General features: G+C 45.7%; 1 protein-coding gene across 3 annotated transcripts; it reads left to right on the forward strand.

The window, feature by feature from the left end:
* Positions 1-11,476: 11,476 nt before the first annotated feature.
* On the forward strand, positions 11,477-100,211 carry TAF1 (TATA-box binding protein associated factor 1). 3 transcript variants are annotated; one of them, XM_040442266.1, is made up of 40 exons: positions 11,477-11,605; positions 18,449-18,566; positions 19,598-19,714; positions 19,796-19,915; positions 34,376-34,617; positions 36,123-36,338; positions 41,241-41,474; positions 41,561-41,756; positions 41,842-41,958; positions 42,602-42,769; positions 42,884-43,011; positions 43,566-43,673; positions 44,103-44,276; positions 45,831-46,004; positions 46,092-46,196; positions 46,278-46,478; positions 46,570-46,711; positions 46,874-47,004; positions 48,969-49,049; positions 49,129-49,278; positions 49,417-49,539; positions 56,384-56,559; positions 58,447-58,688; positions 65,694-65,901; positions 66,053-66,218; positions 66,998-67,209; positions 67,377-67,485; positions 68,380-68,478; positions 75,803-75,980; positions 76,079-76,146; positions 77,371-77,493; positions 81,395-81,487; positions 81,962-82,046; positions 83,097-83,164; positions 83,258-83,374; positions 85,962-86,084; positions 86,609-86,722; positions 92,360-92,507; positions 92,673-92,847; positions 99,363-100,211. In XM_040442266.1, exons 1-40 carry the CDS (start codon positions 11,498-11,500, stop codon positions 99,577-99,579), a joined length of 5,874 nt encoding a protein of 1,957 aa, XP_040298200.1. In that variant the 5' UTR covers positions 11,477-11,497; the 3' UTR covers positions 99,580-100,211. The 3 variants fall into 3 exon arrangements, with proteins under 3 accessions (XP_040298200.1, XP_040298198.1, XP_040298199.1); XM_040442264.1 differs by having other exon boundaries at positions 65,688-65,901; positions 99,363-99,579; XM_040442265.1 differs by having other exon boundaries at positions 19,796-19,879; positions 65,688-65,901; positions 99,363-99,579.
* The last annotated feature ends 43,968 nt before the right edge of the window (positions 100,212-144,179 follow it).

The raw sequence follows: 144,179 nt of genomic DNA on the forward strand, positions 1-144,179 counted from the left end.
GCTCCTGAAGCTCACAGTCCTCTCTCCCCTGCAGGCACAGATCGCACTGCATCACGGTGTGGGCGGAGCTTATGCAGATTACCGGGCTACAGGCTCCGCCCACATATGCAGGCTGAATGGTGGAGCGGGGAGAAGTCTTCCTGCTCCACTATTCACAGCACTGCCAGCTTGAAGGAGGGGAGGAGCGCGGGGAGCTGAGCGGTGAGTGACAGGACCCAGTTCCCTGCGCTCCAGCAATGAGCGCTTCCATCTGTATTGATGGAAGCACTCATTGCTTCTGTGTTCGGGCACCTCCTGAGAGCGGCACCCGTGGTGGACCGCCCCAACCTCCTAGCACGCCACTGGAGAGCGCTGCTGGGACAAGCGCAAAGTAGAGGAATAGCTGGCCCCCGCTGGCCGGACCGCTCCCCTGCGAGCCGCAAATAAAGATGCAAGCAGCCGCATGCAGCTCGCGAGCCGCGGGTTGGCCACCCTTGCAGTATACTGTCCTCTTCCATGTCAATTACTTTACACAGTTTAGTGTCATCTGAAAATATTGATATTTTACTGTGCAAGCCTTCTACAAGATCATTAATAAATACATTGAATAGAGTAGGACCCAATACTGACCCCTGAGGTACCCCACTAGTGACAGTGACCCAATCTGAGTGTGTACCACTAATAACCACCCTCTGTTTTCTATCATTGAGCCAGTTACTTACCCACATACAGACGTTTTCTCCCAGTCCAAGCATTCTCATTTTATATACTAACCTTTTATGTGGTACAGTGTCAAATGCTTTGGAGAAGTCCAGATATACGACACCCATTGATTCGCCGCTGTCAAGTCTAGAACTTACCTCCTCATAGAAACTGATTAAATTAGTTTGACATGACCGATCCCTCATGAAGCCATGCTGATATGGCGTTATTTGCTTATTTTCATTGAGGTACTCCAAGATAGCATCTCTTAGAAAACCTTCAAACAGTTTACCCACAACAGATGTTAAACTTACCGGCCTATAGTTTCCAGGCTCTGTTTTTGGACCCTTATTGAATATTGGCACCACATTTGCTATGCGCCAATCCTGTGGAACACTCCCTGTCAGTATAGAGTCCGCAAATATCAGAAATAAGGGTCTGGCTATGACATTACTTAATTCTCTTAAGATACAGGGGTGTATGCCATCTGGTCCTGGTGATTTGTTTATTTTAATCTTTTTAAGACGCCGCTGTACTTCTTCCTGGGTCAGAAAGGGCACTTTTAATGGAGAATTAACTTTTACATAGTCACCCTTTTATTTGCTGAGAAACTGTGTGCAGTTACCCACTGCTAGCGCAGTGCTCCACTACTAAAAGGGTTAAAATGTGTGAAATGATGTAATGTGTAGTTTCCTGTCTACAGGCTGAAAAAGGGTTAACTGGCCATATAGATTCCATTGCTAGATGCGGCTACTATACCTTCCCCATAGGGAGTGGCTTTGATTGGCTTATGCCGTCAGCTGGAGATGAGATGGTGAGGAGAAGGGAAACAGAGAAGCAGATCCAGGGAAAATTATTCTGCCAACCTCTGAGGAAGTACAGGAGAATTTATTCTGAAGGTAACCTAGCTGTTAGGAGGTGTTGGGAGCAGTGGTTATGTGAGGGCACACACACACATAGTGAACAGGCTCTGGCAGGCCCTGACTTACCACCTATAGAGAGGCTCATTTGATCTGCTGACAAGCATAAGCAACTCCCACAGTTTCGTTGTCCACCATCCAGACACAGGTGGTACCTTCACTACACACCCCTGTCTCTGCTCAGGCCATATCAAGACACTTAGCAAAAAGAAATTTGATGTCATGGCTTGCATTACTTGTCCTGCCATTGACAGCCATCCACCGTCACCTTTGTTTGAAGTGGTGTCGTGAATAAGAAACCTGCACTGCTACAGAGTGGAACCGATCAATCCAAGCTCTGTTTGGGATCCCTTGATAGTATTGATAGTTCAAGTATGGAGGCCTTGTGGTGTACGCTATCCTGCATTTGCTGTGGAGCAACACACTGCCCCAACTGCTGGTAAGATTATTTTGAAACCCCAACGTTTACAAGTCGGTCATCCATAGTAGTGATAAGATGGACACGAACAGCTCAGCGATATGTGGAGGACATTCTTCGGCACATGTATTGTATCTCATGGCAGGGCTTCCAACTGGCATATTTCAGCTCATCCCCACACAGCAAGGGCTTCCCAGGAATGTCTCTGCAGATTGCAAACTTTCTTAGCCTGCCCATCACTCGATTGCCCAATTAAACTTTTATGGGACCAGCTGTGAAGACAGCTTAGGCAGCCTAAAGTGTGCAGGGTCTACAGGCCCAGCTACAACATCTGTGGGCAAATGTGCCTCAGGATACCATACAAAACCTGTATGCCTCCAAGCCCAAGTTTCATTTAATTCCAAAAACTGATTCTTTATTTTCTTCTTTTTTTTTTTGTCAATGAGTGTAGCTGTGTCTTCAAACATTCACTCTTAAATCACGTTCTTTTTATAGGCTGTTGAAACAATGCTTTTTGAATATTGTTTTGGCTGGAAACTATTTTGTAGAAAGGGGTTTTCCGGGTATTCTGTATTGATGACCTTTCCTCGGGATTAGTCATCAATATCTAATCAGTGGGGGTCTGACTCCTGGAACTCCCACTGTTCAGCTACGTGAAGAGGCTACGGTGCACTGGTGAGCACAGCAGCCTCCTTACAGCACACCAAGCACAGTGCCTTCCATTGTACAGCAGCTGTGCTTGGTATTGCAGCTCAATCCCCTTCACTTGAATTGGACTGAGCTGCTCCTAGGCCATGAGACCAATGAACATGACATCACTGGCCTAGGAAGAGACCGCAGTGCACACCGATGCAGAGTGGCTTCTTAAAACAGCTGACTCCCGGCACCCTGCCGATCACATAGTGATAACCTATCCTGAGGGTAGATCAATGGAAAACCCATTTAAAATTTATTGCTGCTCACTTCCTTTTGGGTACTTGGTTTGAACATCTTATCACTAGGGGGTACTTGGTGTGAAAAGGTTGAGAAACACTGATATAGACTGTCAAAGTGTGATAATCTATAAATGAACATACAAAATATACTAGTGATATCATCATAACATAACCTAGGAATAAAGACAAAAACTATTATAACATCACCATGACAGACAACTGACAATGCATAAAGACAAACACTGTTGTATCATTATCACAAGTAAAATACCCAAGGAGTAATGACTAACTCTATTGTGACATCATCACAACAGAACTCTGCCCAGGAAAAAAGACACAATTGTTATATCCTAATAGAACACACACACATTAGAGTAGTGTCACATGCAACTTTGTGTGACAGTTTTAGATGCAGGTTTTTGACCTTATGTCAGAAATGGATTCAGCAGAAAGGAGAACTATACGTCTTTCCTTTATATTTCCCATTCCCTTAAACCCATTTCTGGTCATGGCTCAAAAAACGGCATCAAAAACTGCCAGAAAAAGCTGTTTGTGACACCACCCTTATTGGGACATCATGACAACAGATCACAATCTATACAGAGTATTGTGATATCATCACAGAACACAAACAAGGAATAAAGACAAACATGTATGACATCATCAAAAAAAACACAGCCAAGTAGTAATGACAAACACTACTGTGATGTCATCGCATTGCCTAGTAGATAACAAAACCACTGTCGTGACATTATCACAACAGAATTCTGCCTAGGAAAAAAGATAAACACTAGTGTGACATCACAACAGAACACAGACCAGGAATATAGACAAACATTACTGTGACAGTCCATAGTAAGATTGTCCAGCTCACCTTTTATTACTATCCTTGTTTTATACCCCCACCTGCACGGAAACCATAGGTTTGCGTTTTCCTGCAGGATCAGATCTTGGATTACATTAAAACGCTAACGAGATCCATGGACCACATTGCCATCCATTGTTTTTACTAATGAGCACATTAAATGTCATATTTTAATTGCTTTTGCATTTTGTACGAAATCAGGAAAGCAACACAAGCAACGCCCAAATCAACTTGATCCCTAGTTTTGGCTCACAATAACTAATCAAAATAACTGACCAAATAACTGAAGTGTGAACTCAGCCTAACATGAGGTTTTTCCTCCTGGATTTTCGAGTGGAAAAACCGCAGCGTAATACAATACCTTACAGTACATGTTGCTTTGCCAAATGTACCATCTAGCTTGCAGTTACATATCTCCACAACCAATCTAAGGATCATCTGGGAGGGTAACATTGTGGGACACACCGAAGTGGTATTCCCATCTCAAACATTTAAGAGATATCAACAGGATTGGCTGAGATATGCTCCTATCTCTAGAACACAGCTCTGTCCCACCTGGATGTGGTGGTCAGAAGTATGGAGACAGCAGAGTGGGCTATACTATTTTGTTTCCGTATGGGTGAGTTCACACCACCAATGTCCTTCCGTTATAGAAACAGAACAACGAAAATAACAAAAGTTCCATTGTCACGAGGCGCCGGCTTCACGTTCCCCCTCCTCAGTGCCGCCGACGCCTTGCGGTTAGTACGGGGCGAGGACGTGTACTGCGTCCTCGTCTCCACAGCAACGGGGGCGGGGAGGATCCGACCGCACTCACCTCCTTAAAACGGTCGGCATCCTCCACTCCCATGGCAACTGTAAGGAGTCCGAGCACCGAGCTGAGCACTCGGCGCTCGGCTGGTTGCAGGGGAATGAGTCATGTGGCCACATCACATGACTCCTCTTGCTGGGAATGAGTCATGTGGCGCTGGCCACGTCACATGACTCCTCTTCCCCACTATATATACAGGCAACTTGCTAGCCACAGGTTGCCTGTGAATAAAGTCCTATCCAGTGTTCCTTTGTGTGATTCGGTAGCTTTTGACTCCCGTCTCATTGATCGTCTCCGTCCTTGCTTGCTCCTTGTGTCTGCTTCGCTTCTCCTGGTTTTTGACTTTGGCTTGTTTTTTGACCCGTCTTTGCTAATCCTCTTGTACTGTAGTTAACTCCAGGTTCTGACTCGTCTTTCTGACCATTCTTGTCTGTCCCTCCGCACTTACCAAGGCTAGGGAACGCCGCCCAGTTGTGCTCCGTTACCTAGGACTGATAGTGCAAGTAGGCAGGGACAGGGGTGTGGGTGGAGTCAGTGGTGCACCATCCCCTCCCCCTCTTTGTGACAGATTCACAAGCCCACTTTACCACTATGAATCCCCTGCAAAATCTGACGGATCATGTCCTCAACCTGGCCCAGGTTGTTCAGGAGCAAGGAGAGAGGTTACAAGTTCAAGAAGCTGGCCATAACCTCAATGTCTCCCCTCCATCTGCCTTACAGGTGGAACCCCACGTTAAACTTCCTGAGCGGTTCTCGGGGGACCGCAAAAGTTTTCAAACCTTTAAGGAGAGTTGCCAACTATATTTCAAACTGCGACCCCATTCTTCTGGCCTTGGGCCATAGCGAGTGGGAATTATAATATCCCTGTTACAGGGTGACCCCCAGGAATGGGCGTTTTCATTACCCCCCGACTCGCCGTGTTTTGAGTCAGTTGATGCATTTTTTTTAGGCCCTGGGGGTGCTATACGATGAACCGGACAAAGCAAGCGTAGCAGAGAGTCAGCTGAAAGCTTTGGTGCAGGGTGGAATACGGTAGAGGAATACTGTACTCAGTTTAGAAAATGGTGCGTTCCATCTGGTTGGAATGAACCTGCTCTCAAAAGTCAGTTCAGATCTGGTTTGTCTGAGACTCTTAAATATATACTTGTAGGTTATCCTTCCCCTGAGACCTTGGAAGAGACCAATGGACAAACCGAACGGCTTAATCAGGCTGTTGAACAATTTCTAAGATCTTACATCTCTGATAACCAGCAGTTATGGGTAAAATACCTCCCTTTGGAGGAGTTTGCCATTAATAACCGTGTGAACTCTTTCACTGGGGTGTCTCCATTTTTCAGCAATTTTGGTTTCAACCCTCGATTTAATTCTGGTTCATCTGTTCCTTCACCTAACCCTGAAGCTGATAGGGTAACGTCAGAACTGTGCACAGCCTGGGCTCGGGTTCAACTGAACCTGGAAAAAGCTCAGGAGGATCAGAGAATTAAGGCTAATAGGAAGCGTTCCAGAGGAATGGACTTTCAGGTCGGAGAAAAGGTTTGGCTGTCCACCAAAAATTTGTTGCTAAAGGTGTCGTCCAGGAAGTTTGCACCATGTTTTATTGGTTCATATGAGATCCTCGATGTTATTAATCCAGTATCTTTTAGGTTGAAGCTGCCAGATTCGTTCCGTATTCACAATGTATTTCACAAATCATTGCATAAGAAATATGTTTTGCCCGTAATTCCATCGCAGGCAGCCCCTCCCCCGGTACAGGTGAATGATCAAAATGAATTTGTCATTTCTAAAATCATTGATGTCAGGAGAGTTCGAAACTCATTTCCATACCTGGTTCATTGGAAGGGTTATGGACCTGAGGAAAGGTACCAGTGAATCGGATTCATGCCACTAGGTTGATTAAAAAGTTTCATCATGATCATCCTAACTAACCATCTCTGGTGACTTTGGGTCCAGTGGCCCCTCGTAAAAGGGGGGGTTCTGTCACGAGGCGCCGGCTTCACGTTCCCCCTCCTCAGTGCTGCCGGCGCCTTGCGCTGAGTCCTCGTCTTCACAGCAACTGGGGGCGGGGAGGATCCGACCACACTCACCTCCTTAGCGCGGTCGGCGTCCTCCACTCCCATGGCAACTGTAAGGAGTCCGAGCGCTGAGTTGCTTGCTCCTTGTGTCTGCTTCGCTTCTTCTGGTTTTTGACTTTGGCTTGTTTTTTGACCCGTCTTTGCTATATCCTCTTGTACTGTAGTTACCTCCAGGTTCTGACTCGGCTTGCTGACCATGCTGTTTGTTTGTCCCTCTGCACTTACAAAGGCTAGGGAACGCCGCCCAGTTGTGCTCTGTTACCTAGGACGCATAGTGCAAATAGGCAGGGACAGGGGTATGGGTGGGGTCAGCGGTGCACCATCCCCTCCCACTCTTTGTGACATCCATATGTAACATCCCGGAGTATGTCACTAAACTCTTTCTCCCCGCTACAACATGTTAGGTGTACATTTATTGTCATCTTGCGTAATCTAACATTGCATCTTTCTGTATATGTATTTTCTAGGCCTGTTTTATCTGTTTTGCTGTAATTCCCATGTGCACCAGCAGGTGGCAGCAATGTGTTTAGCAGGACCTTATCCAGTTTAGTATTGCTAGACTGGAATAGTTCATTTCAGTCTAGTCTCCCCCCTCTTTGAGCAGAAGTGGGCTGGCCCATGTCCTGTCTCATGGGGAGGAAGGAAAGTTCTAGTTAGTGTACCAGCCCCCCTGCTTGGGGCAGGCTGTGTTGGTAGGAGCTCCCAGAAATAGGGATCCCAGACCAGGATCTGTCTCGGCTGAGACCAAAGATCACCCTTCCCAGACTGAGCCCTCAGACTCAGCTGGTTAACAAGCAAGCAGCACCTCCAGTACTACAGATCTCCAGGGCGAACCATTCCCTGCGAACAGAACTGTGAGTACTTATCCAGAGACCAGGAGAAGCCAAATTGCTCCTCAGCTAGTCAGGCCCAAACCAAGCAGACAGACAGAGCAGAAGATAGATACCTGCCAGATTCACTAGGCATATGATAAGAAGCAGAATATATATTGATTCCTGCCACATATTGCCAAATACCTGCTGGGACCCAAGACCATTGCTGTAACTTGTGTGGATTTATGCTGCCATTAAGTAAAGACAAGTTGAACTTTATCCCAAGTCTGGATTTCCTTCATTCCTCAGTTACTCCTACTGACAACACTCATTTTATTGCATGTGAGCCAGGATCCAGGAGTCCAGCTGTACCAAGGTAGGAGACACCGTTGACACTATACCTACCATTACACAGAGACACTATCCCCACACACTTGGTACGTGAGTTATATCATCTTAAAGGGCCCTGCGACTATAACCTGCGCACATTGCAATTGGCGTCACAAACAAAAACTATTAATATTGCGCCAGTGTGCATCAGTCCCAATCCGGCTTACTGCACATACTTAGCACATTACTGAAAACTAATGAAGAGGAACAGACTCTATTGACTATAACGGGGTCTAATCCGGAACTTGTCACTGTTTTTAGATAGCATAACCGGCGCCTAGACATCAGAGGTTGCCAGTATCCACAGAGCTTCATGCAGGGTCATGTGAGGGTTTAGTCACCGAGAAGTGAAGTAGACACATCAGGGACAATAAAAGGATTTGTCCTGTTTTAGGATGCAATTGGTTAGTACGATCCCATTTCTCAAGCTGAACCAACTACCCGTACGACTGAATCGTGAGTAATGATGGGCAGGACGCTATTTCTCAATTTAATTACTGTGGAAGTGACCTAGGACTCAAATATTTTTTATTGGGATTGATGTATAGAGATAAGATCTTATGCAGGAATTACATTATTTTAATGAACCAAATAAAGGTTACGTATTAATCGGGGTGGGAGGGGAGTTCTGTGATAAAGATCCATTCAGGAACCTTTTTTTTTTACGGGACAAAAGTAATTCATGTGTCTGCACGACTGAGGCAGAGACCCCAAACAAAGCTTCCAATACAAATATGAACAAGCCATTCCTCCAATTGACTTTCAGGACTGCTCTTATGGTTCCAACCACCTCTGGCCTCCACATCCAGGCAAGAAGGGCTTTGGTTGGGCCTGTTCTAGAGGTAGGTGTGGGTCCCAGAGATGGACCCTGTATCTAACCTGTGGACATGCCATAAATGTTACAGAAGGGAATACTCCTTTATGGCCATCACTACAGAAACTGTGATGCTATTGTCTGTAAAGCGCTGCGGAATATGTCAGCGCTATATAAGTGAGTAAATAAAAGTATGATAAATAATGAAGAGATGAAGGACCACCACTAATTACACTGATCATTAGGGAAACACTGCAATCACCCCAAAGGCAGGATCCATTCAGGGACTTTTCCCACAGGACCAAACTGGACAGCTCCTTAAAGGGACACTGTCACCTGGATTTCACTTACTGAGCTATTAAAGGGGTTGTCCGGGATTGGGGACATTGGTGTAATAGTACTACAGTGAAATAAATAATACATGTCCTACCTTTGCCACATATTTCTGAAGCCCTGTTTTCATATAGGAAATTCTTAGCCGGAAGTGACTGTTTTCCTATACTTGGTGACGTACCGGGTCCCTTGCAGGCGAGCGAAGCCTCTTCTTCCGGCTGCTCAAGGAGCCCGGTGACATCATCGGCACTGATGGGCGGGCTGTAGCGCTGCCCTGGCCAGTAAAATGGCTAGGGCAGCACTAAAGCACGCCCATCAGAGCCAGTGACGTCACTGAACACACTGCTGGGTGGAAGCTTCCGCCCGGCAGCATGTTATTGTAAACAAAAGAGCCTTTGTCCTGCGCGATCTAGCGCAGGGCAAAGGAGAGCATCGGGGCATGAACTGCTCTGATGCTCAAGTCAGCGGGGCTGCCTTGGTGAAAATGGAGGTATGTACCCGGACAACCCCTTTAACACCACCACATCAGTCTCCACGATTTATATTGAAATATACTAGTATTACAGCCCTTTGTCTTTTCATTTGTCTAGAAAATAGCTTTTAATCATATGTTAATTACCTCCATAAGGAGCCCAGGGGCTGTCCCTCCGGCCGTTGGAGCCCAGCACCGCCCCACTGCTAATTTATTTACTGCTCATCGCCGATGTAATGTGTTTGTTGCGCACGAAATCTCACGCATCTCCGGGTCGAGTGAAGCTGGCGCATGCGCACTTCGTTCTCTGAGGCCGATGTCAGGACACAGCACGGGCGCCGATTGTGTATCCACGGCACATGTGCGAGATTTCGGGCGCAACAAACACATTACACCGGCGATGAGCAGTGAATAAATTAGCAGTGGAGCGGTGCTGGGCTCCGAAGTAATGGGCACGGTTGGGCTCCAACGGCCGGAGGGACGTCCCCTTGGGCTCCTTATGGAGGTACTTTGCATATTAATAAAACCGATTTTATAGACCAAATAAAAGACACGGGGCAGTAATACTAGTATATTTTAATGTAAATCGTGGAGACTGATGTGAAATCCAGGTGACAGTGTGATTTTTACCATGTAGTATTAGGGATGAGCGAAGTTCTGTTTTCAAGTTCGGCGTACAAGGTTCGGCCTAAGAATTCCGCTATGGTGGGCCATAAGTTATGGTCCGTGGTAGCGGAATCCATAACGAATTCTTAGATAACCCGAACCTTGTACGCTGATCTTGGAAACGAAAGTTCACTCTGTTGTGGTAAATATAATAGTTGTAATCCGCTGGCATCAAAGTTTGTGTAAGGAAAAAGGCGAGTCCCCCTTCTCAGCCCCAGTCAGAGACAGACACCAATGTTACCATCTTGGTTGAAAATTCTGCGAGACTCCTCCCGCCCTTCTCAGTCTGCTCACCTTTATTTACTAACAAAAGGTGTAAAAAGGGGCTGGCCCAAGACAAGGATACAGGAAGTGATGACATACAGGAAGTGATGACATACAGGAAGTGATGACATAGGAAGACAAGACACCATCATTTAGAATAACCTAGCTAACAAACACATGTATACAATAACCACTGGAGCTAATTTTATCCAGCCTAGCTCAGTGATCAATGCCAGATAAAGTTACTATGATCCTCATGCATGTTTATTTACAGGACAACGTCATTATCTCCAGCGGCTGATCAGGCGCACTAGAGACAACAAACGCACGTTCCTTTCATATATTGTTCTCTTAACAAATGCATCCACGCCAAGCCAATAAATCTGCGTCTTGCGCGGGGGCCCTAGCCAGCGTCCATACATCAGCCAACAAAACACTGCTCTGCTGAACACATCAGTCTCCCCTGGCCCACAGCCCAGTGCTTAGCACATGGACCATTCGCCGACGGAGACCTCTGCGCCCAGCAGCTGTGACAGGACATACACGGGAAGATATCCACTCCAATGGTTTACCCTGACACTGAGAGACATGATGACAATACACAATATATTAAATACACATCCTAATAAAATTTTCACAACAACTCAACGCTAGTATGTAGTATTATTCCCTTCTAACATCTGGCCATGGAGTAGGAGTTCACTGTAATGGGGCAGCACAACATTACACAGACAGCGCTATTACACTTCCTGTGTCTTGCGCAGCATTCTGGGAGTTGTAGTTTCACAGCAGGTTTACTTATTATAGAACAGGGCTGGCGAGGACCACAAGTATACGCTCCATGGTGTCACTACTGCCCCTTCACTGCATCCGCTGCACGCTCATTCTCATACACCATTCTTCTTGGAGACTAACAGACAGCGTCTCCGCTTCCAAAGCACCGGAAACGGAAGTCCGTGCGTTCCAGCGCGTTTCTTTACCCCGTCCACTTCCTGAGTTTTTCAGAGAAACTTCCGGTTAAGTGGCGCTCACTTCCGGCTTACAATGTCGGACTCGGAAAGTGATGAGGAGCGGCCGTTTTCAATCACAGGCTTTCTGTTCGGGAATATCAATGAGGACGGACAGCTGGAGGATGACTCGGTGCTGGACAAGGTGAAGGACCAGAGGGATCAGATGTGGGAGCGCAGAGACCCCGGACCCTGTAATGTTGTCACAGGGGACTGAGGATTGCAGTCATCTGCATGGCTTGCTGGTTCTTGTAGTGCACATCTCTTGTCTATACTTAGAGCCAGTGGAGTAATGTATATAGCTCAGGGGTATCTGATATTCTCCGAGGGATGCTCCTCACATTGCTTTCTCTTACAGTGCAGGTGACATGGGTTGTCCATAGTAACTGGTGACATCCCTGTGTTTTGCAGCCATTGTGGTGACTGCCTTCCCTGTTGTCAGTGTCTTAGCTGTGCCTGCACCTATCTATAGCGACGTGGCTGTGCCTGCACCTATCTATAGCGACGTGGCTGTGCCTGCACCTATCTATCTATAGCGACGTGGCTGTGCCTGCACCTATCTATAGCGACGTGGCTGTGCCTGCAACCATCTATCTATAGCGACGTGGCTGTGCCTGCAACCATCTATCTATCTATAGCGACGTGGCTGTGCCTGCAACCATCTATCTATAGCGACGTGGCTGTGCCTGCAACCATCTATCTATAGCGACGTGGCTGTGCCTGCACCTATCTATAGCGACGTGGCTGTGCCTGCAACCATCTATCTATAGCGACGTGGCTGTGCCTGCAACCATCTATCTATAGCGACGTGGCTGTGCCTGCAACCATCTATCTATAGCGACGTGGCTGTGCCTGCAACCATCTATCTATAGCGACGTGGCTGTGCCTGCAACCATCTATCTATAGCGACGTGGCTGTGCCTGCAACCATCTATCTATAGCGACTTGGCTGTGCCTGCAACCATCTATCTATCTATAGCGACGTGGCTGTGCCTGCAACCATCTATCTATAGCGACGTGGCTGTGCCTGCAACCATCTATCTATCTATAGCGACGTGGCTGTGCCTGCAACCATCTATCTATAGCGACGTGGCTGTGCCTGCAACCATCTATCTATCTATAGCTACTTGGCTGTGCCTGCAACCATCTATCTATCTATAGCGACTTGGCTGTGCCTGCAACCATCTATCTATCTATAGCGACGTGGCTGTGCCTGCAACCATCTATCTATAGCGACGTGGCTGTGCCTGCAACCATCTATCTATAGCGACGTGGCTGTGCCTGCAACCATCTATCTATAGCGACGTGGCTGTGCCTGCAACCATCTATCTATAGCGACGTGGCTGTGCCTGCAACCATCTATCTATAGCGACGTGGCTGTGCCTGCAACCATCTATCTATAGCGACGTGGCTGTGCCTGCAACCATCTATCTATAGTGACGTGGCTGTGCCCGCAGTCTGAGTTGATGCGCATTATAAAACGCTCCTTACATTATCTCCTCACAGCTGTATAAAAATGGCAGAGAAGGACTTGTCTACACTGGTGTTTTTGCAGTACTCTATGGCTTTTGATTGCTTTGGACTGATGCAGCGTTTCGGCCATTTATGTGACTGATCCGTCTTGATCAACTGTTTTAACTAAAACTGCCAGAAAGTCAGTGTGAACATGGTCCAGATCTGTCACTTCACTTACAGCCCTTCATTAGAGAAGCTCATCAATTAATTTATTTGGCCACTGTCCAGCTAACACACAACACCATCATTCAGATCGATCAGCAGGGCGATGGTTACCTGTGCTGAGCACCTGAATAGAGGTTAAACTATGATACTGCATGGCTGAGAAAAATGAAGTTTTAATATATGCAAATAAGCCCCTAGGAGCAACAGGGGAGTTGCCGTTACACCTAGAGGCTCAGCTCTCTCTGCAACTGCTGCACCCTTTGCATGTTGATTGACAGGACCAGACAGTGTAAACGTGATCACTAGTGTTGAGCGAAGTGAGCTTCGGAAGCTTCATCCAAAGTCACTTTGTTCAAAACTTTGTACAGTATTAGAATGTATGGGCTCCGATGAGCTGAAGTCAGTTATTCACGAAATTGCACGTGACTTCGTTGAATAAATTCGGTAGTTGATTTTTAAAGTGGAAAACCACGTTAAAACTTGAAACCGAACTCAGCTTCGGTTCTGACTAGTACCTCGGAACCGATGCCGAGTTTGGTTTCAGGTTTTAAAGTGGTTTTCCACTTTAAATATCAACTACTAAAGTTATTCAACGAAGTCACGCGCGGCTTTGTGAATAACTAACTTCGGCTCATCAGAGCCCATACGGATCTCCGTACAGTATTAGGCCTAATGCACACGACCGTTTGGTCTGCATCCGAGCCACAGTTTTTGCGGCTCGGATGCGGACCCATTCACTTCAATGGGGCCGCAAAAGATGCGGACGGCATTCCGTGTGCTGTCTGCATCCGTTGCTCCGTTCCGTGGCTCCGCAAAAAAAATATAACCTGTCCTGTTCTTGTCCGTTTTGTGGACAAGAACAGGCAGTTATATTAATGGTTGTCTGTGCCGTTCTGCAAATTGCGGAACGCACACGGCCGCCATCTGTGTTTTGCGGATCTGCAATTTGCGGGCCGCAAAACACACAACGGTGGTGTGCATGTAGCCTTATTCTGAAGTGTTGAACGAACGACTTCGGATAAAGCATCCGACCACGCCTGACCCTTACTTCAATCAAAGTTGGGGGCAGTTTCAGAGAGCTGAGCCTCTAGGTGTAAAGGCAACGCCTCCGTTGCTCCTAGGGGCTCATTTGCATATATTAAAACTTAATTTTTCACAGCAATGAACACAAGACCAACGCATGTCTGCAGCTGCCAAGTGCACATGTAACAGGTCAGCCAGTGTCATAGGTACATGTATCTGCTGACAGATGCCCTTTACAGGAGGACCCCGCTTACACAACCTGTTGGAAAGTGGATAAGGGCATAACGGGATCACAGAGGGATGAGAGCAGCGTCCGTCTCGTGCCTCTTGATGTCAGCTAGGACTGTAAAATCCCTCTTCCTTGCAGAATAAAAGCTAACAATATGATCCCAGGGGCTCCTCCTTTATAACATTAAAGGATGCCTATCATTTTCACAATCCTCTGACATATCATAGTGTAATGGTCAGAAGTTTTGATCAGTTGGATTCGGGTGCTTAGACCCCCATGGATTACTATAATGAAGGGGCAGAGGGGCTCCGCGGCTCGCTGTGCTCTTACATTTTTGCTCAGCTTGCTAGTTTCAGCCTGCCGGATCTCTCTGCATTCCGCTATTGCATCCAGCCCCATCAACTATAATGGGGGCCGGCGGAGATCCAGCCGCAGCCCGGGAAATATGCTGGGACCTGGCCAGAAGAAGACCGCTTTGCAGGGGTTCCTAGAAAGTCCATAGACACTGCTGGCTCCACTGTCTGAGCAATGCTGCGCAGAGGTGCACAGAAATGAACTGGCGCAGCACTCCACCAACTGCACCTGGACCCCCACCAATCAAAACTTCTGACATGGCAGAAGCTTGTGAAAATGCTAGGTACCCTTTAATCCAGGTGGGGTGTAACGGACGGACGACAGGCCAGCCAATAACATTAGTAAGGTAATCAGACCAAACCTATCAGAAAACACAGTATATCCATTCCACCTATTTAAGAGACCATCCTCACCACATCAGCCAGTACCCCCTTGAAAAAGCTAACGCAAAACGTGCGCTGGGGAGTGGACCGGTGGTGGTCGTGTGTGGTATACGAGGCTGGTTGGTCAGTATTTTCTATGTGCCTATTACATTTTTGCTGCTCTATTGCCTCAGTCAGCCCTTGTGGTGGGTATCTTCACCCACATGTTTAGGTGTCTGTTGTATATACACTCACCTAAAGAATTATTAGGAACACCTGTTCTATTTCTCATTAATGCAATTATCTAGTCAACCAATCACATGGCAGTTGCTTCAATGCATTTAGGGGGGTGGTCCTGGTCAAGACAATCTCCTGAACTCCAAACTGAATGTCAGAATGGGAAAGAAAGGTGATTTAAGCAATTTTGAGCGTGGCATGGTTGTTGGTGCCAGACGGGCCGGTCTGAGTATTTCACAATCTGCTCAGTTACTGGGATTTTCACGCACAACCATTTCTAGGGTTTACAAAGAATGGTTTGAAAAGGGAAAAACATCCAGTATGCGGCAGTCCTGTGGGCAAAAATGCCTTGTGGATGCTAGAGGTCAGAGTAGAATGGGCCGACTGATTCAAGCTGATAGAAGAGCAACGTTGACTGAAATAACCACTCGTTACAACCGAGGTATGCAGCAAAGCATTTGTGAAGCCACAACACGCACAACCTTGAGGCGGATGGGCTACAACAGCAGAAGACCCCACCGGGTACCACTCATCTCCACTACAAATAGGAAAAAGAGGCTACAATTTGCACTCACCAAAATTGGACTGTTGAAGACTGGAAAAATGTTGCCTGGTCTGATGAGTCTTGATTTCTGTTGAGACATTCAAATGGTAGAGTCCGAATTTGACGTAAACAGAATGAGAACATGTATCCATCCTCTGATGGCTACTTCCAGCAGGATAATGCACCATGTCACAAAGCTCGAATCATTTCAAATTGGTTTCTTGAACATGACAATGAGTTCACTGTACTAAAATGGCCCCCACAGTCACCAGATCTCAACCCAATAGAGCATCTTTGGGATGTGGTGGAACGGGAGCTTCGTGCCCTGGATGTGCATCCCTCAAATCTCCATCAACTGCAAGATGCCATCCTATCAATATGGGCCAACATTTCTAAAGAATGCTATCAGCACCTTGTTGAATCAATGCCACGTAGAATAAAGGCAGTTCTGAAGGCAAAAGGGGGTCCAACACCGTATTAGTATGGTGTTCCTAATAATTCTTTAGGTGAGTGTATATGCATATGAGTTTTTTGTACTATGTATTTTCGAGCCATAGTGGTTTGGTTGAATAAACCTTTTCACTAGTGACCAATCATAATTTTTGCACTTGCACTTTACAAATATATACCAACAGCCCACCATCGGTCCTCTTGGTTTTTAATATTTTTATGTATTGTGACCTGTGTTAAATGTGTTTTTTGTGACTTGTGCCAATTACCGTATGTCCTTTTGTGATTCTCAATAAAATGATGTTATCTTTTGATTACCTCAGTATTATATGTGTTTTTGTACCCAATTGACCCATTTCCTTTGGTTGGTACTCATGATATAGTTAGGGGTGGGTCTTGGACTTTGATTTTGGGCTATATATACAGTTGCAAGAAAAAGTATGTGAACCCTTTGGAATGATATGGATTTCTGCACAAATTGGTCATAAAATGTGATCTGATCTTCATCTAAGTCACAACAATAGACAATCACAGTCTGCTGAATCTAATAACACACAAAGAATGAAATGTTACCATGTTTTTATTGAACACACCATGTAAACATTCACAGTGCAGGTGGAAAAAGTGTATGTGAACCCTTGGATTTAATAACTGGTTGAACCTCCTTTGGCAGCAATAACTTCAACCAAACGTTTCCTGTAGTTGCAGATCAGACGTGCACAGCGGTCAGGAGTAATTCTTGACCATTCCTCTTTACAGAACTGTTTCAGTTCAGCAATATTCTTGGGATGTCTGGTGTGAATCGCTTTCTTGAGGTCATGCCACAGCATCTCAATCGGGTTGAGGTCAGGATTCTGACTGGGCCACTCCAGAAGGCGCATTTTCTTCTGTTTAAGCCATTCTGCTGTTGATTTACTTCTATGCTTTGGGTCGTTGTCCTGTTGCAACACCCATCTTCTGTTGAGCTTCAGCTGGTGGACAGATGGCCTTCAGTTCTTCTGCAAAATGTCTTGATAAACTTGGGAATTCATTTTTCCTTCGATGATAGCAATCCATCCAGGCCCTGACGCAGCAAAGCAGCCCCAAACCATGATGCCCCCACCACCATACTTCACAGTTGGGATGAGGTTTTGATGTTGGTGTGCTGTGCCTCTTTTTCTCCACACATAGTGTTGTGTGTTTCTTCCAAACAACTCAACTTTGGTTTCATCTGTCCACAGAATATTTTGCCAGTACTGCTGTGGAACATCCAGGTGCTCTTGTGTAAACTGTAACTGTGCAGCAATGGTTTTTTTGGACAGCAGTGGCTTCCTCTGTGGTATCCTCCCATGAAATCCATTCTTGTTTAGTGTTTTACATATCGTAGATTCGCTAACAGGGATGTTAGCATATGCCAGAGACTTTTGTAAGTCTTTAGCTGACACTCTAGGATTCTTCTTCACCTCATTGAGCAGTCTGCGCTGTGCTCTTGCAGTCATCTTTACAGGACGGCCACTCCTAGGGAGAGTAGCAGCAGTGCTGAACTTTCTCCATTTATAGACAATTTGTCTTACCGTGAACTGATGAACAGCAAGGCTTTTGGAGATACTTTTATAACCCTTTCCAGCTTTATGCAAGTCAACAATTCTTAATCGTAGGTCTTCTTAGAGCTCTTTTGTGTGAGCCATCATTCACATCAGGCAATGCTTCTTGTGAAAAGCAAACCCAGAACTGGTGTGTGTTTTTTATAGGGCAGGGCAGCTGTAACCAACACCTCCAATCTCATCTCATTGATTGGACTCCAGTTGGCTGACACCTCACTCCAATTAGCTCTTGGAGATGTCATTAGTCTAGGGGGTCACATACTTTTTCCACCTGCACTGTGAATGTTTACATGGTGTGTTCCATAAAAACATGGTAACATTTAATTCTTTGTGTGTTATTAGTTTAAGCAGACTGTGATTGTCTATTGTTGTGACTTAGATGAAGATCAGATCACATTTTATGACCAATTTGTGCAGAAATCCATATAATTCCAAAGGGTTCATATACTTTTTCTTGCAACTGTAGGTTTCTTACCATTTAATATGGGTCAAAAATCTTTAACATTTCTGTTTTCTTTTTTTTATAGGAGTCAAAGAAGCACCTTGCAGGGTTGGGGGCTCTTGGCCTTGGGAATCTTATTACAGAAATCACCTCCAGTGTAGACGAGGCCGCAGAAACTGAAGGGGTGAACGTGGATGAAGATGGTAAAGACATTCTGTGTAGTATAAGGTTTATGTTTAGCACAAAATTTGTACTTAATAGAAGTGCAGATAGAAAGCTGCAATTTTTGTCAGCCATTTTGGAAGTTCTACAGACCTTGGTCATTTACCCACATACTCCGTCCATTTTCACTTGGATTCTAGAAGTGCAGATTTCTTCTATTAATGTTTTCATTGATATCCATGGAAGGAGCAGATTGCCGTAGCTACGATCATATAGTAAAATATGCAATGTTTGACCTCAGTTGGAGGGAGAGGTTAGGCTTCATTCTCAGTTTACAAACTACAGATTGGCGTGGTATTAAAAAGCAGGACGTGCTCAACCTCATATGCAGTGGCGCATCTATACGGGGGGGGGGCAGATCCTGCACTTGTGGTCCGCTGCTAATATCAACCCCCAGCAAAAATGCATACAATGGAGGATGCCTGCAGCGGACCACAAGTACCTCAATGGACATCCTACACAGGATAGCAAATGTGTGGATGTGATAAGCAGTAAAAATACTATAACAATAACAGCACTCTGCGGTCTTGCTAACCCTCGTACTGGTGTAAAATTGAGAGATTAGCCAACATATCCTGCTTGGAGGACATGTCTGAGCCCGAGCACCGCGCCAAGGTTTCTCAAGTAGCTCGGGACCTAACGCTAAATCTACCTGTGCCGTATGGGCAATACCAGGAGCCAGTGGGCGAATTACAGGAGCGCAAGGTCCGACTCACAGCAATCTCCCAGTAGCCTCCAGCATGTGACCATGCATCCAATGGTCATTCTCAGTTGCCTGTCCCAGAATAAATGGCGGCTGTTGGCCGGGCAAAAAAACCACCACATGCAATAGTCAATGGGGATTCGGCAGTACATGGTATGTGGTGAGCTCCGGTAGCCTGATCCTCTGTCTGATTTACCAAGGCAACTGGGAACAAAACCTTAGTAGTGGTCCCTCATGGCAATGCTCTACATGTATAATTTTTCTGTGTTCACTTATTAAGTTCTGTATTTCGCTGTCTCTGTCGACTAGGTTGGGTTAAGAGTACTGACGATGCCATCGACTACTCTGATATCAATGAAGTGGCAGAAGATGAGTCTCGAAAATATAGGCAAGCGATGGGAAATCTCCATCTCTCTCGAAGAGCAGGTAAATATCATCGGGGTGATGTGTAGATAAGAACATTGGCTGGTTGAGGATTTGTTGTAACCGATTTTCTGTTCTGTTCAGATGATGATGATGACGACTATGATGCAGACTGTGAAGATATTGATTCTAAGCTGATGCCGCCGCCACCTCCTCCCCCAGTCACATGTAAGAAAGAGGAGGAAAAAGGAGTAGTACCAATAAGTAAGTGATCTTGAGAGCATGGGTGAGATGTTTATATTTAAAGGGAGTCTGTCACCAGATTTTGACCTTATAGACCGCTTACATAGCGCTCTAGCATAGCAGTCTATGATTCTAATGGTACCTTTGATGTTTTCTTGTGAAGTTCCCCCATTGCAAAAACTGACTTTTATTCATATGTAAATTAGGGCTCGCAAGTGCCCAGGGGCGGCGTTCACCTCGTTGGTGCCCAGGCTGTTCTGCCTATTTTTGTCATATCCCAGCCTCTTCCTCTGCCCGCCCCGCTCTTCCTTTGCGTCTGCACTATCCATTGCTTGGCCGGGGCATGCGCACTGCGATGCCCATTGTGGGCACGGCATCGCAGTAGCTACTGCGCATGCGCCGGCCAACGGCGAGAAACAGCGGCGAGGAGGCGGACCAGAGACACCCACAATGGGTATCGCAGTGCGCATGCCCCGGCCAAGCAATGGATGGCGCAGGCGCCGGATCTAGCTGCAGAGAAGGACGCAAAGGAAGAGCGGGGCGGAGATATGACGAAAAGAGGCAGAACAGCCTGGGCACCAACGAGGTGAACGCCGCCCCTGGGCACTTGCGAGCCCTAATTTACATATGAATAAAAGTCAGTTTTTGCCTTGGGGGAACTTCACAAGAAAACATCAAAGGTACCATTAGAATCATAGACTACTATGCTAGAGCGCTATGTAAGCGGTCTATAAGGTCAAAATCTGGTGACAGACTCCCTTTAAAGCTGATCTGCCATCAGACTGTGCTGCCATATGCATATGGACAGCATAGTATGGGAAGAGGTCCTCTCTCCTATTAGCCGATATCACACACTGTGCCATTTGGCTAATAGAAGCGATCAAAGAATACACCAGACACATAATTATGAGTCCAGTGTATTCGTGAGGGGAGCGCCCCTCTCCGCTGTGATTGACATCTGACTGCTGTATATCTGCATACACAGCAGCCGTCAGGATGGGGCAGGGGGAGCTCTCTCTTCATGAATACACCAGACTTAAAGAGGACCTTTCATGGGTCCAGACATTATGAAATAAGTAGAGATTGTGTAGGGCATAGTGCAGGCATATAAGATCACTTACTAGCTTATCTGTCCGGCGCTCCGTTCCCACCTTTTACTTTTCCTGCCTGGTATGCAAATTAATAGCATCTGTACAGGGAGGAGGTGATGGCCCTGTTTCTCAATGGGCGTCTCCTTTTCCCTGGCTGTGACACTCTCCTTTGTGATTGGACAGCTGACAGGAAGGAGACGCCCATTGAGAAACGGGGCAGTCTCCTCCTCCTCCCTGTTCCAATGCTATTCATTTGCATACCAGGCGGGAAAAGTAAAAGGTGGGAACGGAGCGCCGGACAGATAAGCTAGTAAGTTATCTTACATGCCTGCACTATGCCCTACACAACCCCCTATTTGTTTCGTGTCTGGACCTATGAAAGGTCCTCTTTAACTATGTTTCTCGTGTATTCTCTGATTGCTGTCTTTATATATGGCGGCAAAGTCTGATGACAGATCTTCTTTAAAGGGTTTCTGTCACCTGAAAAATGGATATTAAAGGGGTTCTGCACTTTCATTTAACTGATGATCTATCCCCTGGATAGATCACAAGCTTCTGATCGGCGGGGGTCCCGGGTGTCGGACCCCCGCCGATCAGCTGTTTGAGAAGGCAGCGGCGCTCCAGCAGCGCCGCGGCCTTCTCACTGTTTACCGCCGGGCCGCCTGCCCACTTACGTCACGACTAGAATCAACTAGCGTGGGCGGGGCTAAGCTCCATTCAAGTGAACAGAGCTTAACCGTGCCCACGCTAGTTGATACTAGTCGTGATGTCAATGGGCCGGCGCCCCGACGGTAAACAGTGAGAAGGCCGCGGCGCTGCTGGAGCGCCGCTGCCTTCTCAAACAGCCGATCAGAAGCTTGTGATCTATCCAGAGGATAGATCATCAGTTAAATGAAAGTGCAGAACCCCTTTAGGGTCCATTCACACGTCCGTTGTTTCTTTCCTGATCTGTTCCGTTTTTTGCGGAACAGATCTGGACCAGTTCTGTACCCATTCATTTTCAATGGGTCCTGAAAAAAATCGGACAGCTCAATGTCAGAATTTTTTTCAGGACCCAGTGAACCTGCTCCTAGAGGCTCCGTTTGCCCACCTCTTTCGGCACAGGCGCAGTGAGGAAGACAGCAGCCGCCGAGCGTTTTTCCCCTCACTGCGCCTGCGCTGAGATTTACACTGCAGACATGGCCGGCGGGAGGAGAGCAGCGCTGCCTGGCCCTGTCAATCAAGAGAAGAAGGGCGTGAAAAGAGGTGGGCAAACGAAGCCTCTAGGAGCAGGTGCAACGCCCCCTTGCACCTAGAGGCTAATTAGCATATTATAAAAGTTCGTTTTTCTCAATAAAAGCTTCAGGCAGTGAGATGGCAGTAATATAGTTATGTTCAGCTGACATCAGCGATGTGCTAATGTCAGCCAGCGTAATAACCATTTTTCAGGTGACAGAAACCCTTTAAACTTCACCAAACAACTCTCATATGTCAGCTTTCCAGACCACCTTGAGTGTGACCTGTGGAGGGCCAAATTATACACAGGTTAACTGTATTTACACCTGAATTCACAGGCTCTTTCTATGTGATGTTTGCAATTATGGGCAGCACGGTGGCTCAGTGGTTAGCACTGGTGCCTTGCAGCGTTGGACTCCAAGATTTGAATCCGACCAAGGACAACATCTGCATGGAGTTTGCATGTTCTCCCTGTGTTTGCGTGAGTTTTCTCCGGTTTCCTCCCACACTTAAAAGACGTACTGATAGGGAACTTAGATTGTGAGCTCCATTGGGGACAGCATGATGCTAAAGTCTATATAAGTGAATAAATAGTCTATGAACACAACTATTTGACTTCTCTTAAAGGGGTTCTCCAGGCTTTTAACCTCTTCTGGACACATGATGTACCGGTACGGCATGTTGTCCCGTTACTTAAGGACACATGACGTACCGGTACGTCATGTGTATTTCAGATCACTGGAGGGCGGTGATCCGAACAAGGTGCCTGCCGCGATCGCCGCAAACCGCAGGTCAATTCAGATCTGCGGTTTGCGGCTTTTACTGTAGGTTGCGGCGGCAGGCCCCCTGGATCTCACAGGCCGGAAGCTGTATGAGTAATACACTGTATTACTCATACAGCCAATGCATTCCAATACAGAAGTATTGGAATACATTGTAAAAGGGATTAGACCCCCAAAAATTGAACTCCCAAAGTGGGACAAAAAATAAAGTTAAAAAAAAGTTCCCTCCCCCAAAAATTTAAAGTTTCAAGTAAAAATAAACAAAAACGTCATTTTCCCCAAATAAAGTAAAAAAAAAAAAATTGGTAAAAAATAGGGGGGATTGGGAAAAAAAAGTAGACATATTAGGTATCGCCGCGTCCGTATTGACCGGCTCTATAAAAATATCACATGACCTAACCCCTCAGATGAACACCATAAAAAATAAAAACTGTGCTAAATAAACCATTTTTTTGTCACCTTACATCACAAAAAGTGTAATAGCAAGCGATAAAAAAAGTCATATGCACCCCAAAATAGTGCCAATCAAACTGTCATCTCATCCCGCAAAAAATGAGACCCTACCTAATATAATCGCCCAAAAACTGAAAAAACGATGGCTCGCAGACTATGGAGACACTAAAACATGATTTTTTGTTTTGTTTCAAAAATGATATTATTGTGGAAAACTTACATTAAAAAAAAAAGTATACATATTAGGTATTGCTGCATCCGTAATAACTTGCTCTATAAAAATATCACATAACCTAACCCCTCAGGTGAATACCGCAAAAAAAAAAGCAATTTTTTTTTGTCACACCTTACATCACAAAAAGTGTAATAGCATGCAATCAAAAAGTCATACGCACCCCAAAATAGTGCCAAACTGTCATCTCATCCCGCAAAAATCATACCCTACCCAAGATAATCGCCCAAAAACTATGGCTCTCAGACTATGGAAACACAAAAACATGATTTTTTTTTTGTTTCAAAAATGAAATCATTGTGTAAAACTTACATAAATAAAAATAAGTATACATATTAGGTATCGTCGTGTCCGTGACAACATGGTCTATAAAAATACCACATGATCTAACCTGTCAGATGAATGTTGTAAATAACAAAAAATAATAACGTAGCCAAAATAGCTATTTCTCGCCCATATTCATTGGGGGACACAGAGACCGTGGGTATAGCTATGTCCTCTAGGAGGCGTTGACACTAGTAAAAGCTGTTAGCTCCTCCCCTGGCAGCTATACCCCCTCCAGCCTGGAGAGAGAGCTTCAGTTTTTTCTAGTGTCAATAGGAGGCAAGACCTGAAGATTTTTTGTTTTAGTTAATTTTTTTCCTTCTTTTTCAGATGGGACAACAGTGGTCGCCTCGCCTCCCTGTTCTCCCGGGGTCGAGTTGCACCAGTGTCGGGTCACCCACTCTGCTGCCTCCCCCACAGAAGACCAGGTGGACCAGGGCAGATTTGCTCCCCTGCATCCCTCCAGCCAAGGGGTCACCTAGGTCCGCCAAAGAGAAGACCCACCCGCTAGGGGTGGGCGATATGGCCTAAAATCTATATTGCAATATAATTTTAAGCATGTGCGATATATATCGCGATATATTGTTTTCTATATTTGGGGGGGATGGGGGTGTTTAAACTTTTTAGTTTTTTTTTAAACTTTTTTATTTAATAACTATTAGCCTCCTTACGGGCTAAAACCCTTGTCATATTCACCCTAATAGAGCTCTATTAGGGTGAATAGGACATTACACTCTCCCTGCTGCCCTGTGCTTTGTGCACACAACAGCAGGGAGCTGACCATGGCAGCCAGCCTCTCATGTGCCCCCCCAGCCTCTGATCCGCCCCCCCCAGCCTCTCATGTGCCCCCCAGCCTCTCTCTCTTATCAGCTCCCTCTCGTAACTCAAACCCACCCCCCTCCCTCCCCAGTATTAATCATTGGTGGCAGTGGCCACAGGGTCCCCCTCCTCCCCCCATCATTGGTGGCAGTGGGCAATTCCGATCGGAGTCCCAGCAGTGTAATGCTGGGGCTCCGATCGGTTACCATCGCAGCCAGGACGCTACTAAAGTCCTGGCTGCCATGATATGTTAGTGAGCAGCATTATACTCACGTGCGCCGTGGCCGCCGGGCGCTCCTTCTCATAGGTCTGTGCGGCGCGTTGCTAATGCTATAAGCATTAGCAATGCGCCGCACAGACAGAAGGAGTGACCGGCGGCCACGGCGCATGTGAGTATAATGCTGCTCACTAACATACCATGGCAGCCAGGACTTCAGTAGCGTGACTCCTGGCTGCCATGGTAACCGATCGGAACTGCCCACTGCCACCAATGCAGAGACTGAAGAACATTCCCGGCACCCGACATCTGACAGGACGCTGTGATCCGCGCGATTAACCCCTGAACTGAGGGGTCAATTGCGGCGGATCGCAGCGTGCAGTCATAAGGGCCGGGATATGGCCGGCACATGAACGGTACGTTGGTATTCAGGCATTCATTGGTGGCGCAGTGGCCACAGTCCCTCCACTCCTCCTCCTACTCTGTTCTTATTGGTGGCCAGCGGCAGCCACGCACAGTAGGGAGGGAGGGACTCCCTCCTTCTCCACTGTGCCGGCTCAGGAGAACATGGTGCGCGCCGAGAGCGTGATCATTCACTACCGCTCCGTGGTCATATCACGGTCCGGCGATATGCACAAAATCCATATCGTGGCACAAATTTATATCGCCTATATCGCCCAGCCCTACCTCCCGCCATACCAGACTCCTGCCACTCCGGTGCCAGTTGCTGAGGAGGTGACCCTGCTGGAAAAAGGTACCTTATGGGCCCACTTAGGGAGGGTGAAGAGAAGAGGAGGAAGATAGATGAGTACGGGACTAGGTGAGTATGTTAACCCCCTCCCTCCCCTTCCTATTAAAGGGTTCTACGGAAAGGCTCCCTCTTTGGCGAGACAAGGGCTTCATTTATCACTAGCCCAGCTCCAACAGTTTTCCTTCCCTCCCCCTCTGACGTTTATATTCGGGCACATAAGGGGGTTAATGGCGAACTCCCCACAGGCGCTATTATATGATACAGCGAGCTCCGTGCGCACCGCTTTGGTTGGGTGTGGAGTACAGACGCAGAGTGCCTGCGCAACTAACACTGACACAGGGGTCGTTTATAACTTCTGCTCCCCTGTGATATTGATCCCTGGAAGCGGGCGCCTAAGTGCGCAACGCTCCAGGAACCTAACGCCAGCTTGGCTCCGGACACCATTAATCTGGCTCCGCCTTCACTCCGACCTGCGCTCCCACATGCGGGCGCATTTATCTACAGTCTGGCGCCATTCAAAAGCGCTACCTGCGCTTACAGCGATCGCTGGTGTGTGGTACGCACCGGACCTTTTCACCTGCGCATTCCGATTCGGCCGGCCGGGGTCATACACCGTTGTCCCCACAGCCCTCGGTGCGCCGGCGGTACAGTTGGCCTGGTCCCATAACTTTAGACCCCAGCTTGCGGCCTACTAGCCCACAATTTTTCTCCGGGGAGGGGGGTGGTCTGGCGCGAATTCTTCCCGCCTTGCCTTCCTCTCCCCCTGTAGCTCGCAGAGCCCGCCCTCGGCCCTCAGGCAGTTAACCCTTCCTGGTCAGCCTTCTTCTGAAGCTGACACAGGGTTATATGTGCTTCTGGCTGACGGGCTTTACTGTTGAGGGACTTATCTCCTCTGCCTCTTGCTCAATTGAGGTGGGCATCCCAGTTTAAAAAAATATATAAAAAATTAAATGAACACAAATAAGTCCATTCGGGTCCTCCCCCTCAGTCTGTGTCAGACTGGGCCTGGGTCCTATCACGGTCAAAAGAGGACTCCAATGGAAAGAGGACTCCAATGGTAGATCTCTCTGTCTTTCTACTCACCCTCTGGGGCCGTGTGGTTGCCACGCGCTGCCTGCGCAATCCAACGGTGTACATACGGACCTTCCCACTCACCCACCGGGGTCGTTTGGTTGATAGGCACCACCTGCACAATCCGACTGTGTACATCCGGACTTCCCAATCACCCTCATGGGTCGGTGGTTAATAAAGCGGTACCTGCGCAATCCAACTGTGTACATCTGGACCTTCCCAATCACCCTCCAGGTCGTTTGGTTGATAAAACGCTACCTGCGCAAATCCAATTGTGTACATCCGGACCTTCCCAATCACCCTCCGGGGTCGTTCGATTGATGTGCACCACCTGTGCAATCCAGTACTGGATATCTGGACCTTCCCAATCACCCTCCGGGGTCAGTTTGGTTGATAAAGCGCTGCCTGCGCAATCCAATGGTGGATCTCCGGATCTTTCCAATCACCCTCCTGGGTCGTTTGTTGGGATATGCACTGCCGGCATAATCCAATGGTGAATCTCGGGACTTTCTCAATCCACCCTCCGAGGTCGTTTGATTGAAGAACTGCCGGTGCAACCCAATGGAGGACCTCTGAAAATTCCCAATTCACCCTCTGGGGTCTTTTGGTTGATGTACCTCCGCCTGCGCAATCCGGTGAGTGAGCCTCTAGACGTTGCCATTCCACCCCAAGTAATTTGGTTGATGGATTCCACCGGCGCAGTCTCCGCTGCCATGGGCGTATTCTTGTGAGGCAGGATTGCACATAGTGGGCCAGAGCGGGATATATTCCTCCTCGGTCCCCTCCACACCCCCACCCTTCCTCCCTAGGATCACGCTCAGACGCACCCTCCCTCCCTGGAGAGGTTCGGTCTGAAGGGGGGGATCAGTGGTTCGGTCTCTGCCGTGATTCCGGTGCGATCTTCCAAGATGGCGTCCGAGGTAGACAGCAGTACTTGTCGTATGCATTACCCCCTTCCTCAGGCGGAGTATTTGCACTACTACTGGATGCAGTACTCCCTTGGTTGTTACCTTCCTCTATTGGGGTCTAACCGCCCTAGCACGGTTTCAGTGCCGGCAGTAGGTGTTTCCCTTTTTATGAGGTGGGGGAACTGTTTTTCCCACTGGGGACAGTACTTATGGTAGGCATTAGCCTCTTGCATAGGTAGCACTATGGCATTGTCCCTGGTTCAGTGTTTACTGTATGTATTACCCCTTTACGTAGGTGGGTATGGATACGGGACTCTCCTTATGCCTTGCCCTTTCCCTAAGAGGCGTACTCTCTCTACTTGGATTCAGTTCCTGCTAGATGCATTACTGCATCACCACCCTCATGATGGAGTATTTGCACTACCACTAGTGTAGTGCTTGCCGTAAGCATTACCCCCTTTAAACGGTGGGATAATTGCAACATTGCCCTTTCCAACGACTGATCCACTACCGTGGGGAATGAGTACACATCTTGGATGTTGCACTTCAACTACGTCACGGTTATAGTTGTCTTGGCTTCTTTTACAAGTGGAGCGTAGCGAGTATCGATACACGCTGGTGCCCTGTACTCTTCTTCTCATGGTATTTCAGTGCCGCCAGGGATACTGTGGCTGTTTCCACGTTGTGTCTTGTCCTTGGTGCCAGTTTAGGGGATGAGTATGGCAACAATATGTAGTGCGTACTAGGGCTGCACGATATAGGAATTTTGTGCGATTGCGATTAGGGCCCTAAAAATTGCGATAACGATATGCGATGCAATATTTTAAGGGAATTGTGTTAGAGGTCTATTTGCTTGGATTTTCCCATATGAGCCGCTGACGCGGCTGGGTATGACGCTGTTATGTGGGGGGGGATCTGTGGATGACGCTGTTATGTGGGGGGGATCTGTGGATGACGCTGTTATGTGGGGGGAGATCTGTGGATGACGCTGTTATGTGGGGGGGGGATCTGTGGATGACGCTGTTATGTGGGGGGGGGGATCTGTGGATGACGCTGTTATGTGGGGGGGGATCTGTGGATGACGCTGTTATGTGGGGGGGATCTGTGGATGACGCTGTTAGGGGGGGGGGGGATCTGTGGATGACGCTGTTATGGGGGGGGGGGATCTGTGGATGACGCTGTTATGGGGGGGGGGATCTGTGGATGACGCTGCTATGGGGGGGGGGGATCTGTGGAGGACGCTGTTATGTGTGGGGATCTGTGGAGGACGCTGTTATGGGGGATCTGTGGAGGACACTGTTATGGGGTGGATCTGTGGAGTACGCTGTTATTGGGGGGGGGGGGGGATCTGTGGAGGACACTTATGGGGACCTGTGGATGGCACTGTTATGGGGTGGATCTGTGGAGGACGCTGTTATAGGGGATGTGTGCTATGACACATAGGGCCATAAGGGGGGGCCAGCATAAGACATATAGCATCTTATGCTGGTCCCCCTCATGGCCCTATGTGTCCCCTCATGTGTCCTAAACTGCGCACATAACTGCCTTTGTGTGTAAAGTATTTTACTAGTGTGTGAAACAATCTCTCTCCTATTGATAACATGGCCAGCCTCTGTACTCACTGTCACTATGAATGCACTGCAGCGAGCTGGCCGGCCGGCGCGTGACTGACGTCACTTAGTAACTCTCCTCCCACTTCAGGAAGCAGGAGCGTTACTAAGTGACGTCAGTCACGCGCCGGCCGGCCCGCTCGCTGCAGTGCATTGCATTCATCGTGAAAGTGAGTACAGGGGCTGGACCTGTTATCAATAGGAGAGAGATTGTTTCACACACTAGTAAAATACTTTACACGCAAAGCCAGTTATGTGCGCGGGGCCCCTTCATATATAATCGCTGCATTTTCGGGTCGGCCAAATCGCCATATCGCATTTGCCGATTATCGCGATTCGATTATTTTTTCGATTTATCGTGCAGCCCTAGTGCGTACACCATGGCACGTAATGTTGTGATTACGTTTCAGCAAGTCGAGTGTTACACTGACTCTATATTCCCTATCTTCCATTTTTGATATGGGAAGTAGTTGTGCTGGCACTCTGGTTTAGCATGGCAGCGTGTTCTCCTCCGCTGATGCGGATTAGTATTTTTTTTTTTTTTACGCTGATACTAGCGTTTGCGGTCGCTGCAGTGGGTCATTCCCTCAGGTAGGGGTTCTACCCTGATGCTGGCTTGGCGGTTGTTCCGGTCTAACGCCCTTCCCTGGTGAAGTATTTAAGGTTAGCTCTCCTTCCTGAGGCAGTATGGTACCATGGCCTCTACTGGATCCCTCTAGTCTGCCCCTCAGCTTGTGCTGGCGGGGGCACTGCGGCTACTACAGTATGGGGGTCCTGGAGTAGCCATTACATACTCTGGCTCCTCCGTCAGGTGACGAATTCTTCTATCGCTAGATTCGGTGGCGTACGCTGCATGGCCCCCTCCTTAGGCGGAGTGTGGCACCGCCACTATCATCCAGTGGCTACTTCAGTGTAGTGCTAGTCTCAGATGGGGAATGGACTTCGCATTGCCATTTTTTTCTTCCGATTTTCTTTTCCTTTTCTGGCTCAGGGTTCACAGCCACTCCGCAAACCTTGGTAGCTCCTACGTTACTACTTCCCCTCATCTATGTGGATGCAGGGTATTGGTTCTGTGGTTGGTTTTTTCTTCCAAGTCCTTTTCCGGAACGACTGTTGGGCTGTGACGTTTTTTCGAACTCCTACCTGTTGGTCCTGTATGTACTACCCGTATCTACAACTACCTCTCGTGACTTGACGAGTGACTGCCATGTCAGTCCGATGTAGTCATGCCTTTTCACTGCACGTTCCGTGGCTAGACTACGAGACTCGCCACGGCAGGCTGAGCAGGGGTGCTGTCACGACTGTTGATGGAGATTTGTTTCTGGAACGGAACACCCCTTCTTTTCTTCCTCTTCAAGGCAGGAGTTTTTTTCTCTCGTCTTGGTCTGTTCGAAATTTCCGGTCAAGCAGTGTTGCTACTCCGTTAATACATGGTCGTTGATGGAACTCCACCGCTGGTGATTCTCATATCGTCTCTGCTTTTACCTAGCCATTGTGTTGTTTCCTGGGCACATGTGGTTCCTCCATACCGTCCTCCTTTACCGCCTTGGGATCTGACCTTAGTCCTTTCAGCGCTCCGGAATTCTCCCCTTGAACCCTTGCGGGAGAGGTCTCTCCGACTCCGGTTCTGGAAGGTGTTTTTTTCTTGTGGCTATCACATCCATCAGATGGGTGTCCGGGTTGGGCGCTCTCTTGCAGAGAACCTCCTGGTTCTAACAGGGATAAGCGGTTCCCCGGCCCATTCATTCCTTTCTCCGACGGTGGTCTCTGAGTTCCATTTCAATGAAGAATCTGTCCTTCCATCACTGTGTCCCTCCCCTTCACCCCCTAGGGAACGGGAGTTAGATCATTTGGAAGTTGTCAGGGCTCTGACAATTTATTGCTAGCCTCCAGTTCCTTCCGGGGTACGGACTCTCCTTTTTTGTCATCACGGAGGGTCCTCGCAAGGCATTGGCGGCCTCCAGGGGGCAATTGCACATCTACATTTGCTTAAGCGTACTGCACCCGGGGCAGGGTCCCGCCCTTCGGTGTCACGGTTCACTCCACCAGGGCGGTGGCGCTCTTGAGCTCGGAGGATTCAAAGTTCGGCCGCGCAGTTGTGCAGGGCAGCTACTGTCCTCCTTGCGCACATTCACAAAGATTTGCCAGAGGCATGCTTATGCTTCGGCGGGCGCCGCCTTTGGACCACTTGGTCTTACAGGCGGCAGTTCTTAGTTATCTGCAGAGGCGCTTACTCCATGGGTCTGTGGTTTTCCCTCCCTGTGAACTGCTCTAGGACGTACCACGGTCTCTGTGTCCCCCAATGAATATGGGCGAGAAAACAAGATTTTTGTAAAACTGTAAAATCTGTAAAATCTCTTTCTCGCTCTTCATTGGGGGGACACAGCACCCACCCAGTATTGTTGTTCGACCACAGTTGTGGCTGTTGCTGGTTAGAACCTGGTTTGGTTCTTGGCATTGTTGCTGTTCCACGTTTTTTCGTTGGTTTACTTGCTTCTCCTATTGCTTCTCACAAACTGAAGCTCTCTCTCCAGGCTGGAGGGGGTATAGCTGCCAGGGGAGGAGCTAACAGCTTTTACTAGTGTCAACGCCTCCTAGAGGACATAGCTATACCCACGGTTCCTGTGTCTCCCAATGAAGAGCGAGAAAGAGATTTTACAGGTAAGTTTTACAAAAATCTCGTTTTCTTGTTATCTTGCCTCACAAAAAGTGGAATATAGAGCAACCAAAAATCATATTTACCCTAAACTAGTACCAACAAAACTGCCACCCTATCCCGTAGTTTCTAAAATGGGGACACTTTTTTGGAGTTTCTACTCTAGGGGTGCATCAGGGGGGCTTCAAATGGTGTCAAAAAACCAGTCCAACAAAATCTGCCTTCCAAAAACCGTATGGCATTACTTTCCTTCTGCGCCCTGCCGTGTGCCCGTACAGCGGTTTACAACCAAATATGGGGTGTTTCTGTAAACTACAGAATCAGAGCCATAAATATTGAGTTTTGTTTGGCTGTTAACCCTTGCTTTGTAACTGGAAAAAAATTATTAAAATGGAAAATCGGCCACAAAAGTGAAATTTTGTAATTGTATCTTTATTTTCCAATAACTCTTGTGGAACACCTAAAGGGTTAACAAAGTTTGTAAAATCAGTTTTGAATACCTTGAGGGGTGTATTTTTAGAATGGGGTCATTTTTGGGTGGTTTCTATTATGTAAGCCTCACAAAGTGACTTCAGACCTGAACTGGTCCTTAAAGAGGACCTTTCTCCGATCCCGACATTGTTAACTAAGTATCATGACATATACAGCGGCGCCCAGGGATCTCAGTGCACTTAGTATTCTCCCGTTATGTTCGGGGACTTGGTTATAGTAGGCGGAGTCTGCCCTTGTTCTGCTGGGTGTCTCCTTCTCCTAGCCTGGGAGAAAAAACCTCCCAGGCTGTGAGCTCTGCGCTGCGATTGGCCAGCGCTACAGCCTAGGAGAAGGAGACGCCCAGCAGAACAAGGGCAGACTCCGCCTACTATAACTAAGTCTCCGCCTACTATAACCAAGTCCCCGAACATACCGGAGGACATAACGGGAGAACGGAGCGGCGCCCAGGGATAATAGTAAGTGCAGGGAGATCCCTGGGCGCCGCTGTATATGTCATGATACTTAGTTCACAATGTCAGGATCGGTGAAAGGTCCACTTTAAAAAGTGGGAAGATTTGCTTCTAAACTTCTAAGCCTTGTAACATCTCCAAAAAATAAAATGTCATTCCCAAAATGATCCAAACATGAAGTAGACATATGGGGAATGTAAAGTAATAACTATTTTTGTAGGTATTACTATGTATTATAGAAGTAGAGAAATTAAAACTTGAAAATTTGCTAATTTTTAAAATATTTGGGCAAATTTGGTATTTTTTTATAAATAAAAATGTTTTTGTTTTTTTTACTCCATTTAACCAGTGTCATGAAGTATAATATGTGACAAAAAAACTATCTCAGAATGGCCTGGATAAGTCAAAGCGTTTTAAAGTTATCATCACATAAAGTGACACTGGTCAGATTTGCAAAAAATGGCCTGGTCCTTAAGGTGAAAATGAGCCCGGTCCCTAAGGGGTTAATATTGATGACCTGTCCTCAGGATAGGTGAGCTGGGGTCCAACACTCGGCACCCTTGCCGATCAGCTGTATGAAGGGAAGGCACGCTGTCTCCTTACTTGCTCGGTGATGCTATGTCTATGGCGAGCAGGAAGAGAGAAGGGGGGAGGCACGCATAGCACACTCCTTCCCTTCATACAGCTGATTGGCTGGGGTGTCGGGCCCCGCCTATCTGATATTGATGACTTATCCTGAGGATAGGTTATCAATGTTAAAAGCCTGGAGAACCCCTTTAATAATATCACTAAGCTCCTGAATACTTGTAAACGCGTTAAAGGGATTGTCCAGAATAAGAAACATGGCTGCTTTCTTACAGAAACAGAGTGTGGTCTATCCGCTCAGCTTCATGCACGTTCATGAAGCTGTACTGCAATACCGGATACAGCCCAAGGACGGGTGTGGTGCTGTTCCTGGAAGACAGCTTAGTGTAGTTTACTGCTGCCTACACATCTATCAGTTAAGATCTGATGTAATCGGATATCTTCCTACTTCCATTCCCTTTGATAGCAAGCTGCATCCATCCTTTCTGTGTAATCGTTTGTGGCCTAAATTGTTATTTGAAGATTTGTAGAGAGCAGGGAAATACAGTGGAGACTCCTGGGCAGGAAAAAATGCCGCCTCTCAGGATATTTAGCAAATTATTCACATGTACGGTACTACAGATTTATGCAAAAATGATGTTTTATTTCAAAGTTAGCAGCTATGTGCAAGAAACCAGTTATGACAAAACATAATGTGAACAGATTGGGTAACTGATTGCTGACTGCGCAAAGGCAAACATATCATTTTTAACTATGAGGTTGATTTCCTCACCAATTCGCACCATGGACTGTGCCCTGAAAAGAAAGTTGTCCTTGTTTTCTACAGACTCTGAAGAAGGGGATGGAATCATACTCCCCTCCATCATTGCTCCATCCTCCGCTTCCTTGGAAAAGGTGGACTTCAGCAGTTCTTCGGATTCTGAGTCTGAGATTGGCCCTCAAGAGCGTGGACCAAGTGAGGGGAAAGAGCGGAAGTTGACTTTACCGCTTGCTGGAATAATGCAGCGAGATGGCACCAAACCTCTTCCTAGTGTCACCGAGCTTTTCCCAGAATTTAGACCTGGCAAGGTAGTTTTTATTATCTTCTACTGGGTTTGCCTTACAAACTTGGCATGGGAATAACTAACATTTTTGAATGTTGAGGGAAAAAAATCAGAAAGAAGGATATAAAAGACAATAATTATTTTTTTTAGGTGGTAGGGGATCCTCATTTTAATGATGTTGTGTATAGCACCAGGTTGGAAGCTCTCTTTAACCCTCTTCCTATTATACAAATAATTTTTGTGTATTTTCTGATAACTTTTGTGCTCTTTTGGATACAATAGGGAGATTTATTATTACCGTCTTAAAGGGGTTGTCTCATCTGAGACTTTGGTGGAATATTGCTAGGCTGTGCCACCCATGTCAGATAGGGGAGGGTGCTAGAGGTGGGACCCACACCTATCTCCAGAACAGGACCCCGGAATTAAGTGGGGAGCGATAGAAGTGGAGTTTTGGCTACGATTACATAGTGCACTTTCCATTCATTTGCATGAGACTGAATTTTATTATTATTTTTTTTTTGGAACTCTCATAGCAATGAATGGAAAGCACACCATGAATTACTTTAGTGGCATATCCTAGCGTTATGTCATCAAAGCGCCAGTTGGCCAACCCTTTTAAATTTAGTCAGCTAGACTGGTATGCAGAAAGTGTGCCAAATTTATCACCGTGGCGCACAGCATTATTAAATCTGATCTTTTAATCCTAGCCATACTCCATTTGTAGATGTTTTTCAAAACTGTTTAGTGGGTTGTCTCAATTCAGGGCATAAATGCTGCAGACTTTCCACAGTGGAAATGCCGCAGAATTTGACAGTAGCATCAAAGTGGATGAGACTTAAATCTCATCTCTATAACGGCATAAAAATTCACTAATCCGCGTGAAAATTGAGTTGTGGTGCGGAAGTGTCTGCACCACAATCTGCGGTAGATTTTCTGCTGCAGAATACATCCTGTGTGGATGTACTTTATACTGACCTTCAGACGTGAGAAAATACAGAGCTGATCTGTATATAACCTATCAGCAGTGATGGTCAGTTCGCAGTGTTCGCCAGCGAACGCGTGCCGGCTGCCATCTTTAGTAAGGTAGACTCACCCGTCCGGCAATGCACAGGTAAGCCCTTACCTGAGCCTGTGCCGGGAGCCGGTCTGAAATCAAATGCAGTCACCGGGAGCAGGCAGTTCCAAGAACAGCCGCCGAGGGCCTTCATCGGGCTGTTCTCGGAACTGCCTGCTCCCGGTGACTGCATTTGATTTCAGACCGGATCCCGGCACAGGTAAGGGCTTACCTGTGCATCGCCGGACGGGTGAGTCTACCTTACTAAAGATGGCAGCCCGCATGTGTTCGCTGGCGAACACTGCGAACTGACCATCACTGCCTATCAGCTCTAGCCCATACAGGGCAGCCAACGATCATCAGCTTATGACGAGATTGCAGCGACACACAAGATTCATAGAAAATAGCCACATAATTGGTAAACTGTGCTTATCGTAAAAATTATTGTTTTAATCAGCAGTTTTTACTTTGCTCAGGTTTTACGCTTCCTTCGACTTTTTGGACCTGGGAAAAATGTCCTGTCAGTTTGGCGCAGTGCACGCCGAAAACGCAGGAAGAAGCACAGAGAATTAACCCAGGAAGTTCAGACAAAGGAGGGGGAAGAAGCAGAGACTGTAACTGAGAAGAAGTCTTGTTGGGAATATGAATATGCTCCACCGCCACCACCCGAACAGTGCCTCTCGGATGATGAGGTGAGGACGTCGTCTTTTACATATCCTGTTCCCGATCACCTTGAACACAGTTCATTCTGGCAGAAAAGGACATACAGTTTTTTGTTTTAACGACCTCTGTTTGGACTGTATAGCTGCAGACTGGGAGTCTGAGGACTCGTTCTTAGGTTACAATTGAACTAGACAATCTAAGCCCGAAATACAGCTGTCAGAAAGGTGTCCCAGTGAGCATTGCATAAACCTGCAGCTTTCACTCCTGACCCGATTTCTCAAGGCTGTATCTCTGGTTTTATGACCACACATCTCTTCTCTGTCCCCCTGGGGCTTCCCACGGCTAATTGGTTAGTGGGTTAGTGGATGTGGCGGGAAGATACAAGAGACATACGCTGCCCATGATTAGCGCTGACAGTCAGTATAATAGGCAGGGAGACAGCGAGGAATAGTTTAACAGTATATAGGGGCAGTTACATTATATATATATATATATATATATATATATATATATATATATATATATACTGACTGCCCGTCTTTCCTCTGTTTCCCCGGCGGCAAGGCGCCAGAGCCTGCCTCTGCATGTAGCCGTCGGCCGCCCTTGGTGTACAGCGCAGGATGAACGCTGTAGACTGGTCTTTTACATATCCTGTTCCCGATCACCTTGGACACTGTTCATTCTGGCAGAAAAGAATGCTTGTTTAGAAAGTTGCTAAGGGACGACTTCAGAGACTGTGTTTTTTTTTTTTTTTTTTAAATAAAATTTAACAAAATCACTTTATAAAGCATATTTCAAAAATAGTTTCAAGTACTTCCCCTACATGAGAATCCCCTCTTAATAATGTTGGGTGCAGTGTACAGTGCCTTGCAAAAGTATTCACCCCCCTTGACTTGTATTTTGGTGCCTTGCAAATCCTCAAACAATCCATGTTAATTCCAGGTTGTATCATTTAAAGGGTTTCTACCACCAGAAATACTGTTATGTAGCTGACTGATATAGCGATGCGCTAATGTCAGCTCTACATAACAGTATGTTTCTAACGTTAGTCCCTGCAGCCGTTTTTGTTAAAAAAGCACTTTTGTTATATGCTAATGAGCCTCTAGGTGCTATGTGGGCGTAAAATCAGCACCTAGAGGCTCCGTCCACTCACCCATTATTCCGCCCAGGTCCAGTGTTGTGCCCGCCCAGCTCCTCTTGATTGATGGCACGGTCCGCCGCATCGCTGCCGAAATCCCGCGCCTGCGCCGTTCACTTCTGTCTTCAGCGCAGGCGCAGTGATTGAAGGCCGCTCTCCTGATGCCGGCTTCCTCACTGTGACGTAGTCGGCGCAGGCGCAGTGAGGAATCCGGCACCAGGAGCGCATCATTCACTCACTGCGCCGAAGACAGAAGTGAACGGCGCAGGCGCGGGATTTCGGCAGCGATGCGGTGGACCGTGCCATCAATCAAGAGGAGCTGGGCGGGCACAACACTGGACCTGGGCGGCATAATGGGTGAGTGGACGGAGCCTCTAGGTGCTGATTTTACGCCCACATAGCACCTAGAGGCTCATTAGCATATTATAAAAGTGCTTTTTTAACAAAAATGGCTGCAGGGACTAACGTTAGAAACATACTGTTATGTAGTGCTGACATTAGCGCATCGCTATATCAGTCAGCTACATAACAGTATTTCTGGTGGTAGAAACCCTTTAATTTACAGGACATGCCCACAACTTTGAAAATTTTTATTTTTATTATTGTGAAGCAAACAACAAATAGGACAAAATAACAGGAAAAGTCAATGTGCATAACTATTCACTATTAAGGCTCCATTCACACGTCCGCAATGTGTTTTGCGGATACACGGAGACACGGATCCGCAAAACACGGAAAGCGGCAATGTGTGTTCCGCATTTTGCAGACCGCTGATTGCCGACATAATAGAATATGCCTGTTCTTGTCCGCAATTGCGGACAAGAATAGGACATGTTCTATTTTTTTGCGGAAACTGAAGCACGGATGCGGAAGTGCGGATCCGCAAATGTGGATGCGGACAGCACATTCCGTCCCCATAGAGAATGAATGGGTCCGCACCCTTTCAGCAAAATTGCGGAAAGGATGCGGACACATTTTGCGGACGTGTGAATGGAGCCTTAACTGTTGTTAAATTAGTTGTTCAATGGAGGTCCCACCCATGGCCCACCTCCTCCCGCCCAGACCACTTTTCGTAAAAGTGGCAGGGATGTCGAAAAGGAAAAAGTAGCCAATTTCTTGTGAATGGCATTGGGGACACAGCACCATGGGTATATGCCCAGCTGCCACTAGGAGGCTGACACTAGAAATAAAAAGTGTTGGCTCCACCCAGATGGGCTATACCCTCTGCACAGACACTAAACTAACCAGGTTTAGTCTAGTGTCCGTAGGAGGCAGACATTACCTGCTCTGTTTTTTTTGCAGGTCTTGCTGCTTTTTTTTTTTTAGCCTGAAGACGTCGGACGGTGAGTATCTTTCCTGTCCCTTTTCCCCTTTCATCCCTGTCCCATGGGGTTTAAAGAGGACCTTTCACTGATTATGACAATGTGAACTAAGTATACATACATGGAGGGTGGCGCCCGGGGATCTCACTGCACTTACTATTATCCCCGGGCGCCGCTCCGTTCTCCTGCTATGCCCTCCGGTATCTTCGATCAGTAAGTTATAGTAGGCGGAGATTTCAGTCACTAAGTTATGGTAGGCGGAGTCTGCCCTTGTTCTGCTGTAGCGCTGGCCAATCGCAGTGCAGAGCTCACAGCCTGAGAGGTTATTTTCTCCCAGGCTGTGAGCTCTGCAATGCGATTGGCCAGCGCTACAGCAGAACAAGGGCAGACTCCGCCTACCATAACTTTGTGACCGAAGATACCGGAGGGCATAGCGGGAGAACGGAGCGGCGCCCGGGGATAATAGTAAGTGCAGTGAGATCCGCGGGCGCCGCTCTCCATGTCTGTATACTTAGTTCACATTGTCATAATCGGTGAAAGATCCTCTTTAAGGTTAGTTCCCCTTGTTACCACCCCCCCCTCTTTATTTGCATCATCCCTGGCCACCCCTTGTCTCTTGGGCCCCCGGTGCTCCATCTCCCAGGCCCTCTTCTACTTTAGTCCTCGGCTTCTGCTGGGGACTAGGCCGCATCTTCCCTGCCCTGTCGTCGGGCCCCTGGTGCTCTGTTTGCCCCGTTTTTTCCCTCCCTGTGCGTCGTTTCTCCCCAGGAGCCCACCTCACCTGTTTCCTTAGTTCCGGAGGGCCCCCGTTTTCCCGCAGTTCCTTCCCGCCGACTGCGCTCCTTTCCCGGCCGCGCCATTAATCAAGGCCCCGACTTTTTCTTCATCTAGGCCGCATCCTCCCCCTCGCTTCCCGGGCTTTTTCCTTGGCCCTTCCCCACTTCCCTCGGCTCTTGGGAGGGGTCCCCTCCTATCCCAATTTTGCGATGGCGGGGTTTTTGCTTGCTTTTAATCTGGGCCTTCATCTTGCCAGCACTCCTGAGGGACGCTCTCCAGATCTCCCTTCTGCCTTCCTGGCACTCTCCAGCACCTCTTTGGGGCCTCAGCACCTGGGGTCCGGTAGGACAGCGTCTGGCTGGCTGCTTTTCCTTTTTTCAGGCTCCCAATAAGTTCTCATGTCCTTTTTCAGAGAAGGAAAGAGTTGAACGGCACACCTCTGTGATGAAGGTGGTGCTCAGTGGTATATAAAGTTCATGCAATTGAAGAGAAGACCACGGCACTCTAGTTGCTGTTTCGTTGAATGCTTATTTTTATTATTATTAGAAAACTTTAGATTTTTTATCCATCCAGAGAATAATATTTAGCCACTGGCCAACATTTTAGTCAACAATAGACCTTGATCATGGCCTTAGTCATGGTGCTTGTAGTTTGGCTGAATGGCGTCATCCAGCCAAACAACAAGCATCATGACTAAGGCCGTGATCAAGCTATATTAATCGAAACGTTGGCCAGTGGCTAAATATTATTCTCTGGATGGATAAAGTTTAAAAAATCTAAAGTTTTCTAATAATAATAAAAATAAGCATTTAACGACCAACAGGTTGTTTAGGACCAACAGGTTAGTTAAGTGTCTGTGCAGAGGGTATAGCCCATCTGGGTGGAGCCAACACTTTTTCTTTCTAGTGGCAGCTGGGCATATACCCTTGGTGCTGTGTCCCCCAATGCATCCAACGAGAAAAGGATTTTACGCTAAGTACAAAAATCCAGTTTTTGCAACTTTTAAGAAAACTGACGTAGAAGCTGATTAAAGAGGACCTTTCACCTGTATAAACTATGTGAACTGAGTATGCTGCCATATAGAGCGGCGCCCGGGGATCTCACTGCACTTACTATTATCCCCGGGCGCCGCTCCGTTCTCCCGTTATAGGCTCCGGTACCTTTGCTTTTTAAGTTATAGTAGGCGGTGTCTTCCCTTGTCCTGTGGGCGTCTCCTTCTCCTAGGCTGCAGCGCTGGCCAATCGCAGCGCACAGCTCACAGCCTGGGAGAAAAAAACCTCCCAGGCTGTGAGCTGTGCGCTGCGATTGGCCAGCAGTGCAGCCTAGGAGAAGGAGACGCCCACAGGACAAGGGAAGACACCGCCTACTATAACTTAAAAAGCAAAGGTACCGGAGCCTATAACGGGAGAACGGAGCGGCGCCCGGGGATAATAGTAAGTGCAGTGAGATCCCCGGGCGCCGCTCTATATGGCAGCATACTCAGTTCACATAGTTTATACAGGTGAAAGGTCCTCTTTAAATAACATAGATTTCAATAATAACAATTTGAGTACCTGCAACCACCACTAGACGGAACTTACTGCAGAGTTCTTACTTTTGTGCTATTTAAGGGTGGAATTTCGCCTTCAGATTTATTACTTTTGGTCTTTGTATACAAATTAAATACTATGCTAATTGTTTGATGCTTTATACAGATCACCATGATGGCTCCTGTGGAGTCCAAGTTCTCACAGTCCACTGGGGATACAGATAAAGTTGCAGATACAAAACCCAGAGTAGCAGAGTGGCGCTATGGACCAGCTCAGCTGTGGTATGATATGCTTGGTGTTCCTGAAGATGGCAGTGGATTTGATTATGGGTTTAAGCTGATGGAGCAGAACGATGATGACCATACTGACGACAGTGCTGACAATGACATAAAAGACAAGGTGTGTGTATGGTGGAACAGTGCACTGATACCTGGCCAAAATATTATTATTAGGATCTTACAGATTTAATTTCTCACGTGGTCTAGAAACCGGAGGAATCCACAGAGACTCAGTTTCAAGATGAACATTTCTTGATGGTAACGCAGCTCCAGTGGGAGGATGATGTGATATGGAATGGGGAGGATGTGAAGCACAAAGTTACAAAGACCCAGAGGGCCAGCTTAGCCGGTTGGCTTCCCTCCAGTATGACTAGGAATGCCACAGCCTACAATGCTCAGCAAGGTATTATCAGTTATGTCATTGGCGTGTGTGTGTAATTGCTTATTAATGAGGTATTTAATTACTTATTTACTGATTCTTTCATCAGGACTGACTCGAAGTGGATCACTATTAAATCTGCCAACGCCTCTAGTGCAAAAACCCACCATACCTGGTTCACTGATTGCTTCTAAAGGGAAGGAAAAACACCCTCCAGAACAGCAAGGTGAGGCCTGAATCATGACTATGGGACCATTTGAAAATGATAGTGATGTTACTATGAAACCTTACACTTAGGGCTCATGCACACAATCGTATTTTTCCTCAGTGTGCTATCAGTTTTTCACAGATAGTACACTGAACCCTTCATTTATATGGGGCCATGCATCCCTTCTTTTTTTTTTTTTTTACATTTTTAGCAGATCAATTTGCCCGATGTAGGTGCAGGTCCTATTCTTGTCCGTTTTTGTGGATAAAAATAGCCCTTTCTATTGATCAGAGTAAAAAAAAAATACAGAATACATATGGAAGCTATCCGTATTTTGTCTACTGTAAACGGACGCTGCTCTGTAAATTAGGTCTTACAGGAAAGCAATCACACAGATTTTGTATATGTTCCTTGTGAGTAAAGACTTTGTGCACTCTGCACCACTTGCTGCTACTACTACGTATTTTGTACATTGTGGCTCCATGACTTTTTTTCATGGCATAGATCTTTACGGACGAAGAAGTGAGTTGGTTGCGTTCTAATGGCTTCTCCCTCAGCGGGAGTCGGTTAGCAGATGTACGCAGTCGTGTGACAATTATGGTGACAGATTGCACTTGGATATTGTGAGTCTGTTCTCAGATGTGTTCGTTTTGCTTTTTAGCATCTGTTGAAGAGGATCGCCCATGGTTTTCAATTTTTCCTATTGACAATGAAGAACTGGTGTATGGACGATGGGAAGACAATATCATCTGGGATGATCAAGCCATGGACAGGATCTTGGACCCTCCCGTTTTAACATTAGACCCCAATGATGAAAACATTATACTGGGTTGGTGATATTTTTCATGCAGTGGTTGTAGACATAAACATATATCGTCAGAAATGCTCAATTACTGGTGGTGAGGGGGTCATATCTTATGTGTAGCATATATTTTATCAACAGAAATTCCAGATGAGAAAGAAGAAACTACATCAAATTCTCCCTCTAAGGAAAGCAAAAAAGAGTCCTCGCTAAAGAAAAGTCGAATTTTATTAGGGAAAACTGGGGTAATCAAAGAGGAACCTCAGCAGGTAAGTGATTCATCTCTTTAAGGGGTAATCCAAACAATATATATATACACACACTCCAAAATAAATGGGTGAATAAACCACACAGTTTCATCACTGATCCCTTGGAGTGCCGCAGATTTCGTTTTGGAGTTTGTTTCCTTGGTCAAGGTTGCATACGCCGAAACCTGCAATTTCTACTTTCCCTGTGGAGAGTGCTGCCTATGTGATTTATATATTCACCCATAATATGGCAACCTTGCGACGTTTCGGCTCACAAGAACCTTCTTCCAGCGAAGGAAGGCTCTTGTGAGCCGAAACGTCGCAAGGTTGCCATATTATGGGTGAATAAAAGCTCACTATTTTCACTTTTAATCTGGAGTGCAGTCCTATTTTCTTGAAGATATATATATATATATATATATATATATATATATATATATACACACTGTATATAGGCTCCCATATCGTATTAGGCTGACCCTCGCTGATCTAGGACAAGCCTTTTTTTCATATTAACAAGGCATCTAAAGCTATTGAAAGTAAAATGAGCTTTTCTTGAATGTGCTTTCTCACAGAACATGTCCCAGCCAGAAGTAAAGGATCCCTGGAATTTATCCAATGATGAATTTTACTATCCAAAACAGCAGGGTTTACGAGGAACTTTTGGAGGAAACATTATTCAGGTAATAAATTCCTAACAAAAGCATTGATACTAGTATGGCGCAGGGTGCTCTGAGGGGTTTACTAACCATATTCTTGTTGAATTAAAAGATTTTTCTGACCTCTTAAAATAGAAAAAAAATGCTCAAATGCCTTTAAAATAAAAATAAAGAACCAATCTTAGTCAATTGTTTGTCCCCATTCTGGAGATCTTCCGCCATTCTCTGTACTTCTTATTCCCACCAACCTGAAAATGTGACTGATCAGACGGGCCAGGAGGCCGGGCAGTACAGAGACCAGAGAGGAAGCGTTGGTACAGGATTGATTGCTGCTGAGCTGTGATATAAAAATGTGGATCCATGTAACTTTACTATTGGTGGCAATATGTGATAACCCACTATGAAAGTTACGTGAAGTGTTTGCATCATTTCATTCTCTTTTTTTTTTATCAGCACTCTATCCCGGCAGTGGAGCTCAGGCAGCCTTTCTTCCCTACACACATGGGTCCAATGAAACTCCGGCAATTCCACCGTCCTACATTGAAGAAATATTCATATGGGGCCCTGTCCCAGCCAGGAGCGCACTCTATGCAATCTCTTCTTAAGCACATCAAGAAGAAAGCAAAGGTAATTTTAGAAGTTGAAGTTGTAAAATGGAGGTTCAGTTTCACCTAAGGCTACTTTCCCATTAGCGTTTTTTGCAGGTCTGTCATGGATCTGCAAAAACGCCTCCGTTACCATAATACAATACATGCATCCGGTTGTATTATGTCTTCTATAGCTATGACGGATCCGTCATGAACATTATTGAAAGTCAAAGGGTGACGGATCTGTTTTTTACTGTGTCAGAGAAAATTGATCCGTCCCCATTGACTAACATTGTGTGCCAGGACGGATCTGTCTTGCTCCGCACCACACCGCGGACAGAAAAACGCTGCTTGCATTTTGGTGCGTTTCGTTCAGTTCGGTTTTGTCCACATTGACAATAAATAGGGACAAAACTGAAGCATTTTCTTTCGCTATTGAGATCCTATGGCGGATCTCAATAGCGGAATTGAAAACGCTAATGTAAACACTCCCATCATCTTGCATAGTAACCTAGGTTGAAAAAAAAGACAGAGGTCCATCAAGTTCAACCTTTCTCAGATCAATTAGACAACATTGTTGGATTCATTATAACCATAAGTGTCTGCCATCACTACCTCCTGGGGTAGGGCATGCAATAATTAGACTACTCGAACTAAAAAGAACCCTTTCCAGTTTGCCTTTCCTCCACATGTAAAGGATGTCCCTGGTCCTTTGTAAAGTCCTCGGAATGAATAAGTGTTGTACCTACTTTTCAGTGCTCTGTACAGCGCAATATCGCATTCAGTAAAGTAGAGTTGTTGCGATACAAAATTTTAGATTCGATTTCGATACCATAAAAAAGTTATTGCGATATTCGATACCACGCGAAAAAAATAAACCAAAAAAGCCACGTGCATTCCGCATTTTAAAGAAATTTCGCAGTTTTTATTTTTCGATTTATTATTTTTTTCTGTTCCGGCGTTTACCGCATAGATTTTTTTCTATTTTAATAATTTGGACCTGGCGATATGTGATATGTTTATTTATTGTTTATACATTTTATATGTAATTTATACTTAATATTTAGGTGTTTTTTTTTTTTGTTTTTTTTTTATAACTATTTCCCCCCTTAGGGGTCAGAACCTGGGATTTTTTCATCCCTTTTCCTATTCACCCTGATAGAGCTCAGCGGTGCCCAGGAATAATAGTAGGTGCAGGGAGATCCCTGGGCGCCGCTCTACGTGTCCTGCTAACTTAACTAAGTCCGAACCCATGAAAAAGGTCCTTCTATCATTGGTGGCGCAGTGCGCCTGCCCCTCCTTCGCCCCTCTCTCCTAATTGGTGGCAGCAGCACAGGGGGAGGCAGACGCTGCTTCCTTCTTCCCTGTGCTGCTGAGGGAACATGAGCGCTCTGACAGCAGCGCGCTCATGTTCTGTGATACTAGACTGCGCAGTATAGAAAAAATTTAAATCCCGGTATCGTATCGATACCGGGACAAAAGTATCGATTGGGTATCGAAATTTCAATACCCGCAACAACCCTACAGTAAAGAGTTATATCTCAAAGACTTTTTGTGGCTAATGTGTCTGTTCATTTCCTTTCCTGTGCATCAGATGAGAGAGCAAGAACGGCAGGCGTCTGGTGGCGGAGAGATGTTTTTTATGCGTACTTCACAAGATCTCACAGGCAAAGATGGAGACCTCATCTTGGCTGAGTACAGTGAAGAAAACCCACCATTAACGATGCAAGTCGGCATGGCAACTAAAATCAAGAACTATTACAAGCGGGTAAGAATTCCCAGACTATACAAGTATTCATTAGGCTGTATAGGAGCCCTACAAATACGGTTTTCTCATGATTTCATTTTTTCATAGAAACCCGGGAAGGACCCTGGTGCACCAGACTGCAAGTATGGAGAAACGGTATATTGTCACACCTCCCCATTTCTCGGCTCTCTGCACCCAGGGCAGCTCTTACAGGTATGCGCCAACACAGATGACGGCTTGTGTCATTTTTGATCTGCACTTTCTGTGAACAGTTCCTTCTTTGCGTTTCTTTAGGCTTTTGAAAACAATTTGTTCAGGTCTCCAATCTACTTGCACAAGATGCCTGAAACGGACTTCCTCATTATTCGCACTCGTCAAGGCTATTGTATTCGTGACCTAGTGGACATTTTTGTAGTTGGTCAGCAGTGTCCTCTCTTCGAAGTTCCTGGCCCAAACTCTAAAAGGGCCAACACACACATCCGTGATTTCCTACAGGTACGTAGTCAGTCCCGAGAACTATTTTTTTTATTTGCTTATTGGGCAAATTCATAAATGGAAACTAATTTTGTTCCCGATCTGTTATCAGGTGTTCATATATCGTCTGTTTTGGAAAAGCAAAGACAGACCTCGTAGGATTCGTATGGAGGACATAAAAAAAGCTTTTCCTTCGCATTCAGAGAGCAGCATCAGAAAGAGGCTTAAACTGTGCGCGGATTTTAAAAGAACAGGTAACTTGTCCTTGTATGTTTTCAGCAGACTTGCCACCTACAGTCAAAGCTACAGGACAGACCTAGCTTTACATAGAAGGCACAGTCTGTACCCAAAGTGCTGCTCTCCCTATAAAGGATTTTACTGAGAGTACTCAAATCCCATTCTATTTTGTATTCTAGGAATGGACTCTAATTGGTGGGTGTTGAAACCAGATTTCCGCTTACCAACTGAAGAAGAGATTCGTGCGATGGTATCCCCTGAGCAGTGCTGTGCCTATTACAGTATGATTTCGGCAGAACAGCGTTTAAAAGTTAGTAATGGGTTAAATGACCAATATACTTGCTAGCATTTATTCTTTATGTGCAGATATCATCCAGTCATCACAGTGTATGGCTGGATTTTGCCTATTATCTGTTGACAGCCACAAGAGAGACTGACATAGAGATGTCCTTTCTGTGACCGCTCAGGGCGGCGTGTCCTTTCTGTGACCGCTCAGGGCGGCGTGTCCTTTCTGTGACCGCTCAGGGCGGCGTGTCCTTTCTGTGACCGCTCAGGGCGGCGTGTCCTTTCTGTGACCGCTCAGGGCGGCGTGCCCTTTCTGTGACCGCTCAGGGCGGCGTGCCCTTTCTGTGACCGCTCAGGGCGGCGTGCCCTTTCTGTGACCGCTCAGGGCGGCGTGCCCATTCTGTGACCGCTCAGGGCGGCGTGCCCTTTCTGTGACAGCTCAGGGCGGCGTGCCCTTTCTGTGACAGCTCAGGGCGGCGTGCCCTTTCTGTGACAGCTCAGGGCGGCGTGCCCTTTCTGTGACAGCTCAGGGCGCCGTGCCCTTTCTGTGACCGCTCAGGGCGCCGTGCCCTTTCTGTGACCGCTCAGGGCGCCGTGCCCTTTCTGTGACCGCTCAGGGCGCCGTGCCCTTTCTGTGACCGCTCAGGGCGCCGTGCCCTTTCTGTGACCGCTCAGGGCGCCGTGCCCTTTCTGTGACCGCTCAGGGCGCCGTGCCCTTTCTGTGACCGCTCAGGGCGCCGTGCCCTTTCTGTGACCGCTCAGGGCGGCGTGCCCTTTCTGTGACCGCTCAGGGCGCCGTGCCCTTTCTGTGACCGCTCAGGGCGCCGTGCCCTTTCTGTGACCGCTCAGGGCGCCGTGCCCTTTCTGTGACCGCTCAGGGCGCCGTGCCCTTTCTGTGACCGCTCAGGGCGCCGTGCCCTTTCTGTGACCGCTCAGGGCGCCGTGCCCTTTCTGTGACCGCTCAGGGCGCCGTGCCCTTTCTGTGACCGCTCAGGGCGCCGTGCCCTTTCTGTGACCGCTCAGGGCGCCGTGCCCTTTCTGTGACCGCTCAGGGCGCCGTGCCCTTTCTGTGACCGCTCAGGGCGCCGTGCCCTTTCTGTGACCGCTCAGGGCGCCGTGCCCTTTCTGTGACCGCTCAGGGCGCCGTGCCCTTTCTGTGACCGCTCAGGGCGCCGTGCCCTTTCTTTGACCGCTCAGGGCGCCGTGCCCTTTCTGTGACCGCTCAGGGCGCCGTGCCCTTTCTGTGACCGCTCAGGGCGCCGTGCCCTTTCTGTGACCGCTCAGGGCGCCGTGCCCTTTCTGTGACCGCTCAGGGCGCCGTGCCCTTTCTGTGACCGCTCAGGGCGCCGTGCCCTTTCTGTGACCGCTCAGGGCGCCGTGCCCTTTCTGTGACCGCTCAGGGCGCCGTGCCCTTTCTGTGACCGCTCAGGGCGCCGTGCCCTTTCTGTGACCGCTCAGGGCGCCGTGCCCTTTCTGTGACCGCTCAGGGCGCCGTGCCCTTTCTGCTTTTAGCTCTCTCCCTATCATAGCTCAGGAGGCAGTTGAAGGATGGAACTGAGCACTTTTGACCACCTCAACATGGTGGACAGAGAAGTAAGAAAAAGAACAAACCGCAGGTGGCGCTATGCAGATACATTTTACCAGCCATTAAAAAAAGTATTTAGATCCAGGTGCTGATTTGAAAACTACAGAATGTTTGTGTGGCACAACCCCTTTAAGGTCGGAGGTGATAAAAAGTGGTTATTGCTTCAGTGTGATGTGAATGATGACTAAGATGATGGGCACCAATGGTCCTACAGTTCTTTTTTGGGGGGGCGGAAATCAAGTTACGGATGCACAGCGCACATTGTAATGCAAATGACCAAGTGATGACAAGCTCCTACAACACCTGTTATCTGTACAGTTTTTGATTCAGATTTATCATGTGTGTGGGCTTGTCTGCCTTATTTAGAGGACCATATCACATGAATCTTTTTTTTTTTATTTCAGGATGCTGGATATGGAGAAAAATCATTTTTTGCCCCAGATGAGGAGAATGAAGAAGACTTCCAGATGAAGATAGATGATGAGGTAACACATGGAAAGTGAGAATATTCCAGGTAGTTGTGTGTGGACACCAAGTCATACGTCGTCATTTATATTTGCACAGGTCAGAACTGCTCCTTGGAACACGACCAGAGCATTTATTGCTGCTATGAAAGGCAAATGTCTGCTGGAGGTGACTGGGGTTGCAGACCCAACCGGCTGCGGAGAAGGATTCTCTTATGTGAAGATTCCTAACAAACCAACACAACAGAAGGTCAGAAACCTATGCTTGTCACTAATGCCCTTTCTTGATACAAGAAATACCTATGAGATGGAGGGTGGCTATAAAATGTCAATGTACATGAGCGCTTATCATAGAATATGTTCTTAACTATGTAACTTCTTGTAACAGCAAGACGATAAAGAGCCTCAGCCAGTGAAAAAGACCGTGACCGGAACCGATGCAGATTTGCGAAGACTTTCCTTGAAAAATGCCAAACAGTTGCTCCGCAAATTTGGAGTGCACGAGGAAGAGGTGAGTGTGGAAATTTGAAGGCTTTAAGAATCATTTTATATTTGCCCAAAACACATGTTTTTTAGACTTCATATTCATGAAGTTTTGGGGAATTCTTTGTTCCAACAAAACAAGTCAGATCTACCGGCAAGATTTATTTTATTATTTTTTATTTTTTTTTATCCATTCTTTCGTACAGCATATTGATCTCCATATATTCTATATGTATATAAAGCCTGAAATAATAATAAAATAAAAAAAACACATACAAATGTGCATACAAATACATTTTGTATATCTTTATCTTTCACAACAGGTAAGGGGCACATCACCCTTTGTTCTTATGTCTTATGGTTCTTTTGCGGTTTTCCAGGATTTTAATACCGATGACCTATCCTCAGGATAGGTCATCAACATCAGATCGGCGGGGGTCCGACACCCGGTTCCCCCGCCTATCAGCTGTTTGACGAGAAGGCTGCAGCGAGCAGGTGTAAATACAATCTGTCCCATTCACTTGAATAGGAAGGAGCCGTCCCATATAAGTGTATAAGAACAAGTAGTCCCATAAAAGTGAATGGGACAGCTTGCAATTACACCTGCTCACTGCTGCGATGTCGACGGAGAAGAGGATAGGTCTGTGCTGGCACAGCACGCTGCCTTCTCTTCAAACAGCTGAACAGTGTGAGTGCTCGGTGTCAGACCCCTGCCGATCTGATATTGATGAACTACCCTGAGGATAGGTCGTCAATATTAACCACCTCCGGACCGCTGTACGCACAGACACGTCCTGGAGGTGGTTGTTTCATTCCGAGTGGACGCGCCGGCGCGTCTTCTCGCGAGACGCGAGATTTCGGTCACAGCCGGCCCGCGCATGCGCATCGCGGGCCGGCAAAAGTTCGAGGAGAGTTGCATCAGCAACCTGCCAGCCAATGATCGTCGCTGGCAGGTTGCTGATTTTTAAAAAATCGAATCACAAACCAGATAACAGATCATATTAGTAAATATGATCTGTTATATGGCTTCTCTGCTCCTCTGCTGGTCCTTTTCGTCGGTTGGATCCAGCACAGGAGCAGACTTCACAGTGAGTACACCAAACAGCACACCTTAGCCCCAGATCACCCCCTTGCACCCCAATTAACCCTTTGATCACCCCTTTGATCACCCCTGTCAATCACTAGTGAAAGGAAAAAAAGTGATCAGTGTAAACTGTCACTTTTTTTTTTTCACTGGTATTGGCTGTTAGGTTTTAGGGATAGTTTAGGCCCCTTGGTTAGGTAGTTAGCGTCAGTTAGCGCCCACCCCACCGCACCGCAGTCACTTTTATTCGCTGATTAGCGTATCGCTAATCAGCATTTGTACTTTTATAGTATCTGTAAGTGATCAAAACTGATCACGGTCAGATCTATAATAGTATTAGTGTCACTTTAGTTCGCCCTCCACCCAAAACGCAGTGTTTGCCCGATCAGGCCTGATCGGTCGCCCACACGTGCGTTCACCCACGCCCGCCCCACCGCAGTGACAAAAAATTATTATTTTTTGATCACTGCACATTCACTTTACACGCACTGCGGCGATAAAAAAATCAGTTTTGATATTTTTTATCAACCGCAGCGGCCTCCGGTACTTCGCTAGCCTCCCCTTTGTAAGACAGGTTTGCTTTTTTTCTTGGGTAGTCTCAGGGAATACCCCTAAATTTAGTAGTCCAAAATGTCAAACAGGGGGTATTCTTCTGAAGAGGCCTACAGGATTCTGACCCAGTCGGATGAGGAGTGGGAACCCTCATCTGACGAATCTAGCGGGTCAGAATATGAACCTGTAGAAAGCAGTGGCTCTCTGACCCAAAGTTCGGACGAGGAGGTTGAGGTCCCTGGCAGCACCAGGCGTACCCGGCCCCGTGTCGCTAGACCACAGGTTACGCAGGATCCGCTTCAAGAGCAGCAGAGTGGGGCTGTCGCTGCCGGATCACGTGGTGAGGCATACACCAGCAGCGCAGCCCTTCCTGGACCTAGTACCAGCACTGCCGTACAACCTGGTGAAGTAGCGAGCACCAGAAGGGCAGTTGAAGCTGGTACGGTGGCACGTGCAGTAGTTACCCCGTCGCAGCCACCGCGCAGACAGGCCCGTAGACCCCCTAGAGTCCCTGAGGTGCTGGCAAACCCTGATTGGCAGTCACCAACTTCAGCCGCACCTGTAGTTCCCCCTTTCACCGCCCAGTCTGGAGTTCGGGTTGAGACGGCTCAAATCGCTTCGGCCCTGGGATTTTTTGAGCTGTTCTTGACTGCGGAGCTCTTGGACTTAGTCGTGGCAGAGACCAACCAATATGCCACACAATTTATAACCGCAAACCCGGAAAGCTATTATGCCCAGCCTTTCCGGTGGAAACCAGTCCAAGTTTCCGAACTTAAAATTTTTCTGGGCCTTCTCCTCAACATGGGCCTGACAAAAAAGCATGAATTGCGGTCATATTGGTCCACGAACCCAATTCATCACATGCCCATGTTCTCTGCTGCTATGTCCAGGACACGATTTGAGACCATCCTGCGTTTTCTGCATTTTAGCGACAACACCACCTCCCGTCCCAGAGGCCACCCAGCTTTTGACCGGCTCCACAAAATTCGGCCCCTCATAGACCATTTCAACCAGAAATTTGCAGATTTGTATACCCCTGAGCAAAACATCTGCGTAGACGAGTCCCTAATACATTTTACCGGGCGCCTTGGCTTCAAACAATACATCCCAAGCAAGCGTGCCCGGTATGGGGTCAAATTGTATAAGCTCTGTGAAAGGGCCACAGGCTATACCCACAAATTTCGGATCTATGAGGGAAAAGATCAGACCCTGGAGCCGGTCGGTTGCCCTGACTACCTGGGGAGCAGTGGGAAGACAGTCTGGGACTTGGTGTCACCCTTATTCGGCAAGGGGTACCATCTTTATGTGGACAATTTTTACACAAGTGTGGCCCTCTTTAGGCATTTGTTTCTAGAACGGATTTGCGCCTGTGGCACCGCGCGAACTAGTCGCGTGGGCTTCCCCCAACGGCTTGTAACCACCCGTCTTGCAAGGGGGGAGAGGGCTGCCTTGTGTAACGAAGAACTGCTCGCGGTGAAATGGAGAGACAAGCGTGACGTTTACATGCTCTCCTCCATTCACGCAGACACGACAATCCAAATTGAAAGGGCAACCCGTGTCATTGAAAAGCCCCTCTCAGTCCACGACTATAATGCGCTCATGGGAGGGGTGGACTTCAATGACCAGATGTTGGCTCCCTATTTAGTTTCCCGCAGAACCAGACGCTGGTATAAGAAGGTGTCTGTATATTTAATTCAATTGGCGCTGTACAATAGTTTTGTTCTCTACAGTAAGGCTGGGAGAACAGGATCCTTCCTCAAATTCCAGGAAGAGATCATCGCGAACCTCCTTTACCCAGGAGGTTCCGTGGCCCCATCCACCAGTGTAGTTAGCCGTCTACACGAGCGACATTTCCCCAGTGTCGTTGCTGGTACCTCAACCCAACCGCCACCCCGAAAAAAATGTCGTGTCTGTAGCAGGAGTGGAATAAGGCGTGACACCCGCTATTTCTGTCCTGACTGCCCTGACCACCCTGCCCTATGCTTAGGTGAGTGTTTCCGGAAGTACCACACACAGGTACACCTAGCATAGGGATTGCATCTCACAGGACAGGCACACAGGGCTATTAGGGCCCTTTTACTCACAGCTGCTGCAAACCTCTCCTTTCACCTGGGATAAAGTGCATAACGTACTTCGCCACATCTTTGGGCGATTTGCGCTTTGCACATTGTCCCATGGGGAAGGAGAGGTTTGTTCTATAAAGGTAAAAAAAACTAAACAAAAAAAAAATTACCGGTAAGTAAAAAAGTTACAAAAGTTAAAAAAAGTTAATATGTTCTGTTCTAAAGTTAATAAAGTTATTGCTTTGCGGCCTGGTTTTTTCTTTTTTGTTTTGTTTTTTTTTACCTTTCAGGTGGACCAACCGATCGACTAGCTGCAGCACTGATGTGCATTCGGACAGAAGCATTGTGCTGCTGTCAGATTACACGCAAGTCGGTGTATGCGGCGCTGCAAGACGAGATTTCTCCTCTGCAGTAAAAGATACGTTTGCCGAGGCATATGAGCTGAGGAGGTGGCGGTGTTCATATACTTTGGCAAACACTTTGTATATATAAAAAAAAAAATCCCGGCAATGATTTATTCATCCACATCGATTGATGTGAATGGAGAAATCGGGTTTGCCAGGGCATACGAGCTAAGTGGGCATGGATGTTGGGCGGAGCTCCTATGTCCTGGCAGACGCCTTTCCCCTCCTTTTTCTTTTTTTGGCAGAGATTTTTTCATCCACATTGATTGATGCGAATGAAGAAATCTGTGCCGTTCATTTTTTTCTTTCAGCCCAGAGGCTGAACGGAAAAAAAAAATCTCATTACCCGTATGCTCAATATAAGGAGAATAGCAGAAACTCCTAATGCTGGGCATACATGTAATGATTGCGGAGACCCTCAAATGCCAGGGCAGTACAAACACCCCACAAATAACACCATTTTGGAAAGAAGACACCCCAAGGTATTCGCTGAGGGGCATATTGAGTCCATGAAAGATTGAAATTTTTGTCCCAAGTTAGCGGAAAGGGAGACTTTGTGAGAAAAAAAATTAAAAAATCAATTTCCGCTAACTTGTGCCAAAATTTTTTTTTTTCTATAAACTCGCCATGCCCCTCATTGAATACCTTGGGGTGTCTTCTTTCCAAAATGGGGTCACATGTGGGGTATTTATACTGCCCTGGCATTTTAGGGGCCCCAAAGCGTGAGAAGAAGTCTGGTATCCAAATGTCTAAAAATGCCCTCCTAAAAGGAATTTGGGCCCCTTTGCCCACCTAGGCTGCAAAAAAGTGTCACACATGTGGTATCTCCGTATTCAGTAGAAGTTGGTGAATGTGTTTTGGGGTGTCATTTTACATATACCCATGCTGGGTGAGATAAATATCTTGGTCAAATGCCAACTTTGTATAAAAAAATGGGAAAAGTTGTCTTTTGCCAAGATATTTCTCTCACCCAGCATGGGTATATGTAAAATGACACCACAAAACACATTCCCCAACTTCTCCCGAGTACGGCGATACCAGATGTGTGACACTTTTTTGCAGCCTAGGTGGGCAAAGGGGCCCACATTCCAAAGAGCACCTTTCGGATTTCACAGGTCATTTACCTACTTACCACACATTAGGGCCCCTGGAAAATGCCAGGGCAGTATAACTACCCCACAAGTGACCCTATTTTGGAAAGAAGACACCCCAAGGTATTCCGTGAGGGGCATGGCGAGTTCCTAGAATTTTTTATTTTTTGTCACAAGTTAGTGGAAAATTATGATTTTTTTTTTTTTTTTTTTTTTTACATACAAAGTCTCATATTCCACTAACTTGTGACAAAAAATAAAAACTTCCATGAACTCGCCATGCCCATCAGTGAATACCTTGGGGTGTCTTCTTTCCAAAATGGGGTCACTTGTGGGGTAGTTATACTGCCCTGGCATTCTAGGGGCCCAAATGTGTGGTAAGGAGTTTGAAATCAAATTCTGTAAAAAATGACGAGTGAAATCCGAAAGGTGCTCTTTGGAATATGGGCCCCTTTGCCCACCTAGGCTGCAAAAAAGTGTCACACATCTGGTATCTCCGTACTCAGTAGAAGTTGGGGAATGTGTTTTGGGGTGTCATTTTACATATACCCATGCTGGGTGAGAGAAATATCTTGGCAAAAGACAACTTTTCCCATTTTTTTATACAAAGTTGGCATTTGACCAAGATATTTCTCTCACCCAGCATGGGTATATGTAAAAAGACACCCCAAAACACATTCCCCAACTTCTACTGAATACGGAGATACCAGATGTGTGACACTTTTTTGCAGCCTAGGTGGGCAAAGGGGCCCATATTCCAAAGAGCACCTTTCGGATTTCACTCGTCATTTTTTACAGAATTTGATTTCAAACTCCTTACCACACATTTGGGCCCCTAGAATACCAGGGCAGTAGAACTACCCCACAAGTGACCCCATTTTGGAAAGAAGAGACCCCAAGGTATTCGCTGATGGGCATAGTGAGTTCATAGAACTTTTTATTTTTTGTCACAAGTTAGTGGAATATGAGACTTTGTAATAAAAAAAAAAAAAAAAAAAAAAATCATCATTTTCCGCTAACTTGTGACAAAAAATAAAAAGTTCTATGAACTTACTATGCCCATCAGTGAATACCTTAGGGTGTGTACTTTCCGAAATGGGGTCATTTGTGGGGTGTTTGTACTGTCTGGCCATTGTAGAACCTCAGGAAACATGACAGGTGCTCAGAAAGTCAGAGCTGCTTCAAAAAGCGGAAATTCACATTTTTGTACCATAGTTTGTAAACGCTATAACTTTTACCCAAACCATTTTTTTTTTACCCAAACATTTTTTTTTTATCAAAGACATGTAGGACAATAAATTTAGAGCAAAATTTATATATGGATCTCGTTTTTTTTGCAAAATTTTACAACTGAAAGTGAAAAATGTCATTTTTTTGCAAAAAAATCGTTAAATTTCGATTAATAACAAAAAAAGTAAAAATGTCAGCAGCAATGAAATACCACCAAATGAAAGCTCTATTAGTGAGAAGAAAAGGAGGCAAAATTCATTTGGGTGGTAAGTTGCATCACCGAGCAATAAATGGTGAAAGTAGTGTAGGTCAGAAGTGTAAAAAGTGGCCTGGTCTTTCAGGGTGTTTAAGCACTGGGGGCTGAGGTGGTTAAAATCCCGGAAAACCCCTTTAAGGGCTTATACCGGTTCTTTTCATGTACTCATTCTCTCTGTTTTGTTCGTTTTAGATTAAGAAGCTGTCTCGCTGGGAAGTAATCGATGTGGTGAGAACAATGTCCACTGAGCAAGCGCGCTCTGGGGAGGGACCAATGAACAAATTTGCTAGAGGATCACGATTCTCAGTGGCAGAACATCAAGAAAGATATAAAGAGGAGTGCCAGCGGATATTTGATCTCCAGAACAAGTATGTTGCATAAATGCTTCCCCAGAGAATAGTTTTTTTTCTTGTCAAATCAGTTTATAATCTAGCTATGTGGCCAATATTTTTTGGCGCCCAATGCTATTAGTGCAGAAGGTCTGTCACCATACTTTGCTGCCCATAAACCATACAGCATAGCATTATGACAGATCACTTTGACTTATCATCTGTCATTGCAGTATCTTGTAGGTTTCTGAATAACAAAGTGCACTATATGGACTAAATTATTGGGACACCTACACATTTCACCTGCAGGAATTTTGTATTACATCCTATTCTAAATTCATAGGCATTGATATGTAGTTGATCCCTCCCCCCTTTGTGCACTGGGGCCCAGTCATGGTGGAACAGAAGAAGGCCTTCCCTAGATTGTACCAACAGGTCTTGGTATGCTGAAGTACTAAGATTTCCTTTCACTGAAATTGATGGGCCTAGGCTAAACCCTCAAAAACATTATCCCTCTTCCATCAAACTTTACAGTTGGCACAATGCAGTCAGGCAGGTAACGTTCTCCTGGCATTCTCCAGACTGTCAGATAGAGAAGTGTGATTTGTCACTGCACAGAACATGTTACCACTGCTTTACACCACTTCATAAGATGCTTACATGCAGCTGCTCGGCCATGAAAACCCATGCCATGTGCCATGTGCCATGTTTTTGTGCCGATGTTCATGCCAGAGGAGGTTTGAAGCTCTGCAGTTACTGACTCAGCAGAGCGTTGGTGACTTTTATTCAACCCCGCTCTGTAACTTTACGCGGTCTCCGTTTTGTGGCGGAGTTGCTGTGGTTCCTGACCACTTCCATCTGTTATAATACCAGTCACAGGTGATGGTTGAATATCTAGGAGGAAAGAAATGTCATTAACTGACTTGTTTTAACGTGGCATTCTATTACAGCACCACGCTAGAATTCAGTGAGCTCTATATAAGGCGCCATTCTTTCAGAAATGCGGGCAGACTGCATGATTAGGGGCTGATTTTTATACACCTGTAGCAATGGGACTGAATGCAACACCTGTACTCAATGATTAGGAGTGTCCAATACTTATATCCAGTTTTTGGTGTAAAAAAAGCCGCAAAACCCCTTTTTGTAACTTTGTAAACCCCAACGAGACAATATTTTGTTGCAAGGGTGTTTTTGCGCAAGGAGTAGCGGGGGCTGGGACTTCGGCTCTGGCAAATTTACGATCGTTTATGCCGGAAACAGGCGTAAAAGAGGAGTAAAAACTACTCCAGTCAGGGGCTGGAGTAGTTTTAACTCTAGGTTTGCCTAATTTACACCTCGTCATAAATTAGCGAATCCTCTGGCAGCACAGAGGAGAAACAAAGGCTGGAGTAAAAAGCCAGTCTTTGTCAATGTCCCCCAATGTTCCTTCATCTTTCCTTTGCAACAACCATGTAAAGCACTGAGTGACAGCCACAGATCGTAGTCCTGTGTGTCCTGCTTCTGTCTCTTAACCTCCTTTAGACTGCTTTCTGTGTCTAGTAGATGGTGTAAGGCTGTTGCTCACCAGACATCTCTACCCCTCGCTACATCCTGCTGCATAGGGCTACGCCTGTAGATTCTGGTGTGCCTTAGCCTTGCATCTATGGCCCTCCAGCAACCAGAGTACAATTTGGAATGACCAGTATAACTATAGCAGTTGATAAAGCTGGTTACACCTTCCTATGTGATGCTTGAAAAGGCAACATGGGATATGTAATTGCCAGAACTACAACCTGCACACAGGTTTCAATCAAGATGGTGGTCAGAAGCTGGGTGGAAAGAAGACTCTCGGCTCTGTACTTTTCATGTTACTTTACACTTTTAATTTTGGTTTGTATATTTTAATTTACTGTTATTTATATTTTTACTTAACCTTGCATTTTCCAGAGTCTTAGAATCTGCAGAAGTTTTGTCCACAGACACAGATAGTAGCTCCGCTGAAGATAGTGACTTTGAGGAGATGGGCAAAAACATTGAGAACATGCTACAGAATAAGAAGACGAGCTCTCAACTGTCCCGAGAGCGAGAAGAGCAGGAGAGAAAAGAGCTGCAGAGGATGTTGATGGGGGAAGACAGTGGTAATGACAAAGAGCGGAGCCGAAAAGACAAAAAAGACAGAAAAGGGTTTTGTGAGTATTGCAAACTGTCGTTTAGTATGAACTTCACTTACACTGTTCTGCTTTATCCCAGAGCAGGGATGGGCAAACTGCGGCTCTCCAGCTGTTGTAAAACTACAACTCCCAGTGTGCTCAGTCTGCCTACAGCTATCAGCCTACAGGAGGGCATGATGGGATTTGTAGTTTTACAACAGCTGGAGAGCCGCACTTTGCCCATCACTGCCCCAGAGTAATAAGACCATTTCCCAACTAATCGGCTAGTCCTGATCAATACAAATGATATGATACAATTAAAGGTAGAGGATTCTGTAATAATGTGGTACGAGTTGAGCTGGACTTTCCTGGAGACACTGATGATAATCATTTATCGGCAAGGTCAGTGACCGTGTCAGGCTGTACATGGGGTGCGCAGTCGACAGAGGGAATAGTCAGACCTCGGTCTTATTTTATTAATACATTTCTGTGAATAACAGAGGAATGGCACAAAGATGTTCCAGCGTTATTTCCATGTTCCAGAAATGTCAGGAGAGCTGACAGGTCTTTACAGAGTTTTCCCACTTTGTATGTACCATAAATGTGTAATATATATTAGGGTAAATTTCGATACCCAATCTATACTTTTGATACCGGGATTTCCATTTTTTCTATACTGGTCTGCACAGTCTAGTATCTCTGAACATGAGAGCACTGCTGTCAGCAACCAATGATAGGACTGTTCTTACACAGAGCGGCGCCCAGCGATGTCCCAGCACTTACCATTATTCCTGAGCGCCGCTCCGTTCGCCCGCAGTGCCCCATTACTGTCTCCTCTTTTGCTCTATATGCTAATTACTATCGGAGCAATGGGGAGGAGACATCAGCTTCTCTAGTGGGCTCCGATAGTAATTAGCATATGGAGCAGGAGAGGAGACAGTAATGGGGCACTACGGGCGAACGGAGCGGCGCCCAGGAATAATGGTAAGTGCTGGGACATCGCTGGGCGCCGCTCTGTGTAGCCTAATACTTAAAGTCTGGAGTCCCATATAAAGTAGTCACTCTTTAACACACAATACAGGAGACGGGTGACGGCAGCAGAATCGCATTGCCGGCACCCTGCCCCTGACAGGGAGCTGCGATCAGCGGCAGTTAACCCCTCAGGTGCGGCACCTGAGGGGTTAACTGCCGCTGATCTGCTCTCAGTACCCGCCTCCTGTATTAAGGGGTAAGTATCATTGGTGGCGCAGTGCATGGAATTGCAGACATCATAAAAATGGGTGTATATACTTAACATGGGCAACCAATCAAACCCCAAGGGGCATACAAGTCACCTTACCTCCAATCACAATGCCTCTGAGTCTGGCTCTTATGATGATCTGCGCGGTGCCGATGCGCCTGAACTTAGTAACCAGTGATAATGGACGTGTGCGAGAACTCCAGAGTTTATCTCCTTAGTTTGCCATCTAGTGCACATACCATGCGCTGTTTGCAGATGCGCCGGGACTTAGCCCGGTTACAATCTTTTAGTACTCCTGCACAGCCAGTAGATGCGCAGGGACTTAGTCTCAGATCAAGAGGATGGAAACTTAAACATCAGGCTTACAGCAAAACTTATGTAGCCACATAGCAATGCCATTCCGACGCAGGAAAATAGGTAAGTATATGGGGAAGTGGTTGGAAATCGCGAAACGATAGCCATATAAGGCCCACAATGGAAATACAAGGGGCATAGGCAGTGCGCCACCCCTCTCGACCCCCCCCCCCCCACAATCCCATTAAAATCATTGGTGGCGCAGTGCGCGCGCCCCTCTCAACCCCCCCAGTTTTAAAATCATTGGTGGCAGTGGCCACAGTGTCCCCTCCGCTCCTCTTCATTGGTGGCAGTGGCAGCTTCTGATCGGAGCCCCAGCTGTGTAATCCTGGGGCTCCGATCAGTTACCATGGCAGCCAGGACGCTACTGAAGCCCTGGCTGCCATGGTAACATCCCTGATGCTGTGAGCACAGGGCAGCAGGGACAGTGTGAAGTCCTATTCACCCTGATAGAGCTCTATTAGGGTGAATAGGACAAGGGATGAAAAAATCCCAGGTTCTAGCCCCTAAGGGGGGAAATAGTTATTAAATAAAAAGTGAAAAAAAAAAAAAAAGTAAAAAACCCCTACCAAAATATTAAGTATGAATCGCCCCCTTTCCCAATTCCACATATAAAATGTATAAACAATAAATAAACATATTACATATCGCCACGTCAGAAAAGTCCAAACTATTAAAATATTAAAAAAATCTATGCAGTGAACGCCGGAACAGAAAAAATAAATAAAAACTGCACGATTCGCCATTTTTTAAAATGCGGAATGCATGTGGCTTTTTTGTTTTATTTTTTCGCATGGTATCGAGTATCGCAATACTTTTTTATGGTATCGAAACTGAATCAAAAATTTGCTATCGCAACAACTCTAAGGCTACTTTCACATAAGGCTACTTTCACACTAGCGTTCGGAGCGTATCCGTCTGATGTTTCATCAGACGGATCCGCTCCGATAATGCAGACGTCTGCATTATTACTTAGAAAGTTTTCTAAGTGTGAAAGTAGCCTGAGCGGATCCGTTCAGACTTTACATTGAAAGTCAATGGGGGACGGATCCGCTTGAAGATTGAGCCATATAGTGTCATCTTCAAGCGGATCCGTCCCCATTGACTTACATTGTAAGTCTGGACGGATCCGCTCGCCTCCGCACGGCCAGGCGGACACCCGAACGCTGCAAGCGGCGTTCAGGTGTCCGCTCACTGAGCGGAGGCTGAACGCTGGCAGGCGGATGCATTCTCAGTGGATCCGCCTCCACTGAGAATGCATTAGGGCCAGACGGATGCGTTCGGGGCCGCTCGTGAGCCCCTTCAAACGGAACTCACGAGCGGAGCCCCGAACGCTAGTGTGAAAGTAGCCTAATATGTATATGATCTGTGTTTGGAACTGTACTGTAAGACAGTCGGAAGAGGAGATCATTTATTTTCTCTGTTCTTTGATCTTCCCTGCAGTAAATCATAACTATTTTTATGTTTAGCTCTTTGTATCATCCATTTGGAGTGTCACTTTCTGGAGGACAGGGCAGACCTCCAGAACGTCTTGCAAACAGGACACAGGCGCAGATAACAGACCAGGAACCAGCAGAATACTTTTATTACACATGTAATAAATAAACATGACAGTAAGGAAAAGCAGGTTAGGCAATAGTGGTACCACTGTGAATGAACCAAGTGCACTGGCAAGGCAGGAGGCCAAACCCAGAGGGCAGAGAACCAGCGCGCCCCCGTTCTTCACAGAGCCACTGGTGGTGGGTATAATCTTGGCCAAGGGCACACTGGTCGGACCTCCAGGATGGTCCTGGTACACTTGGCTGTTACCTGAAGAGAACCACGCTTGTGCAAGCACACAACAGAAGGACTGGAACCCAAACAAACTCAGGACATGGTTCAGATGACAAACGGAAACCAGCAGACAAGCAGATGCCTGGACCCCATGCGGAACAGAAGCATGGCGGTCACAGGCAGTGCTGCACACAGATTAGATATCCTCCTTCTCTAGAACCCAGGAGCCCTCTCATGAAAGCAGGACATACACAGGACAGGAACAGAAGCAGTTAGGCCCTGCCAGGCTGTACATGAAACAGACAGGATCAGAAGCAGTTGAGCACTGCTAGGCTGTACATGGAACAGACAGGATCAGAAGCAGTTGAGCACTGCTAGGCTGTACATGGAACAGACCGGATCAGAAGCAGTTGGGCACTGCTAGGCTGTACATGGAACAGACAGGATCAGAAGCAGTTGAGCACTGCTAGGCTGTACATGGAACAGACAGGATCAGAAGCAGTTGAGCACTGCTAGGCTGTACATGGAACAGACAGGATCAGAAGCAGTTGAGCACTGCTAGGCTGTACATGGAACAGACCGGATCAGAAGCAGTTGGGCACTGCTAGGCTGTACATGGAACAGACAGGATCAGAAGCAGTTGAGCACTGCTAGGCTGTACATGGAACAGACAGGATCAGAAGCAGTTGAGCACTGCCAGGCTGTACATGGAACAGACAGGATCAGAAGCAGTTGAGCACTGCCAGGCTGTACATGGAACAGACAGGATCAGAAGCAGTTGAGTACTGCTAGGCTGTACATGAAACAGACAGGATCAGAAGCAGTTGAGTACTGCTAGGCTGTACATGAAACAGACAGGATCAGAAGCAGTTGAGCACTGCTAGGCTGTACATGGAACAGACAGGATCAGAAGCAGTTGAGCACTGCCAGGCTGTACATGGAACAGACAGGATCAGAAGCAGTTGAGCACTGCCAGGCTGTACATGGAACAGACAGGATCAGAAGCAGTTGAGCACTGCTAGGCTGTACATGGAACAGACAGGATCAGAAGCAGTTGAGTACTGCTAGGCTGTACATGAAACAGACAGGATCAGAAGCAGTTGAGCACTGCTAGGCTGTACATGGAACAGACAGGATCAGAAGCAGTTGAGCACTGCCAGGCTGTACATGGAACAGACAGGATCAGAAGCAGTTGAGCACTGCTAGGCTGTACATGAAACAGACAGGATCAGAAGCAGTTGAGCACTGCCAATCTATACATGGAACAGACAGGATCAGAAGCAGTTGAGCACTGCTAGGCTGTACATGGAACAGACAGGATCAGAAGCAGTTGAGCACTGCTAGGCTGTACATGGAACAGACAGGATCAGAAGCAGTTGAGCACTGCTAGGCTGTACATGGAACAGACAGGATCAGAAGCAGTTGAGTACTGCTAGGCTGTACATGAAACAGACAGGATCAGAAGCAGTTGAGCACTGCTAGGCTGTACATGGAACAGACAGGATCAGAAGCAGTTGAGCACTGCTAGGCTGTACATGGAACAGACAGGATCAGAAGCAGTTGGGCACTGCTAGGCTGTACATGGAACAGACAGGATCAGAAGCAGTTGAGCACTGCTAGGCTGTACATGGAACAGACAGGATCAGAAGCAGTTGAGCACTGCCAATCTATACATGGAACAGACAGGATCAGAAGCAGTTGAGCACTGCTAGGCTGTACATGGAACAGACAGGATCAGAAGCAGTTGAGCACTGCTAGGCTGTACATGGAACAGACAGGATCAGAAGCAGTTGAGCACTGCCAATCTATACATGGAACAGACAGGATCAGAAGCAGTTGAGCACTGCTAGGCTGTACATGGAACAGACAGGATCAGAAGCAGTTGAGCACTGCTAGGCTGTACATGGAACAGACAGGATCAGAAGCAGTTGAGCACTGCTAGGCTGTACATGGAACAGACAGGATCAGAAGCAGTTGAGTACTGCTAGGCTGTACATGGAACAGACAGGATCAGAAGCAGTTGAGCACTGCTAGGCTGTACATGGAACAGACAGGATCAGAAGCAGTTGAGCACTGCTAGGCTGTACATGGAACAGACAGGATCAGAAGCAGTTGAGCACTGCCAGGCTGTACATGGAACAGACAGGATCAGAAGCAGTTGAGCACTGCTAGGCTGTACATGGAACAGACAGGATCAGAAGCAGTTGAGCACTGCTAGGCTGTACATGGAACAGACAGGATCAGAAGCAGTTGAGCACTGCTAGGCTGTACATGAAACAGACAGGATCAGAAGCAGTTACACTGCCAGGCAAAACATGGAACACACAGGATACAACATCAACAACAACAAATTACCAGGAGATGCCACACAGAAGGGCAGATGGCAAAACCCCCTGGCTCAGTAGCAAGGAGCTATACCCAGCAAGGCAAAAGACAGAACTGACCACAAGCCCCACAGCTCACAGAAAGAAATAGCTGCAATAAGGAGGGCACCCGATAAGCCACACCTAGGAACAGACCAGGGAAAGTTAACCCCATCAGAACCAGGAGAAACCAGAACCAAAGAACAAATAATACAAGTGCCAGTTCACACCACTCACAGAATGCTGCAGCCAGCACGCCCCAAACAACAACCGGCATACACAGGATAACCTGTAGCCAATACGAGGTTGCAAGCAGCCAGCCTACACAACAAGGAGTGACAGAACCGCACACTGCAGCTATACTCAGAAACTTCTGGGTACACTTGCACACTGTTTTTGAAGGAACTCTGCAGGGAGATTGCTCCAAATATCTTGTAGAACTAACATCTGTGGATGTAGGCTTGCTCAGATCCTGCATGTCTGTCTTCATGCAATCCCAGACAGACTCAATGTTGAGATCAGGGCTCTGTGGTGGGGACCATATCATCACTTCCAGGTCTCCTTGTTCTTCTTTACGCTGAAGATAGTTCTTAATGACATTGACTGTATGCTTGTGATCATTGTCTTCCTACAGAATACATTTTAACTATTAACACTTCTATTTTTGAAAGCATTCCTACTTTGCAGCCTTTTTTCCACAGCTGCCTAAAACCTTTGCACAGTACTGTACATCCTTCAGTCCATGTATTGACACAATTTACATGGTTGTCAATGTGGCAGACTGCTGGACGTGTGAAGCATATATTCAATGTTAATGGAATGCAGTAATTTTTCTTTTCTTGGCCACCTTGCCTATTCGTGGCCTAATTGCTCGACTAATTTTATCTGGTCCTGCTTTTAAGCCGTTATTAATTATGAAAATACTTCGGTTCTATAATGTGATATGAGGGACTACAAATATGTAACCATAAGATTAGTACTCTATTACTTGATAGTTTCGTAGTTTATTTATTGGCCTTTACACATTTAAATGGTGATGGGTTTTCCCTATTGTACGTTATCAGTGAGGACACCGAGCATGTCAGAAACATGTAAGCGGTTGCATATCTGGGATATGCTTATGATTTTTTTTTAAATGAGTATTGAATAAAATAACGTTTTTAACACTATTCTAGACTTTGAAACTAGGCTAGTTCGAGGTTAAAGAATATTTCCGCGGGGCTGATACTGAGTCGTTGGGTGAGCTGCAGCTACTCTAGATAGACAGATGATGGCCCTGCAACCTGGTAAATAACGTCTTCTATTTAGTTACAGGGTCAGGTACTCCAGGAGGCTCTCACAGGGATGATGACACTGCCTCAGTGACCAGTTTAAATTCAGCAGCTAGTGGACGTCGGCTGAAAATCTACCGCACCTTTAGGGATGAGGATGGAAAAGAATATGTACGATGTGAGACCGTGCGCAAACCATCTGTCATTGATGCTTATAGTCGTATCCGTACCACTAAAGATGACGAGTTCATGTGAGTGCTGCTTACGTTTTTGATGGGGCTCCCTGGGGTTTGATAAAAAAATATATATATATATATATATATATATATATATATATATATATATATATATATAATTTTTATGTATATACTGTTATTTTACCCTGGCTATTCTGTATTGAAGCCGGAAATTTGCCCTGTTTGATGAGCAACATCGTGAGGAGATGAGGAAAGAAAGGCGAAGAATCCAAGAGCAGCTTCGAAGACTGAAACGCAACCAAGAAAAAGACAAACTAAGAGGTCCACCAGAAAAGAAACCTAAGAAAATGAAGGAACGTCCCGACCTGAAGGTTGGTCAATAGAGAAAATATTGTGTACAATCAGCGCAGACAACTAGACCATGAACTAGATAGATATGGGTTGTTCATTATATAATTAAGTTATTGGCTCTAGTTTAGTGTACAGAATGTGAAATCAGGAATATATATAAAAATTGAAATAATTCTCTGTTTCACAGTTTTTTAACACACGAAACTGCCACTAAAATACATAATTTATGTTAGTTTCTCTTACGGTTTATTTTTGTTTAAGGGATGTATAGTTTCGGGAGGTTGGGAGCAGGTCTATCATTGTAGATTGTGGTAACGATGGCACTCTTTGCATTTTTTGTTTTTTTATTTATTTATTTAGCAGTTGTTTCTTTTTAGCAGTTGTTTCTTTTGTTTTTAGGGAACATTTTAAAATGACTTTCTTTTTTCTGCTTGTAACTGGGGCTGACATATTCTAGGAAGTTAAAGGGAACATGTAGCTACCTAACAAATATTGCAGAACTGATCTGGGTCTGCTAAGACCCAGAAGCTTCTGCAGCTACCGGCACCAGTCATTGCTGCTTGCTGAAGTATATACACAGGGCAAATTGAGCATCATGTATACAGCAATCGGGATAGTAGGAACAGTAATAAGCCTTCTCTTTCTCTAACAGCTGGTTCCCTGTGTCGGTTCCCATGTAGCTGCAGACTCTACAGAGATGTGTAGAAACTTTTCAGCGAAGTTGTATGTGAACTAGCACGATGAACTGCAAGTGGTTAACCTTTATCTTTGACACGTTTTTTTTTTTTTCTTCTTGCAGCTAAAATGTGGAGCTTGTGGCGCAATCGGCCATATGAGAACCAACAAGTTTTGCCCACTATACTACCAAACCAATGCTCCTCCATCTAATCCTGTGGCAATGACTGAGGAACAGGAAGAAGAGTTGGAAAAGACTGTGATACACAATGACAATGAGGAGTTGATTAAAGTGGAAGGAACTAAAATAGTTTTGGGCAAACAGCTTATTGAAAGGTATGTCTACGTCATACTGCACTGGGTGGAAAAGACATTCCTCTATTTTACATATTGCTGTGCGTTTTGTATACAAGTATCACAATCTTTCTTGAGATATCAATAAATGTTCTTCTTTATATACATATACTTGTTCGATACAGTAATACATTTGTATTTATTTCTAGTGCGGATGAGGTTCGTAGGAAATCCTTGGTCTTGAAGTTCCCTAAACAGCAGTTACCTCAAAAGAAGAAGAGAAGAGTAGGGAGTACAGTGCACTGTGATTACTTAAATGTAAGGCTTTTAACATGGTTTATCTATTTAAAATGCATGATCTGTGTGAAGGAAATAAGATGGAGAATCGGGGAGGAGAAGGTATTATGCCTTCCTCTGATCATCTTCCCTCAAGTGAATGCACCAAGTAGGATCTAATTTAGGTGTCTCCCTGCCCCCTAGCCGAGTTCACACCAGGAAACTTAGTGGGTTTAGGTAAACCACCATGTGTCAGACAGTTCTCTTTTGATTCAAAATCCTTTTTTATGTGTGGCAAATTAAAACCTGTTTTCATATCTTAGGGTACTTTCACACTAGCGTTTTTCTTTTCCGGCATAGAGTTCCATCACAGGGGCTCTATACCAGAAAAGAACTGATCAGTTTTATCTCCATGCGTTCTGAATGGAGAGCAATCCGTTCAGGATACATCAGGATGTCTTCAGTTCAGTCTTTTTGACTGTTCAGGATGGAGATAATACCGCAGCATGCTGCGGTTTTATCTCCGGCCCAAAAAAATGAACACTTGCCTGAATGCCGGATCCGGCATTTTTTTCCGTAGGAATGTATTAGAGCTGCTTGCCGGATCACTCTGCCGCAAGTGTGAAAGTACCGTACCCTTAATGTGTGGGCGCCATCCCTACAACTTACTGGTTATAAGCTGATATGCATCCTCAAGTAACATGGGAATTCCAATAGTGATACAGTGTTCTCCATACAAAGTGCCTTGTAAATAGCAGTTATGTGATATTTTAAGCACCAAATGATAGGAACATATACATATTCCTGTCAAGTCCAGCAGGAGGATTTCTGCTTTCAAATTTCATTTTCATAGTAAGAAAAAAAACATGAATTCTGAAATATGAACCTAATTTTCATAACTAAGCTTCATTTGTGTTCCTTTTCATGTCCTTTCAGAGACCCCATAAGTCAATACATCGTAGAAGAACTGATCCCATGGTCACGTTATCTTCAGTCCTTGAGTCCATCATCAATGACCTGAGAGACATGCCCAATGTAAGTTTCTTTTTTTTAAATCAGATAATATTTTATTGAGTTATGAAAAATAAACCATGACATGTCACGAGTTTTTGTGTCAATTGCTTCGTCCAGTACAATACAATGATATTGTTTACAAAACTCAAAGCGACTAACATCCAAATATTTATTTGTATACAAACCCCAGCACAAACCCCCCCCCCCACCCCCTGAGTTGAGACATTCGTTACAAAATGTAAACATTTGTCATATATCTAGGGACAAAGTCCCGACCATGAGACATACAATACAGAGTACGGAAAAGTATAGGCAGTGGCATTTCGCTTTAACCGTAAGTGGGAATTTTTTTAAATATTCACCTAAGAGCTCTTTATAAGTGCCAGAGATAGCACCCCTTGCAGAGCCCGGTTCTACCAGTTTTGTAAGTATTTGGTGAGAGACCAATCGCACAGAGGACCCTTTAAATTGTGAACTTAAAGCATGCCTCAACTGGAGATATTTATAAAATAGAGTAGACTCTAAACCAAACTCAGAACAGAGTTGGGCAAATTGTTTCAGGAGACCTTGAGTAAAGCTTCCCCACTTTTTACAACCCGTTTCGCTCCCAGACAGAAAATCCCTGTAGACTGGAAAGTTCAGCCAAAGTAGGATTTTTCCAGACAGGAGATAGATTAAGTAGGTCCGAGCCTCCCAGTATTTCCCTAGATTTTCCCCAGACTTTCCTCATTAGTTTAATTGGAAGGGATTTGACGGGGTCAAATATGTTTTTTTCCAGGATCGACATAGGCAATGTAAGTTTCTTAATTATATGGACAATTGTATTTTAAAGGGGATATTCCACAAAAAGTCACCATCACCTGTCCACAACATAGGTGATAAATACTGCATTGCAGGGGAAAGGGAGCAGTTGTGTGAATGTCAGTCCACCACTCCATTCATCTCTATTAGATGGACAGAGTATTGTCTACCTCACTCCAGTAAAAGTGGAAGGAGCAGTGGACTGACATGCACACTATTGCTCCATTTAGACGGGATTTGGGAATCATTTGTACTCGTTAGGGGTCCCAAAGGTCAGATCTCCCACAATCCAATGTTCATGACCTTTAAGCTAAGGGCTCCAGGATAAGCCAGCATTGCATGCTTTATGCAGAAAAAAATCACAACATTACAGCACCCGCAACATCAATGTTTCTCTATAGGAAGGAAAGTTGCCAGCAACCTTATAAAAATAAATAAATAATTTAAATCCGATTTTTATGCAATTGTCACAAGGTTCCTCGCAACATGTTTACCTTTTATTCCATAGGGAAACCTTGATGTTGTTGTTAAAGGCTACACCTTTGGAGGCAGTTTTTTATGATTGCTTTTAACCTATTTTTGGCTAAAATTCATATTTTCAATTGGCCTTTATTAAAAATATCGAGCCATTCTTTCACAAATGGTTAGGCTGAGTTCACATCATCGTTCAGCCTTTCTGTTCTCCTGCTCCGTTATAGAATCAGAAGAACGCAAAGGATGGATTCTGTACATAACTGAGCCGAACAGAGGCTATGGACCCCATAGACTAAATTGGGGTCCGTTAGGTTTCCGCTCAGAGGAAGATTTTTGAAGCGCAAACCAAAGTCCTGCGTGCACAACTTTTGTCTGCGCTTCAAAAATCCTCCTCTGAGCAGAAACCTAATGGACTCCATAGGCTCTGTTTGGCTCAGTTATGTGCCAAATCCATCCTTTCCGTTCTTCTGCTTCTATAACGGTGCAGGAGAATGGAAAGGCTGAACACTGATGTGAACTCAGCCTTAACAGTTTTCTCTAACTGTGTAACTGGTACTTTCAATGTCATCTAATAACCCTTATCTCTAAACTACTGAGAGGTCATAAACACTTTTCTCGCTCGTATCATTGGGGGACACAGGACCGTTGGTATAGCTGCTGCTGCCACTAGGAGACGACACTAGGCTTAAAAGTGTTAGCTCCTCCTCTTCTGGCTATATCCCCTCCAGCCAGGAGAGAGCATATCAGTTTTTAGCTTAGTGTCGTAGGAGGGCAGCTTCCTTTTTGTTATTTTTTATTTTTTGTTTTATCTTTTTCACTTTTTAGGTAGGGGAAACAGATGCGCCTAGCCCCTCTGTCTACCCCGGGAGCTAGACCGGTGTCGGATTCCCTCACCGCTCGACCTCCCCCAAGAAGCAAAAGTGGACCAGGGCAGCCCTTCTCCCCTGCTTCCCGCCATCCAAAGGGTCACCTGGATCTGGCGAGAATCCCCCCCCCCCCCCTCCCCCCGCCTCCCACAGTGACGTAAGGGGGCGGGGCTAAGCTTCCCGCCGCGGTTCAGAGGACCCAGCAGGACCGCAGCTATCCACGTGGACTCTGCTTCAGCCAGCAGCACGATTCTTCAGGGACCACAGGGCCTGGGGTCCCCTGCATGCTGGTAGGACGGTTCCTTCCCTCTCCAGCCTTGAGAACAGTAGTGGGCAGCCATGTCCGAACCCACTAGTGACCCCCGCATTCCTACAGCCGCCACTTATTATGCATGTGTGAAATGCAAAATTAAGTTCCCACGCGACCAACCGGACTTTGTCTGCTCCGCATGCTGTGAGCCCACGCTGGTTCTGCCCCCCAGCCCATGCAGCCGCATGACCGCCCTGACCGGGTGGAACCAGACTCGGCCCGTGCCTTATCTCAGGCAGTGGAGGACCTCTGTAAGATATCCCAATCCACCCTCACTCTCATGGGTCGATTGGTTGATAAATCTCCACCTGCGCAGTCCGCGCCTTAGGGGCAGACCTTCGCACAAACGGCCCAGAGCAGGTCGTCATTCCTCCTCTGACGCCTCAGCATCCCCCCCCCCCCACCATGGGTAGCGCTCGGACGCATCCTCCCTCCCAGGGGAAGTTCTGTCAGATGGGGAGATTGATGACTCAGACTCGGATATGGATCCGGAACAATCTTCCAAGGTTGCTTCCATGGTGGACAGCTTAGTTTCTGCTGTCCGTGACACCTTCCAGGTGCAGGATGAGTCCCCCTCCACGAGTCACCAGGAAGTGTCTTTTCTCCGAGTCAGGCAAACTCCTAAAGCCTTCCCCTTACATAACGACTTTTCGGTTGTCATTGTCAAGGCGTGGAACCATCCAGATCGTTGCTTTAGCACGATCTGCTTTATCCCTTTCCGGTGGATTGGGTGGCTAAGTGGTCCTCTCCTCCCAAGGTGAACCCTCCGGTAGCATGCCTCGCCAAAAACACTGCCATTCCGGTGGCCGATGGCTCAGCCCTTCAGGATCCTGTGGATCGCCGCATGGAGTCTTCGGCGAAGTCCATTTTCGCAGCAAGTGGCTCAGCGCTTCGGCCCATTTTTGCCTCCTCTTGGGTGGCTAAGGCGGTCTCTGAGTGGGCACTCCGGTTAAACCAGGACTTGGTGGCGGCCCTCCCGTTAACCGAACTCCAGTCCTTGGCTCTGCAGATCTCACAGGTGGGGAAGTGCCTCTGTGAGGCGTCCTTTGACGCGGGTGCACTTGTTGCCCGCTCATCGGCTCTCGCGGTAACCTTGAGGCACGAACTCTGGCTTAAGGTTTGGGCAGCGGACTCCTCGTCAAAGCGTTCCCTTACCAGCCTTCTGTTTGCCGGCTCCCAGTTGTTCAGAGCCCGGCTTGATGAAATTATCTCTGAGGCTATGGGCGGTAAAATGCCCGGGCCCAGTCTTTTCGTCACTTCTCTGGCACGCGTCCGGCAGTGGCAGCAGCCCCTCCCAGATCCTCCACACAGGACCAGCGGAAGAAGCCATTCTTCAGGCCTCAACCAGCCTGGCGCCCGTGGGCACAGCCTGCCCATCCCTCGTCCGGCAAGCAGTCCTCCGCATGAAGATGCGCCCCCACTCTCTAGGGTGGGGGGTCGTCTACTCCTTTTTCAGGAAGTGTGGCGGGCCCACATCTCTGGCGTGTGGGCACTCGAAATCGTAACCTCTGGTTACAAGATCGAGTTTGCGTCCCCTCCTCCGCAACGTTTCTTTAACTCCCAACCACCCAGGGATCCGGGTTCAACACTTTAGAATGGAATCCCTTCGCTACGTGATTCCTTCACTGCACCGAGTCGAAATTCTCTCTTCTATAGACATTCGGGACGCGTACTTACACGTCCTTTTTGCCCCGCAAGTCTTTACAAAAGTACTCGCTCCTCTCCTGGCACTTCTTCGTACCAGGGGCATCACCCTGATTCCCTATCTGGACGACATTCTGGTCAAAGCGGCAACCTTCAGTCAGAACGAGGACAGCCTGCGTATCACTCTGGATACCCTGGCACGGTTTGGGTGGTTGGTGAACTTCCAGAAATCTTCCCTGCGTTCTACCAGACGGATCACTCTTCTAGCCATGATCCTCTATACGGCCGCGGCGTTGGTGGGCCTCACTCTGGTCAAGCGGCTGGCCCTTCGTCGGTCAATCCGCCTTCTCCTCCGGCGCAGGTACCCTTCAATTCGGTTTTGCATGAAGGTATTGGGTGCAATTGTCGCTTCTTTTGAGGCGGTTCCGTTTGCACAATTTCACACTCGTTCACTTCAGCGGACAATCTTGTCGTCGTGGGACAAGTCACCGGATTCCCTGGACCGTCACATCGTCCTACCCCCAGGGGTGCGTTCAGCACTCAGGTGGTGGCTTTCGACCCCAACCTTGGAGTCGGGGAAATCTTTTCTCCTGATCTCATGGATAGTCATCACCACCGACGCCAGTCTCCAAGGTTGGGGCGGAGTCTTCCCGCCCCAGACAGTTCAAGGTGTATGCTCTCAGTCGGAGTCCAAACTGCCCATCAACATACTGGAACTCCGGACCATTCATCTGTACCTTCTACATTGGGCCCCTCTCCTGAAGGGGCGGCAAATCCGGGTACAGTCAGACAACGCCATGGCTGTGGCTTATATCAATCATCAAGGAGGAACCCGCAGTCAAGCAGTGATGGTGGAGTCAGCCAAGATCCTCCGGTGGGCGGAGACTCATGTGCCAGCTTTTTCGGCAGTCTACATTCCGGGAGTGGAGAACTGGACAGCGGATTTCCTCCGTTGAACGACGGTGGACCCGGGGGAGTGGTCTCTGCACCCGGAGGTGTTCCAAGCGATCTGTCTCCGGTGGGGCCAACCAGAGGTGGACCTGATGGCATCCAGACTCGACCACAAGCTCCCCGCCTTCTTCTCTCGAACAAGAGATCCCAGGGCACGCGCAGTTGACGCGCTGGTGGCACCTTGGGACGGGTTCTCCCTAGTGTTCGTGTTTCCGCATCTCCCTCTCCTGCCCCGAGTCTTACGCAGAATCAAGATAGAGGGCATCCAAACAATCCTCATCGCTCCGGATTGGCCTTGTCGCGCATGGTACACAGACCTCGTTCGTCTCCTAGGAGACACACCGTGGCTCCTTCCGCTCAGGCCCGATCTTCTCTCTCAGGGTCCTGTCTTCCACCAGCATTTAGAGTCACTACATTTGACGGCATGGCTGTTGAAACCACCATTCTGAAGCAACGAGGTTTCTTGGATAGGGTCATCCGCACCATGATGAGTTGGCAGCGCTTTCATGTAAGGAATCCTTCCTTATTCTGCACTAATACAAGGCAGTGCTCTGACCTAGTCTCTGCCTTCCATGTCAACGAAGACATCGTTCTGTCCCTCCCCTTCGCATCCTAGGCAGCGGGCTCTCCATCAGCTGGACGTGGTTAGAGCTCTCAGGATTTACTTATCTGTCTCGAGAACTTTCCGCCATACGGACTCTGTGTTCATTATTCTGGAAAGTCCTCGCAAAGGTTTGGCGGCCTCCAAGGTGACGATTGCCAGGTGGATCCGTTTGGCAATTGCCGAGGCATACCGGGTTCGTCTTGGGCTCGCTTCCACCAAGCTTCAGCTTCACAGCTCTGCAAGGCAGCGACGTGGTCATCCTTGCACATGTTCACCACGTTTTACCAGGTGCATACTTTTGCATCAGCGGACGCTGCGCTGGGCCGCAAGGTCTTGCAGGCAGCGGTGTCTTGAGCTTCCGCGAGGCAGTTTCGATGGGGGGGTGTTTCCTCCCCGCCCCGTAAACTGCTTTGGAATGTCCCACGGTCCTGTGTCCCCCAATGATATGAGCGAGAAATCAAGATTTTTGTTAACTAACCCGTAAAATCTCTTTCTTGCATAGTTCATTGGGGGACACAGCTCCCACCCATTGTTTTCCATTATGACCGCAGGTTCTGGTGGTTTGTTTGCCAGTGGGGTCCTCATTTTGGTTCGGCCCTTCCGGCATTAATTGTTTTCTGTTTACTTTTATGTATGTTTGTTGTTGTTTTTTTCTCCTACTCCTACTGCTTGGGCACAAACTGATATGCTCTCTCCTGGCTAGAGGGGGTAAAGCCCGCAGAGGAGGAGCTAACACTTTTTTTTAGCCTGGTGTCGCCTCCTAGTGTTAGCAGCAGCTATACCCACTGTCCTGTGTCCCCTAATAAACTAAGCGAGAAAGAGATTTTACAAATGAGTTCACAAAAATCTTGTTATTTAAGCCACATTCTTATCAGTTAAAGGGGTTCTCCAGGAATAAAGAAAATGAAAATACTTAAACATTACTTTATTACAAATACATTCCCAAATACCTTTCATTAGTTACAATGGTTCGTTTTGTCTGGGGAGCAATCATTAGGAGAAATAAAATGGCTGCCATCCTATTAGTACACACAGAACCTGTCCTAATCATATAGGAGGATAAGTTACTTCAGAACACTGAGCGAAAGAGCTGCCTCATCCTCCTCCTCTGCTCTGCTTGTCAGGAATTATGATCCTGAATACAGTTTAATATGTTCTTCTTCCCTGTAGGAATGGAGTTCATGAAGAGACTTGAAGTACAGAGGGGGCGGACAGGACAGACTGTGGGTAATGTGGGCAACATCCCACCCTCCTGTCTGTACTTCATGTCTCCTGAACTACATTCCTACAGGGATTCAGCTGAAGACCTTATCAGTTGTATTCAGGATCGTAATCCCTGACGAGTAGAGCAGAAAGGAGGGCGAGGCAGCTCTTTAGCTCAGTGTTGTGAAGTAACTTGTCCTGCTGTGTGATTAGGACATGTTTTTTCTCTGTACAGAAAAACGGATTACATATTGTTAATAAAGATAAATTGAATTTTTTTTTTTTTAAATGTTTAGCTCAAAACAAGTACAATGCTACAATAAAAAAAAATTGCCCCAAAGGTGTACATAGCCTTTAACTTGCAAAAATGCTGCGATTTTACCATGACTTTTAGATGACTAGATATTATTGTGGAGCCCTAGCCAAAGATTATCGTGCAATGATACTTTTGAGTGTTCTGCTAAACTTTTACACTTTGTTTTTCTTTTGAAGACATACCCTTTCCACAGCCCTGTTAATGCTAAAGTAGTGAAGGATTACTACAAGATTGTGACAAATCCTATGGATTTACAAACATTAAGAGAAAATGTGCGCAAGAGAATGTACCCATCCCGTGAGGAGTTCCGGGAACAGGTGGAGCTAATTGTTAAAAACAGCGTCCTTTATAACGGTGAGGAAATTAATATATTGTCCGTGGGGGGTTAACTCTTTATTAGGAACCTGTTTTTTTTAATATAAATACCTATGTATAATTTCTTCAAACATTAGGACCAAAACACACATTGACTCAAATTTGCCAAGAAATGCTGAACTTGTGTGATGAAAAGCTGAGAGAGGTAAGCCACTCACATCCTGATAACACGCTGATACAGAGATGTCATGAAAACATAACTGTATGATAAGGCCGCATTCACACTACTATAAGTGCTTTATGGTCCACAAACTGCGGATCTGCAATTTACCCACTTTGTGCATGACACATCACGGTGTGGACCCATCGACTTCAGTGGGTCCATGGTTTGCATGTTGCGGCAAGGTGTAGGACATATCATATCATATCTTTTGCGGCATGGCCGTACAGATGCGTAAACGCACCAAGCCCTTCCATGTGCGCCCGCTCTGTAAAAGATAGGACATGTCCCATTGAAGTCAATGGGTTTGCACCGTGATACGTCATTCACGTGGCCAATAAACGTGTTTTACTCAGCAATGTGGGCACATAGAAGATGGGACCAATACAGATGCTTCCAGCTGCCAAGCGCATACCGTATGTAACAGGTCAGCCAGTTTCATAGATACAAATCTGCTGGCAGATGTCCTTTAAGCCATTCGTTCTGTAGAAAAACACATAATAATAATGACATTTAAAGGGGTCACCTCACTTCAGCAAATAGCAGTTATGGAGAGGACGTTAATACAAGCCACTTACTAATGTATTGTGATTGTCCATATTGCCTCCTTTTCTGGCTGGATTCATTTTTCCATCACATGATACACTGCTCGTTTCCATGGTTATGACCACCCTGTAATCCAGCAGTTGTGCTCATGCTTGCACACTATAGGAAAAAGCGCTGGGCTCTCTGGTGGCCGGAACCATGGGAATGCACATAGGCTAGTGCTTTTTCCTATAGTGTGCAAGCACGGCCACCACGGATGGATTGCAGGGTGGTCATAACCATGGAAACTAGCAGTGTGTGATGTGATAGAAAAATGAATCCGGCCAGCAAAGGAAGCAATATGGATAATAACCATACATTAGTAAGGGGCTTATATTAACTTTCTCTACATAATAAATGCCTTTTACTGAAGTAACACAACCCCTTTAACACAGAACATTTTTGGCATTACCTGCTGTAAGGCTTGCCACCCAGTATAGCTCCAAACCGTTTTCCCGGTCCCTTACTATGAAGGTATTTCTCCTGCTGCGTGTCTCAACACCTTCAGAAGTCACCATGCAAGTCCTAAGTGTGGCCGATAATTGTCATTTACCGGTTGGATGTTCTGAAACCAGCCTCACTTTCTAGGGTTGTAAGAAGTATGCTGTGCACTTTTATTTACAGAAAGAAGACAAGCTAGCAAGACTGGAGAAAGCGATTAACCCATTGCTGGATGACGATGACCAAGTCGCCTTCTCCTTTATCTTGGATAACATTGTAACTCAGAAGATGATGGCAGTGCCAGATGTATGTTGGGTTTATAGTTTTCTCTAAAATGCTGTGATACACAGGTGCACCTCCTTATTTTATTGTTCCAGTAGTAGTCACTTTTCCTGGATATAGCAGAGTTTTGAATATACAGTTTTATACGTGGATAGAAATGAATTTCATATGTTTTTCTTTACCATGGTAAGTGTGAATATTAGTGAAAGAGGTGAAGCTCATCTAGAGCAGTGTTTCCCAACCAGTGTGCCTCCAGCTGTTGCAAAACTACAACTCCCAGCATGCCCGCACAGCCAAAGGCTGTCCGGGCATGCTGGGAGTTGTAGTTTTGCAACAGCTGGAGGCACACTGGTTGGGAAACACTGCTCTAGATGATACTCCTTTAGGATCTGCCTATTTTGGGCCTTTAAGACAAAACTTATTTTCTCGCTCGTATCATTGGGGGACACAGGACCGTGGGTATAGCTGCTTGCTGCCACTAGGAGGCGACACTAGGCTAAAAAGTGATAGCTCCTCCCCTGCCAGCTATACCCTCTCCTGCCAGGAGAGAGCATATCCGTTTTTAGCTTAGTGTCATAGGAGGCAGACCTCCCTGCATATTGCAGGGCGGCTTTTTATTTAAAATTTCTTTATTTTTCCCTTTTTCTTTCTCCTTACGATGGGAAACAGAGTCGCCTGCCTCTCGGTTTTCCCGGGGTGTATAGTCAGTGTCGGATTCCCTCACCGATTATCCTCCCCCCTAAGAAGCCAATGTGGACCAGGGCAGCCTCGCTCCCCTGCTTCCCCCTAGCCTAAGGGTCACCCATGTCTCTAAGCCCTCTGTGCCAGCTTTCTGCCACCTAGGTGCCAGTGCCTGAAGGGGTGACCCTGCTGGTTCTGCCGGACGGAAGAGGACGTGGACAGCATCTAATGGCTGAGTATACCCCCCCCCCCTCCCGCACAAGCTCCCCACCCTATCTCGCACAAGCTCCGGATTGGCCCCGTCGCGCGTGGTACACTGGTATCATGTTCTTTCTAAGAGAAACGCCGTGGCCTCTTCCGCTCAGAGTCTTCTCTCTCGGGGACCTGTCTTCCACCAGCGTTTAGAGTCGCTATGTTTGACCGCATGGCTGTTGAAACCGTCATTCTGAAGTAGCGAGGTTTCCCTGACAAAGTCGTCTAAACCATGATTAAGGTCAGGAAACCAGCGTCATCCAAAATTTATTATAGGACTTGGAAGTCTTTTCTGCGCTTCTGTGCGGAACTTAGCCTCCCTTCACTGCGCTTCTCACTTCCCGCCATCCTTTCCTTTCTGCAATCGGGTCTGGATTTGGGTCTTGCTCTTAGTTCCTTAAAGGGACAAGTGTCGGAGCTGTAAATTTTTTTCCGGCGTCCGTTAGCAGAAAAGGCCCCAGTTAAGACCTTTCTACAAGGGGTGGCTCACACTGTCCCTCGGTATCGCCCCCCTCTGCCCTCTTGGGACTTGAACCTTGTCCTCGGTTCCCTCCAATCTGCTCCTTTTGAGCCTCTAGACCAGGGGTGAACAACCTTTTCTGGTTGGGGGCCACCTCGTCAGCCTGAACCATTTCCAAGGGCCGAAAATAGAACTTAAAGTGGTATTACCAACTGAAATACTATGTTTACAGCATATTGAACACACCATATATATCAGAAATGTCTAGTTACACTTCCAGGATTCCCATCTGATGGAAGAATACATGAAAGATACATGTGAGCAGCCACAAGACCTAGACATAGATTTCTGTTACCAGAGGGTTGGGGGCCGCAGGTTGTGCACGCCTGCTCTAGACGCTGTTTTCCTCCGTATTTTTTCTTGGAAGGTTTCATTCCTGGTGGCAATCGCATCCATCAGACGCGTTTCGGAATTGGCAGCGCCTTCTTTTAAGGAGCCCTTTCTTCTTTTCCACCAAGATAAGGCAGTGCTCCGCCCGGTACCTTCTTTTCAGCCGAAGGTAGTCTCTGCCTTCCACGTCAACTAAGACATTGTTCTCCCTTTGTTCTGCCCCTCTCCCTCACATCCTAGGGAGCGAGCTCTCCATCAGCTGGATGTGGTTCGGGCTCTGAGGATTTACTTGTCCAGTTCTTTGTCGTTCTGCCGTAGGGACTCCCTATTCGTTGTTCCTGAAGGTCCCTGCTAGTGCTTGCCAACCTCTAAGGTGACGATTGCCAGGTGGATTCGCTTGGCAATTTCTGAGGCATACCGCTCCCAGGGCAAGGCACCGCCCCTCTGTATCACAGCCCACTTGACCAGGGCGGTGGGCGCTTCTTGGGCTCGTTTCCACCATGCTTCCGCCTCACAGCTGTGTAAGGCAGCGACTTGGTCTTCCTTGCACACGTTCAGCAAGTTCTACCAGGTGCATACCTTTGCATCAGTGGACGCCGCTCTGGGCCGCAAGGTCTTGCAGGCAGCGGTGTCTTGGGCTTGCGCGAGGACGTTGCCATGGGTGTGTGGTTCTTCCCTCCCCGTGGACTGCTTTGGAACGTCCCACGGTCCTGTGTCCCGCAATGATACGAGCGAGAAAACAAGATTTTTGTGGACTCACCTGTAAAATCTCTTTTTCGCTTAGTTCATTGGGGGACACAGCTCCCACCCATTATTGTTCTATTTTTGCCGCAGGTGATATGGCGGTTGGTTTGCCGGTAGGGTCCTCAGTTCTGGTTATGGTTCCTTTCATGTATGTTTTTCTCCTACTCCTACTGCTTGGGCACAAACTGATATGCTCTCTCCAGGCTGGAGTCGGCAGAGGAGCAGCTAACACTTTTCAGCCTAGTGTCACCTCCTAGTGGCAGCAGCAGCTATACCCACGGTCCTGTGTCCCCCAATGAACTAAGCGAGAAAGAGATTTTATAGGTTAGTCCACAAAAATCAAATTTTTGGTGTTCATATATGTTGTTGATAAGCTTCAATTAAGGCTACTTTCACACTAGCGTTCGGGGTTCCGCTTGTGAGTTCCGTTTGAAGGCTCTCACAAGCGGCCCCGAACGGATCCGTACAGCCCCAATGCATTCTGAGTGAATGCGGATCCGCTCAGAATGCATCAGTTTGTCACCGTTTGGCCTCCGTTCCGCTCAGCAGGCGGACACCCGAACGCAGCTTGCAGCGTTCGGGTGTCCACCTGGCCGTGCGGAGCCAAACGGATCCGTCCAGACTTACGAAGTAAGTCAATGGGGACGGATCAGTTTGAAGTTGACACAATATGGTGCAATTTCAAACGAATCCGTCCCCCATTGACTTTCAATGCAAAGTCTGGACGGATCCGTCTGACTAACTCTCACACTTAGATTTTTTTCTGAAAAATAATGCAGACGGATACGGATCCCATCGTTTGCATTATAGGAGCGGATCCGTCTGTGCAGACACCAGACTGATCCGCTCCGAACGCAAGTGTGAAAGTAGCCGAACTCTCCTGGGAGGGCAGCATTTCTGCCATTAATTATCTTTTTTTTTTCTTTTTTTTTTGTATGATAAATTTTATGCCATTTACGTTAACTTAATTTTGCAGGTCAGTACAAATATGATACCAAATGTATAGAATAGTGTAAATACCTTTGCACAAAAAAAAATATTTAAAACAAAAGACTGCTAAACCCATTTGATGTCACTATTGACTGTAGCATCTAACGGGTTAAACTACAAGGATTGGCATTATCTCCAATCCCAGACATAACAACAGAAACCTGGCTGTCAGTCACTGGCAGGCTCCTGGTGTGATTTCGCAGGCACAGTTTCGGTGCCTGTGGCTTCACCATGACATAAGTGTTCATCAGAGTGCACAAACTGTCTCAGCACCTTCATGTCCAGTTACGTCAAGGGGCTTGAAGGGGTCAATGACGCACAAGAGAGTAGATGAATTTGAATTCAATACTCAGCTATAAACTCTTACTATCTGAATGACTCTGAATACCTTTCTGCTTATTTCCACAGTCATGGCCTTTCCATCATCCAGTCAATAAAAAGTTTGTTCCTGATTACTATAAGGTCATCATCCACCCAATGGATTTGGAGACCATTCGGCAGGTTAGTGATTGATTTTCTAGCCAAAATATGAGCATTCCATTCTGAAAAGGGGACGAGAAGGAGAGGAGAATAGATGCCATCAATGCACACGGGTACTACAAGAAAGACATTTTGAAGGGGTGGATGGAAAACCTAATATATTTTTATCTCCTTCCATCTGTCTTTCTAGAGTAGGCATGCTCAACCTGCAGCCCTCCAGCTGTTGTAAAACTACAACTCCCACAATGCCCTGCTGTAGGCTGTTCGGGCATGCTGGGAGTTGTAGTTTTGCAACAGCTGGAGGGCCGCAGGTTGAGCATCACTGATCTAGAGCCTGTAGCTATTGTATCACTTTGCACAAGGTTCTATGAAATAAATACCTTGACCTGTGACCCGTTCCTCCTCTCAAAAAATAAAACCGAAATTAGAGGACAGCCCATTGCTATGGTCCTAATTGATTACTTTCTAGTGAATTATGTTCTTTCTTGTTTCCAGAACATTTCCAAACACAAATATCAAAATCGAGAAGTCTTCTTGGCTGATGTTAATTTAATCTCTGCAAACAGTTTTAAATACAATGGTAAGTTTTTGGTGAGTCTTAACCTAGGCCAGGGGTCGCCAACTTTACAGACACAAAAAAAAAAAAACTTATGACTTCCAGGAGCCACAAGCTATACATTTACGCACCTAGGTTTTAACAGAAAAGAGAAAAAAAATGATTTTTTTATTTGATCTGTGGTCTGATGATAAAAATATTTTTTTCTTATTTTTCATTAGCAGAGAAAAAAGAAAAAAAATATTTTTCATCAGACCTCAGATCAGACTCCTAAATCAGATCCCCAATCCTCATCTGACCTAAAATAAGATCCATAAACCTAATCAGACCCCCAATGCTTGGATCAGACAACACAAATCAGACTCCCAGTGTCAGTCCCTAAGTGCTCAGCTCTCCCCCCCCCCCCCCCTCCAGTGCTCTGATCTCCCCCCCCCTTCTCAGATCTGCCGCCCCCCCCCCCCCCCATGCTCAGACCTGACCCCTATGGTTCAGATCAGGACCCCCCCATGCTCAGATCAGGACCCCCCCATGCTCAGGTCTATAACTTTAAAAAAATCTCTTCCCTCTCCTGCTCGGGCACCTGCTACTCTGCAGGTCTGACACGCTCTCCACTGTGACCTGATGAGCACAACGTCAGGTCATAGTGCGTGTCTCCACGTACTACATTCTCACACTGTGTGCATCAGTACGTAGTGGAGAGTGAGCTGGAGCTGCAAAGTAGTAATAGTGCCCGATCAGGAGAAGAGATCTGAGCCTGGGGTGGAGAGTGAGCCGGCCTAACTGCTTCCCGGCTCCACAGCTAGAGCCGCACTGGAAGAAGCAAAGAGCCGCATGTGGCTCAAGAGCCACAGGTTGACCAACCCCTGACCTAGGCTGATTGAGTTGGCCATATGATGGTCTGAGATTATGTAGAAGGCTTTCCTTCAATTTCTTAAACTTGTGCTATAATATAAACCCTTTTCTGGCACAAATGATAGTTAATTTGCTGGGCCGAGTAGAATTGTTGCATTGATGCATTACCTCCTTGTGAATATAGTTACAGAAGACCATATATTTTATTTTTTTTCCTCCCAGGGTCGGACAGCCAGTATAGTAAGACGGCACAGGAAATTGTCAATGTCTGTAGCCAGACTCTGGCTGAGGTAAGCACAGTTTGGGTGCTTGTTTTCTTTTTAAGCCAAGCACACAGTATGCTTTTAGATGAATTTATGGGCTTTCTTCCCTCTATGAACCAGTATGATGAGCATTTGACACAACTGGAAAAAGACATTTGCACAGCTAAAGAGGCAGCCCTTGATGATGCTGATCTAGAAAGCCTGGATCCAATGACTCCGGGACCTTATACTCCTCAGGTTAGTACACACTTAGGTCTCTCCCTATGATAGGTATAGAAAGCAGAATTACTTCAGTATTATCTTCTTGAATCATATCTTAAAACGTACCTAACTTTTCAGCAGACTCTTAATCGGTAGTAGTGTGTGTATGTGAGGAATAACACTTTTACTGGCCATTATATCACTTGTAGTAGCTGCCATTTTAAGCCGTTTTCCCCTGCACATGCTGAACATCTAGTTTGCAGATCTCTCAGACATGGTTGATGGAGACTAGCTGCCATCCACAAGCGGCTTCCTAAGCTTTTCTTACTCACTCAGGTGTATGCCCCAGGATCACGAAAGACATTACAGAGAGGAACTGACCTGTATTAGTTGTGAATGTAGTATTTGTGCTGAGATCTAAATCTCCTATGTAGCTGTGCTGTCCCTTTGTGCCCCCTCCGCCCCCTCTCCTCTCCATAGATTTGTATTGACATGTGTAATATGATCCTTTTAAAAGTGAAAAGCAGTTAGCAATGGGGGGGCGGGTAAACAGCTGATAACGTTAGAACTATTCTTACTGATGCATATTACAAAGTTTCTTGTACTATTGATTTATGTAAAGTTGTGTGAAAGTACAGTTACTCTTTAACTCTACCAATAATATGCAGCCACATGGCTAGCCTTACCACCAAACAATTCGCAATTGTCTCTTAATACATAGACGTGATGGAAAAACTGGGCACTCTCACGATATTAGAACCATACAGAAGTTTATCAGTATTTGAAACAACATTAAAAACAACTATTAAAAGGATATAACCCACATGTTAAAATAACTATAAATACTCTACAATAAATGTATAATGTATGGATAGTATGAATGGTGGTCTATATGACTATCTAGTTTGGATAGTATACCAGTACTTTAAACCTAAATGGCATAAATAGCAAGTTAAAACACAAAGTTCTTTAAATCGATGAATAAATAGATAAATATTTGCATAAATATTCGTATCCGAATAAACGATATGAAATCTTCGCAGGGAACTTAATGGCTACGATTTTCGTATAGCTCTCTCCCTTCTGACACAAATTAATCCCAGAATAAAATAATGCCAACAATCTTCATTATGTCCTGAAAAGTCCAGTATAATAATGATTGGAGGCAACGTTGGTTATTTACTGTCCCACACTGGAGTAAACCAGCAAGATGTAGCGGCGTCCCGCTATGTATTCGAACATACACCGTATGTCTTTCCTCACAAAATACGGTAAGAACACTTTCGAATTACTTTCGAACTTTACCGGCAGAATATTTATTACAACTGCAGTGTTAATATCCCAGTGGGACGCCGCTGGTTCGAATACATAGCGGGACGCCGCTACATCTTGCTGGTTTACTCCAGTGTGGGACAGTAAATAACCAACGTTATTTTTATTGTTGAGTATTTATAGTTATTTTAACACGTGGGTTATATCCTTTTTATAGTTGTTTTTAATGTTGTTTCAAATACTAATAAACTTCTGTATGGTCCTAATATCTTGAGAGTGCCCAGTTTTTCCATTACGTTATTCAGGGTGAGTCCACTTTTCTGAGTGCACCTCTGTTTGGTCAGTGTGGGATCCTGTGCGCCACATTCACATTGTCTCTTAATACATAGAATTAAGCATGGATATGGGACAGACCTATTGTATGTGATGACCACACAGAATGCCTTGCACGGCTCTATGTGGCTCCCAGCCACTCACTGTGTATGTCTACAGTTAGGTGCAGAAATATTTGGACAGTGACGCAATCTTCATGATTTGGGCTCTGCATGCCAGCACATTGGATGTGAAATGAAACAACTGAGATGCAATTGACGTGTAGGCTTTCAGGTTTAATTCAAGGGGTTGAACAAAAATATCCCGTGAAACGTTTAGGAATTACAACCATTTTTCTACAAAGCCTCCTCATTTCAGGCGCTCAAAAGGAGTTGGACACATTAACATTACCATAAATAAAATGTTCATTTTTAAAACTTTGCAGAGAATCCTTTGCATGCAGTGACTGCCTGAAGTCTGGAACCCATGGACATCACCAAACTCTGGGTCTCCTCCTTTGTGGGGCTTTGTCAGGCCTTTACTGCGGCGGTCTTCAGTTGCTGCTTGTTTGTTGGCCTTTCTGCTGTCACCTCTCCTGACATGTTTGTTTTAGTAACTTCTTGCATTCCCCATGTAATAACAATTCTGGAACATCTTTACATAGAACTCTTTGTTATGCCATTCCTCTGGTATTCCTGGTAGAAGTTTATGAATGGATTGCCAGCAGTATGAAATATTGGTCCCTCTGGGTGTTACCAGTTGTTGGTCTTTCCCTACATAGTCCATCACTGGCAGCACTGATTGGATAGTGTCAGACTGTGAAGGGACACCCCCCAACTGGTAACACCCATCTGGACCTTTATTGCAGACTGCTGGCAATTTGTTCATAAACTAGTACGACTAATAGAGGAATGGCACAACTTGATGATCCCAAATGTTTATTTCTTCAGGGAATTCAAGTCGTTACTAAACTCCTCTTTAACTAGGCTTGTTTGACTTTTGGTGGAATGACACAATACATTTATCTGTTGAATTGCAGCCTCCTGACTACTATGACACAAACACATCCCTGAGCATGTCCCAGGAAGCTACTTTCTACCAAGATGAAAGCAATATGTCAGCCACAGAAGCAGCTACAGCTTCATTGTCGAAGAGAAGCTTGGTAATGTATACTCTATATATGTTGCATGTTTCTACACAAACACCAGGGATCACGTTTTATCCTTTTCTTGATTTGTTCTTAAAGTAGCACTGTAGTTTCAAAAAAGGTATTGCTTGAGGTGAATGTAATGGTAATCAATGGCTTGTCTTCGCCTATGCGGATAGGGCATGCTGCCCGCAGAGGGTCACAGCGCCTTGGTTCTGATCATCAGTATGTGACACAACTCGTGGACATACCAAAGGTTTTCTTGGTCTGGGTTTTCCAATAAAGAACATTTAACACCTAAATGACCTCCTGGGTCCCCTGCGATCCAGAGAATGGGGGTCGTTGTGAACAGAGCTTGGCTACTTCTGTCAGCCTCATAGAAGTGCATGGAGCAGTGGTCATGCTCCATTCACACACAGGATTAGAAAAGGTTAACCACCTATTCTGTGGATAGATGATCCATGTTTTGATGGGTAAACCTCATTTAGGGATTTTATTGCCACTGACATTTCAGATTTTTTTTTTTATGTCATCTGCAGATGAGACTAGGAAGAAATCGTCTAGGGGAAGATGATTCAGATATTGACATTGAAGGATATGAAGATGAAGATGATGATGATGATGATGATGGGAAACCTAAGACTCCAGCCCCTGTAAGTATTGCCTTTAAAAGGGTTGTTCATTCCTTTTATATTGATGGCGTATCCACAGGATAGACCATCAGAATCTGACCAACAGGAATCCGACACCCTGTAGTCCCACCGATCAGCTGTTCTCTAGCAGTACATGAACTATACAGCTTTGACAGAACTGGTTACTGCACCACTGTTCCCATTTAAAGAGCCCTCAGGACGGCCCTAAACTAGGAGCAGCATGTAGCGGAGCTGTGTGTGTACAGGGTGCATGCAGCAGTGTAGCAGAGCAGGAAGTGTGGTAGGGACTCGGTGACACGATTCTTTTAACTAATAAACTCTCAGACAATTCTCTGAGTCCCTGCAATAACTATAGCCACTACATCACAGTCTGCTCCACTGCATTCACTGCAGCAGAGCTGTGTTTGCCAGGAGCCAGTCCCTCCTGGCCTTCAGTTCACTTGAGAGCCGACTTAGCAAGTGAACCGAAGATCCGATGAGCTGAGCATGCGCATTGATCTTCAGTTTACTTGCTTCTGCCGACTCAGGAAGTGAACCGAAGATCTGATTCATGAATCGGTTCTTTTGAGTGAACTGATTCAAATGAACCGATTCATGAAAAAGATCCGAACTTCCCATCTCTAGGGGGGGGGAAACTCTCCCAGGCGCGAAATCTTCCCTCCGGGAGGTTCCTCCTCCCCCATGGGTTTGATCGGCGGATGCTCTACTCCGCCCCCGGGCCTGTAGGTTAACCCCTTGGTGCCAGCCACCCCCGGAAGCGGGCACCAATATGGAGGAGGCCTCTGAAGTCTGCATTTTTTTTCCTCCTGGATGTTTTTTTGTGGCCCCTCCCTGCCTCTTCTGAGAAACAGTGTTTTAAAATAAATAAATTAATAATAATATAAATAAATAAAAATAAATATTAGTCAAATTTTTTTTTTTGTTGTGCTGCGCTGGAAGCTGGCGTAGCCTCCCGCGGTGCAGCGCTGTCAGCGGGCTGCTCTCGTTTTCTGATCTGGCCATGTGTGTGACCCCCCCCCCCTTCCTTAGGCGGCATGTCGCGCTCACCGGTTGCGCTGCTTTCCAGGTGCATGACCCCCGTCCATAGGCAGAATATTGTGCCCTCCCTGAGTACGCACGGTGTCGGCCCTTCACTGGATATGGTGCTGGCCTTGTACATGACCCCCCTTTCCACAGGTGGAATACTGCACTCTCACTGGATACGGTGCTGACCATGTGCATGACTCCTTCCATAGGCGGAATACTGCACTCTCCCTGGCTGCGGTACTGGCCATGTACATGACCCCCTTCTTTAGGCGGAATACTGCACTCTCCCTGGCTGCGGTACTGGCCATGTGCATGACCCCCTTTCTATAGGGGGAATACTGCACTCTTCCTGGCTGCGGTATTGGCCATGTGCATGACCCCCTTTCTATAGGCGGAATACTGCACTCTCCCTGGCTGCGGTACTGGCCATGTGCATGACCCCCTTTCTATAGGCGGAATACTGCACTCTCCCTGGCTGCGGTACTGGCCATGTGCATGACCCCCTTTCTATAGGCGGAATACTGCACTCTCCCTGGCTGCGGTACTGGCCATGTGCATGACCCCCTTCTATAGGTGGAATACTGCACTCTCCCTGGCTGCGGTACTGGCCATGTGCATGACCCCCTTTCTATAGGGGGAATACTGCACTCTCCCTGGCTGCGGTATTGGCCATGTGCATGACCCCCTTTCTATAGGTGGAATACTGCACTCTCCCTGGCTGCGGTACTGGCCATGTGCATGACCCCCTTTCCATAGGCGGAATACTGCACTCTCCCTGGCTGCGGTACTGGCCATGTGCATGACCCCCTTTCTATAGGCGGAATACTGCACTCTCCCTGGCTGCGGTACTGGCCATGTGCATGACCCCCTTTCCATAGGCGGAATACTGCACTCTCCCTGGCTGCGGTACTGGCCATGTGCATGACCCCCTTTCTATAGGCGGAATACTGCACTCTCCCTGGCTGCGGTACTGGCCATGTGCATGACCCCCTTTCTATAGGCGAAATACTGCACTCTCCCTGGCTGCGGTACTGGCCATGTGCATGACCCCCTTCTATAGGTGGAATACTGCACTCTCACTGGATTCGCTGCCGGCCATGTCTATGACCCCCTTCCACAGGCGGAATACTGTTCTCTTGCCGGATACGTTGCTGGCCGGGTGCATGACCCCCTTCCTTAGGCGGAATGCTTACTCTCTTACTGGATGCGGTGCTGACCATGTACAGGACCGCCTCCCCTTTCCATCGGCGGAATATTGCTCGCTCATGGGATACCATGCTGACCTCGTACATGCCCTTTTCTTAGGCGGCATTTCGCACTCTCACGCAAGTGCTGGCCACGTGCATGTCCCTCTTCATTGGCCGAGCAGTGGCACTCTCACAGGTTCTGTGCTTGTCGCGGGCTTGACCCCTCCCTTGTTGGATTGTTGCACTCTCGCTTGCTGCGAGGCTACCTGTGTGTGTGTCCCTTCCGTGGGCGAGCTTCCTGCGCTCCTACTGGATTCTGAGCGGCCATGTGCATGGCCCCTTCTGGACGGATTATGGCTCTTCTGGTTGCAGTACTGGCTCTTCTGGTTGCGGTACTGGCCGCACATATGGCCTCCACACTGTGCAGTGCTTCTTGCGGACTGTACCGGCCTTGGGCATCCCCCCCCCCTCCCTTAGGCGGGCTGTTCCGCTCTTCCCGAACGCAGTGGTTTCCATGTGCATATCCCCCTTGTGGCCTGTTTGCGTTTATGCGCATTCTGTACTGGTCTTGTGCAAGACTCCCTCCGGCTGGCATATTGCACTTCTCCCGGCACTGCGGGGCTCTGTCGTGACCCCTTCAACGTGTTGATTGCCCTATATGTGTAACTTCATGCGCACACTGTGAAGTGTACGGCCGTCTGCGCTTCCTCCTCCGTAGGGGGTTGGCATCCTCGCTGCTTGCGGGGCTGACCATCCACATGCCCCCCTTCCTTCAGCGTTTCTCTTGGGATAGATGCTGGCCGTATGCTTCCACTCTTCTCCGAAGAGGTAATTCTGCTGAACCGGGCTAGGCGATTCGTGTTCCCTGGTCCGGGGGGCATTGCGCTTCCACTTGTGTCAGTATCCACCATATTCCTTGGTCCTTCCAGGGACCTCCAACTGGGTTTCTTCATGGTTCGCCTTCGTGCGTCGCCTGGCATACCACCTCGCAGGAGTGTCGTGTGTTCCACCAGTTAAGCCATCTCGCTATGTCTCCGGCTGCCCTGTCATGCTCTCCTCCTTTTCGGTTGGAGTGGTTAGGACGGCGTTCTGTCTTAGATGCTTCTTCAAGCTGGCTCTGTGATTTGCTTCCGTTCAGAGCATCTCCCTCTGATGTGGCTTCTGCCTGGCCAAGGGGGGGGGGAAGGCGGGGTCACTGCCTCTCAGGGAAGATCTTCTCTCTCAGGGACATACATCTCTCAGGGATCTTCCACCAGCATTTAAGGTCTCTACGTTTGACGATCTGGCTATTGAGACCGCCGCAACAGTTTTTTTTTTTTCCGCGGATGTGGTCCGCACCATGATCCGTGCCCGGAAGCCTGCCTCATCCAGGATCTACTATCGGACTTGGAGGTCTTACCTGGGATTCGGTGAGACTCGGGGCGTTCCCCCTCTCCGTTTTCTCTTCCCATTGCTCTGTCCTCCCTCCAGTCCGGTCTGGACCTGAGACTGGGCCTCAGTTCTCTGAGGGGTCAGGTGTCGGTGCTGTCTATCCTATTCCAGCGTCTCCTGGCCCCTCTAGGGCCTGTCAAGACATTCCTCCAAGGGGTGGCTCACTCAGTTCCTCCGTACCACCCCCCGGTTTCGCCCTGGGACCTGAATCTGGTGCTCTGGGCGCTTCAGGATGCCCCCTTCGAGCCGTTACGGGAGGTCTCCCTACGCCTTCTGTCCTGTAAGGTCATGTTTCTTGTGGCCATCCCGTTTCTCCGACGGGCGTTGGAGTTAGCGGCCCTTTCTTGTTCCAAGCCTTTTCTGGTCTTTCACCAGGATAAGGCTGTTCTTCGTCCCGTCCCTTCCATCCGTCCAAAGGTGGTCTCCGCCTTTCATATCAATGAGGACATCGTCCTTCCCTCCTTGTGTCCCTCCCCTTCCCACCCCAGGGAACGGGACCTGCATCGTCTGGACGTTGTCAGGGCCTTGAAGATGTACTTGGAGGTCACTGGCTCCTTTCGGCGCACAGACTCTCTTTTTTGTGATTCTGGAAGGTTCGCGCAAGCGGTTGGCGGCCTCCAAAGTGGCTTGCCCGCTTCGTCAAATTGGTCATTGCTGAGGCTTACCGCGCTAACGGCATGGTCCTGCCTTTTCGGCTTCACTGCTCATTCCACCAGAGCGGTAGGTGCCTCCTGGGCCCAGAGGCATTGGGCTTCGGCTGAACAATTGTGCAAGGCGCCCACTTAGTCCTCCTTGCACGCCTTTACCAAGTTCTACAGGGTGCATACTCGTGCTTCGGCGGATGCTGCCTTGGGCCGCCTGGTCTTGCAGGCGGCTGTTCCTTGATACCTACGGTGGCTTCGCCTTGTGGCTGTAGTCCCTCCCCTCTTAGACTGCTCTCGGACATCCCAAGGTCTTCTGTGTCCCCCAAGGAATATGGGCGAGAAAAGGAGATTTTTGTATAACGTACCAGTAAAATCTCTTTCTCGCTCTTCCTTGGGGGACTCAGCACCCGCCCTTTATTGATTGTTTTCTACACGGTTATGGTCTTGGTTGCCCCGTTGGGTAGTTGACTTGTTGATTCCATTGTTGGTCGTTACCTTTTTCACTACTTGGACACGCAACTGGCAGTCTCTCTCTCCAGGCTGAGGGTATAGCTGTGGAGGAGGGGCTTAACAGTTTTCACTTAGTGTCACGCCTCCTAGGGAGATGAGCTATACCCAAGGTCTCCTGTGTCCCCCAAGGAAGAGCGAGAAAGAGATTTTACTGGTAAGTTATACAAAAATTTCCTTTTACTTGCGGGGTACCCCCCACTGATGCTGCCACCCTGCCTGTTTTTTTTTTTAAATATCGCTCCTGTGCCCCCCTGCAGTTTTCCTGCTCAGTATGTTAATACTGAGCATTGGTACAGAGAGAAGGAGACGCCAGGGTTTCCCAATGGGTGTCCGGCGATCAAATCACAGCGGAGAGCGTCACAGCCAGGGAGAAGGAGGCGCCCATTGAGAAACCCTGGCATCTCCTCCCTGTACTGATGCTCAGTATTAACATACTGAGCGGGAAAACTGCAGGGGGCACAGCGGGCATAGGAGCAATATTTGAAAAAAACAGGCAGGGTGGTAGCATCAGCGGGGGGTACACCGCAATATTTAAACTATAAAAAAAAGAAAAAAACAAGAAAGGTCCTCTTTAATAGTGTTAATCATGCTGATAGATGCTGCAGTAACTAGCTCTGTCCATTACACTATGGAAAAAGCTGTACAGTCCCAACTTCCAGTGCCAGAGCTACTGCAGAGTGTCAAACCCCTGCCCATTAGGTATTACTAGCCTATCCTGAGGATAGGTTATCAATAGCAAAGTACCAAAAAACCCTTTTAAAGTTATTTTGACCAGTTTGCAAACATAAGACTACATTTATATTTTAAACTTTTTTTTGTTATCCTATAAAATGTTTTAGGAAGTTGAAGATGTTGATGGAGATTTGGCTGAGGAAGATGAGAACACAGTACAGCTGCCTCAGGCCAGTGTGTTATATGAAGATTTATTGATGTCAGATGGTGAAGATGATGATGGAAGTGACGAGGAAGGAGATAATCCCTTCTCAAGTAAGTACACGGTATTTACATCCTGTGCTGTAATCTGCAGGTTTGTACATCTCATCATTAAGAATTATCAAGTTTTATTTTGTTCTGTTCACAGGGCTCATACTTTAGGAAATCAACTGTGACTGAATATTATCTTAACATTTGTTCATATGTTTTTTTATGCAGCCATCCAGCTTAGTGAGAGTGGCAGTGACTCGGACATTGAGTCAGGAGGAATCCGACCCAAGCAACCCCACATGATGCAGGAGAATACCAGACTGGGGATGGAAAATGAAGAAAGCATGCTGTCATATGGGGAAGGAATGGAGACCTCACAAGGGATGGAAGACAGCAATATGAGGTAAGTCATGTACATAAGATGCAAAGGACATAGCATGATATTTCACATGATCTCCTCACATTGAAATATTATGTATTTTACGTCCACATTACAAAAAGGTATGTAAGAACCCTACAATCATCAGGTTTTTCCCCTATAAGATGATGTTTGTCTCAGTGTTATGTAAAGGTGTGTAATACCATTTGGGCCTGAAGGGGCTTTTTTATCACAGAAAGTAATGGCAAATCGATTGCATTTGCTATTATTCTGACTGCTGACGAGAGAGCTACGGCACTGCTGCTGAGAATTACAACACAGCCCCAGCCAAGTCAATCCACTATATTAACCCCTTTAGGACAGCCTTATTTCACCTTAAGGACCAGGCCATTTTTTGCAAATCTGACCAGTGTCACTTTAAGTGGTGATAACTTTAAAACGCTTTGACTTATCCAGGCCATTCTGAGATTGTTTTTTTCGTCACATATTGTACTTCATGCCACTGGTAAAATGAAGTAAAAAAAAAATACCAAATTTAGCAAAAATTTGTAAAAAATTGCAAATTTCCAAGTTTTAATTTCTCTACTTCTATAATACATAGTAATGCCTCCAAAAATAGTTATTACTTTACATTCCCCATATGTCTACTTCTTGTTTGGATCATTTTGGGAATGCCATTTTATATTTTGGGGATGTTACAAGGCTTAGAAGTTTAGAAGCAAATCTTCCCAATTTTTAGGGACCAGTATAGGTCTGAAGTCACTTTGTGAGGCTTACGTAATAAAAACCACCAAAAAATGACCCCATTCTAGAAACAACACCCCTCAAGCTATTCAAAACTGATTTTACAAACGTCGTTAACCCTTTATGTGTTCCACCAGAGTTAATGGCAAATGGAGATAAAATTTCTGAATTTAGATTTTTGGGCAAATTTTCCATTTTAATCCATTTTTTTCCAGTAACAAAGCAAGGGTTAACAGCCAAAAAAACTCAATATTTTTTGCCCTTATTCTGTAGTTTGCAGAAACACCCCATATGTGGCCATAAACTACTGTACGGGCACACAGTAGGGCGTAGAGGGAAATGTGCGCCATATGGTTTATTTACACCATGTCCTTTTTGAAGCCCCCCCTGATGCACCCCTAGAGTAGAAACTCCATAAAAGTGACCCCATTTAAGAAACTACACTCCTCAAGGTATTCAAAACTGATTTTACAAACTTTGTTAACCCTTTAGGTGTTGCACAAGAGTTATTGGCAAATAGAGATGGAAAATTTGCCCAAAAATTTTAATTCTCAAATTTCATTTTAATCCATTTTTTCCAGTAACAAAGCAAGGGTTAACAGCCAAACAAAATGCTGTATTTATTGCCCCGAATCTGTAGTTTTCAGAAACACCCAATATGTAGCCGTAAACTACTGAACGGGCACACAGTAGGGCGTAGAGGGAAAGGTGCGCCGTATGGTTTTTGGAAGGCAGATTTTGCTGGACTGGTTTATTTACACCATGTCCCATTTGAAGCCCACCTGATGCACCCCTAGAGTAGAAACTCCATAAAAGTGACCCTATTTTGGAAACTACGGGATAAGGTGGCAGTTTTGTTGGGACTATTTTTAGGGTACATATGATTTTTGGTTTATCTATATTAAATTTTTTTGAGGCAAGGTTACCAGAAATTGAAATTCTGAAATTTCATCTCCATTTGCCAATAACTCTTGTGGAACACCTAAAGGGTTAACGATGTTTGTAAAATCAGTTTTGAATACCTTGAGGGGTGTAGTTTCTTAGATGGGGTCGCTTTTATGGAGTTTTTACTTTAGGGGTGCATCAGAGGGGCTTCAAATGGGACATGGTGCCAAAAAAAAAAAAAAGGCCATCAAAACCTGCCTTCCAGAAACCATATGGTATTCCTTTCCTTCTGCGCCCTGCCGTTTGGTCATACAGCAGTTTACGACCACATATGGGGTGTTTCTGTAAACTGCAGTATGAGGGTAATAAATATTAAGTTTTGTTTGGCTGTTAACCTTTGCTTTGTTATTGGGAAAAAAAACAGATTAACCTGGAAAATTTGCCCAAAAATTGCTTTTTTACCGTGTTCATCTGAGGGGTTGGGGGGATTATTTTTATAGAGCAGATTCTTACGGACTCGGCGATACCTAATATGTCTACTTTTTATTTATTTATTTATTTATTTATTACACTATATTATCTTTTTATAAAGAAAAAAACAAAACATTTTAGTATCTCCATAGTCTAAGTCTCTTTTTTTTTTTCTTTTTTTTACCGTGTTCATCTGAGGGGTTGGGGGGTATTTTTTTATAGAGCAGATTCTTACGGACGCGGCGATACCTAATAAGTCTACTTTTTTTATTTATTTTAGTTTTACAAAATAATATTATTTTAGTTTTAGTGTCTCAAGTATGAGAACCAGTTTTTTAGCCGATTGCCAGTGGCTACATTGGGATATAAATTTAGTACTCCATGGAAGTGTGGTACTCCCTGAAGCAACCAATAATGCAGAGGCCCGGATGATCGGGGCACGTGTCACATTGACTAGTGGTGTCCTTCCGTATCCCCCTCCTGTGACACAGTCTGCACCTTTTTTGGGTCTGTCCCTTCTTTCCAGTATGGGGGACCACACCTGGAAAGAGTTGGCCAGGGACGATCCGGGCGTCTCCAGTTCCCGAGATACTCCGGCCTGCTCTTTCATGGTCCGAAAAGATCAGGGCCATGAGGACTGCCTCATAGAACTGAAGGAATTTCTCTGTGTTGCCAGCGCTCCGGGAGAGCACAAAAGAGTTGTACAAGGCAACCTGCACCAAGTAGACCGCAACTTTTTTTGTACCATGCCCGGGTTTTGCGCATGGCGTTATATGGCTTGAAGACTTGATCAGAGATCAACTCCTCCCATATACCGATTGTAGTAGACGATACAATCGGGCTTGAGGACCGTTGCCGCGGTGCCTCGCACAGGGACAGGGGTGATGCCATTTCCATGAATTGTGGACAGTACAAGGACATCCCTCTTGTCCTTATATCTGACCAGCAACAGGTTTCCACTGGTAAGGGCACTGGTCTCACCCCTGGGGGATAGGTACCTAGAGGGGGTGGGCAGGGAGGCCGCGTTGATTTTTCCGTACGGTCCCACAAGCGGACGTGGATCTGGTGGCGAGGGACTGGAACAAGGGGATACTAGTATAAAAGTTATCCACGTACAGGTGGTAACCCTTATCTAGCAGTGGGTGCATAAGGTCCCACACAAGTTTCCCGCTAACACCCAGAGTGGGGGGACATTCTGGGGGTTGAATACGGGAATCTCGCCCCTCGTACACACGAAACTTGTAAGTGTACCCTGAGGTACTCTCACGAAGTTTGTACAGCTTCACGCCATACCTCGCCCGCTTAGAGGGAACATACTGGTGGAAAATAAGTCTCCCCTTGAACGCAATGAGAGACTCATCAACCGCGACCTCCCTTCCAGGTACTGGCCTGTACAAATTTGGCCCCAAAGTGATCGATGACCGGCCTGATTTTGTACAGGCGGTCATAGGCAGGATCACCTCGGGGAGGGGGGACATGCTGCATTATCTGAATAATGCAGGCATTTCCGGATGGCCTCAAACCGGGAGCGTGTCATGGCAGTACTGTCAAGTGGGGTCTGGTAGAGGACGTCCCCACTCCAGTAATGCCTGACACTAGGTTTCTTGACTAGGCCCATATGCAGCACGAGGCCCCAAAATGTCCTCCTCTCGGCTGCACTGACCGGGTCCAGCCACCGGGCCTGGCCAAAAAGGAGCCCGGATGTTGAGCAACGAACTGTTGGGCGTACAGGTTCGTCTGCTCCACCATTAGATTTACCAGTTGGTCACTGAAAAAATGACTAAAAGTCATATTCAGTGAAGCCCACTGGAAATCTGGATTCCTGGTTGACCAACAAAATCAGGAATTGCAGGCTCAAAATGCTCTGGGGTACACCAGACAAGTTCACCGGCAGGGGGCTCCGGTGGATTTAACCGGTGGGCCGAAAAACTAGTACGAGCCCCAGAGCTGCTCGTACTAGGGTGGGCCACAGGGTCCCTAGCATGGTGGTCCCCTTGCTCCGCCTGGCGGCCTCTCCGCCGCCTTCGGGGCTCATCATCATCGCTAGATTATGAGGAGGACGCAGATGACAACAAGAAAGTGGGGTCATCCTCGTCCTCACTAGGACTCTCGGACTCGGAGGCAAGCTGGGCGTATGCCTCCTCGGCCGAGAACATCCGGCGGGCAATTGGGGAGTGTGTGTGTGTGTGCGTGTAAATCTTTATTCAGTGTGTGTGGGGGCACGGGCGTTTGCGTACTTATCCCTAAAACTAACAGGAAAAAAAAAAAAGACTAACTAAAAAAAGGGGAAAAAATGTGAAATATAAAAAAAAAAAACGAAATCGCTGATCAATCGTCCGAAGTTGATCAGCGGTGGGGTGTGTGATGCGCTAACAGTGGCCGGATGTTAAGAGTGCCGGCCACAGTCAGTGTACGCACACAAAAAAAAATGCTTGCGCCCAAAAAAAAGTTGAGGGGGGGGTGGCAGGGGGGCAAGCTGCAGCACCCCTCGGGGGGGTCTAGGGTCACACAGCTGTGCTGTGGACCGCAGACACCCGATTTAGGGTGATGCAATCACAAACTTTTTTTTTTTTTTTTTTACTTCCACTAACTTTCCCTTTTATTATCCCTGCCTAACCCAACCTTTCCCTAGCCTTTCCCTATGTACCTGATTGAACAGATGGTGGGTGCTGGGGCACAGATCGGGTGCTGGGCACAGATGGGGTGATGCCTGGACAGATGGGGGGGTGCTGGCTGAGATCCGCCACGTGCAGCGGCAGCGTTCCTCAGCTCCCGGACACAAAAGGAGGAGGAGAGGAGCCCTGCTAGGATTTGAACCTCCCCCCCCCCCCCACCCCCCCCGCCCGCCCACCTACTAATCAGAGGCGATCCTGAGAGGTGATGTCACCATCACCGCTCAGGATTGCAGGATGGTGATTGGTGGTGTATTATCACACCACCGATCACCATCCTGTTCTGGGTTATCGGGTCCCCAGAGACCCGAATAACCCGGAAACGCAGCAAACCGCAGGTCTGAATTGACCTGCGGTTTGCTGCGATCGCCGACATGGGGATCGCAGCATGGGGATCGCATTTAGCCAAGGTGCCTGCTCAATGATTTGAGCAGGCACCGTGTTCCGATCACCGTGTACCGGTACGTCATGTGTCCTTAAGTACCAGGACAACATGCCGTACCGGTACGTCATGTGTCCTGAAGAGGTTAATAGGGGTGGGTTTTATGGAATTTACATGGTGGCTTCTAAAAATCTCATGACATAGGTACACCCATATAGTCAATTTAAAAATGCTACAGTCTGAATCTAAAAATCAGTATACTTGGGGCCATTGCTGTATGAGAGGGAGGAAACTACCCACTTTTAATTTTAATTTGTGAGCATTATTTAAAGAGGACCTTTTAGTAACTATTTGCATTCCTCAATAATAATAAAAAAAACAATGGCGCAGCATCCACCAAAGCTATGTCTATGTTGTGCCGTTGCTGTATTATTCTTGCTGGAAGTTAAAGTAAATTGACAACTGGGTGTTACCAGTTCTTTGCACATTCTGCAGCCGCCAGGACTAATTGGACAATGTCAGCCTGTACAGGGACACAACCCTAATAGGTAACACCCAGTTGGTAATATATTAATTAACTTCTAGTAGGAATAATAGAGGACTAGCACAACATAGTCATAAGAAAAGATGCTCTACAATTGTCATTTCACGCAGCATACCATTGTTTACTAAAACAGATCCGTCACAAGTGGAGACAGCACATCCTGCTGTAACCTCAGTGTTCCTTTTTACAGGTATAATTCCAGATGCAACGTGTCGACTAAACAGCCTTTATCATCTGGAATTGTACCTGTAATACAGGAACACTGAGGGTACAACAGAAAGTGCTTTCTTCTTCTATTTATTTGATTTGGATTGTCTGTTTGGGGGATTGAACCTTACCCCTGTGTCCTCTGGAGTGCTGTCCGCATTGGAATTAAGGAGTGGTGCCAAGTCCTGTTTGACAAGTTTTGCTTGTTTCTGCTGTCTGAGTTGTTTTGCAGCCTCTGTATTGGCCTTCCTTGCATATCTTGCAGTAGGTGCTATAATTAAAGGGTTTATATGAGATAAAAAAAACTTAGTTGATTTCTTCAAGAAACACCATCACAACTGACCATGAATCTCAGCACAGCCTCATTAACTTGAATGTGGTTGAACCGCAATGCCACTCAAAACCCATGGGAAGTTGAGGACTTTTGAAAGAAATCAACAGTTTTTTTTTATTTACTTCATGCAGACCATTTATTTCACACGTTTTCTTGCGGTCTTGAAATATTTTGAACTTTCCTCTGAATGTTTATTGCATTTACCATAAAAACATAATCATCCTAGTTACAGAGATGTTATTTATGTAAGAACAAACAATATTCACATTGCGTACGATCACACTGATCTATATTTTACAGTTATGGAAGCTACGAGGAGCCTGACCCAAAATCTAATACCAGAGACACCAGTTTCAGTAGCATGGTAGGCTACGGGTTGTCGGAAGAAGAGGAGGATGAGGAAGAGGAGCGTCATGGGCCCAATGTACTCCGTCAGATCCAGCTATCAGAAGATGAAGAAGACAGTGAAGAGTTTACATCAATACATGGAGACAGTGACATGGACTCGGATAATTAAAGAAAGGAGATGTTAAACTTCCTGTATATAGAACATGCATTATGAATACTTAATTTTACTGTGTTTTATGTTATTGAGTATGTCTGAACATATGTATTCATGCTATTAATACACTTGTCATAAAATGTACATGTGGTAAGAATATGTGAAGTATAGCCTTCTTAAACGTTGGGAGCAGCTCTGTATCAGAGGCCTGTTTTACGTGACGCAGCATACAGCTGAATTGCCTTTGTAAATATGTGCTTGACTGTGCAAATATTGGACCTGATTTATCATAGAGCTGCATTTTACGCCGGTCTATGATAACCCCAGCTCTGCCAGAGGCTGCGCCTCATTTATAATGAGGAGCAGCCTTCGGCAGACCATGCGCCTGAACTAAAAATCTAGATTTCAGTCTTCTTTTACGCCAGAAAACTGGCGTAAAAGAAAATAAATGTGCCCCCTTTTCAGGAAAGTAGCAAAGGCAACGGAGAAATGCCACTTGCACAAAAATGTTTGCACAAGTGGTGTTTAAAAAGTTAAAACACACAGTTTGCAACTTTTTCACGCTAGAAAACTGGCAAAAAAAATAATGATAAATCAGGCCCGTTGTCTTTGAGTTTCCAGTGTAATCTACAAAGCTTTTCATGTACTGTTTCTAAATAAATTTATTTGTTTTGGTTTTTTTTTTTGTCTTTTTTTTTCCAACTTATTGGAAAAGAGATTTAATTTTTTAATGAACAAAAGCTAGCAGGAGATGCACACATTTTGGCTTAGTTAGTAGCTGGATGCACCAAGCATTATATTTCTGAAAAGTACAAATTCTTATGAGTATCAGTGAGGGACGCAGGTAAGATGGCTACTCCTATAATCATATTCAGGAAAGAGAATACATAAACCTGCAATCAGAAAATAAAAACAGATTAGGAAAAAAGGATATGTGTTGCCATAGGCCTTTAACTGGCAGATACAATTTTTGGTGACACCTTTCCTTTAAGACTAAAAAGTTAGCTTCTCTGGGTCAGACTATATCCAGCCTACAGACACTGAACTCATTTAGTTTTAGCTAGGAGGCAACGAAAGATGAATGCCAATATCTATATAACAAAAATCCCACGATCTCTACCTTCTACGCCTTACCAAAGGTACACAAGGACAAGAGACCAATTCCAGGGAGACCTATAGTCTCGGGTAATGACAATTTAACACAGGCTATCAACGAATATGTCGATCAAATATTAAGACCGTTTGTGACCACTCTTCCCTCATATATCAGGGACACTAAAGACCTTCTAAAAATGAACGATATCACTTTGACACCTCACACCATCTTAGCTAGTCTGGATGTAGAATCACTCTACAGTAACATCCAGCACACATTAGGGATACACACGGCAGAATATTATTTAAACACTAGAAGTCAAAATTTCAAGAAGCACAATAAGTTTGTTTTGTCGTCAGTTTGTTTTAGAACACAATTTTTTTGTTTTTCAGGGACAATTTTATAAACAAATTAATGGTACTGCGATGGGGACATCATGTGCCCCAACGTACGCTAACCTATTCCTAGGGTGGTGGGAGAATAGTCCCATATTCACGGAGGGAATGTCGTCGTATATCTGCCACATTATATTCTGGGGCAGATATATCGACAACATTCTCATCCTTTGGGATGGGGGTCACTCATTGTTTCACAAATTCACTCAGGTATTGAACAATAATGATATTGGCATGAAATACACTTCTGAAATTCATAAGGAGATTGTGTTCCTGGACCTCAAAATAAAGAAAACAGAAGGTGGTCAGTTGACAACAGAGGTGTATCGAAAACCTACCTCGACAAATAGTTACCTACATTGGGACAGCTGGCATCCTTCCCCCCTGAAAAGGGGAATTCCTGTAGGCCAATATCTGAGGGCACGCTGGAATTGCTCGGATGATACCTCCTTCAGTAGAGAGAGTGAACAACTTCTTCAAAGGTTTAGGAAAAGAGGATACCCTAATAAAGAGATCAGCAACCTTCGGCACTCCAGCTGTGTAAAACTACAATTCCCAGCATGCTCCATTCATTTATATGGGAGTTCTGAGAAGAGAAGAGCAAAAATGCATGCTGGGAGTTGTAGTTTCACAACAGCTGGAGTGCTGGAGGTTGCCTACCCCTGCCCTAATAGATCCCTGAAAAGAGCATACAATAGAGCTAATAGGGTGGACAGAGAGGATTTACTCAGTCATGCCACCTAAAAAGAGTGAAGTGATTAGATATATAGGGACATATGATGGATATAATAGAGAGATCTATGGCATCTTAGAAAATACTGGCATATAATAAAATCTGATAAAGATCTGGGTATGATACTTACTCCAAATCCATCTGTGACATATAGAAGATGCCCACATTTAAAAGACCAAAGACCAGTTGGTCCATAGCCATCTTCTGGAGAAGGGTGTCAACCCTGGAACATCAAGGGAGAGATATCGAGGCTCATCACCTTGTGGAGATTGTTATTTTTGTAATTACATCCCACGTATCAAGAAGTTTACTAATCCTGTGGATAAAAAAAGAATACGAAATAAGACAGCTTATTACTTGTAAAACACAGGGAGTGATTTATGTGGCCTCCTGTCCATGCCCTAAATTATATGTGGGCAAAACCATACAAGAGCTGCGACGCCGCATCTCGGGTCACCTGAGCACTATTGAAACCGAGAAAGATACACCTATAGCTAGGCACATAAAATATTTTCATGGAAATAAGAGCTCTGTCCTGCGTTTCTGGGGTATTGAGAAGATATCCCTGGGACCAAGAGGAGGAAATTTGGACAAAAAAAAACTCTTAAAAAGTGAGGCTTGCTGGATATACAGATTGGACACTATGAGCCCACAGGGATTGAATGAGAGATTTTCCTTCACAGCATTTATATAATTTTATACTTCAACTGGATGAACCCTAGAATACAATATTATAATGTAGAAATACTCCTGTAGTAGGAAGAAGAGGAGAATCCAGAACCATCACCATTTAAAATCCATTTAAAATAAGATGACGGCGCATGGACTTGGTAGAGAACACATTGGATTCTAAGCAAAAGATCTTGGGCATGTGCGAGGACATAGAAGAAATAAGCATCTAATCTTCGATATGACCATAGTAGGAAACTATGACTATAGAAAAAATCAAAGTCCAAGCGCATGCGTGGTACCACCATATGAGCATAAACATGATCAATGAGAATAAGACCTCGCGCATGCGCGAGGCCTTAGAAGAAACAAGCCTTAGAAGAAACAACCATCGATTTTTGAATATATCATAGTATTAAGTACGACCATAGAAAAAATCAGTCGAAGCGTGGTATAATGAATAAAGAAGTAAAGATCTCGCGCATGCGCAAAATCTTAGAAGAATCTGTCTGTTGGTTGTACTGCAGTATGAAGCTGCATCTATCGTCGAAAAAATCTAAGTCGTGGCGCATGCGCGACACGGCCTCGGATGAGATTGGGACTGAGTCCAGACGCATGCGCGAAAGTATGATGAACTAAGCTGAAATAAAACTAAGTCCAGACGCATGCGCACCGGGATACTTCCCGACGCGAAAGTATGATGAATTAAGTTAAACTAGGACTAAGTCCAGACGCATGCGTACCGGGATGTTTCCCGACGCGAAAGTATGATGAATCAACTACGGACGTGGTGAGTGGTTGGATTATCACTCTGTCACATGAGCGGCTGATATTGATTGGATGCTGAACAAAGAAACACCTACCCATAGAGGTTAAAAACTCCTATTTGCTTAGCGCTCGTGTTGACAGTAGCTCCATTTCCCCTGAAGACGCCACATCTGTGGCGAAACATGTTGGGGGAGCTGCAATCTGATTTTTAGTTAGGTGTAGTTGAAACTATGTGTCCGAGCGTGGTTTGACTGCAGACACACCTCGTGTAAGACACAGTAAAGGCAGGGAGTCGCAATAAAACTGTATACAATATGTTTAAGAGACGGACTGGACCGGCATATAAAAGCAAGCAGAAATAATAAGGGTGTTACAACAGCACCTATTGGAAGTATAGACGCATGTCATTAAGGTAGACTATATAGGTGAAGTAACCTATATCCCACATTGCCTTAAGGTCAACTACACCTGTACATTTTAAAATAGGATTTTTTATTTTTTATTCCCGATTTATTTTAATTAGTAAAAATAAACAATGTTATGTTTTAAAATGACCATAAATGGGAAACTAGTAGCCTCTGGCTAATTGAACCTTATTAGCTAGGAGGCAGACACAGATCTGTTCTACCAGTGGCGTAGAATCCTGCCCCCCCATGTGTCTTGTTCTATGACACACACACACACCCCCATAGTAGGTTACTGATTAACCCCTCCACTGCTGTCCCTGGATGGCACAGAGGGCTGCCTGTGAAGACCAGACATCAGCTGTCTACAGGAAAGGTAAGTGTCTGTGTGTAGAAATAGGTGTATAACTACTTGTATGTGTGTGTGTGTGTGTGTGTGTGTGTGTATATATATATATATATATATATATATATATATATATATATAAACCCGCGCTGACTTGTTAAGTGGTTTTGTGAAATAGGGTAATACCGCAATATGTGAAATTTATTTGAATACCCAATATCAACAGGAGAATTGTAACAAGCGGCGTACGAATCCAACTATAGCACCACACGTGCCTGGCAGTGCGCATACCAGTAAGTGTCCGTTGCCTATTTCTATGCACACACTGTATCCGACTATACTGGATTCTTATCTGCCATAGACTATTGATACATTTAAATATTTCTGATACTGCAGTGTTTGAATCGAGGAGTCAGTGTATATTTATTCAGTTGATATTGGGTATACAAATACATTTCACATATTGCGGTATTACCCTATTTCACAAAACCACTTAACAAGTCAGCGCGGGTTCTATTTTTCTTCTCTTATTAGGTTCTCTCTACATATTGGGGTGTTTTTGACAATTAACCCCATATTGGAACCCTGCAGCGACGCAGCCCACACATAGTCTGACATTGTGTGGGCTCACTTTCCCTATTTAGACGGCAGCGCGAGTATCTTTTCCTTGACTTATATATATATATATATATATCTCTCCATGTATGTGGCGAGTGCCTGTATGAGTGCGTCCATTAAGTTGGGGAGGGGCCCTGCACAAAAATTTGCTGTGGGGCCCAGTCAGTTCTAGCTACGCCCCTGTGTTCTACCTTTAGATTTTAGGTTGAGTTTAGTTCGTTTCAGCTTCTATTTACCCTATTTTCTAGAATTGGGGAAATAGGAGAGTTGGAATTCCCTGTCCTCCTAACAGTAGATAAAATTAACAGTGTTGCATTGGTCTCCTCTCGTGGGTTGATGCACCACAGATAGCAAAAGACCAGTTTTGGTTTTGTTTTCACGGCATCCTTCTACTCCATGACCTGGATCCTCATCTTAGTGCAGAGCATTCTCTCTTTGTATTTCAGGTCCTCTAACTCCACTACTTCCCTGTGTTCAGTCCCAGCTCTGGTAATAGTGATGGCATGCCTCCTTGCTTTCCTGGTCACCTTTGGTCCTCCATTTAGCTTCCACACGGGGAGAGCAACCAGTAGGGAAGTTACAATGAGGCCATTCTTACAAATATTCCATGGGCGCCTTTGTAGAATACCACTTTGTCTTCTGTCCAACTGCCTTGCACCCTTGCTTTTCATTTGACTTTTCTCATTCTCTAGATATGACTTCTTCCTCAGTCTGACCCAAACTGCGCTTCCAGAATGGGGTTATGAACAGCCTGACAGGGTTTTTCATGCTCCTGATACTGATGATGTATCCTTCAGGATAGGTCCTCAATATCCAATCAGTGGTGGCCTGCACCCTCCAGCGCTGGCATTAGCTCTTGAATGGAGCAGAAAGCATAGCTCTATTCAAAGTGTAGTGGCCGTGCCAGGGTACTGCAGTTCAACTCCTGTTCGCTTTAATGGGAGCTAAGCTGTAGTAACCCAATATGGCCAGTACACTTTAAATGTAGCTGTGCTTCCTGTTCAATTCAAGAGCTAGATCTGGCACTGGAACAGCTGATTGGGGGAGGAGCAGGGCGTCGGGCACTGATGAGATATTAATGACCTATCCTGTGGATAAATAGTTATCAGTAGCCCAGAAAAGCCCTTAAGCGCCCCAAGCCCACTCCCGCACTAATTGCCTAGCATCCTTATTGCATACACTAGTTCTTACTGAATAACCTGAAATCTCAAAATTACTAAACTAAGCTATTAAAAAGAAAGACCAAGGGCAAGCTGTGTTATGTCGCTAAATGAGAATGTAGGTGAGAGGTAAACTTGGTGTTATATGGTACTTCATGACTGCTGAAATGTCTCCGAATGTAGGAACGTGACTGTAGCACACCTAACAGTATTTAACAACACAGAAAAGAAGTTCCGGCATCCAGGGTTGTATGTGTTGCCGTTATCTTTATTTGTCTTCGGTTTAAAATACAGCTATACAGACATTAACTCCCTCCACCGCCTGGTTAACATGTTTCGAACTTAGCAGTTTCTACTCCTAACCTGATGTGTTGTCTGGCTACTGGGGTGAAATAGTCACCACCCCTCATTGGGGGGGAATTGGAGGGCGGAGACAACACCCCCCCCCCCCTTTCAGGCTGGACTGCACACCAATGACACCATAGACCACTTGTCATGTTCAAATTCACCAAGCTTCACCCACATTTAAATGTTAAATACTAAAATACATATCACCAAAGCAAGCATGCAGCAGAATCCATCAAAATATCACAGAGAAGAATATATACCTGCTGACAGATAAGGAACAGCACCTCCCCTGGTCAAGCATACCGGATCCAAAAACCGCATGGTGTGAACAGACACCCTACAGGCCTACACCATTATACAAAAATAGTTAAAACATCTTAAAATTAATAATAATGAGTTATCGGTTAATGGTAGCTAGTCCAAGTGGTCAAAATAGCTTTGCTCCGTGATCCTTCACTTATACATGATGAATTTGTGGATCAAAAAAATAAATAAAAGAGGAGGAAAAACTGCATCTGCCTCCACTCATGTCACTATTATTACATATATTGACTTATTGACCTAATGTTGATATAAATACATAAGTTCCTTTTTTAAATTAAGTCCCATAGGAACCCGGGTGTTTAGTTTCAGGATCCAATATGCTTCCCGGAGGAGAATTTTATGCTTGTAATCACCACCGCTAGGTGGCATGGACACTTTTTCAAAAGCATAGGTACGGAAACTATCCGTCCTCCTATTGTGCTTATTAATAAAATGATTAGCCGCATTAGAAACACCCGTAGCATGGGGTTTGGTAATATCATTCAAATGCTCACGAAGTCTAGCTTTACATTTCCTGCTCGTACTGCCAACATACATGATATCACAAGTGAAGCATTTGATTACATGAACCACCCCCTCCATACTACAGTTACTATAACTTTAATTAGAAAAACTTTCTGTGTGCAAAGCATTATCAAAAACCTTAGTTGGTTGAGCAAAGTTACATGTCTTACAGGGATGCGTCCCACATCTGGGGAAGCATTGGTATTTTATCCAGGTATCAGACCTAGGGGTGCGGGAAAGAACTGAGGGGGACGACCTATTTCCTAGCGTGCTCAGTCTCCTAGATACAATCCTGCATCCATTCCTGAGCATATCATTTAAAATACCGTCCTCATATAGACTCAGGAGACATTTACATAGCACTCCTTCTATTTGGGGGAACTGTCTACTATAAGTAAGTACAAGTGTGGGTTTCCATTGTGACTGCTACTTTCCCTTTCGATTTAAATAGTAAATCCCTTCTGTCCTTCCTTTGTGCAATATTGCGGGCCCTGAATAACATCCAATTAGCATAACCCCTATGCTTCAGCCGATCCCATATTATCCAACATTCATTATGGAATGCGTCCACAGTACTGGAATTCCTGCGCGCCCGGATAACCTCACCCACCGGTATGGCTTTTATTGTGTGGATAGGGTGGTGACTGGTTGCTTTCAAAATAGTATTCCCAGAAAGTCTCGGTACATATATACTGATCTATAATTCCAGTCAGCCTCAGATCTAGAAAACACACTGTTTTCATATCCATACGGTGGGTGAATTTCAAGCTGTATGGATTATTGGCGTAGTTCACAAGGTCCAGTATGGCAGATACATCACCGCTCCAAATGAGCAGCAAGTCATCGATAGATCTGCTATACCAGACAATATCCCCCGAATATTGGTTATTCTTTGAGAAGACAAACTGCTCCTCCCAGTATGCCATGGTTAAGTTAGCAAGGGAATGCGAAAATTTCGCCCCCATAGACACTCCTCTAGTTTGCACATAAAACGTAGAATCAAAACTAAAATAATTGTGGTTTAGAAGGACCTCCACAATGTAATAAACTCCATTGAATGTCTGATGTACCTATGTAAATGATATTCCAGTGCTTCTAGGGCTGTATTATGGGGGATGGAACCATATAGAGAGACCCCATCCATGGTTATTGGACGAAGAGGTTTCCCTCCAGCAGGTGATGGATTTGTTGTCGGATGCCTCCACCTACAGGAAGCTCGATAGCAATAGAAATCCTCTGGATGTTTATCAAAGAGAATTCCTATCACGTGTTGGTGATAGCTGGACAGTCATACACTAAATTAGAGATCATTTGCAGCACTCAGTAGAAACTTGCAATTAAAGTGTCAATTTTATTGTGGATAAACAACATCCAGAATTTTGATCCAGACTAACATGCATTAGCTTTTTAGGAATCACAGAGTCTGATATACAACGGACGTTTTCGGTCCATATAGGACCTTTCTCAGGGGAATAAATATGTAAATAGATGTTAATGGCAGGTGAAGAGCTGGAGAAGCAGATGGGTTACTATCGCGCAGAGCTCATCATGCAACCATCCAACCTTTATGCAAATATTGAGAATCACCTTTTTACCTTCACGGCATGTAATAGCAGTGGTCTCCTTTACTGAACGAGCAGCCGACTGTCAGGAAGGAACGCTTCCTTCCAGGCAATCGGCTGTTACATAGTGCAGTCAAACCCACCTTAGGCTACTTTCACACTAGCGTTTGGGTGTCCGCTCGTGCGCACCGTTTGAAGGGGCTCACGAGCGGCCCCGAACGCATCCGTCTGGCCCCAATGCATTCTCAGTGGAGGCGGATCCACTGAGAATGCATCCGCCTGCCAGCGCTCAGCCTCCGCTCCGCTCAGTGAGCGGACACCTGAACGCTGCTTGCAGCGTTCGGGTGTCCGCCTGGCCGTGCGGAGGCGAGCGGATCCGTCCAGACTTACAATGTAAGTCAATGGGGACGGATCCGCTTGAAGATGACACAATATGGCTCAATCTTCAAGCGGATCCGTTCCCCATTGACTTTCCGCTCAGACAACTTTCACACTTAGAAAATTTTCTAAGTTTTAATGCAGACGCATCCGTTCTGAAACATCAGACGGATCCGCTCCGAACGCTAGTGTGAAAGTAGCCTTAAAGGGGTTGTCCGAGTTCAGAGCTGAACCTGGATCTACCCTCATTTTCACTCAGGCAGCCCTCCTAATTTCTTACAGCGCTATGACTTTGATTCTGTCTGTTGGACTTTTCACAACAAAATACAACCCACACGCCAGGATTCATGGTTGGAATCTGTCTTCTCACACTGTATCCTTCATGTTTAATTGGCTTTTGACTACTGACTCACAGTTTAAAGGGGTATTCCCATCACAGATATTGTCTGATAGGTGCGGGTCTTACAATGAGAATGGAGCGGGGAAACGAACGGAGGGCGCACTGCGCATGCGCAGCCGCCCTCCATTCATTTCTATGGGGCCGCCGAAAATAGTCAAGCGCTGGCTCGGCTATTTCCATCTGCCCCATAGAAATGAATAGGAGCAGGGGCCATGCGTGTGCGGTGCACTCCCATTCACTTCTATGGGAGCAGCGGAGAGGAGCGCTTGGTGGTGGACGGACCCCGGGAAATCCAGGGTCCTCCAGCCACAGCTCTCCCCGCTCCATTCTCGTTGTAGGTTGAGGTCCCAGAGGTGGGACCCGCACCTATCAGACAATGGGGGCATATCCTAGCGATATGCCCCCATTATCTGTGATGGGAATACCCCTTTATATCACAATATATTGTTAAATGGGAAGAAAAACTGGGCATAACCTTTTCTGACCCCGAACTCCACTTTATACTAACCATATCCCATGGCTTCTGCTGTATTAGGCTTTGAAAAAACTCTTTTAAGTTATTAACTTATTGGTACAAAACACCTATTGTCCTCCACATGCTGAAGATGCCATTCGAATAAAGCTATTTTATCTCATATTTGGTGGCACTGTCCTCTGATTAAACACTACTGGAAAGTCGTTGAAGATAGCATTAATGAGGTATGTTCTAGTACTATCTCACTGATACCTACTTTAGTCCTTCTATAGTGCCCCACCCCTTCCATTATGCCGCAGAAGCATAATCTTCCCACATTGTTATTGCCGCTGCTAAATTGTTAATACCTTCTTTTTGGTGGAATGGTAATCCTCCAACTTTGCAGGTTTGGAGAAACAAAGTCAATCAGATCCTTCATTTGGAGGAACTGGCACACTGGGAGCATCACTTCTAAAAAAATCTAGGATCCCTGGCATAAATCTAAATTCATGGTCATGGATTGCAGGATAAAACTTACCAGGAAAGATTAAAGGACCTAACATGTATAGCTTGGAAGAAAGACGAGACAGAGGGGATATGATAGAAACTTTTACAGGGAGTGCAGAATTATTAGGCAAGTTGTATTTTTGAGGATTAATTTTATTATTGAACAACAACCATGTTCTCAATGAACCCAAAAAAACCATTAATATCAAAGCTGAATATTTTTGGAAGTAGTTTTTAGTTTGTTTTTAGTTTTAGCTATTTTAGGGGGATATCTGTGTGTGCAGGTGACTATTACTGTGCATAATTATTAGGCAACTTAACAAAAAACAAATATATACCCATTTCAATTATTTATTTTTACCAGTGAAACCAATATAACATCTCAACATTCACAAATATACATTTCTGACATTCAAAAACAAAACAAAAACAAATCAGTGACCAATATAGCCACCTTTCTTTGCAAGGACACTCAAAAGCCTGCCATCCATGGATTCTGTCAGTGTTTTGATCTGTTCACCAACAACATTGCAAGCAGCAGCAACCACAGCCTTCCAGACACTGTTCAGAGAGGTGTACTGTTTTCCCTCCTTGTAAATCTCACATTTGATGATGGACCACAGGTTCTCAATGGGATTCAGATCAGGTGAACAAGGAGGCCATGTCATTAGATTTTCTTCTTTTATACCCTTTCTTGCCAGCCACGCTGTGGAGTACTTGGACGCGTGTGATGGAGCATTGTCCTGCATGAAAATCATGTTTTTCTTGAAGGATGCAGACTTCTTCCTGTACCACTGCTTGAAGAAGGTGTCTTCCAGAAACTGGCAGTAGGACTGGGAGTTGAGCTTGACTCCATCCTCAACCCGAAAAGGCCCCACAAGCTCATCTTTAATGATACCAGCCCAAACAGTACTCCACCTCCACCTTGCTGGCGTCTGAGTCTGACTGGAGCTCTCTGCCCTTTACCAATCCAGCCACGGGCCCATCCATCTGGCCCATCAAGACTCACTCTCATTTCATCAGTCCATAAAACCTTAGAAAAATCAGTCTTGAGATATTTCTTGGCCCAGTCTTGACGTTTCAGCTTGTGTGTCTTGTTCAGTGGTGGTCGTCTTTCAGCCTTTCTTACCTTGGCCATGTCTCTGAGTATTGCACACCTTGTGCTTTTGGGCACTCCAGTGATGTTGCAGTTCTGAAATATGGCCAAACTAGTGGCAAGTGGCATCTTGGCAGCTGCACACTTGACTTTTCTCAGTTCATGGGCAGTTATTTTGCGCCTTGGTTTTTCCACACGCTTCTTGCGACCCTGTTGACTATTTTGAATGAAACGCTTGATTGTTCGATGATCACGCTTCAGAAGCTTTGCAATTTTAAGAGTGCTGCATCCCTCTGCAAGATATCTCACTATTTTTGACTTTTCTGAGCCTGTCAAGTCCTTCTTTTGACCCATTTTGCCAAAGGAAAGGAAGTTGCCTAATAATTATGCACACTTAATATAGGGTGTTGAAGTCATTAGACCACACTCCTTCTCATTACAGAGATGCACATCACCTAATATGCTTAATTGGTAGTAGGCTTTCGAGCCTATACAGCTTGGAGTAAGACAACATGCATAAAGAGGATGATGTGGTCAAAATACTCATTTGCCTAATAATTCTGCACTCCCTGTAAATACATAAAGGGAATCAACAAGGTAAAAGAGGAGAGAAGATTTAAAAGAAGAAAAACTGCTACAAGAGGACATAGTTTTAAATTAGAGGGGCAAAGGTTTAAAAGTAATATCAGGAAGTATTACTTTACTGAGAGAGTAGTGGATGCATGGAATAGCCTTCCTGCAGAAGTGGTAGCTGCAAATACAGTGGAGGAGTTTAAGCATGCATGGGATAGGCATAAGGCCATCCTTCATATAAGATAGGGCCAGGGGCTATCCATAGTATTCAGTATATTGGGCAGACTAGATGGGCCAAATGGTTCTTATCTGCCGACACATTCTATGTTTCTATATCACACCCTGCTTCCATTCCAATTTAGCATACTGTATGTCTTATTGGGACTTTCTAAGGACCTTTTCCTGTATACGCTCTCCATTACCCTTCCTCCTCCACCCTTTTTTCACTACTAATTGTATCTTCTGTTTACATTTTTCTTTTGTTATTTTCTATGGGCACTACGGAGGAAGACAACCTGATGTGCGCTATTGACAGATGGTATTGTCCTGTTTCATATGTCTCTTTATACTCCCTTTTACGACTGATGGAACCATTTTTATAATAATATGACAATATGTCTTGGATTCCATACAAACCTCTGTACTTTAGAGCCTTTTTTTTAAAACGTTTATCTGTATTGTAACTCTCTATATTTTGACTGTTATTCATATAAAAACAGATTCAACACAGGAGGATGAAGAAGATGATGAAGACGACACTAGATATAATAACCAATCGTAGTGGGGGGGTAAAGCTGGAAGTAACTGGGTCCTCACTCCTCAGGCATGCTGGCAAGAAAAGCCAACTGTATGCTTGTTGGTTACGTGCTAACTGGCGTATCATTAACATCAAAGAAACTGATGATTACTGGATATCAAAGCAAAATGGGGAAATGTTTTTTCTGTTGCTGAAAGGGAGTCACCAAACTCCGCTGTCTCTGCGACCTCATGTAGCAGCAGAAAATTCTGTCTTATGAGCATGAAGCAGGAGTTTTTTTCATGTGCTATGCCAGATTGACGCAAATCAGCAAATGGATACGCACCGTCTGAACAACTAGGGTCTGGACTGTGCCCTTTCTCCGATTGTCTTGGCCAGCCCCCAGTGTCATCTCAGAGAGGGTTTTCCAGGTGGCAGGTGGAGTTGAGTACAAAACATCATATTTGTCAATACAAATGTGTCATGGATCCGTAAGAATTTTCACACACCTACAGTTAATAAATAGATCTGCTATTGCAGACAGTGACTATTTATATCTGGCCCGATCATGCCACTGCTGTTGTCTTCCTGCATACTATCATGTTCCATACTGTATGGCGGCTGCTCCTGCCCCCACTACCACTACACATCAGCACATCTCTGCCTTGCCACTATTACTAATACCCCTACACAGCCACATATCTGCCTTGTCTGTTCCATGATGTGCTACTATTGCTACCACTATAACCCCTACACAGCCTAGCCCTTCCACATCCACACTATACTGCTGCTGCTCCATTGTTTCTTCTGGCATAAACATTTGTGTGTGTATGAGCAAAGTACAGAAGTGTCCTTGATGAAAAGCAACTTCTAGCTAGTTTAAACCTTGAATTTGAGTGAAGATTCAACTTTCAACAAGAAAACACAGAAGAGCCCTTAGGACAAGTCAGTGAATGTCCTTGAGTGGATCAGCCAGAGGTCAGACCTGAACCTGATCAAGCATTTTTGGTCATGAAAATCGTTCTGTGCCTTCCATCCAACCTGAAAAATCTTGAGAGGATCTGCAGAGAAGACTGGGAGAAAGCCCTCAAATTCAGGTGTACCAAGCTTATGGTTTCATAAGGGAAAAAACTGAGGCTGTAGTCACTACAAAATCTGTAACATAAAATGTGGAAAAACAGGTGGGATTTGAGTATTTTTTTAACCACCTCAGCCCCCAGTGCTTAAACACCCTGAAAGACCAGGCCACTTTTTACACTTCTGACCTACACTACTTTCACCGTTTATTGCTCGGTCATGCAACTTACCACCCAAATGAATTTTACCTCCTTTTCTTCTCACTAATAGAGCTTTCATTTGGTGGTATTTCATTGCTGCTGACATTTTTACTTTTTTTGTTATTAATCGAAATTTAACGATTTTTTTGCAAAAAAATGACATTTTTCACTTTCAGTAGTAAAATTTTGCAAAAAAAACGACATCCATATAGAAATTTTGCTCTAAATTTATAGTTCTACATGTCTTTGATAAAAAAAAAATGTTTGGGTAAAAAAAAAATGGTTTGGGTAAAAGTTATAGCGTTTACAAACTATGGTACAAAAATGTGAATTTCCGCTTTTTGAAGCAGCTCTGACTTTCTGAGCACCTGTCATGTTTCCTGAGGTTCTACAATGGCCAGACAGTACAAACACCCCACAAATGACCCCATTTCTGAAAGTACACACCCTAAGGTATTCGCTGATGGGCATAGTGAGTTCATAGAACTTTTTATTTTTTGTCACAAGTTAGCGGAAAATTATGATTTTTTTTTTTTTTTTTTTTTTCTTACAAAGTCTCATATTCCACTAACTTGTGACAAAAAATAAAAAGTTCTATGAACTCACTATGCCCATCAGCGAATACCTTGGGGTCTCTTCTTTCCAAAATGGGGTCACTTGTGGGGTAGTTATACTGCCCTGGCATTCTAGGGGCCCAAATGTGTGGTAAGGAGTTTGAAATCAAATTCTGTAAAAAATGACCTGTGAAATCCGAAAGGTGCTCTTTGGAATATGGGCCCCTTTGCCCACCTAGGCTGCAAAAAAGTGTCACACATCTGGTATCTCCGTACTCAGGAGAAGGTGGGGAATGTGTTTTGGGGTGTCATTTTATATATACCCATGCTGGGTGAGAGAAATATCTTGGCAAAAGACAACTTTTCCCATTTTTTTATACAAAGTTGTCATTTGACCAAGATATTTATCTCACCCAGCATGGGTATATGTAAAAAGACACCCCAAAACACATTCCTCAACTTCTCCTGAGTACGGGGATACCAGATGTGTGACACTTTTTTGCAGCCTAGGTGGGCAAAGGGGCCCATATTCCAAAGAGCACCTTTCGGATTTCACTCCTCATTTTTTCCTGAATTTGATTTCAAACTCCTTACCACACATTTGGGCCCCTAGAATACCAGGGCAGTATAACTACCCCACAAGTGACCCCATTTTGGAAAGAAGACACCCCAAGGTATTCCGTGAGGGGCATGGCGAGTTCCTAGAATTTTTTATTTTTTGTCACAAGTTAGTGGAAAATGATGATTTTTTTTTTTATTTTTTTTTTCATACAAAGTCTCATATTCCACAAACTTGTGACAAAAAATAAAAACTTCCATGAACTCACTATGCCCATCAGCGAATACCTTGGGGTCTCTTCTTTCCAAAATGGGGTCACTTGTGGGGTAGTTATACTGCCCTGGCATTCTAGGGGCCCAAATGTGTGGTAAGTAGGTAAATGACCTGTGAAATCCGAAAGGTGCTCTTTGGAATGTGGGCCCCTTTGCCCACCTAGGCTGCAAAAAAGTGTCACACATCTGGTATCTCTGTATTCAGGAGAAGTTGAGGAATGTGTTTTGGGGTGTCTTTTTACATATACCCATGCTGGGTGAGATAAATATCTTGGTCAAATGCCAACTTTGTATAAAAAAATGGGAAAAGTTGTCTTTTGCCAAGATATTTCTCTCACCCAGCATGGGTATATGTAAAATGACACCCCAAAACACATTCCCCAACTTCTCCCGATTACGGAGATACCAGATGTGTGACACTTTTTTGCAGCCTAGGTGGGCAAAGGGGCCCATATTCAAAAGAGCACCTTTCGGATTTCACAGGTCATTTTTTACAGAATTTGATTTCAAACTCCTTACCACACATTTGGGCCCCTAGAATGCCAGGGCAGTATAACTACCCCACAAGTGACCCCATTTTGGAAAGAAGAGACCCCAAGGTATTCGCTGATGGGCCTAGTGAGTTCATGGAACTTTTTATTTTTTGTCACAAGTTAGTGGAATATGAGACTTTGTATGAAAAAAAAAATATAAAAAAAAATAAGCATTTTCCACTAACTTGTGACAAAAAATAAAAAATTCTAGGAACTCGCCATGCCCCTCACGGAATACCTTGGGGTGTCTTCTTTCCAAAATGGGGTCACTTGTGGGGTAGTTATACTGCCCTGGCATTTTCCAGGGGCCCTAATGTGTGGTAAGTAGGTAAATGACCTGTGAAATCCTAAAGGTGCTCTTTGGAATATGGGCCCCTTTGCCCACCTAGGCTGCAAAAAAGTGTCACACATGTGGTATCGCCGTATTCAGGAGAAGTTGGGGAATGTGTTTTGGGGTGTCATTTTACATATACCCATGCTGGGTGAGAGAAATATCTTGGCAAAAGACAACTTTTCCCATTTTTTTATACAAAGTTGGCATTTGACCAAGATATTTATCTCACCCAGCATGGGTATATGTAAAATGACACCCCAAAACACATTCCCCAACTTCTCCTGAGTACGGCGATACCAGATGTGTGACACTTTTTTGCAGCCTAGATGCGCAAAGGTGCCCAAATTCCTTTTAGGAGGGCATTTTTAGACATTTGGATACCAGACTTCTTCTCACGCTTTGGGGCCCCTAGAATGCCAGAGCAGTATAAATACCCCACATGTGACCCCATTTTGGAAAGAAGACACCCCAAGGTATTCAATGAGGGGCATGGCGAGTTCATAGAAATTTTTTTTTTTTGGCACAAGTTAGCGGAAATTGATATTTTTAATTTTTTTCTCACAAAGTCTCCCGTTCCGCTAACTTGGGACAAAAAATTCAATCTTTCATGGACTCAATATGCCCCTCACGGAATACCTGGGGGTGTCTTCTTTCCGAAATGGGGTCACATGTGGGGTATTTATACTGCCCTGGCATTCTAGGGGCCCTAAAGCGTGAGAAGAAGTCTGGAATATAAATGTCTAAAAAATTTTACGCATTTGGATTCCGTGAGGGGTATGGTGAGTTCATGTGAGATTTTATTTTTTGACACAAGTTAGTGGAATATGAGACTTTGTAAGAAAAAAAAAAAAAAATTCTGCTAACTTGGGCCAAAAAAATATCTGAATGGAGCCTTACAGAGGGGGGGGGGGGGGATCAATGACAGGGGGGTGATCAATGACAGGGGGGGTGATCAATGACAGGGGGGTTGATCAATGACAGGGGGGTTGATCAATGACAGGGGGGTGATCAGGGAGTCTATATGGGGTGATCACCACAGTCATTGATCACGCCCCTGTAAGGCTTCATTCAGACGTCCGGATGCGTTTTGCGGATCCGATCCATCTATCAGTGCATCCGTAAAAATCATGCGGACATCTGAATGGAGCTTTACAGGGGGGTAATCAATGACAGGGGGGTGATCAGGGAGTCTATATGGGGTGATCACCACAGTCATTGATCATGCCCCTGTAAGGCTTCATTCAGACGTCCGGATGCGTTTTGCGGATCGGATCCATCTATCAGTGCATCCGTAAAAATCATGCGGACATCTGAATGGAGCTTTACAGGGGGGTGATCAATGACAGGGGGGTGATCAGGGAGTCTATATGGGGTGATCACCACAGTCATTGATCATGCCCCTGTAAGGCTTTATTCAGACGTCCGGATGCGTTTTGCGGATCGGATCCATCTATCAGTGCATCCGTAAAAATCATGCGGACATCTGAATGGAGCTTTACAGGGGGGTGATCAATGACAGGGGGGTGATCAGGGAGTCTATATGGGGTGATCACCACAGTCATTGATCATGCCCCTGTAAGGCTTCATTCAGACGTCCGGATGCGTTTTGCGGATCGGATCCATCTATCAGTGCATCCGTAAAAATCATGCGGACATCTGAATGGAGCTTTACAGGGGGGTGATCAGGGAGTCTATATGGGGTGATCACCACAGTCATTGATCATGCCCCTGTAAGGCTTCATTCAGACGTCCGGATGCGTTTTGAGGATCGGATCCATCTATCAGTGCATCCGTAAAAATCATGCGGACATCTGAATGGAGCTTTACAGGGGGGTGATCAGGGAGTCTATATGGGGTGATCACCACAGTCATTGATCATGCCCCTGTAAGGCTTCATTCAGACGTCCGGATGCATTTTGCGGATCGGATCCATCTATCAGTGCATCCGTAAAAATCATGCGGACATCTGAATGGAGCTTTACAGGGGGGTGATCAGGGAGTCTATATGGGGTGATCACCACAGTCATTGATCATGCCCCTGTAAGGCTTCATTCAGACGTCCGGATGCGTTTTGAGGATCGGATCCATCTATCAGTGCATCCGTAAAAATCATGAGGACATCTGAATGGAGCTTTACAGGGGGGTGATCAGGGAGTCTATATGGGGTGATCACCACAGTCATTGATCATGCCCCTGTAAGGCTTCATTCAGACGTCCGGATGCGTTTTGAGGATCGGATCCATCTATCAGTGCATCCGTAAAAATCATGCGGACGTCTGAATGGAGCTTTACAGGGGGTTGATCAATGACAGGGGTGTAATCAATGACAGGGGGGGTGATCAGGGAGTCTATATGGGGTGATAACCACAGTCATTGATCACGCCCCTGTAAGGCTTCATTCAGACGTCCGGATGCGTTTTGCGGATCTGATCCATCTATCAGTGGATCCGTAAAAATCATGCGGACATCTGAATGGAGCTTTACAGGGGGGTAATCAATGACAGGGGGGTGATCAATGACAGGGGGGTGATCAGGGAGTCTATATGGGGTGATCAGGGGTGATCAGGGGCTAATAAGGGGTTAATAAGTGACGGGGGGGGGGTGTAGTGTAGTGTAGTGGTGCTTGGTGGGACTTTACTGAGCTACCTGTGTCCTCTGGTGGTCGATCCAAACAAATGGGACCACCAGAGGACCAGGTAGCAGGTATATTAGACGCTGTTATCAAAACAGCGTCTAATATACCTGTTAGGGGTTAAAAAAAACACATCTCCAGCCTGCCAGCGAACGATCGCCGCTGGCAGGCTGGAGATCAACTCTCTTACCTTCCGTTCCTGTGAGCGCGCGCGCCTGTGTGCGCGCGTTCACAGGAAATCTCGCCCATCGCGAGATGACGCATATATGCGTGACTCTGCGCAGGGCTGCCACCTCCGGAACGCGATCCTGCGTTAGGCGGTCCGGAGGTGGTTAATGTACTATTTCTTTTTTTTTTTAAATTAAGTAATTTTTATTAGCATTTTAATAATACAAACATAAGTCCCCAACCCCCACATACCATCATTATGATGCCCTCCATCTTCCATAACTTCCAACATTCGGTTACACCATCACAACCGCATGATAATTACAAAGGCACATCTCCTTCCCCTACAGCATTCCCCACAGAACATTGATAGAGAAGCTGCGATCTTATAATAGGAATATACATTTGTTATCGGCCATAACCTCCCCACATTACATAGCGTAGAAACATTCCATGTATCCTATAAGAAATCGCCAACCACTGAGCCAGATATGTACATTAAGCGATAGTACCCTCACACTAATTCTAAACCATTAGAATTGCCTTTCTATATATTGCATACATTTATAGTAACAAAGTGGGCGCCAAGTATATTGGTTGATTTGAATGTTTTCTCTGGCAGAACCAAAACCAGGTCGCCAGTCTGGCTGCACTGCAGAGTTGTACATTTGCTGCCAGGCAGGACTATCAATGATTAACCAGGATGTCCGTATTCCAATTGTTATTACAAGGTGCAAAGTTTTAGACGTTTGAATTGCTCTGTTTATCATAAAATTAGTGCAGTCTGGGAAATACAGCCGGTGTGTTGACCACATCACCTGATGGAGGTACTGTACTCAGTGCCTCCATCAGAATAGACCCGCAGTCAGATGGGAACTCACTGCATCTTAAATCACTATGATCCAGTTAGTTTCATAATGGATGAGCTCTAATGTGATTTATCTTAAAATTGCAACACTATGAATATGAGGTTACTCAACTGGGAAAAACAAGTATGTGGACATGTCATTTGAGTTGGTTTCATTCTACTTTATATAAAGAATCAGGAGCACATATGACTAGCTATAAATGGATTGGTGATTTCAAGCAGGAAGATTGCTAAATGTGTGCATTCAGGCGTTGTGCACAGATCCTATACATCCTGTACAGATCTGTAAGAAGATTCCGATAGATGGGCCTATATCTTATTCATCAGTTCTCAATTGCTCTTAATCAGCATTTCTGAAGGGATAATGATTGGCAGCCGACGTGCTGGATTATAGATTTGTAGCAATGTGCAAAACACAAAGTCATGTCTGAACCTGGCAGTTACATGATAATCTGGGAGTTTGCAAAGAGCTGGTCACCAATAATATCCAGAAGACCGTCTAAAGATCCATGTCTCTTACTGCCTAGTTTCAGGGTTAGAATGCTGAAACTGCAGGGATTACATCTAAGCTTGATAAACATTTATCAGAGAATTACTTTTTCCTTTCTATCAATGATTTATTTTTTTATTTTGCTGAAAAACTGCAAAATACAGTTCATACAAATACACATAAAAACACATATACAAAAAGACATATCCATAATATATGAACTGGCATGGGGTCGCACACAGCAAAAACATTACATATACTGTGTATATAGAATCAGTTGCACACAGGCAATAGAAATGAAGATACATGAGCTATTACATGACTCCGTTAGAACACGGAATCAAAAAAGAGCAGAGAGGGGAGACATACTAGAGACCCCAGACCCACTGAAATTTTTCAGGGCAACCACGATTGTTAGAAATTATTCTTTTAGCAAGAAACTCCTTTACCTCTACTCCGGAAGAGGAGATATAAGGACAATGATTAGAGGAAATTCTGTCCATATAAAAAATCTCACAGGGTCAGGTAGAACTGGTACATAATATAAGGTTGGGTCAGTTTATTATTGGTGGTTGGAGATACCAATAAATGATGCTTCTGTGCCACTGACCAATCTTCAAGAGATAGCGCAGGAATTACCATAGGTTCCTCCGTTTAGTCTCAGCACGTAACACATAAGCGGAAAGCAGGTGGGTGTATGTGGATTAGACCAATCTCTTTGGACCCTGGGAGTAAAGTGTTCCTATCAAGGAGTAATCAGATATATCCTGAGATGGCGCTGGAGCACGGTGAAGTTTCAAGCATCAAAAAACATCTCGACTTTGAACTGTAAAACGTTCCTGAATCTCACCAGCAGTCAAAATTAAAGGGTTTCTGTCATGAGATTTGAGCCCTATAAGCTAAACATATGGCCAGGTCCGTACTAATAACATGAATCCTAAACTGCCCTTATTAAACCTGCTTGTGGCTCTATTAGCCCAAAAAAACTGGTTTTTATAAGCTGTCACTCACCTACCTAAGGTGCCCAAGGGGTTTTACGTTAACCCAGGGTGCTCGCCCGCACCCCTCGCCGTCTGGTGCCCAGCGCCGCCTTCCTCACCTCAGCCCCGCCTCCGCAATCCTCCCGTCCCTCTGCTAGATCTGGCGCCTGCGCACTAGGCTCAGCCTGATGCGCATGCACACTTCGCTCAACGAAGCCGCTGCCAGGAGTCCGCGGCGCATCAGGCTGAGGGCATGCCCAGTTGTCACTAATTACTGGAGACGGGTGTTTGCATTGCTAGGTGAAATATCTGGTCGGAGTGACCCCCCGTCTCCAGAAATTGCTCTTTTGTTTCTAGGCATCCAGCATTTCTGCCCGTTATACAGGCCAATAGTGGGACATGTTTTACTAAGCGCCAAATTAGTTATCACCCGTCATTGGAAAGAAACAAATCCTCCTAATATTTCGGAGGTGATTGATGAGCTAAATAATACATGCAGATATGAAAGGATGATTCCGCCCTCAGTGATCTCTCCTATAAAATACAGGCGCATCTGGAACCTATGGATGGTTCACCCGAAATTCTCCAAGTAGAGAATCTTTAATACTCTGATCCCAAAGGAGAGGTAGGGGTTGGGGATTCCCTTTGAAACTGCTCTTATAGGTCCCTCCTCTGCAGCTAAGCTTCCTGATTAGACGGATTTATGTTTGACACTTGTCACTTAGAGTTTTTCTTAGTGTTTAATGTAAATTCTTGAAGATTAATGTTTGCCAAGAAACATGTCCTGATAATGCAACCAATTCGATCCTGCGATATGACCCTTGCTGAATGTTATCAGATCATATTTTCCAATATACCAGAAACTTTTGTGCATGTAATATTATTTGGCATCGGTGGCTGCGTCCACCTCAGATTGTATATGCAGTGTCATGATTGTTACTTTTAAATAAAAAAAAATCTCAATAAAAATGTTGAACTCCGAAGAGAGAGATTCTTGGAGGACAACCATACCTTATCCCCAACCTGAAAATTCACCCCCCTTGAACGTCTCCTATCAGCCTTGAGTTTCTGAGAACTTTGAGCCTTTTCTAAATTCGATTGAACCCGGGCCCAAACTGTGCACAGTTCAGAGGAGAGCCTATCCGCCTCAGGGTTAGAGGAGGAGACGGATGACCCAGAATGAAAACGGGGATGGAAACCATGGTTACAAAAGCAAGGTGAAACCCCAGCAGAAGAATTGACACGGTTATTCAAAGCAAATTCAGCCAATGGAAGAAATTTCACCCATAATTGCTGGTCATCAGCAACATACGACCTCAAGAATTGTTCGACAGACTGATTAAGGCGTTCAGTCTGCCCATTACTCTCAGGGTGGTAGGCAGAGGAAAAAGACAATTACATTTTACATTTTTGACAGAAGGCCCTCCAGAATTTGGACACAAACTGCACACCCCTGTCAGAAACAATATTTTATGGGATACCATGCAATCGAACAATTTCTTTCACAAAAATAGACGCCAAGGTTTTGGCATTCGGGAGTTTAGACAGGGGAATGAAATGGACCATCTTGCTAAACCTATCGACCACTACCCAAACTACAGTCTTACCCTCCGCCGGCGGTAGGTCAGTTATAAAGTCCATCGAGATATGGGACCAGGGTCTACTGGGAATGGGTAGGGGTCGTAGGTTACCAGCAGGGCGAGTCCTAGGTGTCTTGGACCTGGCACAAACCTCACAGGCTGACACGTAGGACTTGACATCCTTAGTTAGAGTGGGCCACCAATAAGATCTAGAAACCAGATCCTTAGTGCCCTCAACACCCGGATGTCCACAAAAGGCAGAATCGTGACACTCACCCAACAGCTGGAGACGAAATTGTACGGGAACAAACAACTTATCTGTTGGGGTGGATACCGGTGCCAGATGTTGTTCAGACCTAATGCGAGCCGAGATATCCTGGGTAAGAGCTGCTAAGAAGATTTTTGCTGGCAGGATGGATTCAGGTGGTACCTCAGTAGGTTGAAAAGCCTGGAAGCTCCGAGATAATGCGTCCGCCTTCACATTTTTACTCCCCGGCCTGAACGTAATGGAAAAATCAAAATGAGTAAAAAACAGAGCCCATCTGGCTTGACGGGGATTCAACCTCTTAGCAGACTCGAAAAACATAAGGTTTTTATGGTCAGTGACAACAGTTACACAATGCCTTGCCCCCTCCAGAAAATGCCTCCACTCCTCAAATGCCCATTTAATGGCCAGCAGCTCCCTATTCCCTATGTCGTAGTTTCTCTCCGTGGGAGAGAATTTCCTGGAGAAGAAGGCACATGGTCTCAGATTAGTGAGGCTAGCAGGACCTTGTGAAAGGACTGCTCCTGCGCCGTCCTCGGACGCATCCACCTCCACAATAAAAGGTTTCTCCTGATCAGGCTGGATCAGAATGGGAGCGCTGCTGAATGCCTTTTTTAATTTTTCAAATGAAGAAATGGCCTCAGTAGACCAATTCTCCAAATCCGCCCCTTTCTTAGTAAGATCGGTCAACGGTTTAGCAATTACGGAAAAATTCATAATAAATTTACGATAGTAATTGGCGAAACCTAAGAACCGTTGTAAGGCCTTTAAGGATGAAGGTCTTACCCATTCCTTAATTGCTAGTACCTTACCAAGATCCATCTTGAAGTCGTGAGGAGTCAGAACATGCCCTAGAAACAGAATCTCCTGTACACCAAAGACACATTTCTCTTGTTTAGCGGATAGCTGATTCTCCCTCAACACCTCTAATACTTGTTTAACATGAGACACATGGGATTCGAAGTCAGGAGAGAATATCAAAATGTCGTCAAGATAGACAATAACAAATTTACCTAAGAACTCCCTAAGAATGTCATTCATGAAGTTTTGGAACACAGCTGGGGCATTGCTGAGTCCAAAAGGCATCACCTGATATTCAAAGTGTCCTACCGGAGTATTGAACGCCGTCTTCCATTCGTCTCCCTCCTTGATTCGGATTAGATTGTATGCCCCTTTCAGGTCAATTTTGGAAAACCAGGTTGCCCCCAGAACCTGGTTAAATAAATCCGGAATCAATGGGAGTATCTATTCTGGACAGTGATTTTATTTAATCTCCGGTAATCGATACATGGCCTAAGACCACCATCTTTTTTCTTAACAAAGAAAAACCCCGCCCCCATAGGAGAGACAGAAGGTCTAATATGCCCTTTACCAAGGCTCTCCTTAATATAATCTTCCATGGCCTTGCGTTCGGGCATAGAAAGATTATAAATTCGTCCTTTAGGAAACTTGGCCCCCTCTACTAGCTCTATGGTACAATCATAAGGTCTATGGGGGGGGTAGAACCTCCGGGGTTGGTGATGAGAATACATCAGAATATTCCATAACAACAGTGGGTAAAGTATCAGACTTTACTGAGACCTCAGCCTGTACCACGGACAAGCACGAGTCACACTTAGGCCCCCATCTCACCAACTCCCCATTGGACCAATCTATAGTGGGGTTATGCAGTCGGAGCCAAGGCAACCCTAGTACCACCTCAGCCGGTAGGTTCTCCAGGACTAAAAGCGAACATCTCTCTGAGTGGCACACACCCACGGTTAGAGAAATCTCCGAGGTACATAAGCTCACCATACCACCAATAAGAGGAGTAGCATCAATAGCCATGACATGGATAGGAGTTGGTAAGGCAAACATAGAAATACCCAATCTTACAGCATACTCAGAGTCAATAAAGCTAGCCGCTGAGCCAGAATCAATAAAGGCCTTACCCGGCCATTTATCTACTCCCAGAGAAATCGTAATGGGTACCGAAAGCTTACATTTAGAAAATTCAGGGTGTACCTGGTCTTTAGGTTGCCTTGCCTTAGGAGACTTGACAAAGAGGACCTTCTTAGGACACTGGTTGATCCAATGGTCAGGATCTCCACAGTAAAAGCATTCTCCACGTCTGCGGCGAAGATTCCCTCGGGTCATGCCAAACTGCATGGGTTCCTCGGTGGAGACCTCAGCATTGTCTCTGGGATAGGCCTCTGGCTGGACCACCATCTGGGAAGAGAACTGTTGTTCCTGTCGTCTCTCTCTAACCTGTCGGTCGAGTCGGACAACAAGGGTCATCATCTCCTCTAAGGTCTCTGGAAGTTGATAACTGACCAGAAGATCCTTTAATTTATCAGACAGACCTGACCTGAACTGACTCTTCAGGGCTGGTTCGTTCCATCCTGAGGGGACACACCACCTTCTAAATTGGGTGCAATAATCCTCCGCTGGTAGATTGTCCTGAACCAGTGCCTTTAGAGCCGTCTCGGCTACTAGAGCCCTGTCTGGTTCATCATAGAGGGTACCAAGGGCCTGAAAGAACCCCTCCACAGAATATAAACAACTGGCGCCAGCAGGTAAAGAGAACGCCCAGTCCTGGGGATCACCCTTTAATCGGGAAATGATAATGCCCACGCGTTGACTCTCGGGGCCAGAGGACACGGGGCGCAAACGCAAGTAAAGTTTACAATTCTCCTTAAAAGAGAGAAACTTCTTCCGGTCTCCAGAAAAGGGTTCTGGGAGCTTAATCTGGGGCTCAAAATGCGGACTGGAGGCCTGAGGAGTGGAAGAACCTTGCCCTAACTCAAAAGAACAGAGTTTTTCCCCTAACTCCTTCACCCTCTGCGTCAGATTAGAGACATGGTCAGTCAGGGTCACCAGAGGATTCATAATACAGTGGTTATTGGGCCTGTTAATCTGTAACGGTCGCGTACACACACACACAGGGGGAAGGGAAGTGACCACTGCGCTCCACCCTTACCCCTGGCCCTGCCTACTTGCCTCGCGAGTCCAAATGACAGGGGACAACTGGACGGCAATCCCTAACTTGGAATAAGTGCAGGGATGACAGACAGACAAACAAACAACAGGTTGTGAACGGACCGAGTCAATACCAGGAAAGCTACAAAGTACAAAGGGAGCAAGCAGAGAATTGTCAGGAGAAGCCGGGGTCATAAATACCAGGAGAGCAGCAAAGTACACAAGGAGCAGGCAGAGGATCGTCTGGAATTCAGCAGGAGGTAAGTACGCCAGGAAAGACCAAATCACAGGTGCAACCTAAATTAACAGGCAACCTGTGGCCAGCAGGCTGCCTGTATTTATAGTGGGGAGTGAGGGTCATGTGACGTGGCCAGCGTCACATGACCGACAGACCAACCAGTCGAGCACCGAGTGATCAGCTCGGCGCTCAAGGCAGACTTAGGAGCAGGGAGCCACCCAGCTAGTAACGCCGCCCTGGGAATGAGGTCAAACACAGATCCTCATTCCCAAAGCTAAGCAACAGGTCTGCGGGTAATGGGGGACCGAGTGCACCTTTGGAACCCCGTTACATGGCATTTGCTGAAGTGAGACAACCCCTTTAAATAACTAGTCAATAGTGTGTATCCCAGAGACAGCCAGTAGTTTGAATCTTGTAACCTAACTAGATGGGAGAGTTCGGGGGGTTATACCATAGAGGAGTTTCAGCAGTATAAACAGAAAAGTGTGATACTACGTTAGCATGGGACCACACCAGTTTAGACAACCTAAGAATCGGTAGGAAATGATGGGGTCTGTAATCCCCAGGATCTATTATGGGCCACAGAGATTGCATCTGTAATAAATGGACTAAATGATGCTCATAGGTAAGGGGGATGTAGAAATCCACTTGGAAATAAAATTAAGTTGACTTGCCAGATACTATAGGAACAGATTGGACTAGACTACAAGGGAACCTATACAAAATTATATATGTTGCTAATCTATGTTCCCTTAGTCCTAACAGCAGCACACTGATGGGGTATTTCTGCCCCTGTGTACTCATAGGATAGATGGAAATTTTATGACATTCATTAATTGACTAAACTCCCCCTAGTATACAAGGTAGCTAACTCCAAAGGCCAATATGTTCTAATAATGACAAAAATTAAATTAAATAAGGGGGCAGACTTTTGCAACTGTTAGAACTAAGGAAACAGACAATATAACATTGAAAATCAACACTTCCTTTACGTCCTAGCAGCAGCACAATGATAGGGAATTAAAGGGAATCTGTCATGAACAACCTCCCTATCCAACTGTTTAATACTTTTTCTTAAAATGCTAATTAGGCCTTTGGTGCAGTGAAGGCATCACCGTTGTGTTGTTGCACCTAAACTTCACAAATTTCTGTGGTGAGACCCTCCCTGACTGCTTTGCCACTGCCTGGCCCTGCCAATCAAAGTAGCAAGGGAGGGGCTGGTCACAGAAAGGAGTGGAATTTGGGTGCACCAAAAGCAATGATGATGCCTTCATTGCACAAAAGGCCTAATTTGCATATTAAGGAAACCTAATATCCTGGGAACAGAGCCTCTAACCAACAAAAGACAAACAGTGTTTTAAGCAGCTCTGTGTCTATGAAAACAGTTTCATAGGGAGGTTGCTGGTGACAGATTCCCTTTAATAAGACTTATCCCCAAAAGGAGACTCCTCTTGCAAAACTGAATTGAGGATGGACTGCCTGGACAATGTACTCGCTGAATTCTGGGCAGATAACCTATAGGGTTTACAAAAAGTAAAATGTGAGCTCCAATAGGCTGCCCTTCAAATTTGGGATCAAACTTCTGTGTGACCAAGAAGTGAAAACTGCATGAGCTTTAATGAATTCTGGAGGATCCATATTCTGGGACACAAAAGAAAGTCTGATGGATTCTTTAATCCAATTACTTAAAGAAGACTTAGAAACCATAAAGGGGTTGGTTATCTTTGGGGGGCTTCCTGTCAGACCCTCACCCATGTGACCGGACCCGTTTACCTGCTCCCCACTGCTAAGTTCCATCTCCTTTGGTCCTCTGCTGCCTCTGTGTGTCAACATCCTATTTGATGCGGGTCATGTGGTCACTGCAGCCAATGTCACATCACTGGGTTACGTGATGCAGAGGTGACATCTCACTGCTACGGCCAGGTGACCTGTGTCTGTCGAACAGAATTTTGATATTCGGAGACTGGAGGGAGGCAGCAGTGGCGGGTGACCAAAGGAGCAAGAACACAGGTAAGTATGCTTTCCTCCACAGGTCCGATCATGTGGGGGCACTCTGGCAGAAAGGCCTCCCAAGATTAACAACCTCTTTAAGGCCATTATTTCTGCCAAAAAAAGAAACAAGATTCTAAAATTTTCTAATTCCAAAAGGCCAATCCAGGTACATTTTAAGACATCTAGAAAGCTCCAGGGAATAAAGTTTAACTTCCTCTTCAGAAGGTAGATTGGGATATAAAAAAGTAACGGAAATGCCCTGGTTTAAATTCTGAAATAAGGGAACCTTGTAAACAAACCCTGGAAGATATCTCAGAACTGAAGCTACAAAAGCCTGAAGTTGCCAAATTCTATTAGCTGATTTTATGGCCAATAAGAAGGTGTAGAAGGGGCTGCCTGGGTGAAGAACAGGGATATGTCTGGATTCAGCAATGAACCCAGACAACCCCTTTAAGTCTTTTAAAGCAACAATTCCTAATCCTACTAACTGAGTGGTTTGTGGACAGTAGGTCTTATCCTGGTGGATCCAATTAAAAGATCCTGAGATAGAGGCTTGAAGAAAGGCAGGCAAAGCAGATACCTGGACCCAGGGGCATAGATACCATATAAGCAGGTGAGGCAACTGCTACGGGGCCCGAACTCAGGAAGGGGCCCAGAAGGAGGACAAATTGATTCATTTTCAGGGCCCAGGGAACGGTGATTATGGCGATCCTAGCATTGGTATTACTCACCACTCACTTCTCTGGGTGCCTGCCCTGCCCTAAGTCCTGGCAGTGTACAGCTTCAGAACAAGACATAATATGCATAGGAGAGCACTAGGACCTGATGCTGTGCAATGTCAGGTCACAGTGTAGTGTGTGCCAAGACGCAGAGCATAGACACCTGTAGGAAGAGGAGAGGTATGTTCTTTTTTTGGCTCGGTCTGCAATAAGGGTACTGTGGGCAGAGGGGGCCCAGTCAGATCTAGTGATGAGCAGCATAGGCAATATTAATTTTCACGATATTGCGAATTTTTGGCCTAATATTCGCCATAAATTCACAAATTCTAGAATTCGTGATCTCCAGCTATTTTCTTGATTGCGAAAATTGGCAATGTAATATGCACGTATTGCACGCGCAATACAGGCGTGGCTCACTTTTGCTACATAATCACAGCACAGAAAAACAGACAGCAAATGACTTTTTTTTTTCAAAGACGAAAGACAAAGACACTAATCCCCATCACAGCACCTTTCAGCTACACTATATCACCATCTCCCACTATCTGCATTATATATATATATATATATATATATATATATATATATATATATATATACACTGCTCAAAAAAATAAAGGGAACACTTAAACAACACAATGTAACTCCAAGTCAATCACACTTCTGTGAAATCAAACTGTCCACTTAGGAAGCAACACTGAGTGACAATCAATTTCAAGACACCCCCAATAAAGGAGTGGTTCTGCAGGTGGTGACCACAGACGGCTTCTCAGTTCCTATGCTTCCTGGCTGATGTTTTGGTCACTTTTGAATGCTGGCGGTGCTTTCACTCTAGTGGTAGCATGAGACGAAGTCTACAACCCACACAAGTGGCTCAGGTAGTGCAGCTTATCCAGGATGGCACATCAATGCGAGCTGTGGCAAGAAGGTTTGCTGTGTCTGTCAGCGTAGTGTCCAGATCATGGAGGCGCTACCAGGAGACAGGCCAGTACATCAGGAGACGTGGAGGAGGCCATAGGAGGGCAACAACCCAGCAGCAGAACCGCTACCTCCGCCTTTGTGCAAGGAGGAACAGGAAGAGCACTGCCAGAGCCCTGCAAAATGACCTCCAGCAGGCCACAAATGTGCATGTGTCTGCTCAAACGGTCAGAAACAGACTCCATGAGGGTGATATGAGGGCCCGACGTCCACAGGTGGGGGTTTTGCTTACAGCCCAACACCGTGCAGGACGTTTGGCATTTGCGAGAGAACACCAAGATTGGCAAATTCGCCACTGGCGCCCTGTGCTCTTCACAGATGAAAGCAGGTTCCCACTGAGCACATGTGACAGACGTGACAGAGTCTGGAGACGCCGTGGAGAACGTTCTGCTGCCTGCAACATCCTCCAGCATGACCGGTTTGGCATTGGGTCAGTAATGGTGTGGGGTGCATTTCTTTGGAGGGCCGCACAGCCCTCCATGTGCTCGCCAGAGGTAACCTGACTGCCATTAGGTACCGAAATGAGATCCTCAGACCCCTTGTGAGACCATATGCTGTGGCGGTTGGCCCTGGGTTCCTCCTAATGCAAGACAATGCTAGACCTCATGTAGCTGGAGTGTGTCAGCAGTTCCTGCAAGACGAAGGCATTGATGCTATGGACTGGCCCGCCCGTTCCCCAGACCTGAATCCAATTGAGCACATCTGGGACATCATGTCTCGCTCTATCCACCAACGTCACATTGCACCACAGACTGTCCAGGAGTTGGCAGATGCTTTAGTCCAGGTCTGGGAGGAGATCCCTCAGGAGACCGTCCGCCACCTCATCAGGAGCATGCACAGGCGTTGTAGGGAGGTCATACAGGCACGTGCAGGCAACACACACTACTGAGCCTCATTTTGACTTGTTTTAAGGACATTACATCAAAGTTGGATCAGCCTGTAGTGTGTTTTTCCACTTTAATTTTGAGTGTGACTCCAAATCCAGACCTCCATGGGTTGAAAAATTTTATTTCCATTTTTAAATTTTTGTGTGATTTTGTTGTCAGCACATTCAACTATGTAAAGAACAAAGTATTTCAGAAGAATATTTAATTAATTCAGATCTAGGTTGTGTTATTTTTGTGTTCCCTTTATTTTTTTGAGCAGTGTATATATATATATATATATATATATATATATATAGCTAACTAACTAACTAACTAACTAACTAACTAATGTAATTGAATAAGTATCCAGATGACTCAGCAAAGCACAGAGCACAGCAATGACACTGCTCTCTCTCTCTCTCTCTCTACTGCAAAAAAACAGCAGCAAATGGCTGCTGGGGAGTTTCCTATATAGTAAGGGGTAGGCAACTTTCCTATTAGTTGTTAGGGATGTTGCTAAGCTCAGACAAAAGATATCGCAGCCTTCTAATTGGCCCACAAGCAAGAAACAGTGAGGGTACTGATGAGAAAAAAAAAAAAAAAGCTAGAATATTCACGATTACGAACATATAGCACTATATTTTAGATATTCGCGAATTCTCGAAGTACCGATATTCACGATACAAATTCACGATTAGAATATTCACGATCAACACTAGTCAGTTCTAGTTACGCCACTGCCTGGACCTTTAAGATAACCACACATTATTTTCTGTAGACCATCTTGTAAAAAGTCCAAGATATTACTGAGAGATTTCTTAACAGTTTCTACTCCTCATGTGGCACACCAAAGCCTAAAATATTTTCTTCATTCTAGCATAGGTCCTGTTGGTGAATTTGTCCCTAGACTGCATAAGAAAGCCCTCTAGACTGCAATGGGGGCTGGTCAACCTCAAGGCTGTCAGATTGACTCGGTTTAGATCCTAGCAGAGCTACGTCCTCTGAGATACCGCAATTCAGTGTGGAATTTTTTGCTACGTGTGGATGGATGGCACTACCTATCTCTGATCCTGTTGTGACTGGGGTCAGAAGGTCGCAGCAGGTGGCTATGCGCTTGGTTTCTCAAGAGATTGCTCCATGACCTAATGGTGAGAATAGATTCCGGTCCAGGTTTTCCTGCTTAGGTTTGCGGTCCTTTTTGTCCCATTCAGGAATCTGTAGCTTTTCCTTTCAGCTGTTCTGTCAGCCACTATACAATTTTCCCTTTCTGCTTCCCTTGTTAGCAGATATAGACCTTTCTTCCAGATCTTCTATTCTGACCTCAGGTGGACAACGGTTGCTGTGGAGCTGTTGGATCTCTGGTTCACTCCTGTTGTTGTCTCCCTTTGGGAATTGTTTGTGTTCTTTGTCCTTTCCCTGTTGTTACCCTAGGTGGAGCAGAAGTAGAGAAAAAAAGAAAGAAGGTTATCCAAAAGCTGCCAGGGACTATGTTTTGTCCCTGAAGAAAAAGGATAAAGAAAGGGCGCCACAAGGATAGTACGAAAAAAAGGGGGATTGAGCAAGGGAAAAAAAAAAAAAAAAGGTTTTGCTGGAGAGGCAGCTCTGGTGTGGGATGAGACCAACCACCACAGGGAAATCGAGATAATTAGTGAAGGGTAGGGAACAAGGTGTAGTCACCCACCCCAAGTTATAACCGGTCACTGTATAAGAACAGTTGAGCGCCAAACTCCTAGGAGACAGAATAGAGGTGTTGGAAAATCGTTGACAATAGCAAAGATCACCAAACTCAAGTGCTATAGGCTGGTATGTAGAGCACCGTTGAGAATAGGTGTTGAAGAATAGGATGATGCTTATATAATTATTAGGTCAAATCATGTAGCAATAAAACTGAATGGATGCATAAAATAAATATTTCAAGAGAGTTAAAAATATTGGAACTATGGAAATAATAATAAAATCATTGGTAAAAATCCACTCACTTCACAGGGGGGGCACCACAAGGATGAACTTAAAGCACCTGTGGCAAGTCACCCCCCTAAGCCGGGATCGCGTATAAGTTGTCAGAGGTAGACGTCTACGTCCTGGGTGTACAGCCTGGTTGGTAAAGCAGCAGACAAATCCAAAAGGTACGTATTCGATCCTCTTTAATGGTAAAACATAAGGCTCAACGCGTTTCAGGGGTCACAATACCCCCTTCATCAGGAGCAGGATATACAATGGACATAATGTTTGGGCTTTAAATACATGTGGGTGTGCCGTTTTGGCGCCAAAAAACAGTGGGTGGAGTTACAAGTGATGACATCATCGTTATGAGAATAAGAATATTTTAAAATACAGGTACATTGGTGGTGCTTGTAGTAGGTGAAGGGCTGGACACCTATATACACAAAAACCATATTAAACTATACAGAAAACCAGCCTCAGATCGTTGATATTTCTATGTTAGAATCGTATAGCCGGAAGTCAGGTGGGTGGAACGCAACGTGCGTTCCACCAGACCATATCCGGGATAGAGTAAGCCGCAACCGGAAGTGAGCTGCCGCCGTAAATTGCTGTATTAGAAGTGGGTGGAACACACAGTGCGTTCCACCTGGTACATATCCGGAATAGAGAGGCCGGAAGTTGGCCTGTGGAACGCACAGGTGTACAGGTAGCTATAGTAGAAGCGAGTGAAACGCAGTATGCGTTCCACCTGGCGCATATCCGGATCAAGGAGACCGGAAAGGCGCCTGTGGGACGCACAGGGATCCACCCATGTTGCAAATGCCTATTAAACATATAGGAAATAAGAACATAAATATGGAAATACATCTGGCCAATCAATGACCTTAAACATATAGTGATATAACAAAAAAGGTATCAATAAAATAAGGGAATGTGCGTACCTTGATACACCCTATATATAGCTACAGGGATAATGTCACTCATATTAATAATATTTGTACTAGTAAAAATATTTGTATTAATAAAAAGAGATAAATAGGTATCAACGTTAGAATCAGGTCGTATAAAAGATATACATAAAAACTAGTTTATATTAATATCTGTGGGGAATAAATATGCCTCTGTTAGACAGTACGGGTATAGTGTCTCCAGAAGTGCCCACTTTGCCCCAACTGGAATATAATGATGGGTGGTATACAAATAATAATAGTAAAAGTGTAAATAGCGTAGTGATAATACCACAATAATGTATGAAAAAAACGGTGTATCGATGTATAGATGAATGGATCTGTATATTTATTTATTTGAGTAATTACCATTGGCAGATTAGGTATATGATGGTATACGATGTATGGTGATATCATATCTGTAAATGTAACAAGATCTTATATAGGGAGCTAGTAATTTTAGTAGTTGGTATACTCAAGAGATTCATTGAGACCGAAGGGTATGAGGGTGTTTAGCTTGAAGATCCAGAACATTTCTTTTCTGCACAATGTTTGGAATGATCGGGGAACCCATTCGAGTGGCGTAACTGACAGAGATGTGGGGTCGCCTTCATGATGAGAAGCGTAGTGTCGGGATACACTGTGTGTGCAAATTTTGCGTCTTATGTTGGAACGATGCTCATTCATACGTTCCTTCAGAGATTGAGTTGTGCGCCCAACATACAGAAGGTTACACGGACATTGCAGTAGGTAAACCACATTTGTAGTGCTGCAATTCATAGGATGGTGTATGGTAATTGGTTTCATAGGGTGAGGTAAGATCACCCGTTCGCCGCAACAGTTTATGATGTCGCAGCACATGCATCTTTTCATTCCGCATTTGTGTGAGCCTATTTTCTGTAAGCTCTTATTGGGGCCCGATTTGGGGCATCGTGGGTTAATCTCAAGTTTGGGACATGAGGGGGCTAAAATGTTTTTCAAGGTCTGGGCACGTTTAAAAATTAAATTAGAAGTTTTTGGGATAGTCTTGCCTATAATTGGATCCTTTAATAAAATATTCCAATGTTTATTTATTAGTTTCCTGATGTCCCTGTGTCTGGAGTTGTAACGTGTGACAAAATGAAAATTAGATTGAATATTATCTGTAGCTGAAATTTTATTTTTCTTTTGGCCACTGAGACTATCTTTTTGAGATATTCCTAAGGCTCTCTTTTCTGAATCTTTTATGAGTTTGCTTGGGTAACCTTTATCGTGGAAGCGTTTTTTCAAAATGGAAAGTTGTTCTTTGCAGACCATGTCATTTGAGCAGTTCCTGCGAATTCTGCGCATCTGACTGTATGGAATATTATTTACCCTAGGTGTCAGTGGTGAGGACTAGTGCTCCCACTGCCCTACTCACTACCTAGGGCTTATTTCACGTGATCGGCATACGGGTTAGAACCAGTCTAAGGAGATCAGGGCAGCCAGGTTCCATGTGCCAGGCGAGTAGGGGTCACAACTCCTCCCTCCTCCTAGTGGAAAGGTACTCCTCCTCACTCCCCTCTGCACCGCACGTCTGTTACCTGCCACCACCGCAGATGTGATAATGGAGTTTTAAAAACCCTATGCTTGTATTTTACCTTCTGTTTCTGTGGATTAACATTGTGAAACTACATACCACAGTCCTTGCAGTACCTCATAATACAAACCTCAGCTGCTGCAGAACCTCATAATATGTACCTCGGCTGCAGCAGAACCTCATAATACGCACCTCAGCTGCTGCAGAATCTCATAATACACATTTCAAAAGTTATAGAGCTCCATAATACCCTCATAATATTAATGCTTGGTAAGCTGTGAGGAGGACAAAGCACTCACCGGATCTCCGCAGCTTCCTCAAGCAGCTGATAAGGGGTGTCGGGCCAATCTCATATTGATGACCTAGCATGAGGATACGCCATAAATATGAAAATTCTGCAGAACACCTTTAATTAATTAAATTTCCATCTTTCCTACCAGTACAAACCTACCAGGCAGAAATAACCCATAATTTTGCTGCTAGTAGGATGTAAGGGAAATATCAAATTGTGTAAGACCTTTAAAGTGACTTTGGTCCTTTATCTCACAAAAGTCTCATTTCCTGACTTCACCCTTTTCTAGGAAATCCCTTTCTCATAAGCAAGGCACTTATACCTGGTAATGTGCCTGTTTCTGATGAATTTAGCTCATAACACAAGTAGCTTGGCTTCCCTATTTTATTAGCAGATATTCAGCAATTGCACTAAATATTTCTCTTATTTCTATATGTCTTCTGATGTCCATACACCCAAAGATTTATGTAAACTTTACAATCTGAAATGTGTTCCCACCAGCTAATCAATAGGTCACTCTAGAGGACAAATCACACTGTAATATAAAGATATGAGTGGTCAATCCCCATGTAGCTCTGACAGGAGCGCTCCCGTATTGGATAGTGGCAAATATGTACCTACCTTTTGTATTTAAAAGACACCTGATGGAAGCGCTCATTAGCTGTAGCTCCATTTCCCCTGAAGACGCCGCTGTAAGCAGTGAAACATCTTGGAGGAGCTGCAAATGTAGTTCTTTTAAAATAAGTGACCAAATGAGTGAATACAGTGGTGGGGTGAACTGCAGACGCCCTGGCCACCTATACGAATGACTGAATGAGAATGGAAAGACAGCGATGAGGGACAGTTAGGCTACTTTCACACTAGCGTTTCTATTTTGCGGTATTGAGATCTGTCATAGGGTCTCAATATCAGAAAAAAACGCTTCAATTTTGTCCATTCATTATTAATGGAGACAAAATGTAACCGAACAGAACGGAATGCTCTAAAATGCATTCTGTTCCGATTAGTTGCGTTCCCATACCGGAGAGCAAACCGCAACATGCTGTATTTTGTTTTCCGTCCTGGGATGCAGAGCAAGACGTATCCGACATGACCCCCAATGCATGTCTATAGGCACTCTGACACAATGGAAAACGGATCCGTTCTCCATTGACTTTCAATGGAGTTCATGATGGATCCGTCTTGGCAAGGTTAAAGATAATACAACTGGATCCGTTCATAACGGATGCAGATGGTTGTATTATCAGTAACAGAAGCGTTTTTGCTGAACCCTGCCAGATCCAGCAAAAATGCTAGTGTGAAAGTTGCCTTATAAAGATCAGATTTAGCAGGACTAAACATAGCTAAGGCCTCTTTCACACTTGCGTTGTCCGGATCCGTCGTGCACTCCATTTGCCGGAGGTGCCCACCGGATCCGTAACAACGCAAGTGAACTGAAAGCATTTGAAGACGGATCCGTCTTCAAAATGCGTTCAGTGTTACTATGGCACCCAGGACGCTATTAAAGTCCTGGCTGCCATAGTAGTAGTGGGGAGCGGGGGAGCAGTATACTTACCGTCCGTGCGGCTCCCGGGGCGCTCCAGAATGACGTCAGAGCGCCCCATGCGCATGGATGACGTGATCCATGCGACACGTCATCCATGAGCGTGGGGCGCCCTGACGTCACTCTGAAGCACCCCGGGAGCCGCACGGACGGTAAGTATACTGCTCCCCCGCTCCCCACTACACTTTACCATGGCAACCAGGACTTTAGCGTCCTGGAAGCCATGGTAACCATTCAGAAAAAGCTAAACGTCGGATCCGGTAATGTGCCGAAACGACGTTTAGCTTAAGGCCGGATCCGGATTAATGCCTTTCAATGGGCATTAATTCCGGATCCGGCCTTGCGGCAAGTGTTCAGGATTTTTGGCCGGAGCAAAAAGCGCAGCATGCTGCGGTATTTTCTCCGGCCAAAAAACGTTCCGTTCCGGAACTGAAGGCATCCTGATGCATCCTGAACGGATTTCTCTCCATTCAGAATGCATTTGGATAATCCTGATCAGGATTCTTCCGGCATAGAGCCCCGACGACAGAACTCTATGCCGGAAGACAAGAACGCAAGTGTGAAAGAGTCCTAAGAATTACATCTTATAACTAGTTACGAAATAGCAACGTGCTGAAAGCAATAGTGTAACTAAAGCTGACAACTTATCTGTAACAATAATAGCCATTTAAGGCATGATCTATTACAGAGTAACTTTGCTGTGATTTATGCTACAGCACAGTGTTTAAAGGGGATATTAAGATAATATCCCTGTTGATCTCATAGCAGTTAGGCACAATACCATAAAAAGATAAATACTCAACTGGCCATCTTCATCTTTTAATATACGGTAGTTAGTAAGTTGGGTAACAAATTTTGGTTTTAATAAATATACATTAAATGTTATGTTTTATAACAAATATGAAAAAATTACCTAAAACAGGAATTAGTTAGCCTTTGGCTTTTGGCTTTAGTAATGTGAATTTATCCTGGGTCGCATCAAGGGTCTAAGTGTTGAATTTCCTGTAGATGTACACATCTTGATATATTAGGAGTGAGCGCTAACATATATGACCGCTCCCTGGGGTAAAGGTCATCTCTAAGTCTCGCTCCCAATGGGATAAAAAACTAAAAGGTATGCAGCTTGTTGTAATCTAGCAGTGAGGCCTACATGTTAGATATTATCTTAGTTGGCGATGTATGACCTGACGGGGGTTGCCTCCCTTTTAAGTAGTGAAACACATGCACCAGATGAAAATGGGTGAGTGAAGACATTGCCTGTGACTGTTGTAGTGACTCTAGGGTCAATCCCTTGTCAGAATACAGGTCTACTATCGGAGTGTTTATCTTTCTATTGGTCTCTATAAAGGGTGGCCAGAAACTGCGGTGGGTTGTCTCCCAACACGTCTCTCAATTGCAGCAAAGGATAGAGGACAGGTGACCCTAGTATATTAAAAAGAGCAGTGTGTCAAGTTGTTGCTGTGGCCCTAGTGAGAGGATCCATGGAAGCACTCGTCAACTGCCTATACCTTGAGGGGCTCATCAGCAGCATTCTGAGGGGGACTGGCGTATTTGCTTGTTTTGCCAGAAGGTCAGGCCTCTCCCTGTCATCTGAGCCACTCTAACCCTCTCATCCCCTGGACCGCCTTATAATATATATGACCATCAGGAACACCCATTCCACCTTTCAAACATGGTTGAGAAATCAGTGAGTGGGGCAAGCGAGGTTTCCCATTGTGCCACAGGAATCTCATGAGTATTCTCTTAATTTGCAGGAAGTATGACCGGGGGAGGTAAATGGGAAGGGTTTGTATATAGTAAAGAAGCTTAGGCAGAATGATGATTTTAATTAAGGCCCTCTGGCCAAACCAAGAAATGAATAGTATATCCCAGGAATTTATCAGTTTTTTTTTTTGTTTTTTTTATAGACAAGGGTAATGCTTGAAAGTTTTCCCGGAAGAGCATTCCAAGTTGGGAGGTGACATTAATGCCCAGAAACTTGATGGAAGTATTGACCAGATGAATGGAGTGGATTTCTCTAGCTCTTGTTGAACCTCTTTGGTCAGAGTGACATTTAGTATCTGTGGTTTAGCCAGATTAATCTTAAAATTAAACAAAGTGCTAAAATGGTTGTTACGGCATACAAGGGAATGCTCCAAACTCCCGAACGGAACCTCACGAAACCTCACGAATAGCTGCTAGCAGACGAATAGGAAACGCACCCAAGCGACTTACACTCCTAGCAATCAGTCTCTAACAGCATACAGTGAATCCCCCCAAGAATGAGACCAAGCTCTGTGTTGAGGGTAATGCAGTGGACAGGCAGAGCTGTGTGTTTATTGTTCTTATATAACATTGTTACACATTAGTACCACCCACAGGGTTTTGTAAGACAACCAGTAAACACGTACAATACACTCAGACACTCCCACACAAAATCCTCCCCTCTGCCTGTGATACAATTACCTTACACAATAGGTTAATGTAATTATCACAGGCAGGAGAATACACAGTGTTGCACAATGTCTTCTGTCCTGGAGACAACCGAGGAGTAATTCAGTTATCTCTCAGGACAAAGGGAAATCGCCAATACACACGTGGGGACAATAGGACAGAAATCACTATTCAAATATACAATGTCACAACCATTACAGTAAACATAGACATTTAACATATCCCCAGATAGCTTCGGTCTGAGTGCATTCAATTATTAGGTGAATGGCACTCAGACTACACGAATACAGTTCAATTGCCATGGAGTTTAAGTTTAGCATGGGCTGATGAGAGGGCCCATAATCCTGGGGCAAGATGCTGGCAACCAGGCTTCTCCAGCACCCAGTGGCGAAGTTGGTTTCACCACAATGGTCAAGGATAGCCGTGAAAGCTGGGAACGCAACTTCCGGATTGGAGATTATTAGTAATAAGCCATTTGCCAAGGCTACCAATTGATGTTGTCGATGGCGACACCCTGTATGTTGTCATCTAATCTAAGCACTTGCATTAGCGGCTCTACTGTAAGAACAAAAAGCAAGGGGTAAAGAGGACCGCCCTGCCTAGTACCATTATGTATGGGGAAAGATGGGGAGAGCGTGTCGTTTATCAGGACCCTAGCTGAGGGGGCACTGTACATCGCCATAACTGCCTCGATGAATGACTGAGGTAGAGCAAAGTTATTCAGGACCCTCGTCATGAACAGCCAATCTATTCGATCAAAAGCTTTCTCGGCATCAGTGCCAAGGAAAGCAAGTAGAGAAGAGGATTTGTGTGCATGGTGGATGATATGTATCAACCGAGCTATATTCATACGGCCCTCTCTTCCAGATGCAAAGCCCACTTGGTCTCTATGGATCAATGACGGAAGGAGAGGTTGGAGGCGTAACGCCAACATTTTGGCAATCAGTTTTAAATCACAGTTCAGCAGCGAAATAGGTCTATAGCTCACACACAAACTTGGGTCTTTCCTTTCCTTCAGGATGATAGTGATCTGGGCTGCTAACATATATGGAGGAAGGGACTCTTTCAGTATGGTGTTGCATACTACCAACAACCGTGGTAACAAGATCTCTTTAAAGGTCTTGTAATAGCAGGTGGGTAGCCCATCTGGGCCGGGGCTCTTTTGCAGTGGTGTGGGCTTCAGAGCTGTATTAAGTTCTAGCAAAGTAAAGGGCCTGGCTAACTAGGAGGTCTGGGTAGGGTTCAGCTCTGGAAGCTGCAAGGAGCAAAGCCAGTCATCCATTCCTCAGTTCATGGGGGGGAAGGGGGGGGGGGTGTCAGGCGGTCTAAAGTTATACAGTTGTTGGTAGTAAGCCCTAAATTACTCCGCAATGTGCTTCGTAGTATGCACAAGGCGATCAGGTGTACTTCTGATAGAGTGTATATAGGATACAAACACACTTGGAAGTCCAGCTCTAATCAAAAGCAGGGGAACTTTATTTCAGCGGTTTAAAAACTTTCTGTTACAGGAAATGAAGTATTGTTATGTGTTTCAGACCACCTCTATCTGACAGTGCATATAGGATGTAGCTTTACGCTTTTTAATTTGTGAGCATGAATCTCGAGGCCTTATCGCCATGTGCATTGTACCGAAAGCGAGAGGATAGATATAGCTTAGCAGTGCGGGTGTTCAAGAGAGTATTGAGCTCCGATCTCAAGGCATCTAGGAGTGTTAGTACCTCTTTGGTCAGTGTTTTTTTATGGCTCAGCTCCAAGATGGATATCTGCTTATGCAATTCTTGAATTGTCTGTTCCCTTTGTCTCTTGAGAGGAGCCCAAAGAAATCAACCTACCCCTCACCACCGCTTTATGTGCCTCCCAGATGACCCCTGATGGCAATTGAGGAGAATCATTAAGTGTGAAATACTCCTCCAGGTGGTTTCTAATATCTGCTACATGCTCCGGCTTATCCAGTAAAGTCTCATTTAAGCGCCTGCGGAATTCGCTTTTCGAATGCGAGTTGCGGGATAAGGAATTCTAAGAAGACCGGGGCATGATCTGACAATAGAATGGAGCCTATTGAGGCAGAAACACATTGGGGCAGAAGAGCGGCGGGGACAAAAATAATCTAATCTCTGGTATGAGTTATGCGCTGTAGAGTAGAATGTGTAATCTCTATCCACAGGGTGCATCACCCTCCAAATATCCGTCAAGCCCATTTGGAGTAGAGATGCCCTCACCCTCCTCAGGGTTACCTGGGAAATCGCTGAAGTCCCTTTAGATGTGTCTAATCGAGGTTCCAGTGCCAGGTTAATGTCACCACGCAAGAGGACAACACCCTCCCCTAAATCCTGAAACAATGAGATAGACGACACCCAGCTGGACTGACCATCATTAGGAACATACCAGTTACCAAAAGTATACGTTTGAGAGCCGATCACCCCTTTAAGATATAACGCCCCAAGGGGTCTGAGAGGGTTGAATGCACCGCAAAGGGAAGTTTTTTTTATGTATCGCTATGCTAGCCCCATTACTGTAGGACTCTGCTGAAGTGCTATGAAACCATTGGTTGCATAGTAGATGGCCTTGAAATGAGTTTCTTGTAGCATTGCTACATCTATACGCTGTTTACATAGCATATGAAATATTTGGCTTCTCTTGGATGGTGCGTTCAACCCCCTCACGTTAAAGGAACATAGTTTTATAGAAGCCATAATAAACAGCTGGAAAGGCAATATATAGAGAAGGCATCACACAGTTCCTCCCTTTTTTATTTTGGAGAGGTAGCTTTAACTATAACCAAACCGTATTCTTGCACATAGAGTAGTAAGTTGGAGGGAATATACAAGGAAAGGGAAAGGGAGAGGGTAGAAAGAGGGGGGGTACCAAATATATTACATAACAAAACATAAAAAGGACATCATATTAAGTAACCTACTGACGGGTGTTAATTGAACCCGGGATGACCTGGGCAAGAGTGCAATGAAAGACATACCTCATCCTACCAATGTCCCACTGTGCCCAAGTGTCCATAGACATTTGGGGGAGGAGGGGGGACGTAAGCTGTCGAAAAGTGGATCTTAGGACATGCGGGCCTTCTAGATGGGCAAGGCCCGGGGTATGGCTAACTTTCCCCCACCCAAAAAAAAAAGGGGGGGGGGGGTTGTAAATGAGCAGAAAAAGGTGCAAAACCCTTCAGTAACAAAAAGAAGACTGAAAGAGAGTGAAAATGTCAAAGCTTTGCAGATTGAAAACCCCCCAAAAAAAGAAGCAAAACAACGATAAGTGCATCTTAGAACGAAGAGTTAGTCACTGGTGAAAACCTTTAGGGGACCTCCCTCAGCCGATTCACCGAGGGGGCCTTGTATAGATAGCAGAGAGCCTACTAGAACCTCAGTCTGGGTTAGCTTGAAGATGATTCGGGGACATCTTTCTGTGCTTCCTCTTGTGTCTCAGCATGCGTACGGTTGACCACGGCTCTATGATTGGGAGCTCCGGTAAGGATGCCAATTCCCTTGCAGGGTTCCAATCCTCAATCTGTAAGTCTTCGATATCCAGGGCAGTATAAACTCTGGAGAGGTCTCCATGAGCCTTGACAACCAGCTTCCTATCTGGGAGTTTTATAAGGAGGCCAGGGATGCAACCAATGGTATGTCAGTTTCCTCTCCTTGAGAACCGCTAGCAGTGGTCTAAAACACAGTTTCTGCAAAGTTAGGGAGGACAAGTCCTGATAGATGGACACATGAGATTCAGCAAATGTGAGGCGCCGTGCCAACCGAGCTGCCTTAGAATCCTCTCTTTCATCTGAAAATTTGCCATTCGGCACACAATATCTCTGGATGGCTTGTTAAGCTTAGGTGGGGGGGGGGGGGGGTACAGTGCCCGATGCGCTCTGTCTATGGTAAGGTCGACTGTGTCATCAGCCCCCAGCAACGAGGTAAAAAAGTACGTCAGGACGGCCATGATGGAGTCCGCCGGGATGGATTTGGGAAATCCCTTCAGACGAAGATTATTTCACCGTCCTCTGTTGTCTTGATCCTCTATCATATTGTAGAGGGTGTTAATATGAGCTTGCGCACTCTCCAAGTTCTGGGTCACCGCTGAATCGAACTCAATCAGCGCCAACTGGTTAGACTCCAAGGCCTTAACTTGTTGCCCCAGCTGGAGCAGATCTTTCCGCATGTCTTTAAGCTCTTGAACCAAAGGGTCCATAGCTTCAGTTAGCAGCTCTCTCAAAAATGATCTGGAGACAGGTCTCTCGTCAGGGTCTCTGGTATCTGCCGAGTCGCTCTCCCAGATCCCCTGAAAAGCTTCTGAAGCCGTAAGAGCTCCCCAGCCTCGGTAACTGGAGTCTGTTGTGAGAGAAACCACCTTCTCCTGTCTCCAAGGAACTCCCGTTTCTAGGTTCTTGGTCTTGAGCCACCAACCAATTGAAGTTTTCACCTCCTGGGACACTGACATCCTTTGGTCCAGGGTTAGTTGAGACCTGTTCCACTATTTGAGGACAAGCCTCTGTCATATGGAATTGAGCCCAGGCTACCGCGGGGATGCAGGAGGTGAGGTGACCCAGCATCTCCATGGCCTG

Source organism: Bufo bufo, chromosome 8 (assembly GCF_905171765.1).
Source record: "Bufo bufo chromosome 8, aBufBuf1.1, whole genome shotgun sequence".
NCBI lineage: Eukaryota > Metazoa > Chordata > Amphibia > Anura > Bufonidae > Bufo > Bufo bufo.

What these genes read in the sequence shown, in the direction of transcription:
- TAF1 (XM_040442264.1), top strand. Translation starts at nt 11,498, where the DNA reads ATGTCGGACTCGGAAAGTGATGAGGAGCGGCCGTTTTCAATCACAGGC. An exon ending in AGCCTACAATGCTCAGCAAG is followed by an intron (nt 41,757 to 41,841) that starts GTATTATCAGTT and finishes TTCTTTCATCAG; the next exon opens with GACTGACTCGAAGTGGATCA. An exon ending in ATATTTGATCTCCAGAACAA is followed by an intron (nt 56,560 to 58,446) that starts GTATGTTGCATA and finishes TGCATTTTCCAG; the next exon opens with AGTCTTAGAATCTGCAGAAG.